At 43.3% G+C, this 106385-nt stretch overlaps 2 protein-coding genes across 2 annotated transcripts; one reads left to right on the top strand and one right to left on the bottom strand.

Moving 5' to 3' along the window:
- The first annotated feature begins 19772 nt into the window (after nucleotides 1-19772).
- Nucleotides 19773-25719, top strand: LOC142101417 (protocadherin-8-like). Its single transcript, XM_075185876.1, has 4 exons — nucleotides 19773-22115; nucleotides 22670-22743; nucleotides 23061-23191; nucleotides 25022-25719. The coding sequence occupies exons 1-4, from the start codon at nucleotides 19773-19775 to the stop codon at nucleotides 25387-25389; spliced, it is 2916 nt and encodes a 971-aa protein (XP_075041977.1). The 3' UTR covers nucleotides 25390-25719.
- A 1761-nt stretch (nucleotides 25720-27480) lies between these two features.
- Nucleotides 27481-96990, bottom strand: PLXNB3 (plexin B3). The gene is given in 36 exon segments (XM_075184979.1): nucleotides 27481-28424; nucleotides 28593-28667; nucleotides 29197-29272; nucleotides 30142-30206; nucleotides 30291-30438; nucleotides 30536-30696; nucleotides 30805-30971; nucleotides 31097-31184; nucleotides 31260-31363; nucleotides 32194-32500; nucleotides 33472-33538; nucleotides 33698-33876; nucleotides 34107-34324; nucleotides 34434-34534; nucleotides 34704-34852; nucleotides 34937-35098; nucleotides 35196-35429; nucleotides 36487-36652; nucleotides 36738-36914; nucleotides 37000-37130; nucleotides 37570-37675; nucleotides 38933-39078; nucleotides 39608-39777; nucleotides 40588-40681; nucleotides 43037-43159; nucleotides 44609-44737; nucleotides 44954-45065; nucleotides 47978-48086; nucleotides 50533-50689; nucleotides 51577-51690; nucleotides 51692-51710; nucleotides 55870-55970; nucleotides 61017-61142; nucleotides 61423-61602; nucleotides 62681-63730; nucleotides 96863-96990. Coding segments are annotated over 35 exon segments (5607 nt in total). The 5' UTR covers nucleotides 63722-63730; nucleotides 96863-96990; the 3' UTR covers nucleotides 27481-28319.
- Nucleotides 96991-106385: the final 9395 nt, after the last annotated feature.

The following is a 106385-nucleotide window of genomic DNA, read 5'->3' as shown; positions in this document are numbered from 1 at the left end:
GCCCAGTACTTACCTGGCTATGATGGAGATGTCTAGAAGCCCAGTACTTACCTGGCTATGATGGAGATGTCTAGAAGCCCAGTACTTACCTGGCTATGATGGAGATGTCTAGAAGCCCAGTACTCACCTGGCTATGATGGAGATGTCTAGAAGCCCAGTACTCACCTGGCTATGATGGAGATGTCTAGAAGCCCAGTACTTACCTGGCTATGATGGAGATGTCTAGAAGCCTGGTACTCATTTAGCTGTTATGGTGGAGCTTATTGAATCTCTAGGTGTGTTCTCTCTTACTACCATGAATGTTGCACCAGGCTGGTGTGTAACATTGACATTGAGAAAAGTACATGGGCTGGCCCAGCAAGCTGCCACCAGTGATGGTAGAGTCCCGGGTATTAATCTGCAGACAGGTATCATTTTAATACTTCGGATATTGCACATGGTTGGTGAGTGGTGACATTTATAAAAGTCTTACCTCCTAAAGATACTGTGCTGGGTCACTGGACTAGTACCCATGTGCTCTACTAACAGAGATGTGGAAGTCCTGGTTTATGTTCTCCCAGACAGCATTCTGTTAGTACCTTGGATGTTGCTCCAGGCTGGTTGATGACATTGAGTATAATCTCCCTATACCTAAGAAACAAGCTGGTTCTGTAGACTTGTGTCCAAATTCTCTGTTCACAGCTAATGGTGGAGGCTCTGGTTCAAGCCCACAAGACAGACTTCTTTTAACTACCTCGTCTGATGCACCAGGATGAATTCTGACACTGAGGAAACTCACTTATATAAGCTTAAACTGGCTCAGAGGACTAGTAACCTGGTTCTCTGCTTATAGAGATGATTGAGGTCTTAGTTCAAATCCACAAACAGCTGTTGATTTTTTTTACCGTGGATTTAACACCTGGCTTGTTGAAGACATTGAGAAAAGTCTCCCCACTTACTTACACCATGGGCTAGATTTACTAAACTGCGGGTTTGAAAAAGTGGAGATGTTGCCTATAGCAACCAATCAGATTCTAGCTGTCATTTATTTAGTGCAGTCTACAAAATGACAGCTAGAATCTGATTGGTTGCTATAGGCAACATCTCCACTTTTTCAAACCCGCAGATTAGTAAATATACCCCCATGTGTTGGCTCAGATGACTAGTAGCCAGGTGTATTCCAGTCTAATGGCTGAGGTCCTGGTTCAAATCCCCAGTTACACATTGGTTGGTGAAGTTGGCTGGTTCATGACATTGAGAAGAGTCTTCCTACCTGAAGGATGGTCTGTATTTATTCACATCGAGGGCATAAGTTAGTGGACAAGCAGTAAAGTGTTCAACTGACAGCAGAGTTCCTCTCAATACTGAAAAAAGAGTAGTCTAGTGGCAAGTTAATAATGTAAGAAAGAGTTCTCTTTTCATACATTGACTGTTGTACTTTTACACACAACAGCCAAGTATATTAAAGAATGCTAGACAAACAAGTTAACACATCACCAGGAGAGAGCCCAATAACCAGCCCCAGACCAGGCTAATGACTTGGAAAAGACCATCAAGCCTGTTTGGGGATTCAAACCAGGATCTCCAGCATCATAGTCAACAACTTGCCTACTAGTCAACTGAGCAAGTACATGATGTAAGCAGCAGTGAGACTCAATACCATCAAGGGGCCTGGAGCAAAATCAAAGGAGGTGCAAATGTTACCTGGTTGGGGATTCAAACCTGGGAATACCATAGACACTATACACCAACCACCTATCTACTGTGCCACCAAGCTAGAACACTTGCTGAACATATGGAGAGACTATTCTCATGGACTTCATCAAGCCTGTTGCAACATGAAATGTGCTAAAAAGGAAACCACTCAGAATTTAAAGCAGGGCCTCCACTATGACTGTCCATGGGCTCCTCACTACTAGTCAACTGAGCTAACTTATACTTTTCTCAATGTCTCCAATAAGCCTGCTGCAACATTCAATTTACTAAAATGAAGCTAGACAGGCGATTCAAACCAGAGCCTCCTCTAACACAGCAAGTAAAGGACCTGGCTACTAGCCCACTGAGTCATTTCTTTCCTTAAGAAAGGTAGGAGACTTTTCTCACTGTCTTCAATCAGTAACTTTGTATCAGGAATGACCATCAGTGAAGCCAGCCACAACTGGAGTCCTCTGACTGCAAAAGTCTCTGGATCGGATTATCTTATATTTCTACATAGGTACCTTTAGAGCTTTGTAACAATGATGTCAAATCATTCTGCTCTGTGGTGGGGTTTGTACATGTCAAGGACTATAGGACGGGGAAGGTGACAAGTGATATGTGGATGTTTTGTCATTAATAACTATAACCCAATTGTAAAGCGCTAAGGAATATGTTGGCGCTATATAAATAAATAAATGATGATGATGATGATATAACAGGTGACATTAACCAATTTTAATTTTTTTTTTTTCTGTACGTGACTTTATATTCCACATATGTATTGGATGTATCCTGCAGTGTATTGTCTGTTAGAGCAGAGCTGACCTAGACCCGTATACATCAACAGAGCAGTATGCTGCTTTCTGACAATATGTGACCTCACCATACACAAAACAGACCAGCATTACAGATGCATTTTCTATGTGTGCTTTCATTCAGGTTTTGAGTTCGGAACACGTGAAAAACACACAGAGGTGAATGGACCCCAAGTGTTTAAGGAGAGACTACATTAGTTGAGTAAAGGATAAATAGAAGTCAATATTGACACCCAGAATTTCAATGCAATTAATGTTGTTGGCAGTATTCATTCAGATAATTAGTTTTGGGTCACTTGAAAGCAAGTTTTGGTCACAGATTGCTAATAAGGTTTACGTACCTCACAAATACGTTATTCCTCGGATCCTATGTAACTTTATCCGCTTCATTCCTTCGAGTTTTAGCAGATCCTGGCAGTATTTGGCTGAGGTATGCATGGCACACCAATGTTAAATATGCCCATTTTGAAATGGGAAATTATATATATAATAATGTTCAATATTTATTTTTACCCCAAAGACTACACACAGGACACACGGTCACCCCCTAAGGTTAGAGGAGAGGAAATTTCACAACCAGCAAAGGAAGGGGTTCTTTACAGTAAGGGCAGTCAAGATATGGAATTCATTGCCAGGGAAGGTTGTGATGGCAGATTCAATAGATATGTTTAAGAAAGGGTTAGACAAATTTTTAGTGGAAAGGTGTATCCAGGGATACGACCGTTAATTTAAAATGAAGGATAGTAGTGGATATAGGGTAAAAATAGGACTGCAATATTGAGTCTGGGGGGATTATCACAATTGAAACAGATTGGCGGTTGCTTACTCTGGATCAATTTCAAATATAAGTGCAGGATCGCAGGAGATTCAAAATAGGTTGAACTTGATGGACTGGTGTCTTTTTTCAACCTCATCAACTATGTTACAACTATGTATTAACATGATTTTTTTTTCTTCAAATCTATACAATACATTCACATCCTCCGTCCATAGACGCTTAACACTTGTTATAAAACAGACACACTTTTTTTTTTCACATCGCATTACTCGAGATCATCATAACAGATAAATGTAAATCCGTTAGTCTGTCCTTTCTTCCGTATGGTCCTACAGCGATACATTAAGAATGTTATATAGCCAGTAAATGCCTTGTAAAAGTTCAGTCATATCCGGCACCATTATGTCTATATTCAATCTCAGATGTTTGGTTGCAAAACAGAATGTATAGAGATCAGTCCCTTTCTCGAACATTATTGGATAAGGGTTTGACCAATATTTTTATGCATAATAGAGCAATGTAGAGCAAAATAAGCAGATTATCAAAATGATCAACCCAATCGAATACATTTTATACTGACTATACTCAGGGCCATCTTTTCCATTGGGCACGATGGGCAGCTGTCCGGGGGCCCCACGGGCAAGGGGGCCCCATAGGCACGGCTCTTAATGAGTATAAATAATCCTGTAAAAGAGAAAAACCTGCAAAAAAAATCTACAAGGGTCACTGAGCAAGTACATCTATCTATCTCTATAGATCTATATCTGTATCTGTATACATCTATATATCTATATCTATATCTAGGGGCCCCGGTGCACTGCTTTGCCCGGGGGCCCATAATGTTGTTAAGATGGCCCTGACTATCCTAATAGTTTTATTAAGTAGCGTGTTGCAATTTCCTATTCCATATTGTCCGTGGACTATTCTATTAGGTTACAATGTTACCTCCTACAGGAAAGTAACTACTGGCCCTTACAAACAATGGGGCTTGTCCACCGTTAAGAGTGAACCAGCTAGAAGGTGCAATTTTGCAACTTGGCAAACCGTGTGGTGTAAAGGGGGGGGGGGGGGGATTTAAACCATGTAGTGTGGGGTGGGAGGGCAGGTTTAAACCATGTAGTGTAGGGTGGGAGAGCAGAACTATGTGGTGGGTGGGGATTTTAACCATGTGGTGTAGAGGGTGTGTGGCCGAGTCCTTGAGTGTTACACGGTTAGAAACCTTTACGGCAAAAGTTCCAGGACCTTGCCATCTTGAAATGGACTCCGGCGCCGGACGAGTTAAATCACCGCTGGGTGCCGCTTGTATAAAGGAATGTTTTAAATGTATTATTTAATTAAATGTTTTTAAATGAGCGCTGCAGCGCTGAGGAAGGAATACTCAGCGCTGCAGCATTGAATGAGTTAACCCCGGTGCTAGGCACCGGGGGGTGTACAAATGGTTATTTAAGTAAATTAATGTAAAAATGAAGATGTGTATATTTAGTGTAGATAGGCTCTGTAGCTCTGGGGCGCAGCACTGAAAGGGTTAACTCCTAGTGCCAGGAGTATAACTATGTGCTTGTAAAATGTATATAACAAAATGTATATTTAAAATAAGAAATAAAGTACTTACTCTGTCTCTGCAACAGACAGAGCGGTGAGTGACAGGGAGGGGTCATGTGATCCCTCCACACATGCGCTGTCCAGCTCTGCTTTTCAGAGCAGAGCTGACAGCACTGAATTTTTTCAATTATGATAAAGTACGCCAGCTACATTAACATGACAAATTTCCGAAAAAAAACTATTTTTCGGAACTTGTTAGATTGCGGTAGGGAGCAGCCACCATACTGTTGTATGGTGACTGCTCCCAAAAACTAAACAGAATGCAAAGCAGCAGATATCCACGATATCATATCACCTTTCATAAGTATGCGGCACACTCCAACTTGCGTTGGCGTTTCGGAAAGAGAGTGAAACCGTGCTAGCACCACTTCATAAATATGCCCCTTACAACGATTCTGCTGCTCAGTCACATGACGGTGTCAGTGTCCAATCAGACTACGCGATGTGGGTACCAACATTGGACATGTTCCATTCATCTGGCGGTAAAAATGAGCAATCAGATTACCTCAGCTGGACTGGGGCCTGTTCCTGTGGCCCAACATGACCGATAATGATCTTATCAACTTCCATCGGCTCATTATCAGCCATCGCTCTTGCCTGTCTTGTTTTGAGCAATATTGGGCCAGATGTCCAGTATCACCCGTGTTATCGCATTGGACATTAACAGCCAATCAGCATCCATGAGTTGACATTTTTTTACAGAGCCTGTGTTATTTTTTAGATAAGACCTACAGGTCTATTTACCATTTGCTTGACCTGATTAACAAAACACATCTGTGGCTGACTCTGCAGATTGTCTGTCACTACTATCAGGGAACCAGTGATATCCCAGATATGTAGCCAGCCAGAGATAACACTACCTGATATTCCTGGTAGGTTAATAACCTGCATCTGCTCAGGATGCTTTGGCATTTGCTAAAAAAGAACACCCACATCTCATGTAGGAGATAAGGGAAGTCAGTAACAGCTGCAGGAGACACATTCCTAATAAACTCCAGATGAGATAAGTACAGACTGTTACTATCTGCAGAGGTTGTGGTTTCCCAGGATGAGGTGTTAATGCAGCCACTTTCCAGCAGCCATCTGCTGCCATATCCCCACCATGTGTCATCATGGACCAAATGCAGCCAGTGTGACCTAATGAGTCCCCCCCCACTGTATGTGAGCAATCACCTATGTGTAAGTGATGGAGAGGTATAGAGCTCAGATCTCTAGATAGAGAGGGATAGGAGACTGTAACTAGCAGGAAATAGGAATTCCTGTAAAAAGACAAAAGTAGACTTTACTAAATAGGTTTTAGGTTGTTGAGAAACAAATATCACAGAATAATCCCTTACTTCCTAGAGCTCCACCCAAATTCATTTTGCACATTCCGAGTCATTAAATAACATGTTGTAATATGCACAAAGGAGTTGTTACCAGTAGCAACCAGCAGGATTAATCTCTGTAAGGGTCCCAGGGCAGGAAATTTAGGGCTATTTGCTAGTGTTGTTCACACAGCTTAGTGGGGTGTGACCACAAGAATTAATAGGAGGTCAGCTCTGTGCTCAACGCTGTACTTTAAAAACTCTGTACAAAAGCAAACTTCTGACTGGTTGCTATGGGTTACAGTACACTTGTGCACATGGAACGATTTTATTAAATAAGCCCCATAACATAGCTCCGAATTCCAGACACAGAAATAAAAGGAAGAGAAGGTGTAAGGCTGGGTACACACTATGGAGTTTTCAGTCAATTATCATCATCACCATTTATTTATATAGCGCCACTGATTCCGCAGCGCTGTACAGAGAACTCATTCACATCAGTCCCTGCTCCATTGGAGCTTACAGTCTAAATCCCCTAACATATACACACACACAGACAGAGAGACAGACTAAGGTCAATTTTGATAGCAGCCAATTAACCTACTAGTATGTTTTTGGAGTGTGGGAGGAAACTGGAGCACCCGGAGGAAACCCATGCAAACACGGGGAGAACATAGAAACTCCTCACATATAAGGCCATGGTCAGGAATTGAACTCAAGACCCCAGCGCTGTGAGGCAGAAGTGCTAACCACTTAGCCACCGTGCTGCCCCATCAGGCCAATCACACGATAAACGACCATTCGGGCCAATATCGCATTAGTGTGAACGCTCCAACGATGAACAATTATCTTCCAAAGCACATCGTATCCTTTGATTTGATTTTTAAACCGGACTAAAAATGTTGTTCAACGATTGAACAATGTCTGTCCAATCATGCAGTGTATACCATACTTGCCAACATTTTTTTTTCCTTTTCCGGGAGATGCAGGCTGGGACGTGGGCGTGCAGGGGGCGGGGCTGCGAAATCGCGTCATTTTGGCCCCGCCCCCGTGACGGAATGACGCAAATCGCGTCATTTTACAGTGGGGGCGGGGCTAAACGCCGCGATTCCGGGTGAATCGCGGCGTTTAAACTAAATTTTTCCCCCTTCCTATCAGGGAGATTGCCACACTCGTCCGGGAGACTCTTGCAAAATGCGGGAGTCTCCCGGACAATCCGGGAGAGTTGGCAAGTATGGTGTATACGCCCTCAGGACTGGCAGTGTCCATAGATCTCTATGGAGTGTGCAGAGTCACCATCTTTTCAGCCGATGGTTATGACAGATGAAGAGCACAGATCTGAAGATAAATCATGTAAACCGTGTTTAGTGTGTACACATGAATCAGCATGCTGATCGGGACTTGTTTTTTTCTAGTCTTTGGTAAAATCATTAAGGATATCGCATCAGGAGAAATTTTCTGTAGTGTGTACCCAGCCTAACACTGTAAATAAACATAGACTTTAAATTGATTTCCTCTGCACTGATCCCAGTCTCTTGATTCAAATACACTACACAACTTTTAGAATGCAAACCTAATACACATTTACTGAACATCTGCACTAAACACATATATGCATTGAAATCCACATCTGTGTTTCCCACCCAGGTGATGCTCTTTTCAATAGAAATCCTCTGGTGCTCTTTTCTCCCCAATTACCCATATTTTACTAATTCTGTGTGTCGGATTGTTATGTGAGTCCATAGATTAGTACACACAGGCGTTCAGTCTATTGCCCCTCCTGAGTTGCAACAGAACTAAACTTTAAAAAGAGCTCATTAATATTTATTTTAATTTTTTTGGCCTATTTTCAGTTACAGCAGCTGTGTTACTATACTAATGAAGATGCGTCCCACTAAAACTAGGTACACACTACAGAAATCATCATCATCATCATCAACATTTATATAGCGCCAGCAAATTCCGTAGCGCTGTACAATTGGGAACAAACATTAATAAGACAATACTGGGTAATACATACAGACAGAGAGGTAAGAGAACCCTGCTCGAAAGCTTACAATCTATAGGACAATGGGAGTTAGAAACACAAGGGCACGTGCTACATCGTATTGCACAATGGACCAGCTAGAACGCAAAGGTAAAAGTACTGAGTGGGCTGTGTGTGTTGCAATGTTGGTCAGAGGGTTGTTGTTTTGCGTTAGCAGTGTAGAGGATGGTAATAGGGTAATCTAGGGAAATTAAGATGGTTGAGGAATATCATAACCTTGTCTGAAGAGGTGGGTTTTCAGTGAACGCTTAAAGGTTTGAAGACTAGAGGAAAGTCTTACTGTGCGAGGGAGGGAATTCCACAAAGTAGGTGCAGCCCGGAAAAAATCCTGTAACCGAGAATGGGAGGATGTGATGAGAGTGGAGGAGAGACGTAGACAAATTTCGACCAACTTTTTATGCCGAGCGATTTTACATGCGATCGATGGTCCGATCGCTCGGTCCATGGACTGCACACACACTAGCCTTGTTTAGGACGATAAAGGGAAGAGCGGACGTCCCTTTAGCGACTTTTTACAGCCATGTTGTCGTGAGCAATGACTGTAATTTCATATTCACTGTTGTGGATCGGTCGGAAGTTTATACACACTGCACAGCGGAAACAAGATTGGAACGAAAATATTAAACGGTACAACCAACCAAAGGAGGCGACAATCGTCCATTTGGGCAGACTTTCGACCATCGTGTCACTACACACACTGACCCGACTTTTGAACGAGCGGTTGTATGTCGGCTGATTGAGCCGATTATTGGACGAAAACCGTGTAGTGTGTACCCAGCTTTACATTCGGTTCTAGAGGGGTTAATTATGTAGAGACCGGTGTACTCGCTGGACCTAAAAATATGAACCTACAAGTTCCTCACTTTCGTGTTTATACATTTGTGCAAATATTTTGTTATGGCAACGCTTTATTGCTTCCTTGTTTTAGTTTCATATATTTCATCATATCCGTAAATTACAAACAAATGAAGATTCCTGTTTTTTATGCCATCTATAATTATCTTTAAAGAAAAAAAAACAAAACATTATTTTTTTTGCACAAGCGACATTAAACACGCAGTTACGTTATTGAACTGTGGGAACTCACTCTTTACAAAATACAAAGTTAGGATTTAGCATTCAGATGCGTCCACAAGATATTGTTTTTTTGTTTTCCTTTCTGCATTTTCTTCTGCAACAAAGAGACGCTCCAATGCGGACAATATATCCGCATGCATGTTTCGCTACTATAGTTTTTTTCATGCACTTTTGGATACGTATTGAGCACTGCATGCTGCCAGCACTCACGGCTTGGAAACCACATCACCAGAGAACTATACCATTACTTAAACCAGATTTAAACCATTACTTAAACCATATCATTATTTAAACCATAATTCTATCATTGATATTATCAAATGCATTTATATTTCCCTAATGAAAGTAATTAGCATTGTATAAATCCTTATTATAAACCCTTGATAATTCGCTGCCCTTAAAAATCTACTGTCTATGGGGTATATTTACTAAACTGCGGCTTTAAAAAAGTGGAGATGTTGCCTATAGCAATCAATCAGATTCTAGCTGTCATGTTGTAGAATGTACCAAATAAATGACAGCTAGAATCTGATTGGTTGCTATAGGCAACATCTTCACTTTTTCAAACCCACAGTTTAGTAAATATACCCCTATATGTGTTTCAAATATATTTCAAAAATGCATTTAGTGCACATAAACTTGTAAACCACTTTACTCCATTGAAATGATTGGTTTCTGTACAACTAAATATTACTAACATGAAGTCCTAATAGCAATAATCATAATGTATTTGTCCACATACCATTGATATTATACATATTGAATGTGTTTCTGCTCCATCTGTAAGTAAAAAAAACTACCAATACACAAAGCCATCACCTCTATATATTATCACAAGATATATGACTGGGGCAGGAAGTCCTGTCTGCCTAACACTACCCCCCCCCCCCCCCCCCCCCCCCCTCTGACTCATTAACTGATGCCAGACTTTTCACAGTTTAGTAAACAAATGCCCTTTAATCAGTGTGAGGGGGGCAGTGCAGTGTTTATACAGGGAGGTCATTGAATATCACATTTGCATCCCTTTGTTTTGTGAATTCCAAATATACATGTTCTCACTTTTTTAGGTTCAAAATAGTAGGTTGGGCTTCAAAGTCATTCAATATTAAAACAATGGACTGACTAGAAGGAGTTATTAGCTATATAGCACAGTGGTTCCCAAACTGTGTGCCACGGCGATCTCACAGGGGTGCCGCGGCCAGGGCCGGTGGTAAACAAGGCGGGGGACTACTTGGTAATTATTTTGGCTTGGGTGCCTTGAAAAAATTATTGAGACCGTAGGGGTGCCTCGAAGTGAGAGAGTTTGGGATTCATCATCATCATCATCATTTATTTATATAGCGCCACTAACTCTGCAGCGCTGTACAGAGAACTCACTCACATCAGTCCCTGCCCCATTGGAGCTTACAGTCTAAATTCCCTAATATACACACACAGACAGAGAGAGGCACACACACACTAGGGTCAATTTGTTAGCAGCCAATTAACCTACCAGTATGTTTTTTGGAGTGTGGGAGGAAACCGGAGCACCCGGAGGAAACCCACGCAAACACGGGGAGAACATACAAACTCCTGATATAGCATACAAGTAACCATTATATAGGCATAAAGTTCTTTTAGTTATATATATACAATGGTTGTTGGTGGTGTCATCATTACAGTTTCCATAAAGAATATTACAGACTCGTATTGTTACAGGATAATTTCACCTAAAACTCGAAATGTAAGTTTGAGTGAAATAAGCTCAGTAAAACCCCAATATTTACAAATGTAATATTGAAGGACTGTGAAGTCTTTCATAATATTTTTTTAAGTACATGGGATCCGGCTTTCAGGGTCTCCCAATGTCATGGGCCATGAATAAAATACCACGCCAGCAGAAATGAGGAGAGTCTCCGGTATTTAACCTTCAGGGAGCCAGGTTCACTGAGGTTAGTCAACCCCAAACTGAATGCTGAGATTTGGTTGGAAAGTTTTGCTTTCATAATAACTTACTGCTGTAGGTTATAAAGATACCTGAAGTTGCCTCAGACTTCAGTGTTCAATATAAAAGAGGTGCAACATATAGGGAATTACTGTGAAAGCCCAGTGATGTCATTATATGATGCTCCATGAAAGTCATCGCTAAACAGAACGTGTGCCGCCTGTAAGTGGTGGAAACGGTTCTTTGCCTCATGCCCTAATCATCATCATCATTTTTTATTTATATAGCGCCACTAATTCCCCAGCGCTGTACAGAGAACTCACATCAGTCCCTGCCCCACTGGAGCTTACAGTCTAAATTCCCTAATATAGACACACACACAGACAGAGAGACTAGGGTCAATTTGATAGCAGCTAATTAACCTACTTGTATGTTTTTGGAGTGTGGGAGGAAACCCATGCAAACATGGGGAGAACATACAAACTCCACACAGATAAGGCCATGGTCGGGAATTGAACTCATGACCCCAGTGCTGTGAGGTAGAAGTGCTAACCACTGAGCCACCATGCTGCCCTCAATCACTTTGTGAGCCCCATTGAGCTCATGGGGCATTGGGGCCTGTTGCAGCTGTGATCACCATGACCCTTATAGGTACATCAGTGGCCGTGATTTTAGTTACACCAAGGCGCTCCTCTGGTTACAGCAGCCAGTATACACTATGGGGGTAACTGTATCACACCTTCTAATAATAAAACAGTGGAGGTGTTGCCTGTAGCAACCAATCAGCTGTCATTTTCTTGAATGTACTATTATCATTATTACTAATATCCTTTAATTCTAGGACTGCTGAGGAGAACTATCCATATTCTGCTTGTTTCTTTATAGTGCACATAAAATAAAACATTTTTCCAATACTGATTTCTAGCTTTGACTGGCTATGAGTTACCAGTATTTCCCTCAGTTAGCCCTAGGCCTAAAGCTGGCCATAGACTGACTGGTCCAGTAGCTTAACCACCAGGCCCGACGTTGGCCATGTTGTACACGGACATGTTTGCCCAAATCTGGAAAATCCATTTGGTGCGGAAAGGCTGGAGCAGATACGGCACCATTAGCGAGATTGAACGTTGATTACATACACGGATAGATGTGGTCACCTTACAATGTAATTTGTTGTTCTTACCAAGATCTGATAGATCACTATCAGATGATGGTCAGGATCAGTGCCATTTTTGGGCCCATACAAGCTTTAATTTGTGGCCATTTAGGTAAAAAATAGCATCATTGCCCATCAAGAGCACAGTGTGTATGAGCTCCATACAAGAGTCTCTATTGAAATGATCTCCTTCATCATCATCATCAGCAGCAGCAGCTATTTATATAGCGCCACTATTTCCGCAGCGCTGTACAGAGAACTCATTCACATCAGTCCCTGCCCCATTGGAGCTTACAGTCTAAATCCCCTAACATACACACACACAGACCGAGAGAGTCTAGGGTCAATTTTGATAGCCGACAATTAACCTACCAGTATGTTTTTGGAGTGTGGGAGGAAACCGGAGCACCCGGAGTAAACCCACGCAAACACGAAGAGAACATACAAACTCCTCACAGTTGATGATCTCCTTCTACTATCTGTCCCAAAAAACTGCGAGATATCCAGTTCAGTTAGGCTTAACTTCCCCATGTACCCAATTCGTTCGTGTAAAAATATGCAGTGACCATCATGTATTGTATTAATGGAAAAAAGGTAAATGTTTTATGTATATACGTTATTAAGTTTATAGATTCAACAATAGAGCATAGAAACACGTGTCTATATACATGTCCAAAGTGCGGTTATTTTAATATAAAATTCTCAGATGTGATTCACACATATCGGTAAAACGCTGCTTTAATTGATTTTTCTTTTGGACTAAACTTGGAAAGTTTGCTGCATTTTCATTTAATGTTTCAGTACAGGGGCGGACCCAGACATTTGCCCTACGCAGGGCGATTTTAGGGGGGGGGGCGATTTAGGCCCCGCCCCCTTTCTGTGTTCTAAGGCTGCCGGCGGCTGCACAGTATGTGCAGGTCCGTTCAGCAGTGAAAGTGTGCTGTCCCGCTGCTCTGATTGTGTTTAAAACACAATCAGAGCAGCCGGGCAGCACACTGTCCCTGCTGAACGGACCTGCACAGTGTGCAGCTGTCGGCAGCCCCCCCCCCCCCCCCCCCTGGATCCGCCACTGTTTCAGTATGTGTATTTGTTGCTCGTTGTACTTGATATCAGATAGGAAAAAAGTTTGAAATCAAAATGTGAAAACATTGAGACCGATTTTACCTAATCCACTGTTTTATTGCTTCTTTTAACAGATGTAGTGTAGAAATACAAAGCTTCAGGTTTTTCTACTTCTTTTCTCTTTGCCTATAACAGGGATAGATTAGTTAATTGAAGCCCAGATAACTGCTCCAGAACAGGAGTAGAATTCGGGCTCATTCATACACAAGTTTGTAAATTCACACACCATGGGGTAAATGTATCAAGCTGAGAGTTTTCCTGGCGGGTTTGAAAAACCAATCAGATTCTAGCTATCATTAATTTAGTACATTCTATAAAATGACAGATAGAATCTGATTGGTTGCTATAGGCAACATCTCCACTTTTCAAACACACCGGAAAACTCTCAGCTTGATACATTTACCCCCATATCTATAATGCACAAATCACAAAGAAGAGGCGGAGCTTATCGATGTTCCATAACATGCTATTTATGAAAAAGTATTGATTGTGACAGAAAAACAATCGCTTGTCTTAATCCAGCTCAGACCGTGCACATGGGGACGTTTAGGGGAATGTTATATAGAGAAGAGAACTCTCAGCACATTTTTATTTTTTTTATAAATATTGGGCATTTTTGTCCATCATGTACATATTTTGCAAAGCTTTCCTGTGCCCACCGTTTTATAAATATACTCCATTCTGTACTCTGAGAACAGGGACTGGACACTTGTGTTAAAATCCAATTTTATGGTGTAAATTAACAGCAGATTGGGGAAATTAGCACCTTTCTGAGACAACATTAAGCTCAGCAGGGGGTTTCCTCAGTTTGGTTGAAGACAGGCAACAAAACCCACAGCAAATTGAGCAAGGGGACAAATTGTGTCCATCTGACACTTTTGCAGTCCGACTCCAGTTTCCAAAGATACAAAGACCTGGGGACAATGTTGTGTAAGACTGGGGGGTGCTGGCTCTTCATCCAATGTTTACCAATTAGCACCAGTTTGCCAAATGTTTGTTGGACTCCCAAATGGAGCAAATGTGTATTTAGAACTCTTACCACTAATACATGCACCTCTGTAGCCCTCTCGAAATAGATTTAGTGGAGTTGTTGAGAGAACAGTTCACAAAAGTTTGACTTATCCTTTTCTCCATAAGTAGAAAAACTATTTTATCTCAGTAAGGAAAACCATTTGCCAAAACTGCCTTGGGATGTTCTAGATAACAGACATAAGTACTGTTTGTATAGTGTGTGTAGTCTTTGTATTGTAAGTCCTAAAGGCGGTACATGTAATTACCTATTCACTTATAATTGATTTGATTAGTGACTTCAGGGGATCCTTAGAAGTAGTTTGCTGAAAACAATAGACAATTAATGGGCAAACTTCCCTTCCAGCTTAAGTAATAATTTCAATGAGCTGTTTATGATCGTCTCATCACACACACAAGTACACTTCCATAATACTGCCAACTCTTACTGTGCCACACACCTACACAAAGTCAGGGCCACCATCAGGGTGGGTACAGGGAGTAGAGCAGTATGGTGCCACACCAGTCCTGGCACAAACAGATTTATTAGGAGAGGGGGCCTCCGCAGTGGATTAAGGGATGTGGTAGAGGGCCCCCTTAGTAAACGGCTGGTCCACCTCCACCCCCAAGATGTGGGGGCCCCCACGGCTGCTGCCAATCGCTCCAGCCCCAGGGGCACATCTTCCAGAGAGCGGTGCCCAGCTCCCAGGCAGAGATCCGCGACAAGGCAGAAGGCTCCCTGTGGCATTGGTGTGGTCATGTAATTAATAACGTCACAATGGAGAGGAGCCAGCAAGAGGAAGCAGAGGGGTAAGTAAACTAATGCAGGGGTTAGATAGAGGGGGGGGTGGAGAGGTGGCTAACTGAAGAGAACGGGCAGAGGAGGGCTGGCAAACTTTAGCCCAGGGGGGCGAGACTCAGATCGGCAGCCTATTAGGAACTTTTTAAAGGAAATGCAGGTAGTCCAGGGACCCAGCCCAAGGTAGCCCAATATGGGACCAGCACGGGGGACATATGCCCCCCTGCCCCCGAGAACGGGGTGGGGAAAGGCAAATTGCGTAGAGGATAACATAAAAATGGGGGTGGGGTGAGAGAAGGAAGGAGGGGGCCCCTGCCTGTTACAATAGTACTGGGCCCCGCAAATTCTGGTGGCAGCCCGCCTACAGTACATACATTCACCCATACAGGCACCCATGGCACATTACCTCAGTCTTCCCCATTAGTATGTGAAGGCATATTACAAGCAGGATATGTAGAAAGGCCACGGGGGTAGAATCATTGTACAAGTATTGGATCTCTTCTCTAAAAACTCATAGAAAAATTTCCCAACACCGAATGGAAAAAGTAAATTATTGTTGCTCTGATTTTGCCACATCCACGCTCACCAGAAGTTGAAGCACATGCGCTCAGAATAATAAATATATACACATCTCAGGGTGCATCCAGTTCAATAACAGCAGCATTTGCACCAGACGTACATTTGCCGCACAGTTGTGTATACTTAAAGCCCAATGATAAAGCCTAGAGGTAGTGCAGAGCTATGTCGTGACAGTGTTACCAGTGAATGCTAAATTCACCTTACCCTACTTGTATACAATACACTAAAGATAATATTGTTTTAACAGTTTTATTAGTTAATGTGACTGTCTCATTTTAAATTGTAATTAAATACAAAACATGAATAAAAATTGAATTAAATACAAACATCTGTTGCTTAAACCCTTAAAAATCCAATGGGAATCCTTCCTAGAAGTCCAAATGGAAATGTCAATTATGTAATGTCAGTTATGTAATGCTAACGGGTGGCTGCAACTTCATATAATACAGTCGCTAATGACTTAAGTACTGCCAGCTGGAGGGGTCACAATCAGCCAATCAGAAGCAGCTAGGTTGTGCACCAGCCCTCCAGCAACGCAAGAGGTGTATCTGCAGATACATCCAGGTGTAATTGTATCGCAATTTGGTGCACTCACCCTTAGTGTAATCACCCTACACTGTGCTCACCCTGTTCCTCCTCCAGGTGTAAGGTTATGAAAGTCATCGATTTGCAACAAAACCGATATAAACGTAGGCATACGCATTTCTGCATGTCTGATGCAAAAGAATAGACCTATATCCAACTACAAAGGAGCCCACCAATGTCTCCCCCTTACAGCTACTGTGAGGAGCTCTGCTAAATAATTTAATCAGGACGAGGGTACTAAAACACCATTTAAAATGGCCCTTGGGGAAATATGGAGGTTATTTTTCTAAGAATGATCAGAGCGAGGTTGTTCTGGGTGCAAATACCACGAACCTCCCGCCACTGATCAGAAGAAATATGAACGTGTTTTATTGGAACTTTTAGAATACTGAAAATTTTTCCAATTTACGGAATGTGGAAAATCCCAGCTGCCCGATGATAAATACCTTAAAACTGTTCATGCTCGCTAGATAACCCCTTACTTACAGGTCCTATTCTATACTTACCACTTCACATCCTTAGGCTGCATTCACATATAAGTCGTTTTCACCTATCATCCTTGATCAGGAAAAAAGAGCTTAAGCTTTATTTGTTGTTGGGTTTTTTTGTTTGTGTTCGGAATGGAAATTAATGCAAACATAATTGGCAATAGCATTTTAATATTAAAATGGCACATGAGTTTAACTGACTTCTCTCTGCAATTTGATATAATCATATTTTTAGAGGGGTCTTGACTGCTGCAGTTTGGCCGGCTCAGAACCCTTTGAAAACAAAAGTAAAACCATCCAGGTAGATGCAGCATTAGGGTTTGTATACAGGGTGATGTTTAATTATCCCCCCATCTCCAGAAATGACTCCTTGCCCCTGAGAGATAATGATCTGCTCCCATATTATATGGGAGGGAATGGGCTCATTGTAGGAAGGGAGCAAGCAGTCAACTAAGCCCATATGTTTTCTTGTGCATTTTATGAAAAATTACTATAAAGTACATGCTACATATACATTTTCTATATTTGATATTAACAGTGCTGGAGCACTGTTAATATTAAAACGCTGCCAACAGTTTAGAAGCTAAGGGGTATAGTTACTAAACTGCGGGTTTGAAAAAGTGGAGATGTTGCCTATAGCAACCAATCAGATTCTAGCTGTAATTTTGTAGAATGCACTAAATAAATGATAACTAGAATCTGATCGGTTTTTATAGGCAACTTCTCCACTTTTCCAGACCCGCAGTTTAGTAAATCTAGCCCTAAATCTCTTTTACACAGGCCAGTGTGCGCATACGCTTGTCTGTGCAGTTAAAGCATTGGTTGGACCTAACTCATCATTTTAAGAGCTTGGGTACATGAACAAACTTGATTATGTGGACACAGAGATCTGAAACAGGTCCGTAGGAGCGAGCAGGGTGTGGTCGATGCCTCTGGACTTTCCTCGCTCCTGCCAACCTGGGGGTAGTTTTACTAACATTTCTAAATAGAAAAGTGGAGCTGTTGCCCATAGCAACCAATCAGATCTTAGCTATCATTTTGTGGAATGTGCTAGGTAAATGATAGCTAGAATCTGGTTGCTATGGGCAACAGCTCCACTTTTCTGTTTTAGACTATTTAGTAAATCTCCCCCTGGGGGTATATTTACTAAACTGCGGGTTTGAAAAAGTGAAGATGTTGTGTATAGTAACCAATCAGATTCTAGTTATCATTTATTTAGTGCAATCTACAAAATTACTGCTAGACTCTGATTGGTTGCTATAGGCAACATCTCCACTTTATCAAACCTGCAGGTTAGTAAATATACCACCTGGTCTTTTTTTTTCAGACTGGCAGCAAGTTGGTTGTCAATCGAGAGTATGGAGAGCAGTAGGAGTAATGGGCTGTGTTGCCGGGTTTGGGCACCAGCACCAAGGAGGAGGGTGACCGCCCCAAACTAATTATCCTTTAACGATTAGGACATACAAGCATTCAAAAACTGAACTAATGTCACACTGAAAATAAACATCATTTAGCTACATTTAACCATAGTGTGTAATTGTACAGTATTTAGTGTTTATATTATTCTTGTACAGTAATGGTTCTGTCGCATACACACAGAGAAGCTGCCATTTAGTGGACAGAAGCAGTATTCAGCCTATCAATTCACTAGGAACTGGTGACTTTATTGAGGCATGAGGCACTTCACGCCACGTGCCTCAGTGATGTTACTAGTTCCTATGGTATTCTAATAAATATTGGTTCGAATCACAAATTGTCTGCCTCCTCTCTGTGTAGTTGATTGGTGCACTTCAATAATATCAAATGTTGCGGGCAAGTTTAACGCCATAATATAAATCGATGTGAATGAGTTCTCTGTACAGCGCTGCGGAATTAGTGGCGCTATATAAATAACTGGTGATGATGATGAATAAATGACATCTCTTGTGTTATATGCCATAAGAACATTATTGCTTAATTTATATTCATTTAACATGTATTTAACTTATATTAAACCCATATTAAATTTCTAAAATAAAGACCAAAATACACAAGCTTTGAACCAACTCATATTACCTAGTAAAATGAATGTGGGGCCCCAAGCCTCAATGGGCCCCTATAATATCTTTGGTGCTAGAGAAAAAGTACTTTATAGCCTCTGATATCACAAGACTTTAAGCAAACATCCCCATATTTTAGATTATAGGTGTATTTTCTGGAGTGGCTTTTGCATCTTTTTTATATTTATAAGAGAGGATATCATTAGTTGCTAGTCTTAAACTACATTCAAAAGTTCTAGATATAATCAAACACATAAAGATGATACATATGATTTGTGCTACAAGTATTTTATTTTTGGCTCCAATGAAGCTTTAATCTCAAACATCTGCAGTAATAAACTGTAAAGGGAACATTTACATACTGTCAACACCAAACATGATTTAATCTACTTTATTTTCTAGTGGAAGCTAATCGTGTTTCCTGTGTAAATTTGATATATGTATATAAGTCTACTGCAGTACATTAGCTGGACCCCAGCTGGGACCAATGATAATGTCAACTTAATTCGTGCAGCCTCAGTGACCATTTGTCCTGGAGACACAGATTGGTGAAGGGAGGGTGAGGTGTAAAGCACATTTGCATATCATTGTTCATGTTTATCTAAGTGGAGAGGGGACCAAGCACACATTCACACTGAGTCTGCCTGAGGACTACTTTGGAGATCTACACTGGACACTTTCACAACTGACTGGTTTAATTGATATTGCATTGTCCAACTGTTGGACAGAACTACAGGACTTTGCCGTCTCTGAAGCTACCTAGAGATTGAAAATGCTTGGTGCCCTAACAGGTACAAGGCTGCTCTTGCTGACTCTGTGCTTTCCATTATGTTTTGGGGAATTTGTCCATTTCTACACCTATGAAGAGGAACCTCCTGGAACAGTCATTGCAGTTCTATCACAACATTCAATGTTTAACTCTACAGAGGGTCCTGTTGGTAATTTCCGTCTCATGAAGCAATTCAACAACTCCTTTATCCATGTCCGGGAGAGAGACGGCCAACTGAGCATTGGGGAGAGGATAGACCGGGAGAAGATCTGCAGAAGGTCTCCACACTGCGTCCTGGCTTTGGACTTGGTCAGCTTATCCGAGGAGCAGTTCAAACTATTTAACGTGAAAGTGGAGGTGAGGGACATTAATGACAACAGCCCACGGTTTCCCAGCTCTGAGATACTCGTGGATGTATCTGAAGCTGCTCCTGTGGGCACCAGGATCCCTTTGCAGATGGCCATGGATGAAGATCTAGGGCTACACTCTGTTCAGAACTATCTCATCTCGGGTAACAAGCACTTCGGCATTGATGTCCAGACCAGAGCAGATGGACTTAAATATGCAGACCTGATTCTCATGAAAGACCTTGACAGGGAAAGCCGGTCATCCTACAAGTTGGAGCTGGTGGCCAGTGATGGAGGGAGCCCTTCTCTATCAGGCAGTGCAACAGTACAGGTCCGTGTCCTGGACTTCAATGACAACAGCCCAACATTTGAGGACAGTTCCATCACTGTGGACTTGATGGAGGACGCTCCTGTAGGACACCTCTTACTGGACCTCAACGCAGTTGACCTAGATGAAGGTGCAAATGGAGAAATCGCGTATGGCTTTAGCGCACAGGTGTCTGAAGAGGTACGTGAGCTCTTTAAAATAGATCCAAAGTCTGGCTGTGTGACTTTAGAAGGGGAAGTTGACTTTGAAACCAAGCCATCCTATGAGTTTGATGTACAGGCTCAGGACTTGGGACCCAATCCGCTGACTGCGACCTGTAAGATCACTGTGCACATTGTAGATGTCAATGATAATGCCCCAATTATTACTATTACTCCTCTGACTTCCAGCGACAAGGGGGTAGTTTATATATCCGAGGCAGCAGCTAAAGACACTTTCATTGCCTTGATCAGCACCTCGGACATAGACTCAGGATTAAATGGCAAAGTCCATTGCATCCTTCTTGGTCATGATGGGCACTTCAAGCTGCAACAAGCCTACGAGGACAGCTTTATGATAGTCACCACCTCGCTTCTAGACCGAGAACATATAGCTGAGTACCAGCTTACTCTGCTGGCTGAAGACCTAGGTTCTCCCTCATTGAAAACGGAGAAGCAGTACACCATCAAAGTGCTTGATGAAAATGACAATGCCCCTTCCTTTACTAAACCACTGTATGATGTGTCTATTCTGGAGAACAATGCCCCCGGGGCTTATATCACTACAGTAACTGCCATAGACCCTGACTTTGAGCACAATGGCAAAATTTCTTACAGATTGATGGAAGGGAAATATATGGGACAATCATTGTCTACCTTTGTTGCTATTGATGCTGACTCTGGAGTGGTGAGAGCTGTAAGATCTTTGGACTATGAAAAGCTTAAAGAGCTGGACCTGGAAATTGAGGCCAGTGACTATGGGGTCCCTAAACTTTCAACTCGTACTCAACTGAAAATCAAAATCATTGATGAAAACGACAACCCTCCTAAGATAACTTCTCCTCTGCTGGACAATGGCACTGCTGAAATCCTGTTGCCAATTGGTGCTCCAGAAAATTATTTAGTGTTTAGGGTGAAGGCTGTGGATGCAGATGATGGACTGAACTCACAATTGTCCTACACTCTACAGCACAATAAACATAGGTTATTTACCATCAACAGAGCAAGTGGTGAGGTTTCCTTATATAGACGAATTGACCCATTGCAACAACAGGACTTCAGTATTGTAGTGGCAGTATATGACAGTGGCAGACCTGCCCTGTTCTCCAATGCAACTATAAAGTTCATTCTCACTGACTCCACTCCATCCAATGTGGAGATAGTGATCATGCCATCATCGGAGGAAGATCTGCAACAGGTGGATATGTCCATCATCTTCATTGCTGTGTTGTCAGGAGGCTGTACATTGCTCCTAGTCGCCATCTTGTTTGTGGCCTGCTCCTGTAAAAAAAGATCTGATCATGCCAAGCGTGAGTTGGAAGAGTCCAGGATTGGAAGAGAGACAGAAGACACCACTAACCTGAAAGAGTTCACCACATCCTCTACTGACTCCTGCGAGCTGTCACTCAGCACAGAGAACTGCAGTGAGATGACCAGCAGGGGGCTCTGCAGAGACCCTCACACCGCTTCATCGGTAATTACCCCCCTTTTTTTTTTTGCTGATTAATTATTTTAAAGAAATAATTTTAGTTAAATAATGGTACAGTGTCTAAAGAGATTACTAGTGTGCCGATTGGGTTTTAGTTTTCTTAAGATAAAAAAACCAGAAGCAATCTACAATCATATTGCAGTTTTTTTATTTGTGGTAATGGATATAAAGTAATTGGTTCACTGACATTATTAAAAGTGGACCATTCACACACACACTGTAGGAAGCCATTTTGTAGACAGAACCAATATGCAGCCTTTAAATGTGGCAGCAACTAGTGACGCCATTGATATGTGATGTCACTAATAAATTGATAGTGTTTTGGTCCAGCTCACAAAATGTCTTCCTATATGGAAAATCCGTCTAGCAAGCCTTAAAGGAAATTGCAGGCATTATTTTTTTTCATGTAACTGATAATCAAGATGTTGCTGTTATTTCGTCTATGGTAATGCTTAATATATGTTCATAGTAAAACTTGATTTAAATTTTTTTAAACATGGTTTTTATTTACTATGAATGAATTCTAATCTTTTTTTGTTTTTCTGTTTCAGAGCTCAATTTCTGGACCATGTAGGACTGACTGGCAACCAGACAAGTCAGCTGGAAGTACAAGGTAACAAGAATCGCCAAATCTTATAAAACTCCGATGTTTTATAAAGAGGAAGCACGATATATCCAATTTGGTTTAAACAGCTGTTGTAAAAGCTCTAACTGTGCAATGGTAACACTGTCCCATTACAGTGTTGGCTAACCTGTGACACTCCAGGTGTTGTGAGACTACAAGTCCCAGCTTGCTTTGCCAATATATAGCAGCTTATTGCTGGAAGGGTATGCTGGGACTTGTAGTTTCACAACACCTGGAGTGTCACAGGTTAGCCAACACTGGCCTATCATCTAACTAATGCAAATATATTTTTTTTTCTTATGCAGGCGTTCACACCCAGAGCAATACAGTGCTAAGGACAGTGGCAGAGGTGACAGTGACTTCTATGACAGCGCCTCCGACACCAGCGGTGAAGGTGTGAGGAAGGGGTGCGGGCCGCCCTCCCAGGAGACAACTGGTAAGTTTCGGTTTCTGGTTTATTTTATCAGTCCTTTAATTATTGGAAAGTGATTTATATTTACGGGGTCTAGCAGTAAATCCAGATACAAGGAACCACGGTCATTGCTGAAATAATACGTTTTATGTAGCCAACACAATTTATATCAGTAACAAGCAATGATCCACGTTACAGACTTGTTTTAGTAATAATGTTTTGACATCAGAGGGTAAACAGGCTTATTAGGCTTGGGACCCCTCAAGGTAGCAGGCAGGGCCGGTGCTAGGGTCCATGGCGCCCTAGGCAAAATCGGCGCCGCCCCCCCCCCCCCCCCCGCAAAAATCGGCGCCCTCCTCCCCCCGTCTTTTCTTACCTTGTCTCACCACCGCCGCCTCTCTGCTCCGTTTCCATCCCTCCACTCACTGACACTAGTGAGTGGAGGGGAGGAGACTGAGCAGAGAGGCGGCGGTGGTGAGCAATAGCCTCTTCCCCCCCCCCCCCCCCCCCTCCCCATGCATCTGAATGCTGTGCGGCGGGCGTGACAGGTATGGTCAGCGGTCGCCGCACAGTTTTAAAATTAATTTCCAGTTCTGTGGCGCCCTCCAGAGCCCGGCGCCCTAGGCAAGTGCCTAACCGTGCCTAATGGGAGCGCCGGGCCTGGTAGCAGGACCAAGTGGTGGACCAATATTTGAAAATTAATTTATATCGGAAAAAAAACAACCCACTTATTATGAAGCCAACACAGGTTTTGTATTAAAACAATGAAACCCAAATATCTTAGAGTTGCCTAGAGCTGCTTCTACCATTATTCATTATAATGAAGCCACTGGGTGACACTGTCCCTTTCTATAGTGATTTTGTTTATTTCAGTTTATATTAAGTGTTGTATGTAAACCGTAATGTACTCTATGCCCTAACGTTACAATTTTAGAAAATGCAAAATGAGCCGTTAAGTAATGGAGATTATATATATATATATATATATATATATATATATATATATACACATACACTTATTCCTTGTTATCTAGATGTTGGGTTTAAAGGTCACTATTTTTATATAGTTGATCAGTAAATCATGTAGATAAAGAATTCTGCAGAAAGAATATTTCTCTCAAGATAGTCATCACCCGCAGCCTCATAAGAGCACAGATCATGCTGTGGTCACATTACTGTGGATAATTATAATTTATATTATAACGTGTCATTTAATCATAACTGTCTGACGTATGAACCGCGTATCTTAGACACGGCAAAAGTCTCATTTTAATCAGCAAAAGACAAAATATATTAGAGGACTTTTATCAAAATAGATGCATAGGAAAAATTGTAAACATTACTAGAATCTCATTGGTTTATTAGTTACAACAGCTTTTTGCTGTGCACCAGTTTCAGTTTCACAAAAGATCTTCATTGACTTTAAGCAATCTATATCTATATTTATCTATAATAGGACAAGGCCTGGGTAGATAGTGAATTTTGTGGTGGAATGTTGAAAGGTGTATATCCTATATATCAGGGGCAAACGCAGGATTTGCAGAGGGGGGTTTCCACACCACGCCGCCAGTGGGCGTGACCAGCATGCATGGGGGCGTAGCTATAATTTTAGACAGTGCTTGGCTGCTCTCCTATCCCCATAATATACATGGACAATGCTGTGTGCACTACTGTTAGGTGCACGCAGCTCTCCCTTTTCAAGCAGAGCCGTGTGAAGCGGGGGCAGGGTCCAGCCACCTCAATTATACAGTGCCCCAGGTTTGGAGGAGGGTTTCCAGGCACTAGGAAACCCCCCCTCGGTTTGCCTATGTATATAAAGAATGAAATTCAACCCCGTCTGGTTTTGTGTTACAGGTGCGCCACATATTGAGAAAGCGATGGCATACCACAGTGCTGAAAGTCAGTTCATTCACAGAAGCAACAGATCTCTGTACAACGGGCAGTATACCATCCAGTACCAGAAGGAATATGCAGTGGCCTATTCAATGGCACCCTCATACTATAATACGTATCATCCCCGCTTACACAATGCTCACGTCCCGCATTACAGTATAAAGGACTCTTATTATCACATCAACCACCAGCCTGTACAGACAGACTGTGAGCGAGATCCGCTATACAGAAGTGCCACATTATCTCCATCCAGAGGACACAGAGAATTCAATTACAAGCCTGAAATTCCAATGCAGACACATTCCGAAGAAGTGGCTACCACGTTCTGATCTCTTGTGGTACAAGTAAACCACGTTTATCATGAGTGACATTCACAGTAAATCTGACAACCATCATGCTCTCGCTGGCTGACAATACGGGATCACAAAGCCCGCTGGACATCTGTGTAGGAATCTGGAGAACAAGGGAGTCACGTAATGCACTAATCTTGCCCACTGTCGGACACTAATATAACGCGATGCGAGTGGGTTATCTGTACAGCGCCACAGAATTAGTGGCGCTATATAAATGATGATGATGTCTTGCCAGTAAGTCCTCATATCCGTACAATGATGTTTTCTTGTGGCCTGTAGTTGCTGTGTCTTTATCACGTGTGTGTGTCCTAGATGTTTTTCTTACAGTAATATTGTTGTAGATTGTAAATATGACTTATCTGTATATGAAGAATTTACTTTTTCAATAAATATTTATTTAGAATCAATCCACATAGACTCGTCTTGTGTATTTTGATTGATCAATGCCTAAAGGGGAGATATTAATACCCCAGAAACGTTAATTGATGGATGTGTTATTTATTTGAAGGCCGCTACATTTTATACTGTTAATATCAGGACCAGATGCACATTGTTTTACCCATTTAGGATGCTTTCTGTGCCACCCATCATCCCCCCCAAGTTCATGATATTTCTAGGGTCTAAGACCCCACTGCTTCCATCTGTGTTAAAGTAATGAACCTAATTTACCCCTTATTCAGTCCATGATCAACGTCATTGGTTAGTTACAAAGTTTTACGAATAATGATGGGGCAGCACAGTGGCTAAGTGGTTAGCACTTCTGCCTCACAGCATGAGTTCAATTCCCGACCACGGCCTTATGTGTGAGGAGGTTGTATGTTCTCCCCGTGTTTGAGTGGGTTGCCTCCAGGTGCTCCGGTTTCCTCCCACAAACATTGACCTTAATCTCTCTCTCTCTCCCTCCCTTCGTCTGTGTGTGTGTGTGTGTGTGTGTGTGTGTTAGGGAATTTAGACTGTAAGCCCCAATGGGGCAGGGATGACCCTAATCTCTGTGTGTGTGTGTGTCAGGAAATTTAGACTGTAAGCTCCAATGGGCTTGGGACTGATGCGAGTTCTCTGTACAGCGCTGCGGAATCAGTGGCGCTATATAAACTGATGATGATGATAACCGCTGGTCCACCAGGACAGTGGTGACCGCTCCACCACCTGGATGTAAGCCGCTCCCAGAATTTTCTGCCACTCAAGGTTTGTTTTTTTGGTTTTTTTCCCCCTTTTCTCTTAATGGAAAGTTTTTGTTTTTTATTTTAGTTGATTTTTTTTTTCTTTTCCTTTTAAAACTCTCTCCCTGCCCCCTGCAAAGCCCCTCGCTGCTTTGACGAAGTTTCTTTCTAGGAGCCTTTTATAAAGGTTTCTTAGCTAAGCTGTAGCCAAGGAGACCTTACAATAAAACCTGCCCAGACCCATTAGCAGACCACTGAATAGGACATGTGATTCTTAAGCTTCAATGCATGGGAGTAGTAGTTTTTCATACATGTATAACTTCCAACTGATTAATGCTGTGGTAATATACTGGAACAAATAAACAGGTTGTAGAGACATACTGGACCTATGCTCCAAGTCCTAACTAGTCTTAATACACCTGTTGAACCAATGGCACTCTCCATAGGCAAACCAAGGGGGTTTCCTAGTGCCTGGAAACCCACCTCCAAGCCTGGGGCACTGTACAATTGAGGTGGCTGGACCCTGCTCCCACTTCACACGGCTCTGCTTGAAAAGGGAGAGCTGCGTGCACCTAACAGTAGTGCACGCAGCATTGCCCATGTATATTATGGGGATAGGAAGAGTTGGAGAGCAGCCAAGCACTGTCTAATATTGTAGCCACTCCCCCATCCATGCTGGTCACACCCCCTATACAAATCCTGCATTTGACCCTGCTCTCTCCTGTACACTGCAATACTGCATATACAGACACTTCCCTGTGAGTAAACCTGTGCGAGCATTCACAAGAAACATTACGTTAGGGGTCACTGTGCGTGATGCACTTCTATATATGTTCCTGATTGAGAGATTAAAAGGAAAAAGCAGAAATATCTAAACTTTCTATAGGAATAAAGTACAAAATCCCAATTTTTAAAAAATCATTTTATTTGCAAAACAATGCTTAAAAAGAACAATAAATATAGTTATATCTATTTACAGCTTTTGCATAAGTTAGAAAAAGAAGCTATACAAGGGTCTCCGGAGACATACAGACACACACGATGAGTGATCCGCCCAAGACTCTCCCCCACAACAGCCTAGTGTCGCCAAGACGGGCTAGAAAATATAGCCAAGGCAACCTACTAAAAGTATATAAGTGCTCTGTATTCCATAGTTTTAGCTTCTGCAACTAGTGTCCTATAACTTTCTCCGCACAGAAACACCAGAGCCGGTTACCGTAGGAAGCTCGCACACAAGCACATAGGAGATAAAAGCACACACTTTCAAAAAGGTATATAAAACACCTTCCTTATTATACAGGGACAAAGGCTGGTGCTGTATACCGGCGCGTTACTATGCATTCCGATTAGGAAGGTCATACCGGGGAAACACCAGACCCCATGGAGAACCAGAACGTTTGTTAAACTAAGGCACATACAGTTTCACTGAGGTAGGCAGTGGACTGCCGGGCTGGCCGTACACAGGCAAAGGATTCTGGGTAAGGCAGAGCAAACTGGTACAATGGTGGAACTTGGCATTACTCCTATAATCTGAGAGCAAATGAAAATGCTGAAGGAGCACATATCATTGGTTCAGAAGCAAGAGTCTTTGAATGGGTTTAGCCCAGCAAAGGGAGAGAAGTTCCCAGACAGATTATCTTTGAAGCAGGTGGGCTGCCAATGGGACCATACATCTCCAATTTAACTCCCCATAGTCTTCAGTAGAGAAGATGGTAAGAAGTTGTGATGATGCAGCCAGCAGGATTACTATAGATCTGTTACTTTATTCTCCACCAGGGCAGAGATCTGTTGCAGGCGGTACGCCAGCTGCATCTTCTGCCCGCTAGGATCCTCCTCCAGCGCGGTGCTGATCTGTGTATTAGACAAGAGAGATGAGAACTAGGATATTCACACACACAGATCTCCTCCACCACATCCCAAACCACGTACAGCTCGTATCACACAATATCCTGACCCGCACTAACTAGAACCGCAGACAAACTGACCGGAGTAAAGACGAGAACATTCTTACGCACTCACCTGGTCATAGTATTTGTTGATATAATTGTACAGTTCTTGCAGGGCGACCAGAGAGTCCAGGTCAGCCGCATGAACCTGGAAGGAGGCAGAGGTGCTTTCATTAGACGTACAACACAGACTGACTCTGGTATCTGTTCTCTATGGGAAACCAAGCTGCTGTCCTGACTGGCATTTAGGTGGCTTCAGATCTAAATGGACTTCAGATTCCGGCCAACATCTATTTGGATTCTATAAGAGGTCAACTGGGACTGGTGGAAACTTTGATCGGACGATAGCCGCGATCCGATAGTGTGTGTACTCATCATACAACAACATTTGTGCCATAGAATCAAGTCAACTGGCTGAACTGTACAGACCAGGTCACACACACACATATTGGGCACTAGCCTCTGCCAGTGGCCATGGTATAGAGTTATCAGCGCATGTTTAAAATAATGGTAACTGGGGAAGTGACACAAACCGGCACCCTGTGATAAGCAGACAGGTGCTTCCTCCATGTGCAGTGTAAAGAAACCCGATGGTGACTCTAGCTGGGCAGGGGTGGTAATACACAGACAATTAATTCATATAAATACAGAGACAACCTAAGAGGAGTTTTACTCACCCCGGACAGCTCTGTGAGAGAGGAATTCATCTCCTGGTAACTGGCCGCAGCGGTCTGTCGGATATCCGTATAGTACCTAAAAATGACAGGATATAATGTACAAGCTGCACAACCTGTATATTACAGGGGAATTATAACCCATTTCTAGACACTGATGATACTAGATTATAAGTGTCCAGTATCGCTATGTTTCAGTATAACAGAGCCTTATAGGGGGAGGTTAATTTTCCACAACACACCCCACAAAACAAAGGGGAGATGATTCCGCCCTAGGGCCCACCCCCCTCCAGGTCAGGAGCTATATCACACTGCAAGCAGATGAGGTGGAAGTCTGTCGGTGCGTCTCCCATCCAGCACCATGGTAGAGGCAACATACAATGCAGTATGACTCCTAGTTTCAGGCAGCGTGCTATATATGGGGGGTGGCAGGTGGGACAGAAAGACTTCTACAAAGAAGAGCTCCACCAGGAGTACTTTTATAAAAAAAAATTGTGAACAGTATAACCCCCATCTAATAAGACCGGGCAGATCCCAAAAGCACCTCCACAGCCATTCGTACAGCTGTAACGGATATACTGGTGTCAGCACCTCTGCAGATCAGAAGACCGGAGGCTGTTGACAGGACATTGGAAGGACGATGATCTGTCATGGGGGACCCAACATGTGACCGACAGATATGGAGGAGGACAGCGGCCTTTCATTTGTATAGATTGAAATTGTACCATTAACTGTTGGCCACCCCCCACCCTTCTATTTGGATAGAATTAGTCAATATGTGTAAAGTTATAAATAATAATCGCTCTTTAGGTGTTTCTTTTATAATGCCGTCCCTATGAGGTTTCTTTTAAAGGGGTAATTAAACTTCATGCCACACAGCGCAGAGTATTTTGTGCTCTTAGATAGGAATTTCCATGTTGAGGCCGAGCAGATTACAAGTGTACTTACTTCTCCACCAGCTGCTTGTATCGTGGGATTTCACGTGCGTAAAGCAATTTGTTGACAGGAGAATCCTTTAAGAAAAACGTACAAGTCACCTCCAGACTCCAGACCTACGAACCCCTTCTTACTTCACCCCGTGACCTTCAAATACTCACTCTTCCCACTTTGTGCTCCGACGTGGTACACGAGTCGATAAAGGTCTGAGCGATGACCGACAGGATGGAATCTACATTCTCCGACACCTCGATATCGAAGACCATCTGAGGATTCTTCAGTATGAGCACCCAGAACCTCTGCATGAGGCTGCCAACAAGCAAGATAACGTCATTGGTTCCAGAGAGCACAACGAATAAAGGAACAGAGGATCCTAAATCGTAATGTGAAACCAGACTGTACCCACCTGTGTGTTTTCCAAATGTGGACAGTCTCTGCATCCTCGATCCCATGTTTCTCTGCCATCTCGTCCAGGAAGTCAAAGAAATATTTGATGGCGATGGGCACGGGGCGGTTTATCCCCAACATCACCTGGAATGTGTCGTCCACAAACTTCTGCAGCGTTCCCTGTGAGGGGCAAAGACAGAGATCCCTCAATGTCCACGTATCAGAAGAGCCCAACGGGCCACCTCTGGTTTCCAATAACTCTAAGTGGTCATTTAACGTTCTTCTCACCTTCATGGACAGCAAGCGTGTTAGGTAGATTTCTGGAATGGCTTTGGCTCGTTCTCTCTCCCGCAAACTGCTGCGCCGCTGCTTACAGACCTCTGGCTCTTCCACGGATTTTACCAGGTGCCACGTTCTAATGCCACCTTCCTCAGCGTCTTCCAACATTGGAGTTTCTGTTATGGAAAGACGTAACGGAGAGAGAAGTGATCAGGTGAGATGACCAATCGAGTGGGACAGTCTGGGGGATGCAATAGAAGAATATAGAGGGCTCCTGAAATAAAACCAGCAAAACACTCACTCTCTCCACCCAGAAAACTGCTATTCGGTGTCTCACACTGATTATTATGTAACCGGGGTATCAAAGCCACAGTTGCATCACTGGGAACCTGTTAAAAGAACAGATGTCAGACTCAGACGGAACCGCCGGCGATAGCCACACGTAGAGGAGACCCAGTACTCACCTTATAATGGTGCAAAGTATTCAGTCTCTTCCAATGATCCTCTACTAGTGAAGTCAAGTCCTCGTCTGATAGAGTCAAATGGCCAGCTTGACCAGAGCGCCACTCTGTGGAGATACGGAAAGTTTATTAAAGGGAACATTACAAACCCCCACCCCCAAAGAAATTGCATAAAAGTAACGCTTCATGAAGACACACTGCTCAATGGGTACAGTTGTAGTCTTATACATTATAGGGTAATGTACTAAAAGGCAGCTTTGTGGATATTAGACAATAACTAGATCAATGACCATATAAGAAGTCAGATGCAGGCAGAATGTTTCTATACATAATGGTAAGGATACCAGATCCCTGTGTTAAGAATAGAGAGCATATTAGTCCTTATAATAACCAAAATTTGCTAAAAATTACTGAAATAATCTAGTAGCTAAGCGAGCCGTCTAGTAGCTAAGCGAGCCGTCTAGTAGCTAAGCGAGCCGTCTAGTAGCTAAGCGAGCCGTCTAGTAGCTAAGAGCCATTTATACAAATATTCTTTAAATAAGTTTATACATATAATAGATGTTTATCTAGTTCTGGACAACCCCCCCTCTATACGTAGCGCTTCAATGGTGGTGTTATCTTGCCGGTCTGGAGTGCTACCACTACCTGATCTTGGTTATACACAGAAGTTTGATAGCGACGGACTTATACTATTCTAGCGATTTCGTTTGCCACGCCCAGAGGAGTGTAGTTATTTCGGCAGCAGATTTCATGCCGGTGGTTTATTTTCTAGGCTTCACTGTAACTACACTTTGTACAAGTAACGGCGCTGCTTATAAAGCGCTTTTGTACAGAACTGGGGAAATAAATGAAATTCGCTGCTTAGCAACAGATTGAAAGCGGTTAAGCAAAACTGTATTCTGTTTAAAGGGTTTGTCTGAGGGTCAGTCTGTCTTACCTAGGTCCAGCGTGTGCGCCGGCGGTCGCTGGGAGAACGGAGTTCCTTTGTACACATGATTCAAGATCTTCCCTTTAACTTGAGTGATGGTGTCCGTGTCCAACACTTTTACCGGCACACGCTGCACATCGGAGCCGTTCTTCACTATAACCGTGAGAGTCACCTGGCGATACTCAATGTCCTCCCGCAGCAGCCGGCCGTCGTTCAGAGTGCGCTTTGCTTTACCGGTCACTGCGTCCACCGGGCCTTTGTCTACCTGGTACTTGATGGCGCAGTACAACATGTACAGTGGTTCTGCTGCAGATTCCTGCATGGAGAGAAGGGTACGGGGCTGCTTGATATAGGGGACTTTAAACATGTGTAAATGTAAACACCGCACAGCGCGTGATGCAACAGACATGAGTAAGAAATCCTGAGACTTCATTTTTCTGTGGTGCTGTTGGTGCAGGTGTATAAGATATTCCTCCTACCAGACGTATATGCGTCTCTGCAGGTCTGCATGAGCCGGAAGTGCGTAACACGCCTCCTGTACTCGACCAATGTTAGAACAACCCTTCCCCTCCCCCATCATGTCTCTTCAGTAACAAGCAAGCATAAAGTGCCAGAAGAGTGCAAGTCTGCACAGGGGCATATGCGTGCAAAACACAAGTTACACATCATCCAGACATTTCTTGAACACTGGGTCTTCTACTTCTATAATACTGGGCCTCGACAAAATGGCTGCTCCCTTGGGATGGTGCAGTTTTGTTGGTAGTTTCACATAGCTACCAATAATATAAGTACTGGTCAGACAACTATGGTGTCAAATCGACTTTCTAGCACATACTCCTACAATATTCAATGCTCGGGGTAGATTCAGAATTGCTTTTCAAGGGGCTCAAGCAGCATAAAAAAAAATGTTAGAATATTGACAATATATTTTAAGATTTTAATAGTTGTGAAATGACCAAGCACCCTGTATATTTAGAGTTCCTCCCCGGTGTAGATAGATACACAAGTCAGAATTACAACATTAGAGAACACAATATAGAATAGAACTGTGGTTCCTAAACTGTGCGCTGCGGCTCTCTGGGATGCCGCTGTGATCTCACAGGGACAAGGCCGGTGGTAAGCAAGGCGGGGGACTGCTCGTTAAATATTTTTGGCTTAGGGGTGCCTTTAAAAAAATGACGGAGACCCTAAGGGGTACCTCGAACTGAGAAAGTGTGGGGGTCCACTGGAATAGAAGACAACTTCTTCACAGGTCAAAGAAAGGTAGAAGGACTAACAGACACTAACCCGAAGAAAAGAGTGCAGGCAGATGGACATCCAATTGGTCAGCAGTTTTTCCACTACAGTTTCTGTCCTGAAAAAGAAACAGAAGTTCCAACAAACAACATATTGTGTTATAATACCCAATATCTTACCTGGAACCTCACATCGCGAATAAAACAGAATTATACACACAGCGGTTTACAATTGGGAACAGACTGGATTACCAAACAGACGGAGGTAAGGTGTGTACCTGCGAAGCAGCAGTTTGGGGTTCTTGGCCACACATTGGTCTATCAGGCTGGACAGCAGCGTCTTCATAACGTCCGTCAGATACTCCAGTTTACCGAGCAGAGCGACGGTGATCAAAGAGGCCGCGTGGCAGCGATCGCGTTGTGACAATGTGGGCTGTGCATCCAGAGTCTCAATCAGCTTCGAGGGGAGGACAAAAAAAAGAAGAAGTTTAATACCAAGTTGAGGTCAACAGACCACTATCCAGTTTACAGCCTTACGTAAAGAAGGTTATTCTTGGAACTGCAAGTTATTAAGGGTGTGGAGATGTGTTCCAGGGAAAAATTAAGTGGTAACGCCCTCCGTCCCCAGAGTAAGAGGAGGAAAATGGCAGAAAAGATATAGCCAAGGACCGGATAACCAGCTTCTACCTTGATAAGGAAGAGCTTGTTGTTGAGGAGGTTGGAGAGCTGGTTCAGGCCTTGCTCCACAGTGCTTCTTCTGTTATCCAGCACGTCCAAGCTCTTCCTGATTGGGGAGCTGGTGTCTCCGGGAAAGAAGATCTTTTCAACATAGGTCTTATAGTCTAGGAAGGGAATGCCCGAGCCTTCAATATCGCTGGTAAGATCCATCATCTCAGTCATTAGATCTGAAAATGGAAATGGGGCGAAGTCAGAAACACAATTACTACAGCTAAAGTGATAAAAACAAGAATGTCCTGGAAACAAGGATGTATAGAAGGAGAGTGGACACCATACCGGTAAATTCCTTTCTACACTGATCTCCGACACTGGTCTCCAAGTTCACCAGTTGTACAAGGACCTTCTTATAATCCCTCATTGCCAGTTTACTCTGTCTCCTGTAAAACAACAGCATTAGGGACTGAATATAGCTCTATATTCTACCATAAAGAAAGAATCACATGCTCATTACAATACACATCACAAGTATGGGTCCTGTGCCACTATCCATGAGTGGGCACATGTGCCGGCTTATGGCGGGTGCCAGAGCTTATGACGGACTCCTACCTGTACATGAAGATGATTATTAGCACAACGGGAATGAGCAGGGCAGCTCCAACACCTAGTCCAATTTTGGCTTCTTTAGGAAAACTCGATTGTCCCTCTACATCATATTTCACTTGTCCGAGGTTAAAGCGAAGATTTCCCATGTGCACCTGAGTAAAAGAAACCAAAACATCTAAAAGCTATATCGGACTAGGATAGGCTTAATGTACTTAATCCAGATTCAGATTACGAACCACGAACTCCGGCAAGGAAGCCCCGGCGTCCAGCGGCTGTGGCGGAGTAATTGGTGGGTCACAGTACAGGTGGTTGTGGGTGAGCGTTTTCACGGCACAGATACCATTTCCGATCATTGCTTTAACTTCTTGTTTACTGATACCGGAGTCCAAGCCCTCTCCCTAAGAAGGAGAACAAGAGAGCGATTGTACAGAGCGAGGAACTAGAAGGTGCCCCGGGTGACACTACATGGCGGCCATAGCGAGAAAACATTTATACCTCTATGTCCAGCACATTCCCAGGCTTCAGGCTGTAGGGTTTGCTGGGATTGTCTCGGTTCAGAGGTTTGAGGGACGGGTTCTTCTGGTACGTGAAGTTGTTGCCAAAGCTACTGAACGGAATCCGGAGATTGTCCAGGACAAGCAGTACGTCCACAAGGACGTAATCGTCAGGGACCAAGGGCACAACACACGTGAGGGCTGTGGAGGATTCGTGGTCGCACGGTTCACTAAACTGAGAGCAGAACAAGGGAAAAATAAAAGGCGTGATTAATAAATACAGCATTTACTGACAGACATTTCCTGAATAAAGAAGGAATTAAAATTGGATAGGGGCTGTGGCCAATATCAGGCTGTTAATGTCTATTATTCACTTAAAGTCAACAATATCCACTTCACGTGTTTAATGCAGAGATTACGCAGTATGGAGGTGCAATTGGCTTATATTAGCTAAGGTGCTGTGGGCTTCTTGTCAAACAAAAGCAGCGCTGACCTCAGGAATTAGCATTTGGAAACAATCTAGTTAGGTCCATAATTTATACGAGAAGGTTACAATCATTCAATATATGAGGTTTGGGTTCATATCTTTATCAAAACATTTAAGCCTGCATCCCAACGTTAAGGGCACCTCATTGTATGCAGGTCCTACACTGACCTATATGCTTCAAACACTATTAAAATGCAGTTAAACTGGCCTCCCAGGTGCAGTGTGTAAATGTATGTATATACACAGACACATTGTACATACATATACACTCATAACACTATAACACTGCGCAAAACATTCAACACAGCAAGAGTTTTGGTTCCTTACTACTTAGTTGCTACTACTTTCACTTTCTTATATATTTTTCGGAATTCCTAAATACTGTGTCAGTAAACAATATTGTCCATCTGTATATTTTTATAAAATAGTCAGTACAAAAAAATGCTTTCAGAGCTGGCTAAAGGTGACATTTGGAGCAATACTTAATGTTATCACCACCCAGTCTCCAACATGCTACATAAGCCAATTATTAGCCAAGTGGAATTAATGATCAAACATAAATAAAGTCCAAGTAACAAAATGTGTGCGACTTAACACCTTGTCCAGGAACCTTGAACAAAATCCCAGCTAGGAGGTGACATACTGACCATAAACACACCAAGGAGGCCATCTGTGCTTAGCGACAGATGTACTTTATATTTTAACACAAAACTGAGCCTGGAGGTTCAAAGCTGTCCATTTTGTAAGGAGTTTAAATTCCGTCTCCTGTGATGAATGGGGGCTATGAAGACCACGTGAACCTCACCTCTTGCACAGGATTAGGCCCCGCTTCCCTCTTTCTCCTCCTCCTCCTTCGGACGCTTCCCTCTTTGCTTTCAAGCTCCTCCGGAGGGGGCATACCCAGGGCGCTCATACGCGGAGTCTGAACGACATCCAGATTTGAACCGGTGACCACAACATTCCGTCCTCCCCTGCGAGAAAAACAAAATCGCACACAGGTGAGACACTCACACCTGAGATTGGGTTCTGTGCCGAGACTTGAGAATCCGTTCTTACTTATAGAAGCCGGCCAAGGGGGAGGCAGAGGAGATGGTCGGGTTTTCCGTGTAGTTGTACAATGCATTTTCCAGCACTCGTTCTGCCGTTCCGTAGAACACACTGACAGACACCTCCTGATGAACAGAACTGGGGCTCGTTAAACAAGATATCTGATCTTCAGCGACATTCCGCAACCTGGGAGTGAACAGAAACGCTAATCAGCTCACAGGAACACAAACAACAAGTACAAGATCAAACACATGAAAATAATACTACTGACATTTCACAAGGCAAGTCTCCTACGGTCACATTAATCTGATCGCCAGTCAGTAGCTGGGAACCGGAGATGGTGATTTGCGTCCCCCCGGCCATGGGACCTCTTAGTGGGGTGAGGGATTCAAGAATGGGGTCCTGTAAAAAGGACAGAATATCAGAGTTAGTAAAAAAAATAAAGTCCCTACTTTCATTATCCATACTTGCCAACTCTCCCGGAACGTATGGGAGACTCCCGAAATTCGGGTCGGTGTCACGGACTCCTGGGAGAGCAGGCAAGTCTCCCGCATCCCGCAACTGCCTTCCCAAAATGACGCGATTCGCGGTGAATCACGTCATTTTGGCCCCGCCCCCACGGCAAAGTGGCATTTTCATCACTGGGCGGGGCCAAAAAGCAGTGTTAGGCCGCGCCCCGCCCCCTTCCGCCCTCCAATCACCCCCCTCTCCCAGACAAAGTATGTCATTATCTCAAATGCCAATAATGGATGTATGGTCAAGTTTTGAATCCACCTATGTGGTGTGAACAGATAGACCTGTGTGCAGGTGATAAATCCATTTTTAAGCATTGGGAACTTGCCTGGTAAGAGAAAAGCTGAGTGGAAACGCCAGGATCACGACCATCAACAGAGACTTTCACAGGTCCAGACATCTCGCCCTCACTGGCAGATAACCTGCAGACAATACTATGGAAGAGAACAGAGGGTATATTTACTAAACTGCGGGTTTGAAAAAGTGGAGATGTTGCCTATAGCAACCAATCAGATTCTAGCCATTTAGTAAATATACCCTCAGGTGCATCATTAGCTCCTGTAAACATTACTTGCTCCCTAAATTATTTTGTGTGATGTTATATAAGAATTTTACCTCACAAAGTAAAATAACTGCATTTCGGATTCCAGACAATTTTTAATTAGACATTACCATACTGCCCAAATGTTTCTAATTGTCCAAATCATATGGGTGCAACAAGCGCAAATTTGTGTGCTTATATAACCTGGCAATACACAGTATGTGGTGATACCAATGACTGTTCTAAATGATCAGAATGCCGACAGGTTTGATTGGTCACAATGAGAAATTTGATCAGCCAATCAAGTTTGATCCCAGTCACATATTAATTCATCAGTTGAGCAGAAAAGAGGAAAATGGTAAATTGCAATTGGTTGATCCCTGAATGCTCCATCTGTCCTACAGTAACCAAAGGATAGCTCCTGTCAAAAGTAAAAATTCTGTTTTGGCGCCATCATCATTTGTTTATATTATGCCAACAGCGTTGTACACAGAATTTTTGTCATTCCACTGAGGCAGGTAATCATCATTTATTTATATAGCGCCAGCAGATTCCGTAGCGCTTTACAATTGGGAACAAGCTCAGTAATAAGACAATACTGGGTAATACATACAGACTGAGAGGTAAAAGTGCCCTGCCCGCAGGGCATAATCATAATCAAAACATCTGTTTTGTTAAGAGCTTCCAAAAAACTGACTAAAGGAATACTTTTTTTTTTTTTACATATTTACAACATAAATATGTACATTTTTTTGTAAAAAAAATAAATATGGAGCAAAATGTATAGTTATTCCATAAAAGACATTTTTGTGCTCCCTATCAGTATAATCCTGCAGTAATAATATCCCCCAACAGAGGGTGCTGGGCTACCACTAACTGAGAAAGCTCAGAACAGCTCCAGAACAGTAGCCAATTACAAGTCCGGCTGGCTCCAACTAAATACAGACACATAAACACATCTATTTCAGGATGCCTTCAGCCAATAGCAGCCGGCTACTGGAACGTCTACAGTCACTGTAAAACAAGCCCCGAATGCAGTGTGTCAGCGGCGATAAGGAGAGGGACCTGGACAGGCCGTAGCGATGGTGTAAAGCAGCCATAATAATGCTCACAGAATATTATGCAAGGGTCAGAATGGCGATGTACTAACCTGTTGGAAACCATATACTGATCTGGCAGAACGGTACAAGGCTGGTCAGACACCGTCACAGACACCTCTGCCGCTCTCTGCCCCATGTTGGCTCCACTTATAGTAACGGTTGTTCCTCCTTCCACAATACCAGTCAGCGGGGAAAACTGTGCAACAAGACACCAAGATAAACCTACCAGCCAACATGGCAGCTTAAGAGGGACACTTACTGAACAGCCACTTCCCCACTCAGCCCCCAGCTTCCCACGAAGCGGCACAGCAACTCATTCATATAGAAAAGACGGGGCTGGCGTCTTATTATATTATATTATTACTACTACAATTTATTTATATAGCGCCACTAATTCCGCAGCGCTGTACAGAGCACTCATTCACATCAGTCCCTGCCCCATTGGAGCTTACAGTCTAAATTCCCTAATATACACACATACAGAGGCAGACACAGACAGACAGACTAGGGTCAATTTTGTTAGCATCCAATTAACCTACTAGTATGTTTTTGGAGTGTGGGAGGAAACCGGAGCACCTGGAGGAAACCAATGCAAACATGGGGAGAACATACAAACTCCACACAGATAAGGCCTTGGTCGGGAATCGAAGTCATAACCCCAGTGCTGTGAGGCAGAAGTGCTAACCACTGAGCCACCATGCCCATATATGCTATTTTATAGTTACCGAGTGGATGAACGGCGTAGGACAGACGCTGATGGTGCTTGACCCGCACTGATCCCGGTGTAGACACGAGGCCTGGTCGTCTTCTCCGCACCATAAGCAGTTATACTCGGGGGCCAAGGCCTGGCAGCGACTGCAGTCAGACTGTCCCACGGAGCAGTCATACAGGGTCACTGTGAGAAGAGGGCAGAATGGGGACCTTTATACACAAGAAAAGCGAGTACATTGGTCTCAGAAACAGGTCATCCCGAGAGAGAGATCTATGTACTCTGATTGGACACTCTCAGCTGTGATGTAACAAATAAAATGTTGAGTGGTAAAGACAATGGTCCGATTCGTAAACTTATATGTATATATTACATGGGCTTGGTGACGTTATATGAAACACATATAAATCTATTTAGTGGCTTATTTGTTCTAGGCCACTGGATGGCGCTATTCCATGACAACAGTCACCAACAATGGATGGGCAGAACAATGCAGTAGAAATTCCCAGCTACGTATGCCATTGACAAGGGTGTGTCATATAGTCCGATATGTCACAGTTCTGTCCCCACCTGGACTTTATATAGTACATATACCAGCTTTGTATACGGTTGCTACAGCACGTTCATCCTACAATATTCCGCCACTGCAGTCTCTCTCTCTTTACCTGCAAACCTCCCTATTCGGATGACGATCTCCTGATCTGTGAACATATAGACCAGTGATGTCTAACCTGTGACACTCCAGGTGTTGCGAAACTACAAGCCCCAGCATGCTTTGCCAGTTATCAGCTAGTTATCTACTAGCAAAGCATGCTGGGGCTTGTAGTTTTACAACACCTGGAGTGTCTATATCAGAGCCATCAGGTGGACAGGATTGCCGTTTCACAGACACATCTTTGGGTTAACAATAAAACCACAGATGGCCATCGATCGCCGGGTCACCGGGCAGCAGAGAACGAATTCGCCAATAAAGAGAAATGAAGGTCAACGACTTACCCTTTATGGGGCCATTATTGTCTATACGATAGGTATCCCCTTTCTTCACATACACAGTGACAGATTGCTCCAGGACATGTAGAGGGTACTCGTACTGCAAGAGAGAAAACATTCCGATATTGACCATCGTGCCCTATACATTCTGTAGATTTGCCCATGTGAGAGTCTGACGCAGGCGAAGTTAGAAATAATCAGTCGCCAAGCGTGAGAGCCTTCCTGTAGACACCTAAAAGTGCGGACAGGCTCTAAACGGTGCCTGTACCTGTTCTGTACCATTTGCACAACTTAACACTTGTCAATTAAATAAATGATTACCAAATATAATATAAACAGCAATAAAATAAATATCAATTTGCAAAAACACAGATTATGGTCAAGCCCACGTTAATTCTGTAAAGGTACAACTAGCTCCTTCACACTTCACAGGCACCACAAATTACTTTGGTTTTGCACTGGTGAGCCTAGATGGTCAACCCAACGCATTTCAAGGTGTACACTTAGCGCTCTTTAAAGACTTCTCCGCAAACTAGAAGTATGCCTAGTTCTGCGGAGAGGCAGAAAAATGTGAAGCGCCACAATGTGCACTAAGCACACCAAATTTCAACCTCTTGACATTTCAAACTCACTCTTTAAATATAACTTTTCTTATTTTTCCTAAGATCCTGTTCAGTTTAGCCTCCTCTATGGCTTAACTTAATCCTGCGAGTGAGGGGACATCAGTAGTGTTTTTATTACATGAGGCACTTATGTGTTTGAAGGTTAGAAACACAGAATTTGAAAAGTTATCTTTAGAATTTTGCAAACTGCGCCTAGAAACGCGTTTCGCCACAGAAATGCAACTAAAAGTTTCAATTAGAACAAGAATAGGTAAGACCTAATATCTCTGTCAGCACATAGGTTATACAAAGCTGAAGTGTTTTTGCAGACTGGAAATGGTTCTGCACATTTTTTGCACAGCTAGAGGCGCACTTCTGCACCCTTTATCTCAGTTTCAATAATCCCGTTCTGCATAGTGAAATATCATTTTTGTAGTTCTCCGTAAGCTAGACACACCGCTGAGCCTAGCCCATACTTAGAAGCGACGCCCAATTCCTCTTATCGGCGGAAATCTAGGGACACAGCGCCAATGTGGAATTTCCACCGCCTCCACTGTTTCGCATGTGGCAAATGAGGACCAGTGACTGCGGAGGAAAGGCTTTGGAATTTACGACTATCAGTTAAGCAGCATCCACTATTATTTACTTGTTTTGTGTATTTTCTTTTGGATTATCAGGCCTCCAGATAAGAGATCCCATATCTACAACTGCCTCCAGAGAGCAGCTGTGTCTTATCCCAGGGCAACGAAAAACAAAACTAACCACTCATGTAAGGACATGACTGAGAAAACGCAACAAAAATAACAAAAAAAAAGCAATAGGTTGTATACAAACCAACAAAATAAAGTCACCTGAAGGTGAAAAAACACTTTTAAATGTTGTATTTGCTAGATACTATATACAGTGCCTTGAAAAGGTATTCAGGTTCCCCGAAGTGCATTTTAATTATTCATACCCCATGTATTTGCAAGCTCAGATTTAGACAGATGCCATACATAACTTCACATAATTTGTTCATTAACTTCACTTGTGTAAGAAATGTATAAATGACCTTTAGTATATATAAACACCCCTCACAATAGGAGAAAGCTCAGTATAGTAGAAAAAGGGATTTATTTATTTTTTAAAAAAAATAAAAAATAAATAAATGAAAATATAGACAAGAGAATCATTCAAACAAGTCAGATATGATTAAACAGAGGCACAAAACTGGGCAAGGTTGTAAGACCAATGGAAAGTCATTGACCGTCAGATCTCAGGGCAGTGCATTGTACAGCAGTGGAAGTAGTTGTCAGGATCGATGAAATTGGGCACATTACAGGCAAATCCTGGGTAAACACGGATATCCTCCACCAAAAAAAGCTCAACCTAAGTTGATCTTTTTGACAGGGCAATGACCAAAAACATACAAGAATAATACAATAGCAATACAAAGGTCTTACAAAAAAATAAATAAAAAAAAATGTTCTTGAGTGGCCCAATCCTAACATTAATGCACACTGAAAATCTGTGTCAAAACCTCAAACTGACCAAATAACCGGACAGGGATTGAGCAATGTTGCCTGGAGGAATTTCGCTCCATTTTGGTGTTAAAAGTTATTACGCCCGGCTGTAATAGCTGCTAGAGGTGTGTTACCTAAATATTGACCCAGGGGAATGAATACTTAAAAAAAAAAAAAAAAAAAACCTTGAAATATCCTTATCACTTTTTAGTTTACTATTTATTATCCTTGAAGATGAATTTGTGACCAAAATAAAAACTCCAGTCTTTAGAATACTTTTTCGAGGCACTGTATGTATTTTAGTTAGACATTTAACAGAGCATATAGCCATGAATAGCCATCTCTACCCACCTTGTGAGTCTCACAGTGCACTTTATAACGGTCATCATCCCCGGCCATCTTCTCGATCTGTGCCCGCAGAGTGATGGGCATCCCCTCCGCCTCTATTATACAGCTGTACCCTAGAGCCTCTCCCTGCAAAGGTCCACAAAGACATGGGTCACAGGGAAAGGATATGATTGGTCTGCAAACAATGACATCACCAAAAATGACAAAGCTTAAATCGGATTCATAGACGAAGGTCCGATAGGCAGGGAGTTAAAAATCCTGCAAATAAAATTTCCAGACACGATAACAAAACTCACATGCTGCTCAGCATTACAAGCTTCCATTTACAGCAATTTTATTATAGATGCATGTGACTTGGCAGCAAAGTAGAAGAACACACGCACTAACTGAGCACACATACATATATGTGCTTAATATGTATTTTCAGTGCAATAAAAAAATGCAATGAAAGGGAAAAATGGCTCCTCCACCTCTGTACTGGAAAGTCATTATTATAGCTAATATCTGGCCTTGCTTCCTTCACTCCAATTAACTGTTGTGCTAGTTAGATCCAAGGGACCGGATAAACTTGTGTGGCCATCTTTATCACTGGACTACATAGATCTTCATAAACTCACTTACTGCTAATCATCATCATCAGTTATTTATATAGCGCCACTAATTCCGCAGCGCTATACAGAGAGCTCATTCCCATCAGGCCCTGTCCCATTGGAGCTTACAGTCTAAATTCCCTAACATACACACACACAGACAGAGAGAGAGAGAGAGACTAGGGTCAATTTTGATAGCAGCCAATTAACCCACTAGTATGTTTTTGGAGTGTGGGAGGAAACTGGAGCACCCGGAGGAAACCCACGCAAACACGGGAAGAACATACAAACTCCACACAGATCAGGCTATGGTCGGGAATTGAACTCATGATCCCATTTGTGAGGCAGAAGTGCTAACCACTAGGTCATGTGCTCCTAATGCATCATCAGATAAACCGTTTCTGCAATGTGAGTTTCAATACTTTGCGGTGTTAGTGTCTTAGTATAGAAAGCAATGTTGAAATTAGAAACAAAAAGGACACTACGGTGAAATTCCACACAAATAGATTTTGATGGGGAACAAGTTGTTTCGGAGAGATGCGGAGTTCCAGCGATGTAATCTTTGACTTCTGTGTATTGGCATTTTACACTAACTGTAAATTCGTATTATGCAGGATTTATAGTCTATGGGGGAGACTGAATTGTCCTGCTTTGCTCATTGCGATAAGAAATCTCCGCTCATAAATGTTTAGAGGAAAAAGGAGCGGAGACTCCAGCCTGGACATTGGCGCGATCAGTCTCCCTGCACTGTTCCGGAGACAAACCGCGCTGAATTCAATCTCCCTATATGAATAAAGCTGGATAAGACAGCGGTCAATTCATCCTGCTGTGTGGTGCGATTGGCCTGGAAATCTATATAGCTGAACTGGAAGAAAACAATGTCAACTAATCTAAGGAAACCACAGCAAATTAAATAGTTGGCAGCTATGCAAAGACCCTCATCACTTATTTACACAGCTGAAAGATCAGGTGCAACCAGACTCACATTGAGGAGCTGAAGGTTACGGCCAATAAGATCCAGTTCTCTCTCCAATCCAACAGGGATCAGAGGAGACCCCTCAACTTTCTCCAACCTTGGGCAAGAATCCGGACCCCACAGCTCCTGTTGTTCGTCCTGCGGGAACAGTAAGATGGGTATTAGAGGCTTTTATAGATTAGTAAATCGTCAAATCTGTCAGTCATCAGCTCCCGACAATGTCAACAACTTTTGTCTTATTAGAAAAATATAGAACCAAGTTATAGATCTCTTGTAACCCAGGTAGCCCTAAAAGGGGTATACCAACCTCTTGGTATAAAGTGAATTATCTAGTGGACATCTGGTGGTTCTTACCTTTAGGCTGTAGATGATCATCTGGTCTTTGTTGCAGTGGGCAGTGTGGGTGCAGTGACGATCCGACAGACACCAGTAACACCTCCACCGGCTGCCGACACATTCCGTGCATCTGTAGACGCAAATCCGGCAATTAACGTCTAACTTTAATAGCATGCAGCCAGTTCAATATACACTGCCAATATCTGAAGCCCACTTCTTACCAGCCACCGATACAATACAAACAGAACACACATGCGCACCTCACGACATACCAAGCTCAAACACTTTGACTATGCCGCCAATGTGCCCATACCACGGCGATGATTCACCAAGCAACACCTATCATTTGACTAAAGCTTTGACCATGCCCACAATGTGCCCAGACTATGCCTGGTCACACCTATCATTTGATTAAAGCCCACCACAAGTAGATAGACCACACATTATATGGTATTGCAGTAACATACTCCATTAACCCCGATTCCAAGTAACATTTTCCCATACATCCAAACTGTAAATCACATTACATAAACCATCAGCTATTTATATAGTGCCACCAGTTACACAACGCTGTACTGTACGCAGGGCTCACATCAGTCCCTGCCCCATTGGAGTTTAAATATTCCCTAACACACACAGACCGAGAAACACTAAGGTCAAATTAAGAGCAGCCAATTAACCTACTAGTATGTTTTTGGAGTGTGGGAGGAAACCGAAGATCAGTCCCTGCCCTAGAGGTACATTAGCATTCCCTTGCCACGACAAGCTTTGTGGGCCACTATCTTGTGAATCTAAAATAATCTGTTTTGAATTTGGACACCAGCCTACACTCTCAATAGTGTGTGACCGTTTCTGTGAGTACACTCGGTTGTGGGGACCATTTTTTGTGTGCGCTTAACCGAGTGGATCCCTATGTGTCATAAGGAGAGATCCACGCCAGGGAGGCTGTGTGGGTGTAATGTAAACGTTAGGCAAAGGGGTTTTTATCTGTGATAATTGGATGTCTCTGTTAGTGCGGGTGACTTAGGACAGGACTGGACTAATCAGTAGCCAAAATCAAAAATAAATCATTTCTGGTGCCTACATTTTTGGAGTCATTTTTATTGAGATTATGTTATGCCCAGCACCTTAAAGGGGTAAGAAACCCCCCAAGCAAATCGCAATATTTATTGTAATGCAACTGAGGGACTTGGTCTGTGTGTATATGCAGGATTGTAGGGCAGCACGGTGGCTCAGTGGTTAGCATGTTCTCCCTGTGTTTGCGTGGGTTTCCTCCGGGTGCTCCGGTTTCCTCCCACACTCCAAAAACATACTGATCGGTTAACTGGCTGCTATCAAATTGACGTGTGTCTATGTGTGTGTATTAGGGAATTTAGACTGTAAGCTCCAATGGGGCAAGGACTGATGCGAGTGAGTACAGCGCTACATAAAAAAAAAATATAATGTGTGCAATTGTAGAGAAGTACTGCACTATATTCTATAAATACACTGCAGATGCATGTAATGTTACTTTATAGTCCTCTTTACATACAGAACAGATAAGATTTGTGTTCAATAGTGTTCTGAAATAAAGACAATGGTCACAGTGTTCTACATATATTACTGCTAACCTGTGCTAAGCATTTAAATCCCGTCCACCCTTTACAGCATATATATTTTTTTTTTTACAACACGTAAACACAAAGGTCAGGCTCCAATCTGAGTTGTGTGTCCGTCTCTTTAGAACTTCATGCTGTGAGCAGTGTGGGAACAAGTGTCGATTCTTGCGCAATAAGCCTTACGATGTGTTTTAGTAGAGGATACAGGGTGCGAGGAAGAAGTTATTTCCTCAACACTCCAGTGTATGGTGAGAAAACATTCTTCCTATGCTGGTGTACAGGTCATTTAAACATCACTTTTATTAGACAAATTATATATTTGTATTTATATTACGTTATTTCATTTTGTGCAATATATAGTAAAATTCTTTTTTTTCCTGTTTTAATTCAAGATGTTACAGGTACCTCCATAATTTTTGTTGCTTAGAGCCCTCCAAACTGCTGGAGCCAACCAACTTTTACTAGTTATCGTATAAAACTTCGATTTGCACAGATCTAGCATGTACTCCTGTCAATCATCAGTATTGATAGGAAGGAAAGAAAGAATACGAGATTTGAGGGCCTATGTATTAATATATGAAAATAAAAACAAAATCACTGTTGCAAGCTATTAGAAAAATTCGGGTATTACCATTTTACCTGGTTTTACTCTTCAGGCTGCTATTATGATCCCTTGACTACCATGGCAACCACAGTCACATGGCACATGAGGTAGTGAGCAGAAGCTCTTTGGAAAGCCTCTCTAAGCTCTGTCTGCATGTGACATCCTCCTTCTCCCCCCTCTGCCATCACATAACTTGCCCAGAGTTCATGTCTATTGTGGACTGACCGTCTGGCAACCATTTTTTTTATGCATGCTTACAAAAAAAAGTAACAACTTTCTATTTAAAGAAAAAAAAGTATTAAGTATTATATGTGGAATTGTTGCTTAAATTTTTTTTTAAAAAAATAGTTCTACATTGGTTCTATGGCATTATGGGCAGCACGGTGGCTCAGTGGTTAGCACTTCTGCCTCACAGCGCTGGGTTCATGAATTTGATTCCCGACTATGGCCTTTTCTGTGTGGAGTTTGTAAGTTCGCCCTGTGTTTGTGTGGATTTCTTTCAGTTTCCTCCCACACTCCAAAAACATGCTGGTAGGTTAGTTGGCTGCTGACAAAATTAACCCTAGTCTGTATGTATCTGTGTGTGTTAGTGAACATAGAATGTAAGCTCCAATGGGGCAGGGACTGATGTGAGCGAGTTCTCTGTAGATCGCTGCGGAATTAGTGGCGCTATATAAATAGCTGCTGCTGATGATGATAGTCTTGCAAGGTACAATATACAATAGCCACTGCCTACATCCGATGCTGTACCAGCACAATCTTTTCTGCATCCATTTATAACCCGAATACATAACCTTTATTTTAAATCAACGGTCACTACCCACAGAACAGAAAACTCACGGGTGAGCGACAGCCAGGTCCATTACAGCTCCACAGTCATAGAAGACAAAGTCTGTGGCAGCGACGGTGACGTTCTGGAAAACCAGCGCTAAACGTACAGTTATATGATCTATAACAGAAGGACACGTTAGACGGACCATTGCACCGGTAAGTTAGTCTGTGTTACATTATGTAATTTATGCATTGCTATGCAGTCGTACACTCTGGCACTTTATAAAGGATGGCAATAACACGATAGTAAGAATGCTGTGGACATGTTATCTTACAGATTAGTGCCTTTACCGGGCTGGCCTCTGGACTTTTCAAACTTTGTAATGAGAAGACGCAACAGGCAAGGCTGCACCTGATTGGTTGGCCTCAGAGTTCCGTCCAATCACGTGCAATTCTTAATCAAACAACTTACTAAGGCACTGCTGATGGTAGCTCTAGTTCAGTGAAAACCACTTTAAGATGTCAGAATGTACATGCACCTTAATTTGCTTGCTGTGTTCAGGAAGCTGCCATCCGTACCGCTAACTAGACAGCTATGAATGGCTTCCAGACAAGAACCAAAGATCATTAGAATTACGATAGGACTTCCCGCTCACTGGTTAGCCAGGACTGCACAGAAACAGACCACAAACTCCCCCCCCCCCCCCCCAAGACAGAACAAGACTTCTAGTACAAAGTTCAGATAAGGCTGGGTAACTTTTTGCCAAGTCAGTTGCATTCCATTAAGTAATCATGTTACCAAAACCTTTATGTAACTTTATTACATTTATAAAGAGACATTGTAAACTTTTTAAACCAAGGGATATGGCGAATAAAATAGAGATTCACAGCCCCTCTTCCCATACAGGTTTCCAAAGCAGAACGTGTCCCCCAGCGCAATTTCAGGTGAAACAACATGAAGGACAGTAAGTAAGCGAAGGGAAACATTTTTTTTTTGGACAATAGTTGTTTACGGAGCGATGTTAATTATATTGGACTTAGCAAGTTATATTTCCTCTTTAAAAATTAAACGTCGTCAGTGCAGTCATCAGTTTCCAGCATGACTTCTAGACACAATTAGCAGAGCATGCTTCATATGACAGACACAAGGTTCCAGAGAAGACTTTGGTTTCCCTATGACCAGTTATACCACCCTCCTCACTTCCTCATCCGCCACGGCACGATATACACCCATAAGCCCGTGGTTTGCAAGCTCAGGAACCTTGCGAATGCTTTGCATGCCTATAAAGCCTGATCACTGCAAGCACAGGCTAAACAATGTCCAGGTCCTTACTTTACTAACAACTCACAACAGTTTCTAAGTACCATAGCATGGGAACAAATGTGCAAATAGGATAAAAGTAAGGAATGGCGACACTTCCCACATAATGTGACCACGGGGCACATTCATAATACAATTCTGTTGTATTTTAAACACGCTTATAAAATAGACCTTAAACTTTAAGACCCAAGAAGTTGTACTGAGCACAGGATATGTCTAGAGACGAAAACATCTGATGTGAAATCTAATCTAAACAAAGACATGAAAATATTATTTAAAAACAATGTTGCAGCCAGACCATTGCTGAGGCCTAGATAATACATTGTTTTGTTACTGTAGATGGAGAAAATAACAAAACAAAAAAAAAAGCCAACAAGACATAAGAATGTTTATTTACACACACACATATATATATATATATACACATACACACACACATCTGCAGGATTCCACTGTTACGTTTACTGAAAAGAGCCACACACTTAAAATGTGATTATTTTATAATGCCACTTAATATTAACATCTAACTTCTATTGAAAATGCAACTGCTTTAAGCGTTCATTACCCCTAATCCTACTTCCACCAGAGTTTCCTGCAGCGGATTTCCTGCTCTGTCCAGGTAGAGGGAATGACTAAATCAGTGGTTCCGAAACTGTGCGACGTGGCTCCCTGGGGTGCCGTGGCGATCTCACAGGGGTGCCGTGGCCAGGGCCCGTGGTAAGCAAGGCAGGATATTACGTAGTAACTATTTTGGCTTCGGGGTGCCTTACCAAACCCTTGTCAATCTTTAACCTTAAGTGTATTCATGCATACTATTTGCAATAACCACGTTCAATGCCAAGAGCTTCAAGACAGCACATGACACTTCTGCATCGGCAACCACTTAGAGATAAACCACACCCCTTGGGCACCTAATTCTATAACAAACGCAGCATAAAAAAGTCTTCAATCTCCCCTCAGAACCGAGCAACAGGCTGCCTGGCAGGACTTCACCTACAGCCCTCAGCCGGCTGCTCCGTATCTAGCAAAGATGAGAATATCACTGAATGGGAGGAGCCAAGTTCCAAGTCATGTGACCCTCTACGCACAATGCAGCCTATCAGAAGAGGAGAAAGGAGAGCACCCTGCTCTCCTTCCATCCTCTGTGGGCAGGAGGTAGAAGAACTAGCTGGAAAAGCAAGTAAAAGTGAAGAGGAGGTGCGAGGCATGTGAGGAGGTCCGAGAGGCATTACCGCTACAACAATATAAGGTCTGAAGCTGCCCCTATAGAAACGTCTCATGCCTGCTGTGTCTGGAAACTCACCTTTGCCATGGTCATTAGGGGGCAGTTGTTCTGGTGAAGGAGAGCTGCACCTGACCTGGTTGCCATAAACGAGTGCTGGACTGGACAACTCATTGAACAGACATTTCCAGCCGTCCTTCTCTGCCACAGCGGGGAACTGCAGCACTGTCATGGAGACCTGAGGGAACAGGAAGAGAGAGGTGTGTTAGACACCAGGGACTAGATATAGACAGGATCTGATAGTATTCTCCAATTCCCAGAAGGATAATGGACAGTCGTGCTCCATTACACAAAAGCAATCATAGCAACAATCTTTGACAACAGTCCTGATTTTTGCAAGACAACCACAACTTGCAGAGGTCAAAAGAGGGATGTGGACCTGCTGGGAAAAGCTCCCAACCTTACCAGGTATGGGTGCTACATCGGTGGGCAGTCATTGTTTGGGTCCCGCCATATCTAGGGCACCTTATATTGTTCTCCATTAAACAGTTGCATAAGTTACTTTAGCTGAAGCTTTCCTGTGCATGTATTCACATGAATGAGGACACGTCATATGTGCTAACAGAATACAATTAAAATATAGTAACTAAAAAATATGACTTTATGGGGTTATTGAGTAATGACGAGGGTGGCAGAGAATTCATGTAGGGCTGCATCTGACCTGTGGGTCTTCCGCCGAAATACTTGGATCTAAAGGATCATAACATCCACTAACATACAAGGTGCATTATATACAAGATCTGCACATATCCTTGTCAATGTTATTAGTAGAAGTCCTCATGCCAGGAATTCTTTTGTTACAATTATTATATACATTTGCTGTGCAACAGAGCGCAAACTGTTGTCTTTGAGACAAGAGAGTGACTGCAATAGACCTACTGACAGGAAGTGTGCTGTACAGAGGAGAAATATCTTACCCCACTTTGCACATGGATACCAGTAAGCTCCGGCAATATTTACATATATACCTGTGAATGTTATTAGTGATTTGTATGCCAAGTAAATTTAATTATAGTCGCCCTTTAACCCTTTGCTTACCCCCCACCTGCGCTGCATCGCGCTTACCTCAGTCTGCTCCTGTCGGCTCTGATTGGCCGGGGAAAGACCCTGGATTGACACACACTGATTCTGATCATTAAAACTCCACAGCCAGTGGGTCTCCTGGTCGCTATCTGCGCACTTCCTGCTTCTCCGTGCACCTGCAAACAGGGAGTAGGGCTCATTGAGAAAACATACACCAACACAAACTAGTTTTTGTCATCACCCCCCCCCCCCTATAGGTACAAACTCCTGCAAGTAGTATTTGCATAAACAGTGAGTTCTGAGGTCACTTCGGGGTTCATGCGGAAAACATCATAAAAAGATTAACACAATCACTAGTACAGATTCATTTGGGATATTTGAAGTTCCCTCAGATGTCTGTCACCTCTATACAGCACAACAGTCTAGGCCCCTCTCATTTACATGGTCCGAAAACAACTCAGTGAGGTTTCCATATAGTAATAATAAAATAAAAAAACGAAGAGAGCGATGTCGCGTTTGTTCTTCCAAAGAAATGTAATAAAACACAGACTGAAAGTCTCTTTTGTCTGAATAACTGTTGTGAATCATAAAACTTCTCTTGATAAGTTTACTTTCAATTTTGTAGTTGTTGATGAAAATAGATGTCACAAAACAAATAAGAAAAAAATGTAGAAGTAAAAAAATGATAACGTATAAAGTCCAGATCTAACACACCCAGTGTGATGTATGACAGGTGAACAGCGATAGCACCACTGTGTTAAACACCCCGGGTAAAAAGCCACATCAGAAAAGTGGAACATTTGTATATTTTTCTTTTACTTTGAGGATATTGTCAAAGACCTATTCAAAAGAGCAGCACAAAGTGTAAAGCTGGGTACACACTACACAGTTTTCAACCAATAATCGGCTCAATCAGCCGACATACGACCGCTCGTTCAAAAGTCGGGTCAGTGTGTGCAGTGACACGATGGTCAAAAGTCTGCCCAAATGGACGATTGTCGCCTCATTTGGTTGGTCGTACCGTTTAATATTTTCGTTCCAATCTCGTTTCTGCTGTGTAGTATAAGTATAAACTACCGACCGATCCACAACAGTGAGTATGAAATTACAGTCATTGCTCACAACAACATGGCTGTAAAAAGTCGCTAAAGGGACGTCCGCTCTTCCCTTTATCGTCCTAAACAAGGCTAGTGTGTATGCAGTCCATGGACCGAGCGATCGGAACATCGATCGCATGTAAAATCGCTCGGCATAAAAAGTTGGTCTAAATTTCTGTAGTGTGTACCCAGCTTTAGCAGCAATCTGCCTGGTAGGTTTACCAAGGTTTGACTGCATGAATTTTTGACACGGTGGTGCTATCACTGTTTGTTTACCTGTCATACATCACACTGGGTGTGTTAGATCTGAACTTAAAATGTATAGGTTAAAAAATGATGATAACATATAATCTTGTTTTTGAGATATATTTTCATCAACTACAAAATTCCAAGGAAACTTATCAAAAGAAGTTTTATGATTCACAACAGTTATTCAAACAAGAAAGACTTTCAGACTGGTTTTATTATCTTTCTTTGGAAGAACATTAGCGACATCACTCTCTAATTTTTTAATATTGCATTTATTTAAGTTTTGTGGGTACATTCGGGAGGAGTGAGCTGCACCTGTTCTTTTGGAACGCAAATTAGTTTGGTTGTTTTGTGCTATTATCGAATATTCATATAATTTTAAAATAGGGAGCGTGTTATCCCATTTTGGTTTACATTAAAGAGAACGTTTATAGAACTTTGAATCAATGGCTCTCTGTCCATTGACTACACTTCTGTCTAGTATTATTCTCCTGTATTTATAGAGCATGAATATATACTACAGAGCTGTACAATCATAGATCATACAGGCAGATCAGACCGGGCCTAATGGAATTCACAATCTAATTTCCATACAACAGGCACATGGGTCAATTAGATTAAAAGCTAAATAAATTTACCAGTACGTCTTTGAAACATGGGAAGGAAACCTAAGCACATAGAGGAAAACCATGGAGACAACATACAACGGCCGTACAATTAGCATACTGACCAGAAATGAACCCCTGACCCCAGCATTACAAAGTTACAGCACTTACCACCTGGAAGTCATTGGAGCTTTGGGGATGCAAAAAAAAAACCCCAAAAAAACCAAACCAATAGGCAAGGTTGGCAGAGGAATAGGCAAGGTTGGCAGAGGAATAGGCAAGGTTGGCAAAGGGATAGGCAAGGTTGGCAAAGGGATAGGCAAGCAATAGGCAAGGGTTGGCAAAGGGATAGGCGAGGTTGGCAGAGGAATAGGCAAGGTTGGCAGAGGAATAGCAAGGTTGGCAGAGGAATAGGCAAGGTTGCAGAGGAATAGGCAAGGTTGGCAGAGGAATAGGCAAGCAATAGGCAAGGTTGGCAGAGGAATAGGCAAGCAATAGGCAAGGTTGGCAGAGGAATAGGCAAGCAATAGGCAAGGTTGGCAGAGGAATAGGCAAGCAATAGGCAAGGTTGGCAAAGGGATAGGCAAGGGATAGGCAAGCAATAGGCAAGGTTGGCAGAGGAATAGGCAAGCAATAGGCAAGGTTAGCAGCGGAATAGGGCAAGGTTGGCAGCAGAATAGGCAAGGTTGGCAGCGGAATAGGCAAGGTTGGCAGCGGAATAGGCAAGGTTGGCAGCGGAATAGGCAAGGTTGGCAGCAGAATAGGCAAGGTTGGCAGCAGAATAGGCAAGGTTTGGCAGAGGAATAGGCAAGGTTGGCAGAGGAATAGGCAAGGTTGGCAAAGGGATAGGTAAGCAATAGGAAAGGTTGGCAGAGGAATAGGCAAGGATGGCAGAGGAATAGGCAAGCAATAGGCAAGGTTGGCAAAGGGATAGGCAAGCAATAGAAAAGGCTGGCAGAGGAATAGGCAAGCAATAGGCAAGGTTGGCAAAGGGATAGGCAAGCAATAGGCAAGGTTGGCAGAGGAATAGGCAAGGTTGGCAAAGGGATAGGTAAGCAATAGGCAAGGTTGGCAGAGGAATAGGCAAGGTTGGCAGGGGAATAGGCAAGGTTGGCAAAGGGATAGGCAAGCAATAGGCAAGGTTGGCAGCGGAATAGGCAAGGTTGGCAGCGGAATAGGCAAGGTTGGCAGCGGAATAGGCAAGCAATAGGCAAGGTTGGCAGAGGAATAGGCAAGGTTGGCAGAGGAATAAGCAAGCAATAGGCAAGGTTTGCAGAGCAATAGGCAAGGTTGGCAAAGGGATAGGCAAGCAATAGGCAAGGTTGGCAAAGGGATAGGCAAGCAATAGGCAAGGTTGGCAAAGGGATAGGCAAGCAATAGGCAAGGTTGGCAGAGGGATAGGCAAGCAATAGGCAAGGTTGGCAGAGGGATAGGCAAGCAATAGGCAAGGTTGGCAAAGGGATAGGCAAGGTTGGCAAAGGGATAGGCAAGCAATAGGCAAGGTTGGCAAAGGGATAGGCAAGCAATAGGCAAGGTTGGCAAAGGGATAGGCAAGCAATAGGCAAGGTTGGCAAAGGGATAGGCAAGCAATAGGCAAGGTTGGCAGAGGGATAGGCACGCAATAGACAAGGTTGGCAAAGGGATAGGCACGCAATAGACAAGGTTGGCAAAGGGATAGGCACGCAATAGGCAAGGTTGGCAGAGGGATAGGCACGCAATAGACAAGGTTGGCAGAGGGATAGGCACGCAATAGACAAGGTTGGCAGAGGGATAGGCACGCAATAGACAAGGTTGGCAGAGGGATAGGCACGCAATAGGCAAGGTTGGCAGAGGGGGAGGGGGCATTGAAACAACCAAAGGCCCAAGATAATTCCAGCACTGGAATATCCCAGCAATCACATATGGACAATTTTAACGACACCTTATCCATCGCTGTTCACTATAAAATTAAACTTTCCCTCCAACAAATTTAAGTGGGATCACAGGAGAAAATAAAGTGGGCAGTTGACTGTGTCTGAGAGGCCCTATGTTTGCATTGAAAGTCTATGTCAATTTCGCCTTCTTCTAAGCCAGTGTTTCTCAAATCCAGTCCTCAGGACCCCTAACAGTGCAGGTTTTCCAGGTGACAAGGGAAATAATTATTCCACCTGTGGATCTGTTACAATGTGTCAGCCAGTAATGATTACACCTGTGCTCCAGCAAGGAGATATGGAAAACCTGCACTGTTAGGGGTCCTGAGGACTGGAATTGAGAAACACTGCTCTAAGCTGTCCTCATTGGCTGCGGTGTAGCACAGTATACGATGTACCTTTCCCTTCCAGAACGCAAGCTCACAATTGATTTATATCGGCTTTGTTAATTTAATTATTAAATCAGTAACTTACCTTCCCTGCAGTACACACCAACCACAGAAAGGGTCCCCAGCTCCCAGGCACAAATCACATGAAGGAAAGCGAAAGCACTCGGCTACTGGAAGTCTGCTGACCTGCAACACAAAGACGGATAGATATGAAGGGTGAGAAATTACCCCCTTCCCCCATTAGGAAGTGACTTTCAGATATGTACTACAAGCATACTTGCCAACTCTCCCGGAATGTCCGTGAGACTCCCGCATTTCGCGTGTGTCACGGACTCCCGGAAGAGTGTGGCAATCTCCCGCATCTGCCCACTTCCTGGTGAAGTGGGAAGAATTAGGTCCAAAACGCCGCGATTCACCTGGAATCGCAGCATTTGGCCCCGCCCCCTGCTGTAAAAAGACGCGTTTGCATCATTACGTCACGGGGCGGGTCCAAAATGATGCGAATTTTGGAGCTCCGCCCCCATCACGGCCAGCTCCCCCGGCGGGCTCCCGGAAGCCAACTTCAGAAAGTTGGTAAGTATGACTACAAGTAAGATTTACCACTCTATTTATTATTTGTAGTTGTATCCACAAGGCGATAGGTCTTTGCCCTGTACATCAAGCGGTACCGGCAGCAAGCAGCATGGGAGCCAATATTTTCTTAATATGGCCTTAACCGCCACCTCCAAGGTGATGTAAATACAAAAACAACTGTATTTCTAGAAATTTGGGACTACCTCTAAATATACCCAGGGGTAAATTGATCAAACTGCAGGTTTGAAAAGTGGCGATGTTGCCTATAGCAACCAACCAGATTCTAGCTGTCATTTAGTAGAATGTAGTAAATACATTCTAGCTAGAATCTGATTGGTTGCTATAGGCAACATCTCCACTTTTCAAACCCGGCGGAAACTTGCAGCTTGATAAAATTTACCACCCACAGTCTCCACCCATTGAGGTTTATTAAAGTATACTATCCGACAAAATGAATTATTTTTGCATTTGAGCATAAAATCAGGCCTATCATATTGTACAATATAACTGCGGCTCCAGCACATCTATCCATGGAATTCTAGAGGGGGTATTCAATTGTAGGAGTCAATCAGAAATCATAAGTGGCATTGGATCACAGACAGACCACAAACTGCCAATAATAGAGTTCATTTACAAATGCTAAAAATGAAACGTTCACACTTTGTGTGTGTGTGCGCAAATTTGCAAAGCATAGACTTAACAAAAACAAAAAGAAAATGACATGTTGTGCTCCAGCTCTATTATAACCCTTTAAATATGCATGTGTGATCCCGTAATCAAATATTCCACATCGTGACCTGTCTGGATGGAGCTGTGTCTGGTTGAAGTGCGGGGCATCTCTCCATTAATTATGTATATTGAACTGTGCATGCAATTCCCCGGAGGCTGAACGCTGTGGCACACACACAGCCATTCTAAAGAGCACACATGAAAAGGTATTTATTGTATTTAATAGCATAGGCCTATACATCACCAATATTTCTGCCCTCTACCTGAAGAAAAGAAGTACAGCGTGTGGGCTCCCAAACCCAGCTGTCTCCATAGCCAATGGACCTATTAGGAAGTTGTGCTCCCGACAGCAGCTACCTGTCATTTTCATAGTAAAATATCCAATTTATTATAAATCTTCAGGGCACCACTTAGGGTTTGGAAAGACTAAATGAAGTAGCCCTGCTCCAAAACACCACCCTAACCCTCCAACGCAAGCATATCCTGTTCACTTAAATTCATATTTGCCAACTCTCCCGAAATGTCCGGGAGACTCTCGAAATCTGGGTCGGTCTCCCGGACTCCCGGGAGAGCAGGCAAATGTCCAGCATTTCCCTGGCCAAAATAACACAATTTGCGGTGAATCGCGTCATCTTGGCCCCACCCCAAAGCGGCATTTCCCCCACAGGGTCAAAATGACGCAAATCACTGCGCCCCTCCCCCTCTCTAGTCACGCCCCTCTCCCGGACAGCATTGCCTGAAAGTAGGCAAGTATGCTTAAATTTAAACAGTTTAGTGAAACCTCTCTCTTAAACGTAGGTACTTTATTTACTGAATGCAATCAGGATTGTCCTCATCCTGGGCGTCGCCAATGTCAGAAATGCCTCTCAGCTGCAGGAGCTGGGTACGTCCTTTTTATTTAACAACTATTTTGTGCTTTATCAACAGAAGCCATGCCCAGGCTAGGTTATTGGTTGGGCCCCCAGAACTAGGGGCCAATACTGATACACCACACCATGCCCCATTGGCCTGAGTCTCACAGACAAACCTGACTTTTTTTTTTTTGGCAGAGGGTACAACCAACTTTATTGAGATGGAAGCAGTGGAGCAAAAATGCACCTTTTACATTTTTTTTACACCAAGGGCTAGATTTACTAAGCTGCGGGTTTGAAAAAGTGGGGATGTTGCCTATAGCAACCAATCAGATTCTAGCTTTCATTTATTTAGTAGTTTCTACAAAATGACAGCTAGAATCTGATTGGTTGCTATAGGCAACATCCCCACTTTTTCAAACACGCAGCTTAGTAAATCTAGCCCCAAGTGTCTTTCCTGTGGCAAATTTGATAGTCTGCTGCTCAATATTTTGTTTCCATTATGATGGACACCCCAATGACAACTTTGATTATTATTATTATACAAAAGATATTCAATTTAGTGTTAGCTGGTACACATGACTAATTCTCTCATTATGCCGCAAGTTTTTTCAAGTTATAGAGTTGGTTCCTGATTTGGTTTCAGCCCCTCTGTGTGTGACTCATGTGTGTGACATTAGACACTAGACACACTTCTCCTTTATCCCTTAAAATTTCAGAGAGTATTTTTAATCCACTGCTGAAAACCCATTTGTAAATGCAATGGTATTATTTTGTAGAGATGCAGCCAAAAAAATGCCTCTTTTAATGAAGTGGTCTTCAGCTCTAAGGGGCATATTCAATTAGCTTTTGGATTCGCGGTAACGCACGTTACCGCGAAAAGTGCGCGTTCTTGCGGGTATTACGGTACCGCATTAACGCGGATTTTCGTTCGCAACCCTATGGGCTGCGAACGAAAATCCACGTTATTGCGGTACCGTGTATTACGTTTCGCGGCTGTTCCGGCGCGTTACCGCGAATCCAAAAGCTAATTGAATATGCCCCTAAGAGTCACTAGCTAATGTAGCTATCGGAGATATCCGTACTATGTTTTTCCATGCAACTAGGAATGAGACACAAAAGACTACAAACCCCACAATGCACTGGGCCGCAGCACTTATAATAAAGAGACTGTATGACGGGAAACAATGACTGTTCTAACATACAACTTGGAGGTTTGCAGGTATGTTATGTATGCTAAAACAGAATACATCGGTCAGAAGATGCCTGAGGATAGGAGGTAACATAACACAGTGCTAAACATTGCAAAATAAAGCAAAAAGGACTTAAAAAGGATTATAAATATATTTTAGCAAATTTTTGGATCAGCATCTACCAAGTGTATGGTGTACCCGAGTCATTTTAACATGGCAGGACTGAGAAATCCCACAGCAGCTGCGTTTACTCATTCCACTTCCCCCTTCTAGATTAAAGACAAGGGAGAAAGTATATTAAAGCTGCGAGTTTCCGGCGGGTTTGAAAGTGGAGATGTTGCCTATAGCAACCAATCAGATTCTAGCTATAAATTATTCAGTACATTCTACAAAATGACAGCTAGAATCTGATTGGTTGCTATGTAGGGGAGACAGCTGCTATGTCAAGTCAGACCAGTACATGATGGCAGAGGAAGGGGTAGAGGGTTTTTGCTATGACTGAGCATATGCTAAGAAGAGGGTATACCTAATCCACTCTGCTCACTTCAGCAATTATCATGCGACTGTGGTTGCTATGGAAGCATCATGACAATTTTAAGAACTGTAAATTATCAAAAGCTTGAAGAAAAATAAATGGGAAATAGGGATCAAAACCATGTGTCCTCCAAGGTGTCAAAAAGAGTGGTTTATGTTGAAAAAACAAACACAGCTTTAAAAAAAACAAAAAAAACAACAACTCTGTACCAGGAATGTAGATACTAGATAATAATGACCAGAATGGGTATACAGCCGAACTGTAAGACACCAGCACTGTGCCCATAACCTGACACCCATTTTTAGAATTGTGTCTCCAGCAGCCTCTGCTCATCAACAACTGGTGAGAATTTCATCAACTATCTCAGTTATTCATGTGGCAGTCCTGCACCATGACAGCTCACACACTGCCACTGGCAACCGGGAAACAGGAAGACATCAGCACAGCAAGAACTTTTTTTCCTCTTTCGATAAACTATTGACTTACAAACAAAAAGGTGTTGCTGTTGAAGGGACCAGAGTCCGCCTTGTTGGTTAACTTAATAATCTTATACACATACATAAATATTTATTTCTGACATCAGACAAATGGGCGAGGAGGAGGAAACCAGCGGAAACAAACATTTCCGATTTCACTGAGAATTAATACCAAAACGTTAAACTTGATGGACTGGTGTCTTTTTTTTTTTCAACCTCATCAACCATGTTACTATGTAACACAGCTCAAATCCCAGGCTGTACAATTCTATACCAGACACCTCGCCGGGACTAACTGTAGAACACACCAAATAACCACAACCAGACCAACAAAAGCACTGCATTTCCACACACAAAAAAAATAAAAAAATCTTGAAGCTCTATGTGCCCAACAAATAATGAAATTTGGTATGGGTTTCCTAGATCCATGTCTGTCTTTGAATCTCCCCCTCCATAGAATCTATTAGTCGCAAGGTGTCTCCGGAATGTCCGCAAGACACCTCGTGGAAGGGATTTGACAGAAATCTCTGCTCATTGTTTCCTCGCACCTCTAAAATGAGCAGAGATTTCTACCGTAATTGCCGGGGCGATGTGTTGCGCGGACATCCCCCTATGGAGGAGATTCAATTCAAAGACATCACCGCACTGTCCGGCTAAGCACATTGCAGTCTACTGCGGTAAGGAATCTCCGCTCATTGTTCTGCCCACCAGATATTTCAGCCTAGACATCGCCTCAAGCGGACGGTTCCGAAGGCACATTGTGCTGAATTGAATCTCCCCCTATACGTTTCTGCAGTTACCGATTATACTTTCAATAACACTGGACTGCCTCATCATTAGCAATGTGTGAATACAACTGGGAGGAACACTCTTACCTGTGACTCTGTCATAACGTATAGGTGTCGTCCTGAGCTATCCAAAACCAGGTCAGGGCTGACGGGAGATCCTGGTACCACGGTCAGTGAGCTGTAGACTTGTCCTTTATCAAGAGATACAAATACCTATAAAAGAGTAAATACGAGCCAAATAATCTTTTATATGGTCAACTTGGAAGTCCTTGCAGTTTAAATTTCATTTAATGTGACATAACCTATCATAGCGCTGTCCAAGCATTGTACATTAAAAAGGATCATGGCTTCGGAGTTTCACAAAGTTTGTGAGATAAATTCTGAGATGTTCCACTAACCAAAAATATCAAAGAACCATTGATTTATATCAATTTTGATCGACTGGCAAGGAAACACCATGACTAGAAATGAACAGGAGATGAGGAGCGGTCACCTTATGAACTTGTCCTCCAGCATCTCCGAGGAAAACCACCGTACGAGAGTCTTCAACTAACGCGGCTACGGCGGTCAGACTGGAATCATTGGTGAGAAGAGGTGAAGCCACGACAGGGACGCTACTGGCAATCGGGCTGGGTGTGTGGTCTCCTCCACATGGAAAGTTCTGAGGCGAATCCTGGTCAGAAAAAAATAAATAAATAAATAAAAATTAATGTATAATAAATCTCATTGTTTCCAGCTATTGGCACCAGCCGTTGTACAGTAAAAGATAAATGTAGTTGCAATTTTGTGATTATAAGCACTGGAGTTCTCCTGGCGGATTCGTAATAATGGGAAGATAATTATGCACTATAACTTGAGGGCTTTAACACCGTTAAACCTATATACATACTGATTGGACAAAAAGAAGTTCCTATACTATGTCGGGTGTTTGTAAGTACTGCGGTTAGATAGCATAGCGCAGAGGACTAAAACGAAGTCCCCATGCCATTTTGGGTGGGTGCCAAGGCTCCTCTAATTGTAGAGGATACTTTCATTTATTGTCATAAGTAGCTCATTTCCAGACTGTTACAACATAATAAAACTAGTATTAACGGTCAACCTTTTCTTAACCTCTAACCCCAATAATGGGCCGCTAGCTTGCTTCGATCCATGACGTGAATGAGTTCTCTGTACAGCGCTGAGGAATTAGCGGCGCTATATAAATAAAATAGATGATGACGATGATTAACCAAATCCATCACCTCTACATCCTAGTGATTCCCGCTCTTAGCCCTCACCCGCAAAGTACGCCTCCACCCTTTTCACTTAATTCTGTCCCCAAGTTCACCTCTCCCCTCCCCCCACCACCATGTTTTTTTGGGAAAATTTACATCAACAGTTTTGGTTCACATATTTTGGTTACAAGCTGGAATGACTGTAGTCTTAGATCTTGTTACTGTTTATATCACTGTAACTTGTCTAAGTAGTGTTCCTAATCCAGTAAAAAAAATAAAAAATAAAAATATAAAATTAAGGACTTGCACACACAAGATTCTATAGTCATCGCCTCCTGTTCTATATCCATCCATCTGGGATTTGACCGGCAAATGGTCACACAGATCATTGATCTGATATTTTTACACTCTGTTCCATTTGATTGTTACTAGTAGATAAAAGGCAACAGATTTCTGACCTCTCTCGCTAAGGGCAAGAGTTATTTTGTTTTTTCACTTGTACATAAAATCTCAATTATTTGCATTCATAAAACATACCTTGGGCAGAGCAGCACATCTGGAGTTCACTCCATACTCTATCATGGCCTCCTGTCCAGTCGCTCCCCTGCCATTCTCAGTATAACACAGGACCCGCGCAGTTTCTATCCTCTCTTCTATGTCCGTCATCTTATAGGAGCAGAGCGCCGTCCGGCTGCTGGGAGATGGAGTAGAACCTTGGCTGGCTGCAAATATCACAAAGAGTTCCCCGTTCTTATTCTCCAGCTGGGCAGCCTGTGCCAGGTTGTACCCTCCCTCGCATAAGAGAGGTACCTCCACGTAGGAGTAGAGGTGCAGGTCATCGCTGCACACGCTGCCAAGGTACGTTTTGTATTCCATTTGGGATTTGGATCCACGGCGGTAAAACAAGAAGTAGACGTGTCTTTTGTTGGAGAAAACACTGACAAATGTATTGTTGTAATCCGAAAAGTCTCCCACCACGAGTTTACCCAGACCTTCATTGGAGAAAACAGACTGCTTCTCCACTTGGCGCACAGTAATCGGTGGGATCCCACTAGACAGTCTGGCTGTCAAACCCCGGCCTACAAACAGGTAATCGTGACCTTGCAACGTCCTCTCAACTATTCCCACGGTGGTGACCTTGGGGTCATTGGCCGCCACAAACTGATTGTCGCCAGGGTCAACTGTACGGTAAATTATGTTAGAGATGTCAGTCAGGTTCCTCTTTTCACAGATGCCCTGAAACACATGTCCGCAGGTCAACAATTCTTTGCCGTGAGTGTTGACAGTCAGCAGCTTGTTAGAGTTGTGGGTGAGAGAGGCCTGAGGGCAGTCGTTGGGGTCTTTGAACGGAAGGCACTCTGGACTGTCCAACACTGGGCCGGTAGAATCTTCTGCTACAAGCTGAAGGTCAGAGGATACCTGGAAGATCCAATCAACAGCCCCGATGTAGATAGAGCCCGAGTCAGGATCATAAGCCATGTGGTTGAAAGTGACATTGGGCCGGAGAAAGTAGGGAAAGGAGGAAGCGGACAACGATAGGCACAGAAAGACCAGCAGGGATTGAGCCAGCTCCAACATAACGATCAGCTTAAAAGGAAGAGATAAGGGTAAATAAAGAGAATAAATTATTAACACATAGTTGCAATGGACCAGTAAGCCACGAAAACAAATTACATTTTTTAAAAATTGGAAAAAAAAAAAAAAAAAAAAAAAAAAAAAAAATAACTTAACCCCTTCAGTGCCAAGGACGAATGGCGCGTAAAAGTACTTTTTTTTATGCAAATAGTGTTTTCTGTATGTGATAATGGAAATATTTACCTCTTGTCAATTACAGCTTGAGGCCTAAGTGACATTGTTTTCATTTGGTCTATGGATAATATATTTACTTTAGTTTCTATAGCAATCATACTAATTACTTGACATGCACTAGAGAGCCATTCTGCTACTCAGTGTCCCATAATTCCCTCCTACCCCACCCCCAAGGCGCTCCTGTCTAACTTTATGTACAATAATCTTCCCCCAATACTACACCTGGAGACGTGCGTCATGCAGAACTGGGGTGGAGCTTGCTATTTGGGGAGGGGTGGTCATGTCAAAGCGGCTAGTAAACAGTTCACAATGAACGGAGTGACCTCTTGTCATGTCCTATAAGAGCCGGTTACTGTAAAGCACAACTGTACCGAGAGCAAGAAAACTGGTAACGGGCAAGAAGAGAGGTGCTGGTGGTCTGATTGATCACAGGGAAGGGGAGGTGAGAGGGTTGTTGTCTTGTGTGAACTGTGTAAATGGTGGCAATAGGGCAACCTAGTGAGGTTAAGAGGAAGGTTGAGGAATATTATAAGCTTGCCTGAAGAGGTGGTTTTTCAGAGAACACTTGAAGGTTCAAAGACTAGAGGAAAGTCTTGTGGTGTGAGGGAGGGAATGCCACAAAGTGGGTGCAGGCCAAAAAAAATGTCCTGTAACTGGGAATGGAAGCAGGTGATGAGAGTGGATGAGAGGTGCAGATCTTGTGCAGAGCGGAGGTGTCGAGTTGGGAGATATTTTGAGACAAGTGGGGAGATGTAAGATGGTGCAGTTTTGTTGAAGACATAGTAGAACTATTTTATATTGAATTGTTCTCATCTGTATGTACCTGTGTAATCTTGTTGTACATACTAACCCCTTATCTTTTGCGGTGCAGAAGCCTTGTGGAGCCTTATAAGTAAAAGATGTTTAATAATAATAATAATAATGCTGTATTTAAAGTTTGTGTTACCCTGATTCTTGGTAAAAGTATATACCATGAATTAGTAATGGATATGGAAGCCATAAGGCAGTGTCTGACATCAGAGCATGTATTAACATTCCAGTAAGATTCACAAGTGAATGATTGGTGCCTGGAGAGAGACTGACGTCTGTTCCACACAACATCAGGAAGGGGGTTAGAGGTTATTTGGAGATTCAGACACCAATATCCCACAAATAGTGGTCACATAAGCATATTTTACCACAAATTTTAGATCAATCCATGGAGCTGTATTGAGCCAAGCCTAAAACATAATATAACATCTATCAGAGAGGTTCCAAACAGGTAGATCTAGAGGTCACCTTATTGTCACAACAAACGTGTAAACTCAGATAGCTCTACCCCCTGTGAAATCACATTTAATCGCATTCTATGCTGGACCACTGGAGGGATGGTTAATCTGTCAATTAAAACCTGTGGGGTCATAGGTCAGTAAATGCTTTCTAAACACCAACTAAACCAGACCACATCCTGTATATACCCAGGACTTTAAGACACATGGTCCAAGTATATTTTAAAAAATAAACCATGAAGTGATAAATTAGTCAGAGGACAGTCATTTCTCAGTATTGTGTAGCTCTAGAAGAAGTAGAACATTGGTAAGTCGTGGCCTGAACACTGGCACTTGTACAGAACCTCTTTGGTAAACAATTACCGACAAAAACCAACCACACAACATTTTCTTGTTCTAGGAAATCTGCAACAGGCTGCAATCAGCTCTTCACATTATTATTTTATTGTTATTACCATTGATTTATATAGCGCCACTAATTCCGCAGCGCTGTACAGAGAACTCACTCAGACAGTCCCTGCCCCATTGGGGCTTACAGTCTACATTCCCTAACATACACACACAGACCGAGAGAGAGACTAGAGTCAATTTGATAGCAGCCAATTAACCTACCAGTATGTTTTTGGAGTGTGGGAGGAAACCAGAGCACCCGGAGGAAACCCACGCAAATACGGGGAGAACATACAAACTCCACACAGATAAGGCCATGGTCGGGAATTGAACTCATGACCCCAGTGCTGTAAAGCAGAACTGCTAACCACTTAGCCACCGTGCTGTCCCAGTCATGTGCAGCCCAGTCCTAATATCAATACATACACTGCCTCCCACACGATCCGTGTACTAGTCTCCTGCTGCTGTAGGCATTATTATCATCAACAGTTATTTATGTAGCAGCAGCATGTTCCGTAGCACTTTACAATTGGGCACAAATACTGAAATAAAACAAGACTGTGTATTACAGACAGTCAGAGAGATAAGAGGGCCCTGCTCCCAAGCTTACAATCTACACATATTAGTCCAGATTGCAAAGGTAGAAAGCGCTTAGGATATGATCCAGTCACATAGCATGTTGCTCAGAATGTTGGGGTCTGAGGTTTGATAGAGTATAGAAAGAGACACATACAAGTCTCATGTGAACCGTGTAGAGGGTAGTAATAGGGTATCCTACGGAGGTTAAGAGGGTGGTTGAGGAATTTGATAAAATATTCTGATGATCCGATTGGCTATAGGTAGTTCTATCATCGCCTACCCCAATAATGAGTATATCCTGGTCGACGAGGAGTTCAATATTAAGTATAATAAGGTGCTCAGACCCTAGCCACACACATTAAAAACTAGCAACTTTGGTGTCACTTGGAAGGACTCAGACTTCTGATGAAGCACCTGCTCAGTACTCTGGAACCACTGCCAGTGTCTCAGACACACATACTATATAGTCAATGTTTTTATAGTCTACACCAGGTTAAATATGTACACACACGCTCGCATCCCATATCGGGCAACCTGTCCGATATCACAGGTATGATGGCTGCAAATAACACTGATTCTCAATAATAAACATATTAAAATCAATAGGATCATTATTAAATACGGCAGAAGATGCGGTCAGACACTACTGCAGATCGGCCCTGTGTCAGTGGTGATAACACAGACAGGTTACAATGGAGCCGGTATCGATTTGGACGTTAAGCCTATGAGGTGGTTCAAACAGCTGAATCGCAGTCAATCAATCACTGCTTACATCACATGATGAGCAACAGGATTGGCCGCCCACATCAGGTAGAGCAATCAGATCAGCCTGTGCGTGAACATCATTAGGCAACCTATGGCTTTCCAGTTGGTGCAGATTGCACTTATGTAGCGGCCGGAGAGCCACAGGTTGCCTTCCTCTAGACCAGGGGTCGGCGGTGGCACGCAGCCCCGAGTCCTGGCACGCCCGCCGTCCGACTGTTCTAAATGACAACCGGAGAAGAGCTGAACTGCTGCGCGCTCTTCTCCGGCTGTCATTCCTTCCCCGACACTGAACTGCTGCGCAAGCGCAACAGTTCAGCACTTCTCTGGCTGTCATTTATTAACAGCCGGCTGCACAGTTCCTCCCAAGCACCTTTGCGGACGCCTGACAGAGGCAAGTATAAAATTATATAATTTTTTATTAATATATTAGTGCCCTAAAAAAAGATTTTGATGCAATTCTGAGGCCATAAGAGTCATTGGGGGCATTTTTTCTGTATCTAAAAAATATTTTGAGGCACTTTAAAGTGTGAAGAGAAGGAGCATTACTGTGGCATAAAAGGTATTGGGGTCATTACTGTGGCATAAAAGATATTGGGGACATTACTGTGGCATAAAAGGTATTGGGGACATTACTGTGGCATAAAATGTATTGGGGGCAACTGTGGCATATTATGTGTTTCTGGGGGCAACTGTGAAATACTATGAATTTCTGGGGGCAACTGACATATTCTGTATTTCTGGGGGCAACTGTGGCAAAGTATGAATTGGGGGCACAACTATGTGGCATAAGATGAATTGGGGGCACAATTAGGAGGTATGATGTGAACTGGGGCACTACTGTGCGGCATAACGTTGTTTTTTGCTGGTCCATTACTGTTAATATGATATTAGCCTCATAAAATGAGACATAATTATATATATATAGCCGCCGAGAGGGGAGGGGGCGGCTACAAATTGCCTGGGTCTGCTTGGTGGCCCGAGTCCCCTCTGGAGACCTATCTTTGGAAAAAAAATTAAAAAAAATTAAAGTACATTTTAAATTTTTTTCTTTTTTATTGAGTGCAGGGGGATCGGTAGTGGCTAAATCCCCTTCAGCTCAGGTACCTTCAGACGCCAGGTCATGTGACTGCAGTGGTCACATGGTACTCGGCGGGCTGCTGAATATCTTCCCATGCTGTGCAGTGGAGAATAAGGTAAGAAGAAGGTGTGATGGAGAGGGGCATGTGTCACTAAAGGTGCTGGGCAGAGGGGGGGTAAGTGTGATTAAAGCATGTGGGCAGAGGGGACATATTTGAGCAAAGCTGCTGAGCAAGGGGGCATGTGTGAGTAATGCATTTTCCTGTAAGAGGGTGGCCTGGTGCTTTTCACCTGCTAGACACGCCCCCAATGATGCACTGCCACGCCCCCAATTGTACGACCACTTGCATGGTAAAAAGATGTTGTGCGGCGGCACAACATTTTTTTACCATGCTTAACTATAAGGGGGGACCCATGGAGTTGCTGTACTGGGGCCATTAATCTCTCTAGGCAGCTCTGCATGTATGTATGTATGTATGTATGTATGTATGTATGTATGTATGTATGTATGTATGTATGTATGTATCACACCCAATCGGCACACCTGGGCTTGACTAGATTTTAGCCGGCACTCCAGTCTAGAGCAGGGGTTGGCAACCTTTTTCTATCGGAGTCTAATGGAATGACAGAAACATTAAACAGGGTTTCTCAGTACATAATCTGCTGGGGTACTTGAGGACCTGAGTTTAGTAGTTATGGTCTATGGAAGTGTAGTGTTCATAAGAAACGGCTTTCTGCCGAGGTGACATATTAAAATAAAGAGGAAGCATTTATCTGTCCCAGCCAAGAGCTTCACCTCTGAAAATGTTGCACGCAGTGGCTTCAGAGAGGAATCTCTCTCGTATGACGGGATAAGGGATAAGTACGGTATTCAAGTACTGCCCTGTGACACCGTCCGATGTCCTTGTGAGCGGTTTGCAGTGGATGGTGGGAGCTGTAGGTGAGCAACAGCTGAGACTACAATCATCATCAGCTATTTATATAGCGCCACTAATTCCGCAGCGCTGTACAAAGAACTCACTCACATCAGTCCCTGCCCCATTGGGGCGGGAGAGGGGGAGACACACACACGCTAGGGTCAATTTGATAGAAGCCAATTAACCTACCAGTATGTTTTTGGAGTGTGGGAGGAAACCGGAGCACCCGGAGGAAACCCACACAATCACAGGGAGAACATACAAACTCCACACAGATAAGGCCATGGTTGGGAATTGAACTCATGTGCTGTGAGGCAGAAGTGCTAGCCACTAAACCACCATGCTGCCCATGTTTAAGCACAAACCTATACTGAGAAGAAACATGGCCAGCGTCCATTTGTACAATACAGAATCATTCAACGAAACACATTTGTTAGAAATAAATTTACGTTTAAATTGGGTCTTTTATTACTTCTAAACCTAAGTTTATATTTATTCATAGAATGTAGAGATAATGTTTCAGATTTACATCATAGTTCTACACATACGGTACATTACTTACAGGCTCACCAAACCGCCTGTTTAAATCCAGACAAGCTCTTCTTGTCAGTACCAGGATCGTGCTCACTACAGGTTAATACTGGCAGGATTGTGTGAGTGTAATACAATAGCTGCTCAGTTTTGCATTCAGGTGCAGGCTGCCATAACAATTTCCAGGTACAGATTTGTACGTGTATGAACAGATCCGCAAGTAGAAACCTATATAAAAGGTGTAAAACTCATTTACAGACTTTGCTTTAAGCCACAGAGCAAAATCTGAACTGTCCTCTCAGCCGTACCCAACAACGTGAGGATGAAAGTTTATAAAGTACCTGTTGTCTTCACAGCTATACATCATCATCATCATTTATTTATATAGCGCCACTAACTCCGCAGCGCTGTACCTGCCCCTAACATTCACACACACACACAGACAGATTAGGGTCAATTTTGATAGCAGCCAATTAACCTACCAGTATGTTTTTGGAGTGTGGGAGGAAACTGGAGCACCCGGAGGAAACCCACGCAAACACGAGGAGAACATACAAAATCCACACAGATTAGGCCATGGTCGGGAATTGAACTCATGACCCCAGCGCTGTGAGGCAGAAGTACTAACCACTTAGCCACCGTGCTGCCCACATATTCTACATAAACATATTCTACATTTACTGAGTATTACCCACTGTATAGGACCTCCTCAGTTCACCTTTTTATAAGTCATCTTCTGGACTGGTATAATATTTATAGTATATTATGATATAACATGTGTGTGAAGATCCCAAGTACTGGCAGGAGCATGCCCAATGGGCTTATGGGAAACGTTCCGTAACATCATCACATTGCAGGAAGTCCGCCAGCTTTTATCACACTGGACCCGAATGATCAGATGAGTTTAGTATCACAGGATCTTCAGCCAAAAGCAAATGAAAATCATGCCTATCTAGCTCCTGAACCACATTCCATGGGAACTTCATGAAGAAGCCTGGGAGAGACACCTGGGAGTATCCATGGACGATGAGGAATGGCCAATCATCAAAAAACGTACGGCTAAAGCTTTCATCGATGTTTGTAGATGGCAAAACTTGAGCAAAATATACTCAAGATGTTACCAGACAAGATTCACTGCATTTATCATCGAATCAGTGCTAGAGGATAAATAGGCACAGCACGTCTGGTGGGAGAGTCCCATAATCAAACAGTCCTCGAGCACCACCATAGATCTGATTGGACAGAATACCGACATCTAAGTGCCTAGGGAGCTACTTACACTCCTTCTCAAGAAACCCACCAACAAATTCAGTGTTCTCCCCAGCACCTATTTCCTGGGTACTCCATCCAGCTGTTTTTACTCATAGTTGCCTACTCTCCCAGATGTCCGGGAGACTCACAAATCTTTGGGAGTTCTCCCGGACTCCCAAGAGAGCAGGCAAAAATCCCGGATACAGCTGTCGCCGTTGTTGAAGATGGAGGGGACGAGGATAAACGTGTCATCGTGACCCCGCACCCTGCTGCAATTGGCCGAAAATGCCTGAGATTGACAGGGGCGGGGCCTAACGGCGCACCACGCGTGGCCACGCCCCCTCGACGGACCCCCTCCCGGACAGATCCCTTCAAAAGTAGGCAAGTACGTTTTTACTTGCCACCCGGTTCTTGGAGAACAACAGTTTATTCTATTATAATAGGACTATTGTTTTTCCTATTAGAACAAGCACTATCTGAACACTACAACCAGAATTGTGTGATAGACCACTGACCACCAGTCCTGGCAGGTGTGGACAATAACCTCCAACATTTTTCAATACTATTGAAAAAAAATCACACTGCCCCCACCTGGCTACTTCTTAATGCCACCCAGCTGGCAAAATTGTCTGGGGAGAACATGGAAAATGATAATGCATATTTTTAATGCATCTAAATTGCTAATAGCTAGAGAGTGGAAAAACCTCTCCCACCCCGAAGAAGACCCTTACTAAATCATATCTGACATATTTCCTCTATGGAATACATGACAGGCCTGCTAAACACACCAACTGAATACTACAAAACCTGGGACTCTCGGATTCATTGTAACAATTCCCAAACACCGGGCATGTTTTAAAAGGTACCAACATGGGATCTCCCTTAATCCCTACCCCCCCCCCCCCCAAAAATAAAAGTAGCACAACAAATAATCTGCAACACACTTTCCTCCATCAATAATACACACTTATACAACTTTACCTAATAAGTGCAATCAACAAAGACTTATACAGTCTATCACAACTCATGGTCTGTTTATTCTACTATGACACTTAGCATATTAAGCTTACATTGTTTGTACTAAAACGCCTGTGTATCTTTTCTTACATCTACTGCAGCACAAAATAAAACATTTTCAAAAGAAAATCATTCCTAATGCATTGAGGACACATTTATCCCTGATTTTCTCAAGAATGGTGTATAGGTTAAGGACTGTACATCACAATCAGTCTTTTCCTCAGGCTGTACGATTAAAGTTAGATTTCTTAAAACTGCATGACATGGACACTTTAAATACCCTAAGCGCAACCAAGATAATTAAAGGGGCCATACATTTCACAGAAATGAATGCATCAGTTATTGTACAAAACCCAGGCAGACCATGAAGTAAAACCCAAAAATTTTTTTTATATATATATATATATATATATATATATATATATATATATATATATATATATATATATATATATATATATATATATATAAAAAAAAATTAAAAATGCAAACAGTCTATCCATCTATTTTATGGCTAACATTTTCCAGATTTTTTGCTTGTGCTGACCATATACTGTACATTTTGGCAGAAATGGAAAAGCAGAAAGTTATTCCAGATTGTGAAAGTGCAGCACGAATGCCATTTTGCGATGTTGCGCACCTACTTTGCACAACTACATGCAGGTTTGTGATTTTGGTATGCCTGGCCATGTGCAGGTAACCACACTAACCCTCCTGCTCCATACCTCCCAACTGTCCAGACCGATTTCGGCAGGACAGTCCTGATTTTAGGGGTGCACTAGGGATACCCCCAGGGGACATGGACACAAGTGTTTCAAGCAAGAACAATCAAATTTAACAAAGCAGGAATGAGCTGTGGGCCGCAGGTGAATCCTGACTTCTAAACGCAGCAAATAGTTAAAAGCACAGGAATAATAGGTAAATGTGTTTCTCTGGGCACCCGTGGATACCCAGGGGGATCACACACAAAGAAATGGAGCGGAAAATGTCTCTGTTACTGGACTGTTGCGTTCCCTCAACCCCTCCCCATGAAACTACACTGACAGCATCTGCTTCATGGGGAATACTGGTGACATCTCCCTACAGGGCTCTGCTGTGTAACCCAGTATCTAAAGAGCAATCTCTAACTCTTTATTCACCAGTATCCTGCCAGAAAGCTGAGGAACATCACGCTAAGTAATGAGAACAAGTGGGTAGTAGAGAGGGCAAGAAGCCAAATTCCAGCTTGGAAAGACAGCACAAGCAATCTAGATGGGAATGATAAATTATTCCCAGTGTCAACCCCACATTTAAAGATTGCACTTCCGTTCCCTAACAACGTCTCTCTGTCCTTTGAAAGCAGTGACTACAGCTGAGCTCACACGCACATCCCCCAGGGAAGGGCTGCGACAGAAGTGTGTGTGACATCACCTCCCCTGACCACAACCAGCTCACTGCCTTCAATTAGTAAACCTTTTAATGCCCACATGCCACCTGATCATTCCTTGTCTTTACTCTACTCCTCCAGCAAAACCACCTGCCCATACACGGCCATCGCAGTTACTTCATTCAATGCTCCCAACTAGAGACCTGACCATTCGCTCACAGCGACGTCACCCAAATCTACCAGCACCCGACCACCCCCTGCCCTCACAGCGACGTCACTCCATGCTACCAGCACCCGACCATCATCGGCCCTCAAAGCGACGTCACTCCATTCTACCAGCACCCGACCATCCCCGGCCCTCACAGCAATGTCCCTTCATTCTACCAGCACCCGACCATCCCCGGCCCTCACAGCAATGTCCCTTCATTCTACCAGCACCCGACCATCCCCTGCCCTCACAGCGACGTCACTCCATTCTACCAACACCAGACCATCCCCGGCCCTCACGTCGACGTCACTCCATTCTACCAGCACCCGACCATCCCCGGCCCTCACAGCGACATCACTCCACTCTACCAGCACCCGACCATCCCCTGCCCTCACAGCAAGGTCACTCCATTCTACCAGCACCCAACCACCCCCGGCCCTCACAGCGACGTCACTCCATTCTACAAGCACCCGACCACCCCCGGCCCTCACAGCGACGTCACTCCATTCTACCAGCACCCGACCACCCCCGGCCCTCACAGCGACGTCACTTCATTCTACCAGCACCTGACCATCCCCTGCCCTCATAGCGACGTCACTCCATTCTACCAGCACCCGACCATCCCCTGCCCTCACAGCGATGTCACTCCATTCTACCAGCACCCGACCATCCTCTGCCCTCACATCGACGTCACTCCATTCTACCAACACCCGACCATCCCCGGCCCTCACGTCGACGTCACTCCATTCTACCAGCACCCGACCATCCCCGGCCCTCACGGCGATGTCCCTTCATTCTACCAGCACCCGACCATCCTCTGCCCTCACAGCGACGTCACTCCATTCTACCAGCACCCGACCACCCCCGGCCCTCACGGCGACGTCACTCTATTCTACCAGCACCCGACCACCCCCGGCCCTCACGGCAACGTCACTCCATTCTACCAGCACCCGACCATCCCCTGCCCTCACAGCGATGTCACTCCATTCTACCAACACCCGACCATCCCCGGCCCTCACATCGACGTCACTCCATTCTACCAGCACCCGACCATCCCCGGCCCTCACGGCGATGTCCCTTCATTCTACCAGCACCCGACCATCCTCTGCCCTCACAGCGACGTCACTCCATTCTACCAGCACCCGACCACCCCCGGCCCTCACGGCGACGTCACTCTATTCTACCAGCACCCGACCACCCCCGGCCCTCACGGCAACGTCACTCCATTCTACCAGCACCCGACCATCCCCTGCCCTCACAGCGATGTCACTCCATTCTACCAGCACCCGACCATCCTCTGCCCTCACGTCGACGTCACTCCAGTCTACCAGCACCCGACCATCCCCGGCCCTCACGGCCATGTCCCTTCATTCTACCAGCACCCGACCATCCTCTGCCCTCACAGCGACGTCACTCCATTCTACCAGCACCCGACCACCCCCGGCCCTCACGGCGACGTCACTCTATTCTACCAGCACCCGACCACCCCCGGCCCTCACGGCAACGTCACTCCATTCTACCAGCACCCGACCATCCCCTGCCCTCACAGCGACGTCACTCCATTCTACCAGCACCCGACCATCCCCGGCCCTCACAGCGACGTCACTCCAGTCTACCAGCACCCGACCATCCCCGGCCCTCACGGCCATGTCCCTTCATTCTACCAGCACCCGACCATCCTCTGCCCTCACAGCGACGTCACTCCATTCTACCAGCACCCGACCACCCCCGGCCCTCACGGCGACGTCACTCTATTCTACCAGCACCCGACCACCCCCGGCCCTCACGGCAACGTCACTCCATTCTACCAGCACCTGACCATCCCCGGCCCTCACTTCATTCTACCAGCACCTGACCATTCCCTACTTAATTCTATTCTACCAACAAGCTACCTGACCATTTCTGGTCAGGTGGTGTCATGTGACATTCAAGCATTTCCCATAAACCCCATCATATAATTATCATGCGCCATCACATGAAAACAAGACAATGTATACCATTAGATAATGTATGTGGTGTCTAAACATAATTTGCATGTAGGAGAGGTTTTAATTCATGGCAAAGGTACATGTAAATAAAAATGTGTTCCCTTAAACAAACAAGGTCTATTTTGTAAAATTAATGCCTAGCTTATCTTTTTGATCATAGAGTAGATAAACCCTTTAGTAGGAGAATCTAAAAGGTACATTTTATAAAAGTCCCCGGCATATACCCAGCCCTCACCACTGTATTATCCACCCGACGTCAGCAGGTGTAAAATTACTAGCACAAATAGCTACATCTAGCAATTTTATAATAAAAAAACAAAAAAACAAAAAAAGAAAACATCCTTAAAATAAACAGTAGGGGACACCCATTGTTTATTATTTTTTTTAGGGCTGAAGAAATACATATTAAAATATAGTGTGTTTGTGTATTTTAGTGTCAGTGGGGTGTTATAGTTTCGTAGACTACAAAAAAAAAAGTAATAATCGAAGTCAGTAAATTTCCTGACCACTGGACACCAGGAACTGTATGCCATGGATGCTGCCAGCAATCCCTACAAGTGGGAGGAAGTGACTGGCAGCTCCAGTACACATTGCACCCACATTGCTGCCAAGATGACCTGGCTGGGTCAAGCAAAAAGAGTTTCCCACACACCAGATCCAAGCAGCAGGTGAGCCGAGCGTGTGGATGAAACCATTTATTTTTTGGGCAGAGGTGAGCCTAGCTCATAACTGAAATAATATATCTGATCTTTGAAAAGATGACAAATCTTAGCAATAAAAGATGTGATCATCGTGGTTATGCCGGTGGTGTAGGTCCAGACTGCACAGGATTCCATACAGGGAGATGGATGGAGTATGAAGAGGGGTCAGCTATACTCCACATTCTGTACAAGTATTCCTGAGTCACATTATGTCCGGGTGCAACAAATGACTTCTAGTTACAGGGAGGTGAGGGACCAGTTCTTCCACACAGAGGCAGTTATCCAGCCTGGCAGAGATCTCGACCTCCCCCCTCCCACGCCTTGGAGCTTGGTGCCAGTACAATCTCTGAAAGCCCCTCTTTGTCCAGGGGGCTCTGATAAGGTCTCGTTGGAACACAAAAAAAGGATTTTTCTTCAAACCAAGAAAATAATTTGGACATCGAAATAATGAGTCACTTGACTAAAGCCAATAAGCGGAGTGTGACAAGACCCCATCTCCAAGCACCAGATCCACACTCTACAAACTTTCTCTACCGTTCATTCTTAATCCATTTAGATATTTCTCCTATATTGCTCCATGTAACATGTACCTTCCATTACCTCCCCTCTCTCTGGCTGCAGACAAGCTACTCACAAATACAGTTCATGTTTAATGATTATGGGTCAGTGCACTCCTGGAAAAACTCAATCACCAGTATTTCTTTTTTGCTGTGTGTCAACAGCATGACAGATAGACCCAAGAGACTTTTGTCTAGGCTACTGGGCTTAATGTCCACTGACACTCCCAGTACCTTTCCAAAACATCAGAATAGAGGGAGAGGGGGGGGGGGGGGGGGGGCAGGAATAAGGCATCCAGGACACTCCAGAGCACAGCAGGAATCTGTCTGGGTTCCTTCTGCATAAAATGATTGTGTAAAGCAAACAGTTACACTACAGATAGGGCTTTGCAGGCTAATCCTTGTAATCTCACCAGCTCAACCCAGGAGCAAAGGAAGGGATGAGTTAACCCTTTCATCGCTGGAGTTAAAATGAAAAGGCAACGTTCAGAAACCCACAGAGGATTGCACTCAACTTGAGGCAGTTGACATTACAAGGAATCATTACGCTGCTCAGTTCAAGTTAAGACATCAAGACCTATTACAATATTTTTGCAACCGACTGCAAGTTGATTGTATCAGTAGTATATGCTGGTACCTGTACAATCTGTGCACACTGTACACTTTATTTTGTTTTTCTTTAAATCCAAATCAGAAATGAGCTGGATTGCATCCAAAAAACTAAACATTATTTATATGTTCCTGAAAATATTTCACAGTTTATATTGGCAAAACAAGCGCAATGGAGTGGAAACGTTTACAATCACAGTACATAACACAACAATTAATGTGCATTAGGGTAAACACACAGTTTAAAATGACACAATCTCATTGCATCATTTTGGTTAAATGTCATTTCATGTCTTTCACACACAAAGTGTTTGAAAGAGTTTGTAATATTCAAAGTCAACTTGGAACGGTTAATTGGCTGTTAACAAATTGACCCTAGTCTGTGTGTGTGTGTGTGTGTGTGTGTGTGTGTGTGTGTGTGTGTGTGTGTGTTAGGGAATTTAGACTGTAAGCTTCAATGGGGCAGGGACTGATGTGAGTGAGTTCTCTGTGCAGCGCTGCAGAATTAGTGGCGCTATATAAATAAATGGTGATGATGATGATGTCACTGCTTTCAAGCATTTTAAAATCCTTGCAATATTATGAAATAGACTTGTGGACGACAATGTTAGTGATCACAATAAAATGCTTCTTACAATCAAATCCTATTTTAAATATCTTTAGCTCTGGTAACTGAAGAGTTAATATACTGTATTTTCAGTGAATCCATTCCTTTCAGCATGCACATTTATAACCTATACACATTTCATTCAGAAAAATGTTCTAAACACATTTATTTATTGGATTTTCCCAAGGAGTCTTGGGAAACTCAAGAGCTGTTTTCTTGGTAAAGTACTTCCCGTTTCCTAAGATCTCTAAATTCCCCAGATCGCAGCGTGACCTGTTCTAGTCTGCTTTATTTTGCACTTTGTCAGAACTTGCTTTTAAACAATGGTTCTAGAAAGAAGAAGTATTTTATGGGGCACGATGTGCGGCCGAATATCACTGACTGTTCTGGAGGCACTCTGCAACACATCTCACCGATTGAATCGGCCCCTATGTGTATATAGATCTATAAATAAATGCCTTTCAGATACAAACTACCATATAATATTCTCTTATCCATAGTTCTAATCAAGAAAGAGGAAGATAAAATTAAAATTTCAAATTAAAAAGCGACAAACAACTTTGGTAGTAAATGGAGCCGTTTATTCATTTAGATCTATACATTATACCTAAATGTGGGACATTTTGGATGACATTATTGCAGTTGTCTTAACCCCTGGAAATCATGTATCTCACACACACACACACACACACACACACATTCATGAACCATCAGGGCCAAGGAAGGGGAATCTCTCTTATAAAAGGAGAAATTCAGAATATTCAAGTCCTATGAAATATTACTTACTAAACAGAAAAATATTTTGCAAAGCTCTCACAGATCAAATCTAACAAGGGAACTCGCATCTGGGTGCTGCTCTACTGAAACGGTACTTAAAAATAAATATACACACAAAAAAACAACAGGAAAGTTTACTCCACACAGTTACAGACGTCACGCAGTAATTAAACCCACAATAATAATACTTGTTATGATACAATTATGCGGCATGATTACATGTATGTGGCAGACAGACTGAAAAGCAGTTAAAATATAAGTTTTAACGAATAAAGGATCGCTCCACTTGACAAGATAAAACAGGAGTTCTGCTGAAGATGACCAAGCACACTATGAGCACACAATATAGCCATGATGTCCTTAATAATCATCCTCCTCCTCAGCATTTAATTCCGTAACGCTTTACAACTGGGAACACACACACACAGCAATAAAACAATACTGGATAATACAGACAGAGAGGTGAGAGGGTCTTGCTCACAAGCTCACAATCTATAGGACAATGGGAGTTTGATAAATGAGGTCAAGTTTCACACATTGCATATTGGTCCAGCCAGATGAAGTGTTAGACTAGTAGTGGGATATGATTCAAACACACAGGAATGTTGGTCAGGGGGTCAGAGGATTGTTGTCCTGTGTTAGCTGTGTAAAGGGTGGTAATAGGGTGACCTAGTAAGATTAAGAGGGTGGTAGAGGAATATTATAAGCTTGTCTGAAGAGGTGGGTTTTCAGAACACACTTGAAGGTTTGAAGACAAGAGGAAAAGTCTTATTGTGCAAGGGAGGGAATTCCACAAAGTGGGTGCAGCCTGAAAAAAGTCCTGTAACCGGGAATGGGAGGAAGTGATGAGAGTGGAAGAGAGACGCAGATCTTGTGCAGAACGGAGGTGTCGAGATGCATGTTGGTGCAGTTTTGGGGATGGCCTTGTATGTTCATAGTATTTTATATTGTATTTGGTAAAAAATTATTATTACTATGATACATTATACACTGGTATAATGTTATCATAATTAAGTCATCAAGATCTATTTATATAGTGCCACTAATTCCGCAGCGCTGTACAGAGAACTTACATCAGTCCCTGCCCCAACGGAGCTTACAGTCTTCTCCAACACACATACACAGACAATGAGAGACTAAGGTCAATTTAATTGCATTTGATTAACCTACTAGTATGTTTTTGGAGTGTGGGAGGAAACCGGAGCACCCGGAGGAAACCCACGCAAACACGGGGAGAACATACAAACTCCTCACAGATAAGGCCATGGTCGGGAATTGAACTCATGACCCCAGTGCTGTGAGGCAGAAGTGCTAACCACTAAGCTTCATTAATGTACACTTATTGGCTGGATCATGTCCCAATTGACCCCATGTGTGTAACCAAAGTGAATAATTATACCGTTGCTCAACATTCAACTGGCAGTATCAGTCTGTGTGTGGCAAACTCTGCCTTCAATGCAAGGTTTCCCAGATAGCACCAGTGGTCCAGCAGAGTAGGTCACCTTCCCTGATCAGGTTTATCCTGAAATGGTTAAATTGAGTAATTTCACTGCAAGGTTCAGGATGTGTTAATACAAATCGCATTCTCCACACTTACCTCTTTGACTTCTTCTACCCCCAAAGGCCAAAAAAAGGCATGTATGATTCCAATAGTGCAGGCCTGGCCAACCTGTGGCTCTCCAGCTGTTGTGAAACTACAAGTCCCAGCATACCTGGCTGGCTATCTACTGGCAAAGCATGCTGGGACTTGTAGTTTCACAACACCTGGAGAGCCACAGGTTGGCTAAGCCTGCAATAGAACTGTCAGAGGGACTCTGGTGATTGGATATCATCTCGTCTCAGCACACAGAATGGTTCCTCTACTCTATGTAGATGGCATTTCTACTAGATAATAAATCCTTCTCCCTCTAAGGCCATTACCAACAGTGCCCTGTAATGCACTCTGTATAATATATGGTAAAATAACAGAAATATAGCACATAAGTCTGAAATATCCAATGTATTTATCAGAATGAGAGTTTGTGTACTAGAACATGTCAAGTCTGAAAACTGAGCTGCACAGGCAGACAGACTCCTGCAGAGACAACCTGTGCAATTGTTTGTTTCCCATTAATTCCCCTGTGACGACGGCCGCCTGGGAGCCGAGCAGACAGGAAACCACAGGAGAGTCAGGTGTGTGAGCTCCTGAAGAGACAATCCTCCAGGTCCCAGACAGACACGTTCAGCAGGTGTGGGGGAGGGAGAGACAAAGGCATTTATTTGGAGGGGGGAAAAAAAAAAGAAAAAAAAAAAAAAAGGACGCAATCTTGGACCTCGGCAAAACCATGTTGCACGGATGGAGGGGGGGTTAAATTGTGTGGAAAAATTCAGAGTTGGGGGGCGTGGACTCTAAACAGCAGTGTAAAAATAAAGCTGTTGAATGTGTGTACATATAAATAGTATACTTGCCAACCTTTGAAAACTGAATTCTGGGAGATCCCGGGCAGGGGACGTGGGTGGGGGGCGAGAGGGGGGCGAGGCGCGGTCAATCGCGTAATTTTGGCTACACCCGGCAAGAAAAACGTCATTGTCGCGGCAGGGCCAAAATGATGCGATTCACCGTGAATTACGTCATTTTGATGAATACGTTGCCGTATGCGGGATACTAGCCTGCTCTCCCGGGAGTCCTATCCGGATTTCGGGAGTCTCCCGGACATTCCGGGAGAGTTGGCAAGTATGATAAAAAGCAGCCTGCAATTTGCCCACATGCGATAAAATAAATGCATTTGCAACCCCTGCATTGCAACATGGTTTGTTCAGGACCAAATGTGCTTCTTTTTTTTTTTTTTTGTTTGTTTGCTTTGCTCCCAATTCTAAATATAGAGAACAAAGTCTCTGCGGCGGACCATAAAACATGCAGCAATCTCAGAGCCAGGAAATAATTAGCCCTGTATGTCATGATCACTGAAAGGTGAAACTTAAAGGGTGGGGTCAGCAACTCAAGACACAAACAACAGAGATTGGACAAGTTACTCTCCCATCTTCTGAACAGGTCACCAGGGCAGACAGGTGTCACAAGGATACATAACTTACAGACACCGGTAATCTTACATTCACTTCATTTTATAACAGCCATAAAACAGTTTGATACGATTTGTAACTATGACTGTCCGGCTCTGCAGAGGTTTGTGGAGCTTCACAAATAAAGAATGATGATGAGCGATGTGTGACGTGTAGCGTATATACACCATACCTGCCAACTCATCCAGGATGTCCGAGAGACTCCTGAATACCGAAATAGGGCTCCCGGACTTCCGGGAGAGTAGGGCACACTCTCGCATCTGCTCACTTCACTAGGAAGGATTAAAGCTGCCATGACGGGATTCTTTGGGGCCAAAAATGACGGGATCATCATCATCACCATTTATTTATATAGCGCCACTGATTCTGCAGCGCTGTACAGAGAACTCATTCACATCGGTCTCTGCCCCATTGGAGCTTACAGTCTAAATTCCCTAACACACACACACACACACACACACACACAGACAGAGAGAGACTAGGGTCAATTTTGATAGCAGCCAATTAACCTACTAGTATGTTTTTGGAGTGTGGGAGGAAACCGGAGGAAACCCACGCAAACACGGGGAGAACATACAAACTCCACACAGATAAGGCCATGAACGGGAATTGAACTCATGACCCCAGCGCTGTGAGGCAGAAGTGCTAACCACTGAGCCACAGTGCTGCCAAATCTTCATCCCCCAATGTCCACACACCCCACCTCCCCTTCGACTCCCAGATGGGAACATCAAGAAGTTGTCAAGTATGATATACACTGCATGCCTGTTGATCATCTCAATCCAAAACCACAGGAGAGTTGGTCCCCTCCACCCACTTTGAGGCTATAACAGTCTCCACTTGTCTGAGAAGACTTTCCACATGGTTCTGTGACATGGCTGTGGGGAATTTATCCACAATAATATTAGATCAGGGACGGATGTTGGACGCTAAAGCCTGGCTTGCCGTTGGCGTTCCAGTTCATCCTAAAGGTGTCCAGTCAAGTTCTTCCACAGCGAACTTGGGAAACAATTTTTTGATGGACCTCGCTTGGTGCACGGGGTTGGAAGCGCACAATTCTCAGGAATGACATTGTATGCTGTAGTATGAAGAGGTCCCTTCACTGGAACGAATCATGAAATTATTCCTCCTCCACCAAACTTTACAGTCGGCAGAACGCATTCGGGTAGGAAGTGCTCACCAAGCACGCACCAAACTCAGTCCGTCCATCAGACAGCCAGATGGCGTAGAGTGATAAGTCACTCCGGAGAACACATATCCACTGCTCCAGGGTCCAACAGTGGTCTGCTGCTTTCCACCACTCCAGTTGATGTTTGGCATTGCGCGTGGTGATCTGAGGCTTGTGAGCGTTAGTTTGGAACTCGGAAGTGAGTTTTATATGGCTGAGATGTTGCTGCGAGGTGTTTACACTACACAATAACAGCACTTACAGCTGACCAGGGCAGAAACTGAACCAACTGAATTGTTCGAAAGATGGCACCCTATGACAGTGCCACCTTGGGAGTCATTCAACTCTCCAGTATGACCCATCTTCCTGCTTATGTGACTATAGAGATTACACGGCTGCATGCTTGATTGTATGCACCCGTTAGCAAAGTGTGTGGTTCACATGACCAAAACACACAAATCAGAAGAGTCATTTACAAACTTTTGGCCATGTAGTGTAATGTGTAATATATTTATTGCACATATATAGGGCCTGAGTCATTAAGGAGAGCAAAGCTTAATAAAGGAGTAAAACCAATGATTCAGGCCCATACAGTTTCTAACAGGTGAAATATTTTGTTGCTTTGATCGTATTGTGCAATACATTTCAAAATGAGGCCCTTCGAAGCCACGGTGTAGTCCCGCATCAAATGGAGTTCTTCTGAAATGTGACATTATTATGGATTATTAGACTCTTACATAGAGCCTACATGTTCCACAGCATTGTACAAAACCGGTAACAGACAGAGGTGTAATGAATATACCAATCCAGGATAAAGCAAAGGAGGAGAGAGGGCCCTGTGTACCAGACGCATAAAGGTTTACAGTGTAAAAGAAAGCTAAACAGAAACACAAGTAAGCTTATCAGGACATAATTCAATCAAATGCAACTTAGTGTTTTGTGCTATAACCATACTTGCCAACTCCCCCAGAATGTCCGGGAGACTCCGGAAATTCGGTTCGGTCTCCCGGACTCCCGGGAGAGCAGGTAATTCTCCCGATTCCCGGCTGTCTCTGAAAATTTAAACGGAGGGGACGGGGCTTAGCGGTGCCGTGTATTGATCATTGTGGTTCCGCCCCCTATTTTTATTGGCCCAAAAAGTGATGACTGCGTTAGGGCAGGGATTGCAACAATTCTTTGAGCGCCACCCCCACACTCCCACCTGCCGCCCAGACCTCCCGGGACACAAGTTGCCAAAACTATGCTTACAACACTGGTGAGCACAAACAAAGACGTGGCTACCAGCGGCAGGATTATTATGGATTTATAACATACTATAGGGTTGGATAGGGGGCTTTTACTATATGAAACTCGGGAGGAAGGGGATTTAGTTATGAAGTACTTTTTGTTTTTAAACATAATTTTTGGAGGTATCATGGTTTATGGATTGATCAAAACGGGGAATCTCAAAAGCAGTGTTGACACTGAGGGTACAATTTATTTGTTTCACGAATGTCTCCGGACCGTCCGCGCAGACACTTAGCAGCAGAGATTTGACAGGAATCGCTGCTAATATTTCCCCTCACATCCCACAAAGGTGCGAGGGAAAATGAGCGGAGATTTCTACAGTAAATGCTGGCAACGTGCGCGGTGTGATGTCCGCACTCCACATCGCCGCCAACTGAATCTCCCCCCTGAAATCTCTGGCTATTTTTCCTCACACTCTATAGCGGTGGACTCCTTACAGTAATAGCCGGGAAAACGCACAGCCAGCGGTGAGGTCCGGCAGCATATCACATCCAATTGAATGGACAGCACGGTGACTCAGTGGTTAGCACTTCTGCCTCACAGCACTGGGGTCATGAGTTCAATTCCTGACCATGGCCTTATCTGTGAGGAGTTTGTATGTTCTCCCTGTGTTTGCGTGGGTTTCCTCCGGGTGCTCCGGTTTCCTCCCACACTCCAAAAACATACTAGTAGGTTAATTGTCTGAATTAGTGGTGCTATATAAATAAATGGTGATGAATTGAATCTCCCCCTAAGAATGAATTTGCCCACCTTACCAAGAGCCTACGCAGCATATGTCAAAATACCAAAGATAATAGTCATTTACCGAATACACCGATAGTGTTTAATATATGGTTTGTTACCTAACTGAATAACCTCAAGTTTCTTTCCAAAGGCAGAATCTGTGATTATTGCTTGATCTGCATTTGCATTCACCACAGTACATTTACTTGTTGACAGGAAAAATTTATATTTTATAGAAGTGGGAAAAAAAAAACGTTAATAAGTACGTAGTTTTATGTATATGTTTATTTTTAGGAAGTGTTAAAATGACCATGTAGCACAGAAATGACACACATATGGTGTTCTCCAACCACCAAAAATGTCAAAAGAATTAAAATTAGTCAGAAATTAAAAAATCGTCCCCCAGTGAGAAATGGAGCAACAATCTCCAGAATTATTGTGCCGTTTCCACAAATCACACACACAAGAGAGAATAAAGACCCCAACTTAATTCACACTTCTAGGGCTAGATTTACTAAGCTGCGGGTTTGAAAAAGTGGGGATGTTGCCTATAGCAACCAATCAGATTCTAGCTGTCATTTTGTAGAATGTCCTAAATAAATGAAAGCTAGAATCTGATTGGTTGCTATAGGCAACATCCCCACTTTTTCAAAACCCGCAGCTTAGTAAATCTAGCCCGTAGACTTCACATGGCAGTGCTGATTCTGGGGTTACATTCATAAATATACATTTCCTTCCTTCCATGACACAAGCCATACATAAACCACTCAGAAAGATCTGAGGATTACCGGCAGATTGTACAACGCTTCCTGCCGTTCGCTGTCAGACACTATTTTACCCTTAAATGAAGACATAACACAACTGGGGGCTTTCAGGTTTACCCACCAATAGAAACCAAAAGGTGGTGATTCAACTGACATTACACAGAAAAGGGACTTGTCGGGGGAACATTTATGAAAATGAGTGTAAAGGTAAAAAAATATAATTTACCCTATAGAACTTATATGCAAGATGTGTGCTTTTATTTTCTAAACTACACTACAAAAATTACAGAATTTGTTTGGTTGCTATGGGCAACACCACATTTGTTTGTACCAGTTTCATAGCGTCATGCCATCTCTCTACCTCTAACTCTATCTATAAATCTCTGTAGAGATGTCCATGCTCAATACCACAAGGGAAGTCCCGGGTCTGAGAGAGGAAGTTAAATACAAATTAAACTCTCAGGCAGCTATGGTATCTGCTTGTTCATTTATTTTTCCACCAAAAAGGACACTTTAAAAATGGCCACATGCACAGCCATTCTGGTGGCCAGTTAGGTAGTTTTATACATATTTTGCTGCAAAGCTCTTCGTACGTGGGTCAAAAACAACCACCGAACTGGATCAACATCAATGCATACTTGCCAGCTCTCCCGGAATGTCCGGGAGACTACAGAAATTTGGGTCGGTCTCACGGACTCCCGGGAGAACAGGCAAGTCTCCCGCATCCCGCAACTGCCTAGCCTAAATGACGCGATTTGTGGTGAATCGTGTCAATTTGGCCCCGCCGGGCCAAAATAATGCATTTGGCCGCGCCGCGACCCTCCCCCGGACTACACTTGCCGAAAGTAGGCAAGTATGACATCAAAAACTGCATTACCACCTGAGTGGCAAAACACTTTAAATTGGCTGCGGAGCCGGAACATGAGCGGGAGAACAACAAATCTCTGCAATTGCGGCAAATGACTGGTCTTCCTGCTCACTTGCGCTCTCTGCCTGGTGCAGCCCCTGCAGCTCCGGTGTACGGAGCCCTGGGTAGGGCAATTTTTTTGCCCCCTACCTGGGACTGCCGCTTTAACCCATCATAAAATCAGTGTAGCCATTGTGATAGGCTAATGATATTAAAACAAAAAAACCAAGAATTTTTTCTTTTTCCAGTCACAAAGAAATGTTCACCTAACATTTAAAACCCGCCCTCTGGGAAATCCCGCAGGGGAGTCTATGCGCCAAGTGGTGGGAGGTGCCACGCCACTGTGGGTTCCACCCCTACTGTGCAAATACGGCCTCCACTAGCTTCAATAGTGAAGTGGGTGCACTCCGAGGGGGAAGTCTCCTCTTCTGGCAGAGTACGCAAGTAGGATTTAAAAACAAAAACACATCACCCATGATAACTGAAGCATTAATAGGGCTTGAAAAAAATAATAATACATAGATTAAATATTGAAGAATGCTGTGAATAATATAGATATATAATATTCTACCTTTTTCCCCATGTGAAAAGAAAAAATTGAGGTGTCATGGGGCACCTCAAATATTTAACCGTATATAAAAATGACATTTTTCCTTTAAGCATATTGAACACCACTGAAAACACAGATACTGCAAAGTTCAGCAGCTGACAACGCATTCAAAGGAAGTGGTTTCCTGCATGACTGAAGTTACAGCCTCTTACAAGCTCCAGGAACAGTAGTCACTGGAAAGGATGGAAAATAAACTGCTATTTAGTTATCAGGGCCGGGAGCGGAGGCTCAGTGGACACAAAGGGGACAACAGAGAATTATATATAGTCACTTCTGTCCGCAGTGGGATTTACTACTTCTAATTTAGCTCAACATAGAAGGCTCTCATAGGCTCCGTGTGCCTGGCTCTGGGCAAGCCACATCTTTACACGCAGCAAGTTACAGTCACATATATCATTTATATAGCGCCACTGATTCCGCAGCGCTGTACAGAGAACTCACTTACATCAGTCCCTGCCCCATTGGAGCTTACAAGGGAGAGGGAGAGAGGGAGATCAATTTGATAGCAGCTAATTAACCTACCAATATGTTTTTGGAGTGTGGGAGGAAACCCACGCAAACACGGGGAGAACATACAAACTCCACACACAAGGCCATGTCGGGAATTGAACTCATGACCCCAGTGCTGTGAGGCAGAAGTGCTAACCACTGAGCCACCATGCAGGAAAATGCGCTGGGCTATCTGTCGCAGGTAGCACTGTGCAAAACCCACAATCGCCACATGATAAAAAGGTCAGCTTTTCAATGGCAACAAAGCCTTAAAACAACTCCAACCAAAACGTGTAATGTATGATTAGGTGGAGTTCATAGAGTTACTATAAAATCATGCCTACCGCTCACTTCTGTTGTGTCGTTTGCCTTCAACAGTCCTGTTCTGCTCTTGCACATTTTACTACTGGTCACTGGCTTTGTACAGACAATGTTGTCTATGTCCCTATTCTGGACATCCTAGTGCAGGCTTGGCCAACCTGTGGCTCTCTGGGTGTTGTGAAACCACAAGTCCCAGCATGCTTTGCCAGTTAATAGCCAGCCGAGAGCTGGCAAAGCATGCTGGGAATTGTAGTTTCACAAGACATGGAGAGCCAGGCCTGTCCTGGCCTAGTGCATGCTAATGGGAAATACGCATGGGAGGGCACCGACAACATGGCTGCCTGTGTGAACAGTAGTAGTATATGGAAGAGCAGCACTGGAACTTGGTAGCACTGAGGGACTTGCTGGATTGGGCGAACTGTTAGATGTTAACTTCGTGGCTTTGTAACCTCCTCAGCAACAGATTCTATCTTTTGGTGGTGTTCTTCTTTAAATAGTCATATTATATGTGCCAATTTATAACATAACATATAGGTTATACATTAAGAAGCTTAGCCTAAAATATATTAAGAGTTTTTACAGGAACATATCTGAGGTAAAATTTGTTATTGCTCGGCGAGATTGTCTCCCACACACAGTAAACTTCCCATAGGTCATATTGCTGAAGTGCACCACAGTCAACCTCATTTTGCAAAAATGGCTGACACAGAGCAATTGCTTGAACTCAGCAGATTTAAAAACACAATCGTGTCATAGTACAAAATCACATTAAGTCACGTCCTTACTAACAAGCACATGAGCAAGTAGGTCACAGTCCACCACGATCATTAAAAATAAGAAATGCTGTTGTAAACAATCTGTTGAGTAAATTGGCGGAAAGAAAACAAAACTACAAAAACACAGAGGACATCCTAAACCAGTAGTAGATGAACACTAAATAAAATAATACGCCCTGACCCTAGTCAAACACACCTGAAAGAGATGGACCACTTTTGGTCAACCCTTTCTACATGAATTATCCCCCCCCCCATGTGTATCACATAGAAGGGTCCCTGTGACCCCACTTATTGCCTGAAGCAGAAGGCCGGCTAGTTGGCATTTGCAACAAGCTTCCATAGAACTCTACGGAAGCCCTATGGATGGACCGAGTCCCCAAGCTCACAGTCGTGGGCACGTGGGCTCTCATGTTCCACTCACATGGAACAGGGCAGGGCGTGTACCCCTATATTATAAATAAATGGGTTCAGGGTGTAAGAAGAAGGAGTTTCCCCTTTGTTGCCAATGTATTATGGAAACGTGCTCAACATGGGAGATCTGTAAGCGCTGGAGACTATACCAATTATAATTTATGGGGGTATTTATCTTCATAAACTCTGCACTGTCCTGCTTTCCTCTAGGGTGGGGGGGATTTTCCCTCCCTCCCCTGGGAATTTTTAGGTTTCCTTTCAGTGCATGCTCCATAACAGCCAGCTGCTGCAGTTCTGGTAACAAGAAAGCCTATTTCTGCTTCGCTGATAAGAAACATACCTCAGATCACCATTCAAACCCAGTTGCATAAACACAGTACTGAATGCCCATGTGCAGACCTGTGTATACATAATATGAGCTTAGAACCTCAGTGCCGAGCAGGAGACACAAAGAGCTCTGGGTGGGGTGATCAGCACAAATGAGAAAGGACGTTGGAACAGGTAGAAAAGGAGGACTGTAACTTATCTACAGAATTATTCCCCCCCCCCCTTATGAAAAACAATGGTTCTCATGTGTCACCGACATGTGGTGTTCAAGAGCTATTGCTTCACGGCACAAAGCAAATAATATGGACAAGCTTCCATGGAAATCTGCTGAAACAATATGGAGTCCAGCGCAGAGAGCATGCTCTCCCATTTATGTGACCATTAGAGGGCGCTGTTCTGTTGTAATCGATATTTAATTTTAACCATAGCTAAGAATTATCATCATCATTTATTTATATAGCGCCACTAATTCCGCAGTGCTGTACAGAGAAGTCACCCACATCAGTCCCTGCCCCTTTACAGTCTAAATTCCCTAACATACATAGATACGGACACAGATCGAGAGACAGAGAGAGAGTCTAGGGTCAATTTTTTGATAGCGGCCAATTAACCTACCAGTATGTTTTTGGAGTGTGGGAGGAAACCGGAGCACCCGGAGGAAACCCACGCAAACATGGGGAGAACATATAAACTCCCCACAGATAAGGCCAGGGTCGGGAATCAAACTCACGACCCCAGTGCTGTGAGGCAGAAGTGTTAACCACTGAGCCACCGTACTGCCATATGGAGATGGCTGCTCCCACTATTAGTAATATATGCTTGTAAATTAAAAAGAAAATGCTAGAAGTAACAATACAAAGATCTAAGGCTTTTCTAATACTTATAAACGTACACTATTATTTTCAAATGAACACTGAAGACATCAGAGCACAATAAACCCTTCTTTCAGAATTTCACAATACACGCTGCAAAGTGGAAAAAAAAAAGGAAACAGTCACAGAAATGTTCCCCAAAGAGGAGACAATAAATAATGGTCAATGTTAATAGGATAACACTGCACTTTGTATAGATTAATAGACATCAGCATTACAGCTGGGAAAATTACAATGAGTCCAACACCAAATAATTAATCGGAATTTAAATAGACTACTTCTGTCAAGTGTTACAAATGGAAATAGCCAAAGAAATTAGGTCACCTGAGCGGAATTATTGTCTTCCTTTGCAGAACTCTATATAACGTGATTGTAACACAGTCATATAAATGGCGTTTAATAAACCTGAATAGAAATTAATTTCCATGACCTATTACTACAACTACGTACTGTTGTCCTTAGTACATTTTTGCGACCGTTGGCAACTTTGTTAATATAGGAGTAAAACACGCAGAACAAGGCTGACGGGAAAATGTAACAAGCTGAATAATTTTTGCCCCAGACGTGAGACCAAACTGTTCATTTATTAATGATTACGGTCTCACTCCCACTCTCTTCCTCGTCAGCCTTGAATGCTCTGTCCTGATAAAATGTATCTATCTATCCCCGTCTTATTCCTGTAGTGTGTACAAGTTCCCATCTGTTTCCCTGTGTCTAGAGGTACCACAGATAGACACAAAACAGGGTCACTCTCCAGAGCAGGAAGAGGAACACGGGGGGCCAGGACAGAACGACATGAGAAGACGTCCCCATCTCAGTATTGGAAGGAACCATAACAATGTATCTCACAGCATCTGTATCCTGCCGGCGGCAATGACCTGACTGCAAGCTCCTGGGCACCACAAGCAACCACATCCTATTGTTGCTCATATCTACAACTCCCCAGCTGTAGAACAGCATTTAAGTGTATCCATGACATTTAACATATACACACACACACACACACTTATATATTTATAAATACACACACATTTATAGATTATACTAGGAGTGTTGACCTGTTCTTGTAGCTTTTGGAGCTATTATGGATGACTGTCTTTGTAGATTATATATATTTGGGTTTCCAACTATTGTCAGCGCTTATCCTTTACACTGCATATCTGTGTGTATCTAGCAAAATTAAAACATGAGGTATTAGTTCATGTTTTGATCAAAACATTTAAGCCTGCATCCCAGCGTCAAGGGCACCTCATTATATGAAGGTCCTACACTGGCCTATATGCTTTAAACACCATTAAAATGCAGTTAAAATCAGATGCACTCACCTCCCAGGTATAGGGGTTTACACCAGTGCATCTGAATTTAACTGCATTTTAATGGTGTTTAAAGCATATAGGTCAGTGTAGGACCTGCATATAATGAGGTGCCCTTGACGCTGGGATGCAGGCTTAAATGTTTTGATCAAAATATGAACTAATACCTCATGTTTTCATTTTGCTAGACACACACAGATATGCAGTGTAAAGGATAAGCGCTGACAACTGACTTTTTGTTTTGTATACATGTATGGGCGTTTATATTGCCACACAGCTGGTACCATATACATAACTGACAACACAAATTGTGGGTATCCTGAAATAAGCGCAACGCCTGATATTAATCAGATCAGGATCAACGGAGGAAAATTTGGTCAGAAGATGATTGATCAAATCACTGTCGTGCGTCTTGATGAATGCGGTTGGAAGATAGCTGTATTCAGACTGTGACTGTGTCGTCACCTTCTGGCTAAAGGGCCCCTAAGTAAACTGGACATATTCTGGGCCCTCGGCCCAAGCACCGAACAGTCAAATCTCATCCAATTTGTCCACCAATGAATCGTTATCGGGTACATTGGAAAACAGGGTCAGACGATACTTGCCCATCACCCTGCAGGGCAGACGCAGGATTTGTAGAGGGGGGGTTCCACGCCACCAGTGGGCGTGACCAACATGCATGTGGGCGTGGCTATAATATTATACAGTACTTGGCTGCTCACCAACTCTTCCTATCCCTATAATATACATGGGCAAAAGCTCTCCCTTTTCAAGCCGCGCCGTGTGAAGCGGGGGCAGGGTCCAGCCACCTCAATTATACAGTGCCCCAGGCTTGGAGGGGGGTTTCCAGGCTCTAGTGACCCCCCCCCCCCCTCAGTTTGCCTAAGTCCTGGGTGTGCAGTAATCTTCTGACCACACAAACAGGCCCAAGTGATACCAGGAGAAATCCTGCTAAGCTTAGTGGCAGCGCAGAACAGTCTGACCAAGTCAAACTGGACAGTAATCCTATCCTGTCACTCGACTCATAGGCCAAACAACCGGATTAAAGCATAAAGGAAGGTGTTGTAAAGACTGAAGACAAACAGTTCAGCACAACAACATTTGAATCAGCCACAAGACCGGTGTCTATTATATGTTTGCACATTACAGAATTTAAAAGATTAAAGAGTAGCTGGTGTATCTTATATGTAATTATCTCCTCTGCAATGGAAGCAATATAATGTAGTAAAAAAACACTTCCAAATGAAACAGATACAATCTAAACATTATTATCCGGTTTTAAATAAGAACTCCGCTTTACTAAAATTACATTACAATAAAATACATGGGCAAATCTGCCCACTTACCCTCAGCTCACACAGTGTGGTCAAATTGCACATATACTCAAGCCAAATAACCAGACCCTATAGGTACTGATTTGTGTGGTCTGCACTACACAGTAGCAGAGCACTTATCAGCAAACCAGATCTTTCAGATCAGTCTAAAACAATCAAATTGGCAACGCAAATTGCTATGTATATGGACAGTTTTAGATAAAGTTTTGTTGAAATGGATTTCATTTGCGCTTTGTAAAGATTTGCCGCCACTACCCAGCTTCCACCATCTCCTCTTACTCAGTCTTCTGTCCAGTCAATTCCTCCTTATTTTCACCAATTTTCCTAAATCAGAGCTGTCCAATCGGTCTCTAAAGCTGGGTTCACACTACACTGTTTTCGTCCAATAATCGGTTCAAACAGCCGACATACGACCGCTGGTTCAAAAGTCGGGTCAGTGTGTGTAGTGACACGATGGTCGAAAGTCTGCCTAAATGGACGATTATCGCCTCATTTGGTTGGTCGGACCGTTTAATATTTTCGGTCCAATCTCGTTTCCGCTGTGTAGTGTGTATAAACTTCCGACCGATCCACAACAGTGAGTACGAAATTACAGTCATTGCTCACGACAACATGGCTGTAAAAAGTCGCCAAAGGGACGTCTGCTCTTCCTCTTATCGTCCTAAACAAGGCTAGTGTGTGTGCAGTCCATGGACCGAGCGATCGGACCATCCATCGCATGTAAAATCGCTCGGCATAAAAAGTTGGTGGAAATTTCTGTAGTGTGTACCCAGCTTAAGACAAGCGTGTTCCTCCTTAACTTTTATTGTGGCCCAGTAATCCTGAGAACTTCCACAGCTTCCAGAACTATCACATTTCAATCCTAAATAGTCAATATATTCCGCAGTGTCGTAGGCTATATAAACAGATAAATAACTTTGTAGACAGGATAAACAAAAAAAATATAGCTATAATAAGTGGTTAGAACCAGGCTCACAAGGGATTATGATCTATTGTATAACATTTAAAGATATCGCCACCTAAAACTAAAGATCCCATGTTGGGTAAAGTTAAACAGTAATACTGTAGCTTACTGACCCAAAGTCTAGAATTTCTCCCAATCCAATACCCCAATGTCCGTGGTGCTGTCTATTCTTCTTCTGTCATTTTCCTCTTCCAAAATCCATTATTAAAGCACCCCTTCTCTGAGCTCCCTGTTCACGCCAATGTGAAGCTCACGGAATAGAGGTATCAACGAGGGGCACTTGCAGATCCCATGCCAGTAATATTCATTATTATCATTTTATCTCTTGAACACCACCCAACAAGAGGTTTCCAGTTTTGGGAGGAGTTAATATTTATGTTTTAAAAGGTTGTGGCTTCCACATGTGTACATTTGTGGCTCATATCTAAATTCACATGGAATACTGGTGGTAATATAGGATGTGCCAATGGTGATACTTGGGACCGTACTGGGCACTATGAGTGAATGCACCCTAAATGGAGGTTTGTGAAGCGCACACGGCAATGCCGTCCTATCCACCTCCTCTTCTACATTATTATACTGGAAAATATTGGTACTTGGTAAACACCAAAACGCAACAATTCTCATCTTTCACCTGATGACAGACCCCCCACCCCTCAGCTAATAACCCCTTCCTTTTTTTCCCAAATGGTCCCGCTACCTCCAAACACAGTCTTCGATCTTTTGCCAAACTGACTAACACCCAGACACTACATATATACACACTATACCCCTGCCACAAGAGAGAAGATGGAAGCACTTGGTGTTCGTAGAGGGTAACGTACTAAACATCAGGGTTTAAATGTATCAAGCTGAGACTTTTCCGGCGGGTTTGAAAAACCAATCAGATTCTAGTTATCATTTATTTAGTACATTCTACAAAATGACATCTAGAATCCGATTGGTTGCTATAGGCAACATCTCCACTTTTCAAACCCGCCGGAAAACTCTCAGCTTGATAAAAAAAAAAAAAAAAAAAAAAAAAAAGACCTGCTAACTTCTGGGACCACGTGAAACCTTTTCAACTGGTCCCTGTCAACTTATATCCACGGTCGCACAGAACAGCAAGAAAAACATTTCAAAATTTTATACAATGAAGATGTACATAACATGTTATCAACCATTGCTACATTCCCTACAGTCACTTGGAATGTGTTTTTTTATTGCTATGCTACTTTCTAAAATGCAAGTAAAACATATACAAACTGCATTCCTTTTATATACGTGTTTGAAATGGATTTAGATGCCTGTTCCAACTGCAATTAATAAACATATGTCTGTAAAATTAAGGCAATTATCTTGTTCAAGCCAAACACATGAGTAATAGCTTCTTAACCACTTCTCACTGCTTTTACAATGCACTGCCCTTGAGATTAATGTACGTTTTTTAACTGCATTGATACGTATCTTTAGCACTGAAATTAAACAAACAGCATCTGAAGTAACGTAGCTCAGGTTTGAACGCAACCGCACAAAAATACTTAGGTCCACTTGGTACATTGATTTTTCACATCCAATTACATGCACTTAAAGTTGCATTAAAAACGCAGAATTGTTACATCACTGTCTTAGGGCGTTGGGCCTATAAGTGGTCTCATCGCACGGTTGTAGAGAGCAATGGTACCATTTTTCTTTATTGCCAGTTTAACCCCTCTCTGACTGTAATGAAACAGCAGCAGCTTGAAGTTCTTAGGGGCATATTCAATTGTTGGCGTTATAGCCAAAAGTCTCGCGGCGTGCGCACTATTACCGTCAGTACAGTAATAGTGCGAGTAAATACCGGTATTACGGTACTTTTCTCGCTGGATTTCAGCTCGCGGCTCAGGGAACTGCGAGCTGAAATCCAGCTTACTATTACCGTAATACCGGTAATAGTTTTAACGCCGCGGGGATATTCAACAATTGAATATGCCCCTTAATAATGTTACACTTTTGACAGTCTTTCCTTCACAGTATAGCACAGAAGGGTGATAGTGTACAAAAAATCAAATACAACATAAATCTACTGCCAGCCAAACCCTTACACAATATTATATCAGAGATTATTATTATGGTTTATTTGTATGAGACCAGAGATTCCACAGCACCTGACATTGTAGTAGTACAAATAGGACATGCATGAAAACAGTAGACATAAGAAGTACATGGGTACAAAGCAGAATCATAAATGCATGAATGCAATTAATAGAACAAACATGACATACAGAAACAGTTCAGCATCAGGCATGACAGGAACAAACAAGGACGACAGGACCCTGCCCATGACAGCTTACATGCAAGTCTGTGCTTTAGTATTTGTTGCATAGCCAAGTAACACAGGTGCTGACAGGAGGGGCCCATGCAATGCATATAAAGCATTAACCCCTTAGGAGTCCACACCTGTCTGTTTATATATTCTATATACTTCTTTCCATTAAATCCACACCGCCCTATTTCTGCAACCTTCTAACACCAAGCATTGCAAGTGACATACATGTGTGACATACATGAGTGACATGCCTGGTCCACTGCAAGTGGAACACAACAGAGATCAGACCACTTGTGGCAGGGTTGAAAAATTCAACCTAGCACTTGATACTCTACAATAATATTTATAAAGATGTAGCAACTTCTCCAATCCCCCTCCTGTGTCGTACAAAAGGCTGATTACTAACCAACATGTCAGTGTGAGAAGCAGGGGATGAGGGGTCAGGTTACACACACTGGAAATCTAATTTGCAGGAGTGCAGACAAGTTTTCTCAATGCCTGCTCTGCAAAGCATGCAGCCCCGGCGTCTAATAGCACATAAGGAACCACCTGCTGGACAATCCTATCGGAGAACATAAACCGCAAGCGATCTAAATGCAGGACGGGCGGATGAAACATGTAACAAAGTGGCGATAGGAGATGGAGAGGTTTATATAGGGGGAGATCAGCGAGCCAGGGAGGTCTCTTACCTGTTCTTGGTGCCCCCCCTCCTGCACATGTAACAGCTTCTGTCCCAGAAAAACGAAGGAAGCAACTTCCCTGTAATTCTCCCTGAGACAACAAGAGGAACTCAGGTCCACCCCCAAAACCAATTCACATTCCTATTATTGTATTCCAGCCGACTGTGGATAAGCCTCCGCCCTCTAGTGGCCACTGCGATAACTGCATCCCCGTAGAAGGACACAACTCCACTAATCGATTGTACTGTGGGGTGCGTGTAATTGTAGTTTGTTTTTTATTCTGCAAGTTCTTTTATTCGGTGATAAAAGTTTATTTTAATTTATTGCTTTCCTCATTATTGAATTGCTCAATCTTCTTTTTCATTCTTTTTAGTTTACTTATTTGCACAGGATCTCTTTGGTGTTGTGAGTTGCTCTATCCAAGACTAGGGGTTTGAAAAAGTGGAGTTGTTGCCTATAGCAGCCAGTCAGATTCTAGCTGTCATTTTGTAGAATGTACTAAATAAATGATAACTGGAATCTGATTGGTTGCTGTAGGCAACATCTCCACTTGTTCAAACCCGCAGCTTAGTAAATATACCTATAGACTAGTTCTTGGTGCCCGGTCCACATGGAGAGAGAGAATGTTATTTGCTAACAATAGAGGGGGAGTTTCAATTCGGCGCGAGGTGTCTCCAGCATATCCACGGAGGCACATATCGCCGATATTATGGTAGGAATCTCTGTTCAATTCTTCTCGCACCCCATAGAGCTGAGCAGAAAAATGAGAGATGATTCCTACCGCGCGGCACATCACCAGCATCTTCACCGAGGAGTAATTTATGAAGCGTAACATCTGCAGACCTACAATGATTCTTTTTATATACAAGTGAACTAACTTGCCTGCCAAACACGTTTTGAGGTGCACACCCACTACACAGTCATTGGAAATACCCCTGTGCCTTCAGTCTGAATCTAGGTTTGTAATTTAGTGGATGCTCTGTGAAATGCAAATGGTAAACAGTAAAAAGGTCAACCTACTACCATTTTGACCTTTAAATCATACAGAATGCTGCATCTAGGCTCATCTTCCTCTCCCGCCGCACTACTTCCGCTTCTCCTCTGTGCAAATCCCCTCATTGGCTCCCTATCCGTTTCAGAATTCAGTTCAAGCTCCTTAACCTCACTTCTCCCCCTTATATCTCTGACCTTGTATCAAGGTACATGCCTCTGACCTCCGCCTCAATTCTCCTCTCGTTACTTCCTCCCATGCTCACCTCCAAGACTTCTTTCGTGCTGCCCATAATCTTTTGAACTCCCTACCCCATCTGACTTGACTCCCCCCCCAACCTTCAGTCTTTCAAACGCTCACTCAAAACTCACCTTTTCAAGTTCACCTATCCTACCACCTCTTAACCATGTTATCCATCACCTCCTCTTCATCGCCTGCCATCTCTATTTTCTCCCAGTTGGTCCTACTGTCTCTCACCACCCCTCCCTCTAGAATGTAAGCTCTTGCCGGCAGCGTCCTCTCTACCTATTGTCCCATGTCTGTCTACTGTCTGGCTCCCTCGTATGTCCTGCATGTCTTTTGCTGCTCTCTGTGTGAGTCCCCATAGCATTACTCACACTCATCTGTGCTGCTTATGTGTTTTACCTCATCTATTTGTTACTTGTTTCTGTATCCGGTGCAACGGAATCTGTGGCACCTTATAAATAAATAAATAATAATAATAATAATAAAATCTTGTTTTGCCCTTCAGTGGCATACTTGTCAGCTATATATTGACAAACTGACGTCAATCGCATCATCGAGGCCCCCGTCCCGCTCACTTCAGTAAAAATAGCCTGCTATCCCGGGGATCCAGGAAAGCAGTTCGGGATTCGGGAGGCCATCACTGCAGGCCCTCTTAGTCGGGACCCAAGATCCAGTACCCGAGGAAGGCTTTGGCCGACCTCAGAGAAAGGGGGCATTTTGCAGATTTTGCTGTGAAAAAAAGATGGATACTCTGCTTGGTTAGGCAACATAATCAATCTGTAGGCTCCCCCCCCCCCCCATAGCTCTTCATGATAATTTGGCCAGTAGATGTCATCGTACTGTTGAACCAGTAGATTATACTTCATTTTACCTCAGGAAAACCATTAACATGGTAACTCCCACGAACGAAAGAAAAACTAAGGTCCAGAATATCTAGTCACTGGGACTGTACCGACACTGACACCAGCTACAGAAAACAGAGTTATACATTGAACAAAATTATTTTTTCAGGTACTGATTACAGACCTCACTCTGCATACGCTCACATTATTTCCATTTATTATCTACCCTCTCCAGCCGTGGCTTACCAAGTATGGGATATTTCTTCAGTGTATTCACCAAATTCTCCAGCTGACTAAACACCGGAGGCTCATTCAGGGGCTTATTTATTAAGCTATAAACCATTCAGAAGTGGCTTTTTTACGCATGGTTTTTTTAAGTAAGACATCTATGTAACAAAAGCCTATCCCAGGCGATACCATAGATATCTCCAGCATTAGGCTAAGTATCACCTTAAACTGCAGTCCCTAGAATTTTCAATAGGGACTGCGGTCTGGGACATATAACAAGCTCCACAACGGCTAGCTTTTTGAGCCCTATGGGGTGAGCATAGCGCAAAATGGGTCTGTGCAAGTGCAGCCTACGGTCGAGCCTGCGCAGTAAAGACTGCGGGTCAGAACTTGGAGTTGTTAGTTTAGCAAAGTGGCCGCTGGGACAGCCCCATATCGGATGCGCTGTACCGGGATGATTATTTAAAAAGTGGTTGTAAAATATCATCCCATAGTGATCAGAGATGACAATTAACGGGGATCACATGCAACCATTCGTAGATAGGCCCCATACAATAGGCGGATGTATGTCTGTTGTTTTTGTTTTTAAATAGAATTTTAATTTTTACACAACATTTGGGTTTTGGAGGAGTACAGAATAAAAGAGAGGGATCAAGAGAGGAAACAAAATGTACAACATTCAGTACAATTTATAGAAAACATTCTCAAAAGAGTGGAATTGGGTGTCAAAGTTAATATGAGACTGTTGACGAGGTAGTGCTAAAAAGAAAAGTGGTCTGAGGAGGAGAAAGATAGAGGCAGATGGGGCATTAGGCATAGGCAAACCAAGGGGGGGGGTCCTAGTGCCTGGAAACCCCCCTCCAAGCCTGGGCCACTGTATAATTGAGGTGGCTGGACCCTGCCCCCGCTTCACTCGGGTCTGCTTGAAAAGGGAGAGCTGCGGGCACCTAACAGTAGTGGATGCAGCATTGCCCATGTATATTATGGGGATAGGAAGAGTTGGAGAGCAGCCAAGCACTGTCTAAAAGTATAGCCACGCCCCCATGAAGGATGGTCACGCCCCCTGGTGGCGTGGTGTGGAAACCCCCCTCTACAAATCCTGCGTTTGCTCCTGTTAGTGTATGTTAGTAATGGGGATGAAGAGGAGGAGAATTGAGAGAGTTGAGTTCTCAAAACACTTTTACAATAAAAAAAATATAAGAAAATGGGATCTTAAGAATTAAAGTAATCATTACAGGTTTGCCGAGTCAACAAAAAATGATTGGGATCATGTATTATATGTTCTAATTTATATATTATTATTACCATTTATTTATATAGCACCACTAATTCCACAGCGCTGTACAGAGAACTCACATCAGTCCCTGCCCCATTGGGGCTTACAGTGCAAGAAAACAAACACACACACACACACGAACACACACGGCTGGGATTGTAGGAGATTTGGGATTTTTCTATTTCCAGGAGACTAGACATCTAACGGCAGTAAAAATACAACCAGGGATCTTCCAGATCAATCAGTGGGTTCCAGGAAGCAGAAGGAGAGATGAAAGGGTAATTGCTGGTACATAGCCTTATAAATAAGATCTGGCACCTCCCACCTAAAGGGCACAATTTTAGGGCAGCTCCACCAAATCTGAGACATGGTTCCCTGCTGGCCGCAGTTCTGTCAGCAGCGGTATGATGATGCTGAGAAGATCTTTGTACCTATGGCTGTTTGTTTTTTTGCATAAAATACGCATTTTCATAGCATGAACAAAAAAGTATGTATACATTCCATAGCCAAGTTTTCTGCATATCTTCAAGTTAAGACTACTTACCCCTGGAGAGGTGGAAGAGGGGAGGTAAGAGGCAGGCAGCATAGCTTTAGACGTTAATTAGACATTGATGTAGATACATTTAGGCAACAGGTTGTCATCAGGGGCAGGATGGAGTGGAGGGGGGGGCAGGGGGCATCTGCTCCCCGGGCCGGTCCCATAGTGGACTACGTTCGGCTGGTTCACTGGGCCATCTGCAATTTTTTTCCCTTTAAAATGTTCCTAATGGCCCGCTGAGTCGAGTCTTGCCCCCGGGCTAAAATGTGCCAATCAGCCCCTGGTTGTCCCATTGGTCGTGCAGATGTACTGCATGTATACAGCAGCAGTAAGCTGTGACTATTTACCATTAGTCATTTCAAACATGACTTTTACTGGCAGTCACACAGCAGATTTCACAAGGCTTCAGTTGAAGAAATAGGTTTATCCGTGTTTGTCCTGTGCTCAAAGTTTATTATAGGATGTCTATCATCCCACAATCACGTTATTAAAAACATGAACCATTGGCAGTACCTTCAGACACGCTGTACATGCCATTAGGTCATCGCTTCTGCTTCCTGACAGTATTGTAATGTCTCTTATCCCATGTTTTAATAAAGTTGTTTTATTTGTTTAATGCTTACTATGATTTTATTGCAAATATCCAACATTGCTCTTCTGTGTATACCGGTACTGTACCATCTTATATACTATAAAAGTAAATCATACTTATAAGTCAGGAATATTTCAGCAGCGCACGTTCTTAGGCTAGAGGGAGGGAAAAGATTATCAAGACAGTGTGATAAGATTTTGTTCCCTGGGGCCTGGATGGTATCTGTCTATCTAATCTTTATGCTGCAGGTTCAGACAATGCCCAGGTCTCTTGTAAGCAGTTTTTTGTCACCACTTAACAGACAAACCTTCAAAGGACTTAAAAAAAAACATTTCATGCCAGTGATCTCGGTATAGCAATTAAGGGTTTTACAATTTCATGCTGCAGATTAAAGAGGATCGCTGTGGAATATGGGATTCTTTGGGCAATAACCCCCCCCCCCTCCCCCCCTCATTAACAGAACCACGGACGGGGGTGACTGTGGGTTTGGTTAGGTGGTGTACCCATCTTGGTTGGGTGTCCTCAGCCCCTGTATATCCTTTGCCCCCTCCATCTTCCTGCCATTTCGGAGTTAACCCTGTGTTCTCCAGTTAATGCATCCAGTCCGTGGAGTCACCATATTGCTGTGGAGCCCACATTATTTGCATGCTGACGGGAGCACAGCAGAGGTCTGCAGAGCTGACGGACAAGTAATCCTCCCACAGGGGTGATTGCACCTGAATCCAGTGTGTCTCCATATATGTGCCACTGCTCTTGGAGCTGTCTAAACAGCATTACAGGCCCCCGGGTAAAGCAGTGCACTGGGGCCCTACCTACACAACCACAACCAACAGGAATTAAAATGTAAATTATTGATAAAATTAAGCTTATATTTATTGGTACCGCCAACAATATCCGTGTTTAAACATTCAAAAAACATGCCGTACAGCAGAGATTAATCCACACAAACGTTTGGACAATAATAACATGAGACTTAAAGTTGAAAATCAAGAAATTCAACGTAAAAATGGTGCTCAGTTGGTAAATCATACAGACAGAGATAGCACAGTGCAAAATTATTTATTAATCAAGTGTTCAACACAAACATTTGCGAAATTTCTTAAACAAGAACTGCTTTATAATTGACTTGATGTCAATGATCTTCAGGATGTCATTTTCAATTCACATGAGTGAAACCAGTTCAAACGCTGCTGCCCCATTGTGCTGCGAAGCTGATTTTTTTTTTATCAGTTCCAATCCTGAACATGATTCTCCTGCACAGTTAGTCAGCGTCATGCGCATGAACACTCTGGGCCTGAGTCATTAAGGAGAGTAAAGCATAAAAATGGAGTAACTTTGCACCTGGGCAAAACCATGTTGCATTGGAGGGGGAGCTAAATTTAAAATGTGGGGACAAATTAATAGTTGGGGAACAGCATGTTCTAAATCGACTTCAAATTTCAGTGTAAAAATAAAGCTATCAAGTATTTGTGTGCTACATGAAAAAAACAGCCAGTAATTAACTTATGTGCAAGATAATAAATTAATTTGCACCCCTTGCATTGTAACATGGTTTTGTCCAGGAGCAAACTTACTCCTTTTTTATTGCTTAGCTCTACTTAATGACTCAGGCCGTCTGAGTGCAATTTCTGGAATAATATACTGAAAAGTTGGCAAGCCAATGGGCCCCTGGGCACCTGCCCAGCGTGCCCATGCGTTAGGACAGCCCTGACTGCTCTGTAAGGGATTTCCCTCCTAAAACTTGGCCGCTGTACACTATGTTTTCTCCTCTTTATTAAAATCAATTAGTAAAACAAAGGTGTGATTGATCTATTTAGGTGTTTCTGGGCTGTATGTGGAGTCATTTAGGATCCCTGAAACCCATGTAAAGACCTAGGGGCTAGATTTACTAAACTGCGGGTTTGAAGAAGTGGAGATGTTGCCTATAGAAACAATTCAGATTCTAGCTTTCATTTTGTAGAATGCACTAAATAAATGATAGCTAGAATCTGATTGGTTGCTATAGGCAACATCTCCACTTTTTCAAATGCGCCGTTTAGTAAATATACCCCCTAGTGTGCAGTGACCCATTTGCTGGATTAAACACGTTTTGAGATAGTTTGCTCCTATGTGTAACGTCAATGTATGTTTATGCAATGATATGAATGTATTTGCCTTATTTGCCTAGACCTGCCCGTGTGACACATTGTGGTTTGGCTTCACAATGATGAGAAGTATTCTACAGAACTCCAGTCAGTTGTTCATTAGAATCAGGGCCAGTGCTGCATTCTCCGGGCCCCCCGTGGCCAGAGGTTGGCGCTTTATTTCACATGCACTACTCCCCCATACCCCACTGCTTGTTCCGATGCCCCCACTCTGCAGAGTAGGGGATTAGGAGGGTGGAACAGCACCCGCCGGAGTGTCTGCACCGCAAACAAATATTTTTTGGAGCTCTGGGGCACCTCTGTAGTCCTCCTGCCGTATTTACTGTGTTCTGCTGGCCCTGATTAGTAAGTGCAACATTTAGTGTTGTAAAATCAAACACTATGGTAAAGCAAGTGGACCTTCTTGCTGTAGGACATTTGAGTCATTAAAGCATATACGGCTATATATATATATAGGAGGCTATACATATTAGCTATGTGGTGGCACATGAGGCTATGTTGGGGCTATATGATGGCATACTGGGTTTGTGGTAGTATGTGAGGGCATGTGGTGGCACAGTAGCTGTTTGATCATCAAGTGAGACTACATGGGCGGCTTTATGGTGTTGCCAACTGCCTGATATTTTACAAGCTGGTTGGTAAAACTGAAATGTAGTACTAATGTTATTAATATCTTATATTGTCCCCTCCAACGCTTGCTGGCACCTTACTCACCCCTTCAAACGTTCCCTCTCCACCAATGTCTTCTCCTCAGCCTTCAGACGTGCTCTCATCTCCCTTTTGTCATGAAACCATCTCTTGACCCTACCTCCCTCTCCAACTACCGCCCCATTTCTCCGCTACGCTTTCATTCCCAAATTCTTGAACGACTTGTCTTCAGCCAACTGACCGCTTTCTCTCGACTCTCTATTCGGCCCTCTGAATTCTGGCATCCGCCCTCTTCATTCTATCGAAACTGCCCTCACTACAATGACCGGTTGTGTTTTCAGTGTCTCTACTTCTGACTGTGTGTTGCTCCTCTCATCTTCCTCTCTCCAGCGTGGTCCCTCAAGCCTTTGTTCTAAGCTCTTCTCTCTCTACACCTCCTCTTCCAGCAAACTCATACTCTTTAATATCCACAATCACCACTATGCAGATGACACCAAAATCTATCTTACCTCCTCCAACCTCTTTCTTATCTTGCGTGTCCAACTACCTCTCTACCATCCCCACCTGTATGTCCCATCACTATCTCAAACCTAGTATGTCCAAACCAGAGCTGATTATCTTTCCCCCTTCAAAATGTCACTGTCCCTCCCCACATCTCCCTCACTATGGATAACATCACTCTCGCACATGGCTGCTGCCTTGGTGTCATCATTGTGAGGAGTGAAGTGAAGCGCAGAATAATATAGTCGCTCTCGCAAAATACACCTCTTCCTCACTCAGGGAAAAAGCAAGACACTGGTACACTGGCTCATTATCTCCCAAAATTGGCTACTGTAACCTCCTCCTCACTGACCATTCCCTTACCCACCTTTCACCTCTACAATCCATCCTGACTGCTGCAGCTAGACTAATATTCCTCTCCTGCCACTCATCCTCCGCTGCAGCACTCTGTAAATCCCGTCACTGGCTCCATTCCCTTCAGAATTCAATTCAAATTGCTCAATCTAACTTACAAAGGCCTCACTATACCCAGGGCTATCTTAACAACATTGATATATATAGATATATATATATATATATATATATATATATATATATATATATATATATGTGTGTGTGTGTCACTTCTTTTTTACATATGCTCATTCAGCGTCCCCTTAACTTACCTTCCAATCCCCTTCTATTCTAGACCTTTCTCCGTGCTGCGCTCCTCCGTGCTGCGATCACAGTGAGTGTTGGGTGTGATGATGTCATCATGCCCGACATTCATTGCGAACGCAGCATGGAAGAGGAGACCAGGGAGGGAGCCGGATCGCCACATGACCTGAACGGTCAGGTGATCGCAAAAGGTAAGTTTCTTTTTGTTTGTTTTTTTTAAACGGGATTTTTTATTTTTGTCCTGCCTTGAGCCCCCTTTCCCGCTGGGTCCCCGGGCACCTGCTCATCGTGCCCAGTCGGAAAGATGGCCCTGGCTATACTTCCTCTCCATATATTTCTGGCCTCGTCACAAGATACACCCCAGCTGGACCACACTTCTCCACCTCTGACCTACACCCCTCCTCCCCTCAGATACCCTCCCTCACTCCTGACTCTGACTTCTCCTGTGCTGTGTCCTACTTATAGAACTCCATGTCTTGCCATACCAGACCCCGCAAGCTGTAATCTTTCAAATGTTCCCTCAAACCCACCTCTTCATGCTTAACTACCCTACTCCCTCCTAGACAACTTATGCCCTCTCCCTGTACTTTCTCCACCTGCCACCTCCCTATTTCTCATCTCTGTAATCTCTTTTTCTACCTCATAGTCCGTTATGTCTTATGCTGAATCTTCGTGTGAGTGCCATGCTCTTTGCTTAATTTATATGCACGGAATACATACTTGTATATGTAATTGTTTCGGCACAAACGGGTATTTGTACCACACATTGGCTAGTACACTTAATTGTGTTAAATTTGGTTTATATTATAAACGTCCAGTCATTTTTTGTATAGAAAATATGGCAAAGTTACCTATCATCATCATCCCCA

Source organism: Mixophyes fleayi, chromosome 9 (genome assembly GCF_038048845.1).
Source record: "Mixophyes fleayi isolate aMixFle1 chromosome 9, aMixFle1.hap1, whole genome shotgun sequence".
Classification (NCBI taxonomy): Eukaryota; Metazoa; Chordata; class Amphibia; order Anura; family Limnodynastidae; genus Mixophyes; species Mixophyes fleayi.
Note: the sequence above shows the minus strand (reverse complement) of the source record. Positions and strands in the feature narration are given on the sequence as shown.

Excerpts from the sequence above, each read along its gene's own strand:
- LOC142101417 (XM_075185876.1), top strand. The coding sequence starts at position 19,773 with ATGCTTGGTGCCCTAACAGGTACAAGGCTGCTCTTGCTGACTCTGTGC. Across the intron at positions 22,744-23,060 it reads AAGTCAGCTGGAAGTACAAG|GCGTTCACACCCAGAGCAAT; the intron begins GTAACAAGAATC and ends TTTCTTATGCAG. Across the intron at positions 23,192-25,021 it reads GCCCTCCCAGGAGACAACTG|GTGCGCCACATATTGAGAAA; the intron begins GTAAGTTTCGGT and ends TTTGTGTTACAG.